This window comes from Aphis gossypii, chromosome 3 (genome assembly GCF_020184175.1).
Source record: "Aphis gossypii isolate Hap1 chromosome 3, ASM2018417v2, whole genome shotgun sequence".
Classification (NCBI taxonomy): Eukaryota; Metazoa; Arthropoda; class Insecta; order Hemiptera; family Aphididae; genus Aphis; species Aphis gossypii.
The window spans coordinates 13,557,364-13,701,542 of record NC_065532.1 but is presented as its reverse complement, the minus strand read 5'-3'; the positions used below and the strand labels follow the sequence as shown (position 1 = coordinate 13,701,542).

General features: G+C 30.1%; 1 protein-coding gene and 2 long non-coding RNA genes across 8 annotated transcripts; 2 read left to right on the top strand and 1 right to left on the bottom strand.

Annotated features, from left to right (window-relative positions):
• Positions 1-25,297: 25,297 nt before the first annotated feature.
• On the top strand, positions 25,298-27,261 carry LOC126551391 (uncharacterized). Of its 2 annotated transcripts, none has more exons than XR_007605287.1 (3): positions 25,298-26,182; positions 26,278-26,412; positions 26,599-27,261. It is a non-coding gene; the product is annotated as an uncharacterized LOC126551391 (long non-coding RNA). The 2 variants fall into 2 exon arrangements; XR_007605288.1 differs by having other exon boundaries at positions 25,301-25,780.
• Positions 27,262-49,911: 22,650 nt separating this feature from the next.
• LOC126550642 (uncharacterized) lies at positions 49,912-66,409 on the bottom strand. 2 transcript variants are annotated; one of them, XR_007604720.1, is made up of 5 exons: positions 66,022-66,409; positions 65,273-65,373; positions 56,359-56,438; positions 55,714-55,802; positions 49,912-50,635 (listed from the first exon to the last, which is right to left on the bottom strand). It is a non-coding gene; the product is annotated as an uncharacterized LOC126550642 (long non-coding RNA). The 2 variants fall into 2 exon arrangements; XR_007604719.1 differs by lacking the exon at positions 66,022-66,409 and having other exon boundaries at positions 65,273-65,542.
• Positions 66,410-66,584: 175 nt separating this feature from the next.
• LOC114130291 (beta-1,4-glucuronyltransferase 1) lies at positions 66,585-134,327 on the top strand. Of its 4 annotated transcripts, none has more exons than XM_050202562.1 (9): positions 66,585-66,896; positions 101,984-102,022; positions 112,911-113,047; positions 113,259-113,488; positions 119,562-120,039; positions 120,511-120,997; positions 129,991-130,233; positions 131,088-131,387; positions 132,456-134,327. In XM_050202562.1, the coding sequence occupies exons 3-8, from the start codon at positions 112,959-112,961 to the stop codon at positions 131,283-131,285; spliced, it is 1,725 nt and encodes a 574-aa protein (XP_050058519.1). In that variant the 5' UTR covers positions 66,585-66,896; positions 101,984-102,022; positions 112,911-112,958; the 3' UTR covers positions 131,286-131,387; positions 132,456-134,327. The 4 variants fall into 4 exon arrangements, with proteins under 4 accessions (XP_050058519.1, XP_050058515.1, XP_050058518.1 ...); XM_050202558.1 differs by having other exon boundaries at positions 132,452-134,327; XM_050202561.1 differs by lacking the exon at positions 101,984-102,022 and having other exon boundaries at positions 66,587-66,896; positions 132,452-134,327.
• Positions 134,328-144,179: the final 9,852 nt, after the last annotated feature.

Below are 144,179 nucleotides of genomic sequence, written 5' to 3'. Positions count from 1 at the left end.
TGTAATTAATAACAATTATTATGCATTATTGTCTACTGGTTACTGGTTTGCTAAGTAGTTGGCAAATTTCAACAATTATTGCAATATTTCTTTGATTAGAACAATGTGATATACATAGAAATGATTGTATGAGTATTGATTACATATTAAATTATAATTGTCTTTGTGACTAAGAATTAATTACGATTTTTTGATAGGCAGATAAACTTGCGTTAAACTGACAAAAGGTAAATTTTTATGAAACCACGCGAAAGAAAAGAGTCTATAATAATTAATACATAGTTTAAAAAACTATGAATGTTTCTTAAAAAAAAATGATATCTCCATATGATGACTCAATCTCACTAACATTTTATGTTCTGTAAAGAATCTGTTTTTACGCTGTTATGTTTATTTCGAGAGTGAATGTTTAAAAGCGAATTGACGAATAATCAAATTTAAAAGGCAAAAATATTATTCTGCCCCACGTACGCTATTTATAGTATATTAACTTAAAAGCAAGTTATGACTACATAAGCATTTTAACAATTTAGACCTTAAATTTTTCCTAAAATTTAGACATTATAGGTACTGAGTACAATATTGTCTCAAGTCTTAAATTTATAGTATGAACAATATTCCTGTTCACAATTCATGACAAAAACCTAGACACCTATAGTGGTTGGTTTTTCTTTCAGAATCATTTCTGTAATTCAAATTATTTACCTTTATAATTTCATACGTTTTAGTATAATAATGGAAATTCACAATTCGTTTAGCATATTAGGTTAATATTTATTGAACACACAGCCTAAAACATGTTATGGTTGAGCTAACATTAAAATGTATACCTAACACAAGAAATTAAAAATAGACATTTTTAGCATCATTATGCTAATACAACGTGTACCTACTCTCTATGTACCTATGATAAAATTGAAAATAATTTCTTATTTCAATGGTAACTTTTAATTTAACAGTTATTGATTTTTAATTACATTACGATTACAGAGTCTGCATTCGTTTTATTTGGTGTATTGGTTTGGTAAATAATATAACATTATAACGTATTTATAATAATTTTATAGTAAACGTTTTAATTTTTGATAGCAAATTGGTCAGAATGATTGTTGTCTCATATTATGGCGTTTATATTATATAGTGGGTACATATATATTTCTTAACGAATTTATTCTTCATTAAATTACTATTTTTTATTAATTCATAATAATTTAACTTCGAGATTTCGACTGTTTGGTTCTATGTTCACTCGTTAAATCTATTGATTATTGTTTTAACTTTTAAGCGGAATTGCATTAAATTATAATTTTTTTGTTGTGTAAAAAAAGTTTTAAAGTTGTGCACAGCGCGTTTGAGTTTTGTATACAAATATGAGAGCACAAAACACTTAAAGAAAGACTCTTCTTATATTTCCAAATAGCTAAGCGAATATTTTTTTTATTGTTTTTTCTTCCCGTATAGAGTTCAGCGTTCTTACTAAGGCGTAATAAAAATAAACTATAACGATAAAAAAAACATTGTAATAAACTAAAAAAAAAAAAAAAACTATTTCATTTCAACTATATCGCATCATGCCCAACTCGGATTTTCTAATATGCACTCGAGTGTTGTAACCCGTTTTCCTCGTTCGTCTGATGTCACACGCGCACAATGACTCACCGGGTTCACCATAATATTTTTTCTTCGATTCCGATTTTTCTGCGTCCTACAAGGACACGTTCAGACCCGATACGGGTATAGGTGGAAGGGAAAAAAGAAAACAATATATACACGAGAAGGAAAAAAGTATCTACTACGGACAAAAAAAAAAAAAAAAACAACAAAACGTACACCGGCAAAATAAATACCACTGTCCATCATGTTTACACTCCGATGATGCAATGACACGGACGTATGTACAAAGGAGATGCACATAATCTTCTTTTATACATAATTTATATATGTATATATACTATGTATAAAACGAGCGGTTATTATCGTTGATTTTTTTCCACCTGATTTTCGTCGCCTTCTTCTCGTCTTCTTATTTTTCATCTGCATCATCATCATCATCATCATATATTATAGTTTTCTACTATACTTTATTCCATTCCAATGATGCTGCTGCAGACGATACTTATGGTCGTCGCGCGTGAGGTAAATGAGGCTTTAAGGAACCTTGATCTTGGTAGCAAGGCTCTCGCAGGTTTCTCTATACGCAGTTGGATGATGATGACGACGAATACGACGACGCGCGATAATCATGACGATGATGTATGTGTGGATCCCCTTTGTCACGGTATCATCATTATCTCAAGACGGCCTTCGAAGTGTGTATGTTTTTCTTTGAACACGAACGATTGCCAAAAGGTTGCCCCCTCTCTTTCGTCGTAAATAATATCGCCCTTGAATTTCTACAAAGTAATTTTTGGGCCGTGATGCACTTGATGCAATAACGCTCCTTATCTCTGCAGTGCATTTCACGACATGAAAGTATTAATGTTAAACAATACATTATAATAACTAAGTATACGTACCTAATAAGTTTTTTCCGGACTATAACTACATCTACTTAGTAGATTGTCCTCTATCATAGTTAAGAAGTATAATGTCAAAAATAATGGTAATTTATATCACGATACATTTTAGACTTACAATGTGATATTGTTATTGTGTTACATTAACGTGTTGATATTAAGTTTTTTTTTATTCCGCCTATAAATATGTAATGTATTCGATTAAAATACGACATAATATGTATGACGTAAAATTGTGTACGTCATACATACATCATTATTATTCTAGTATTGGTATTAAGTAGTAATGTAGTATAGGTATTACTCTCATCATAGACATTTAAAATATTAAGTAGACATTTCTCTATATAGACTTCTTGGAGATTTAAGACATACACATTGAATATTTGGTTTTTTTGTGAGCTCTTTGGTATTAAACCTCAAAATAATAAAATATTATTTTCTGGAATATAATATGCATTATATTGAATCTTATGAAACTATTATTTCAGTTTATTTATGATAGTTTTGTAATAAATAATTATTATTTCCTTCGTCGTACGTTAGCGGTATTTTTTCCTCTATTCGTCATATTTATTTACTACTATAAAACAGTAATAATGATAACATTTAACATAATTAATTATGTTTTATGTTAAATAAAAGTTTTTAATTAACATTGTTTAGGCAATAATTTAATTTGGAATTTATATTAAAAGTATTCTACATAATAGAATAATTATATAGAAATTAATTACATAATATTATAAATATAAAATATGTAGGTATACAACTGTCTACTTATAAATTTGACTTTTAAAATATATTTATGTAAGTTGTTTATATTAGTTGTTATAGAACTATAAATTAATCTGGAAGTGATAATGTAATGTAAATGGTTAAAAAAAAAATTCACGAGTTACAAGAATTAATAAAGGTTGCTTTAAGCTAAATCGTAAATAAGCAATTAAAATTAAATATCATAATAAAAAGTATCAGCAATAAACACTATTACTATTTACTATCTATATCAAAAACATTCCATCTTGGTCATTCCTAAGTACCTAATAAGTATAGATTATATAATAAATATTTTGACGTTCAGTATACCTAATTATTAAATAGTATAAAATATTATAATTTATAATTCATAAACAATCTGTGGAATAGATACTATATAAAATACATTAAAAAGTGGATTTAATGTAAATCGTATTCATATTAAATTTGTTTAATACTAATGAACTATAATCATGAAAAAAAATTTAATTTGCCTAATGGAAAATAAAATATGTTATTAATATTATGTCTTTTAGAATTTGGTTATAATAAAAATATAATGACTAATAAATATACGCTCTTTATTGGATTTAAACTGCGGCAACCAATTACCAAACCTTATGTAATACCAATATATTAGCAATTTTCCTTTTTTTATTTTGTGTTTAGCTCATAATCTAAGAAGTTGATGCTGAAATAAGATTAAAATAATAATAATAAACGTTAATAATTATTTTGAAAAGTATTGCTTAAACGTGGTGGATACTAAAGATATTTTTGAATACACAATACTAACATATTATATAAATATTATCTAAGGCACATAATACTATGAATAATTATGTACAGATGAACAACATTTTTTTTTATATAAATATTTTTCTTTAAGATTTAATTTTTATGAACTAATAATTTTTAATTTATTAAATTTTTTTATGTAAACATTGCGGGTTGATTCGATTAAGTATTGTATACATACATAATAATATATTAGTGTCGTGTTTTAGTATATATAATTATTAATAATTAAAAAAGAAATTTTCTTATAAAATATGAACTTTTGAATAAGTTTATTATGGTTACATTTAACTTAAAAAATTAAAAATAACGAAAATTAGATTGTTAATCTCAATTACTGATGTCAGTATAATTATATAGATAAATGTTGTTTACTTGTGTGTCAGTAGTTAATCTTATAGAACTCGATAATTTTTTATTGACTATATTTAAGTTGGATGATCAAAACACTTCGGTGTTGTTTACTACGAATTATAATGTATTAAGTATTAACATTAAATTATAAAAGTTGTTTTTAACTCTGTAAACAAGTAAAAACGAAATTTTAAGTAAACAATGTTTTATTTACCTAACTTAATCTTAACGAAAGTGTACTGTTAGTATAGTTCGTGATTTTAATATATCTATTATAATTTTACTAAGAAATGTTCAATTTGAAAAATATTTATGAATATCTTTAAAAAGTTTTTAAGTATCTGGGTAATAGTGGCGTACTGGTGGATAGCTATTATAGTGACTAGTTGACTATGTAGTATAAGAATACGAAAATACATGCATCCTAGAAGTATAGCCCAGGCCATGTGTGTATTTCCTTGATAATTTTTCATTGGAATGTGATAATAAGAAGTGTGAATATTGAATACAATGTTTGCCTCTGATATCAATTTCTAAGCTACCTGGGGTTGTGCTTATCTATCTCCGCATAGATAAGTACAGATACAAGAACGCAGGATAATGGTTTGTCGTGATATTGGGTTTAAAATATTTGATTTCGAAGATAACTTATGGAACGTTAATGGGTTATAGTATTCAATAAATATTTCTGAGTATAGAATTCACTGTAAAAAATCGTTTTCTCGAATTTCTTTAAATATACTTTATAGTTGACAGGAAGTTTTTCCTGTTACGAAATATATTGAGAAAATAATAAATAATAATAAAATATTACCTAAACAAATTACCATTCTTACATGTAATTTTAATTAAACTTTTTACCCAAAATAGTGTCGATAAAAAAAAATAAAACAATAATTAGATAAAAAAAAAAAACACGTAAGAACTAGTATAAAATTCAATGTACTATACTCTTTCGAACAAATTCTATACAAATGGCAGACGCAAAGTGTATGGTTTTGATGTTTATTAAATATCGTTGGATACATAATATAAATATTATAATATGATAGGTACCTACTGATACACTATAATATCATTTAAATATTTGCGAACTTAATTAAAAATATACTATAATCATTTTTAATATATTAAATTATATGTAAATAAAAAAGATTAGTTATCATTTTGAATTACTTAATCAGTTTTGAGTTAATTATTAAGTTAATCACGAATTCTACTGGAGGGGTATATGATGGACCATGGATGGGTGAGAGGGGTATACCTATACTTTTTTTGTTGATGAATATAATACTTTAATACTACTTCTGTTTTTTGCAATATCAAATCATTTCTATCCTATAATATTGTGTGAAACGTCAATTTAGGTTTTTCGGTATATAAACTATACATATCTTCGTAGTCCACTGTATTATATTATACTCTATAATATTGTACTTTACTCGGTTTTCATACTTGCGAGTTTTCGATAAAATAAATAAATGACACGAGCGCGCAACTATGTGGATAATTGAATGCAGATGTGCTGTATAACTTAAATAACATCGAGTTTCATTCTTTATTGTTAGAGAAAAGTATAAAAAATAAATTTTTGTTGTCTCAGTTTTTTTTTTTACTTATTGTTAAAAAGAAAATAATTGATGTCTTTGATACGTCTTTAAAATAATAATAATAATAAAAAATACGGACGGAGGAAAAAATATTTATAGAGGATAATTTAATATAATATTATTATTTATAAAAAAAAAACCTATTGTTATGTGCAGATTCGGTGGATAAATTGTTTAATAACTCGACCCTTTTAAGTCAGCATTAATTTATGAAAACACTTTTACTCCAAGGATTATCATAGAACTTATTATAGACTTAACAAAATAAAAATATTATTTTGATGTCTGTAATTGCCTTCGACTACTGTTATACAGTATATACTTATAGTGGTTTTCGTCATCCGTACACTTTGGCCAAATTCAAACATAAAGATATGTTGTATTTTTATCATTTCATATTTAAATAGAGTTGAATATCGGAATATACCACAGATTTTATGCCAGAACACCGGGAGGCCTAGATTTAATAATATTAAGTGGTTGTTTAATTTTCATAAATATATCTCAAAACGCGTCGTCCATCTATAACGATGTATACGTACCTTTTATACAGCATTCTTAGGCATTTAGTGATAAAAATAAGATTTTAAAAAATGGGGGGGGGGTTAGACTAAGCACTACAAATTTATTGTCATAGTAAAAAAATAAAAAAAAAATAATGCGTTATTTAGTTTAAAAACCATTTATTACAAGTATAAAATACTAGGTATCAACCGTTGTTATAGAAATTACCATACTATATTTACAGCTATGGTATATAATTTATTATAGTGTATATCAATAAAAAACTCGAAATTTTAATTTTTGGTCTATTTTACATTTTCAACAGTTCACGATCTGGACCCAAATTTCATCCTTTTCGAGGTGCACCACTTGACTAGTAATACCTATTGCAATCGATAGAGAACGATTGGTGTTGATTTTAATAGTCACTGATATACAAGACTCCGCTAATTTCATATATATATATATATATATCTACATTGTTCCGCATAATTTTAAGTGCAACGTTGTCATTCCGAAAACAAAATATATATTATTGTAAGGGCCGAGCCACTTTATAGAGTGATTTTGGCGCGCGGTAAGCATACAACGGTGGCACCCGGTAACGCGCGGTACTCGGGCGATACACGCGCTTCAAAATCGCTCTACGCATAGTGTATAACGAAAATCTCGACGTATCGAATAAAATTATCGTTTTATATTTTGAATATAAAACCTATAGGGCTATAGTATACCTATACTATTACCTGTATTATTGACTGCATTGTTTTCACGTTTTTTGTCGGCGGCACCTTGTTTCTACGTTTAAATGCACATTATTATACATGGGTAGTATTTTTTTTTTTGTTACCAAGTTGATTTTGTCGGATAAAATAATCACGTAATTTAATTTACGTTTATGAGACACATTATTATATATTTATTACTATTCTGAACCGTAAAAATATATTATACACGCGTCGAACAATGTTAATGATGATGATAATAGTAATAATATTCAAACGGCAACAACCTACGGTGTGCTATAAACAAACAAAACATTACTGTAAAAACATTGTATTCTATTGTATAGGTATATTGTAATTTTACATGCACAACGGACTGCGATTAAATATAATGAATTATTAATTTATTAATTTATTATGTTAGTGAAAATCTTTGCGTACACTACAACGAAAGCGTCTTTGGTGATTGATTTCTTTCTCTCGTGTAACTTTAAAAGTCGACATTATAATATACTCGCATCGCAAACGTATCCGCTTACCGAACACTTGTATGTGGTGTACAAATAGGCCATGGGCGGAACTGTGGCCTGGGCCCCGTATAAATGGATACGTTTTTCATTCATTTTTATATTGTAAATGTAAAAAAACAAATAATGTACAAAATATGAGAAAAAAGTGCGAGTGATTAATATTATACTTAATGGTTTACAATAATATATTTCGTAAAATAGTATTATATAATATTTTTACAACTGACCATCGAAATCATTATCGTATTTTTTTTTAATTATCTACATTTATTTTTTAAAAATATAGCTTGAAATTCACCTATAGTACAGGTTTTTACGTTTTTTCCTATTGTGTTTATATTTATTAATCGTCAATCGCTTATCATACCTATGTTTCAAAATAATAAAATATAAAGTGTTTACTTATTAGTTATTACTCATTTAAAGACTGTATCCACTGGTGAACGGGCCGTGAATGCAAATGCCAGCTGGTTTGCAAAATGGACAAATAGTAAATTATCAATTTTATTTTTATTTTTAAGTAAATTAATATTCTTGGATCTAGGTATTTACTTATTTACTATCTTGTATACTCACTACTTGTAGCCTTGTAGGTACTAAAATAATACGTATTGCTTAGATCATAATATTGTATATCATGTATGTAATCATAGCGTATTATTTTGTTGCCAATATGCCTACATAAGGGACGAGTTTTCGAATTATTAAGTTCGATGTGTGCATTCTGCGATGCAACACTGAATACGCTATGGTTCCATCCATTTAGAATAATAAATAAATATGTATGATTTAAGTTTAAATAAGAAGTTATAAAATTTTAGATTTATATCATCAATAATTACTTATTTTATAACTTTTTATCATAATAAAAAATATTGGTCTATCATAGTAATAATTAGTACCTAATAATTATAATATATAGAAACGCAAATTTGACAAAAATCTGAGTAACTGTAATCCAAGTAAAATGCAGTTTTATACCTCACATTGATATGGATATAAAACGACTCACGTGAATGGCTCAGTCTAATGAAAATGTCTAGTTCCGCCTATGGGAATACGGCTGTTTGATTGTGCATATATTTTAAATAAAGCAATTTTATTTTTTTACTAACTTCATAATGCAATATTATACACTAGGCTGAAAATATCAAATATTTTTAGTAAAATCAACATAAACGTATCGATTATAATAATATACCTATTTCGTTGTCTGCAGACTGGAGTTATCTTATACAGTATTTACTAGTTTACCTAATATGTAAAGTCAATATCCATAAATGCGATTAAATTCACGTCGAGTGAAACCTAGTGAAGCTAACGAGATTTCTAATAGACGGTACTTGATTCACTTGGAGATTTTCGTTTCAACTGTTGTATACGCCCTGCTCCGTTTTTAAGTGTACATAAGGCTACCTACCTCCGCGCGTATTTCGTGAGATCACGTGGTCGAAATAAAATTGGCATCTTTCTCTGTTGTATTATTACTAACGATGAAATTAATAGTATATTATGATTCAGGAAGGAATGCACTTGTCGGAGAAGTTGAACGTTAACTGTATTTACTAATATTATAAAACGGGTTACGTCTGTACAGGAATTAGGAGTAGGTACAAGTAGATAACCAAATACGATAATTTTATCAGTAGGGACCCGGATTCAGATTAAAACATAAGACCTACGTCTATTAATTAATTTATTCTTTTTTATAAACAACAGTTTTCATTTGAAAGATAATTCCATAATGTTTTAAATTGTAAATATTTTAGAACGGTAGAAACAAATTTGTAATAACAATCGATCGTGATATGCGCTATTGTTCGATGTATTGTATGAAACAAAAAAACGAATTGTAAGCAATTGCATGTTTTTGTCGTGAGTCGAAAGATTTGGATGGAAATAAGTATAATAATACTATAATAATTTTCAAAAATTAAAGTGTTTAATTACATATTTTTAATTTAAATAATACAAAAACCTGTAATGCTACAGCTTATATATTAGAAAATTGCTTAACAAATGTATATCATAAATCAGATACATAATAATATTATACTAAGCTATTTTTATAAACTCAACGTTACTCCAGTCGAATATAATATTATGCAGTTTATAAAAAAGTGTTTTTTATTTAATCACGTACTGTGCATGTTTATTAAGCATTTCTCATGCAATTTTATTTTCAAATTGGCGTGCCAATTTTAATGACGTCAATATAGTAATAAACCATAAAATCGTCAAATTTATTAATAGCACCTATGTATGTATATCAATAGGCATACGGTTAAATAATGATTAATGAGTGTTAGCAATCTTTTAACAGAATATAGGTAATATAATATATACGTGGGTAACGGTAAACCATTAGTGGGTCGATTTCCTATTGAAATTGTATGTAAAATCTTGCTGTCGGTCGAAGGATGATTTAGATAATATGATACAACCGCGAACACGCTGATGAAAAATAACTATTTAATATTTCGAGGTACGTAGATGGAAATATCTAAAATTTCAACAACGTTTTTCGTTTCTTAGATTTGGTGGTTATTTTTTATATATATATATATATATATCATTTTTGGCCTTTCGGGTCAGTGGATTAAAAAATACGTCACAAACGAACAATGCCGAACTGGGACACGACGAGGCGGCAAACAGCGCAAAAACCGACCTAGCCCGGTTTTACTATGGGATTTACCCACCCGAAACCTTATACACCTGTACTGCCGCCTAGGACCACTATATAATATATTATTGTATGCGTCATGTGCCGTAAAACGAAGACGTTATTATCATAATTTTTCGCGAACCATGCGTAAAACAAACGGTATTATACGTATAATAATATTAATATGTCGTTATATATAGTGTCTTACATACAAGTGTTTATAATATATCTATGCGTAGGCATACAGAGACTATAGAGAGATTGTGTTTATAATACGTAGATTTTTATTTTAAAAAGATTATTTTAGATTATTATGTATAGAATTTCGCTTGGCGAACGAGATTTTATAGGTAAGGCTAGGTTTTGCGGATTTATGGTCCCCAATTATTTTAATAGCACCCTCAAAAATATATCGGATAATAATAGTTGTGAAAAATGTTTTATTCAACGAGTCCAAAAAAAATTGCCTATAAAAATGATTGTGGTCGCATATAAAACTGTTTCACAAACATGGCTATTCTCAAAATTAAATATTATGTTGTTATTAATATGACGGAGAATTGGATATATATTATTTAAGAATTTAGAAAATTGAACATTTCTATTTAAATACAATTTAAAGAACTATATAATAATATATAAATATTAATTAAAATTCATATTTATTAAAAGCCATTTAGGAAAAATAAATCATAAAACAAAAAAATTAGTAGTGGGTACGAAGGATATTAGGGAAATGTTCACACTGCAGAATAATAAAAACAAATATCAGGTCTATAGCCTTCGTACAAACAATAAATAAATTATTTTTAATAAATTACGTGTTTTAAGTACAAAACTGTTACATTTATAATCAATTAAGATACATGAAGTTTACGTTAGCCGACAATTTTTATTCTATAAAAATTTTGATTTTATTTACACTTATAATAAGTTATACCTCTTACCTACGTGACTTTGTACAAGACTTTCGATCTCAACCAGAGAATTTTATCAAGTTTCTAACTGTGTCTAACAAAACTACGATAGTCGTTGGATCAATTTTACAATTTATGCATTCAACTTTAACTCTTGAAAAAGTCGTTTAAGTGATAACGTGAGATTTTCATAGATCTCCTAGAGGCTACAATTACACCAAAGGAGGGACAAAAATCGTCTAAAAAGTTTGAGTCGGATTTATTTGGTTATTTCTGGAAAGTATAGTTCAAACTTTATTGTGTAAACTTTCAAGTGCCGTCTCAAACAAACTAGTAGGATATGATATGCATACGTATAAGTACATATATTAATATAGCATTGTAGTATGGGTAAGCATTTTGCATCAATAGTCATTTATTGCAATAGTTCACGATAAAAAACGATTATGAATCAGTAAAATGCGCGCCGTGCACTTGCGTCGATTTTATAAGTTATATATAGGTAATCTGAATGCGAGAACAACTATTTTAATATATATTATAGTAAAGCCATATTTTTGAGTTTACGTTATGGACACTATACGATTCAATAGCAGTGCGTATTTCGCGAATAGTTATTATTTCTGACCGATTCCAATGAGTTGGGAATCGTTATTGTATTCGCATACACGATGCATTCGACTGCATATTATGACTCGCGTACCTGACCCGCCTGCACCAACAACGTCGAAGCACCAAAAGACTGTGCGACCGGATGTGCAGTACGGCAGTCGTGTTCTCTATAATATAACAATAATATTAATATTATGTTGTCGTGTTCTATGACAACGTATACGTTGCGTATTGTCGTATTGATACCGTATTTAATAACATGCGCTTCGTGACGAAAACACGACGTCGTCTTTATATGCTGTGGGCGGCACCTACGGCTAAACGGCGACGGCTGACACTAAACTACTCTATACATATATCGTTTTGTTGTTGCATCCACTCCGGTGGCGTTTATCGTCATAAGCACACTATAATGCACAATTAATGTATTATTTGATAATAATCTATAATCGTCATATTATTTAACGCGTGCACTGGCGCCGCGATCGTCAATCTGATTTTAAATCATCACGGGGGGTAAAACATGTCTGCGCGATAGTAGCTATCGTCCTCTCCCGCCCCCAAAAATATTTCTTTGCAATGTAAGTATCGTGAAAATACTACAGTAAGTCCTTATAGTAGGTCACTAAAATTTTATTAGCTATCCGGAGGTGTTCACTATTCTAAGGGAGTATATACATTATTGAAACTCATGATAAAGGACATATGTGTAAGATGAAAACTTATCGTGTGTTAAGTTAAAACACCATTGATAACCTATTGACGCTTAATCAAATAATATGTCCATTATAGTACATAAGAAAAAAAAAGAAATTAATCGGGTGCATATAATGTAAAAAAAATGTTATCTCTCATGAAGTGATAACCTCTTTTTCGCCTGACCTCACTGGTCACGTTGAAAACTTGTCAGTTTATCATAAATTAAAAATACACACGAAACACTGTCGGTCGAGATAAATATTTTCGACATTATCGTTATGTGTTGTATTATCGTATCGTTTAGTTTAGTTAATGTATGGTCGTAATATTATCATTTGTGTTTCATTATACGGACTTCGGAAATGAGTTTGTTAGCATTAAGTATAATATCTAATGTGGCTATGTGAGCTCGTTTTACTGTTTCCGTTTTATAATTATTTTTTGAATTAATACTATTTATATAGAGGTCCCCCCTCTAAAGTAGTTAAAATGTGCCCGTTCTTAAAAGTTGGCCGCTATTTGGAGGTATTTGCTAAGAAATTTTTAATCGTTTATATCTGCATATTGAGCTGGAAACTTTACTATTTTATATTATTTGGATTAAACTGCAACTGAATCCCAATGTCACGCGTGTACACGGCGCCATTTCGTACATATTACTATAGGAATTCTACGTTTTATGACGTCTTACAACACATAAATATTATTATCTTAACAATTGAATCAAAAAAAAAAAAAGAAAAGAAAAGATGTTCACCTTTATTTTTATTTTATAGATTTTTATTACAAAACATCCCACCCACTCCCAAACACTGCAATACGGAACACGTCACCGATTGCAGTTGACGGTGCAGACGCGTAGTGACCGTATGATACGACGTCGTATCCACGCGTGTACGATTGTATTCAGCTGGTACAATAAAATTATGCTGCCGCAATATGGAAGCGATGACCCTCATTACGTGCGCGATGGCGACTTCGCGAAGACGCGTGTAAATAGGCCGGAAACGCGCGATATACAGAACGAAAAGTGGTTTACATCCTTTCCGGTTTTTGACGCCGATATTATATAACGCTTCGTGATTTCGTGTGTACCCGCCTATCACGACGATGTCACTTCCCCGACCGCATAATATTCCGGATTTATGAACTTTTATTTTGATACAAATACATTATAATGTAACTGCAAACGTACATAGTATCTCGTATTAACTGAAATGTTATATATCAATTACGTTCGTCCGAATTACATCGCAATCCTCGCATTTAAGGCACTTTAAGACAAAAGTGTCCTTGATTTTCAAATATTTGAATGAGGCTTATCGTTTAAGAAGCAAAAAAAAAAAAATCGTTAAAATATTGCAATTTCTAGTCACGTTCGGACTACGTCAACGGTGGCCACCCGAGCCAACGCCAACTTTTATTAATTTTTAAACGTGACTGCAACTTGTTCGAATAGCTGAATATTTAGGTATTGTAACTATGTACCTATACTGGTACCACATAATAATAATAATATGTACTGAAGCTGAGTAAAGCAAATAAAAATACACGCGTATATTATGTATAGTAGAATAATATATAGCGTGTAATGCGCCAATTCGTGTAAATTTCGAGCCGTACGTATATTATATTATACAATATGATATTGTGGAATTTAAGGCAAAACAATGGACAAGTATAGTGATGGGGTAGCGTATTTTTTCAGCAAAACAATGGTAACGTCTTCAAATTTAAAAATTGTATACGACCTCTCTTAAGCTTTATTGTCTATGATACTTTTAAACAAAAAGGCTCGACTCGAGTGGTCTAGTGGAACTTATATTATTCATAAAATATTATAGCTACCTAGGTACCAAAAAAAAAAAAAAACTAGTAATGCGTTTTAGCATCACGGCGTGTTTTATTATTTTTATTATTACAAAATAGGTCTTTAGCAGTCGCTTTTGTTAAACAGAATTTAGTTGCCCATATTTTTAAACGTGACATTTTCGAACAATATGTTTTATTTTTCAACTTAAATGTGTATGGGTACAATCGATTCTTAAAACCATTGTTAGGATTTTTATCGATCTGTTGAAATGATTGATGTTAAGCAAACGATACGAAAACACTACCTATTATACATTATCTATTTACCTGCATTAATGTACACCATTTATAAAACAGTTTCAGCGCGAGTTTCTTAACCACTTGACAGACAACATATTATATTTACATGAAAATTCGATGAATCACACACTTCTCGGTTATTAATTATTTAATCATTTATATGATTTAAAACGTTTTATTTTCACACATGTCAATATTATAATAATATATCAAATACAATATCGTTTATAATCTTATTTGTCATATTCAAAAGATTTTAAAATGTTCACAGATAAACGATAAACTAATAAATAAGTTATAGTCGATAAAGAATAATTATTAATAAAATATTTATTTTGGGTTTTTGATTTATAAATTGCATGATAATAAAATAAAAACAGGAATGTACATTTTTATTCCATTTATATGATATTTGTACTCGACGTGTGTTTCAAAGCTCAAACACATTGTTCTTTAAAAAATCACATTCAAATGTTTGAAAAATACCCATCACAAAATAAATAAACGAAAAAAGGAGAATATTATGTTTAATTTTTGTGAAATTATGGAAAAATTAATCAGTAAAATCAGGGCTATTTTTTCTTAGTAATAAGTATATTATACTTATTCAGAAAAAGTACTTATTGGTTATTAGTACTTTGTCTTAAATGCGGAGCCAGAGAAATTCGCATTGTAGTTATCATCGAGTGTAATAGTTGGTAGCAAAAACAAATTTAGTTATAGATAAATATATTATGAAATTTTTAACTAATACAACACAATAAAAAGTAGCGATACAAAATGTATAAATATTAGTGTACCCAAAGCTGCAAATTGTTTTTGGCATTGTTCATCGTCAAAAATGTCTGTGCACACCTTTTACTATGGGTTAGTCTTTGAGCTAATTACCCATCATGAAGAATAATAACTATAATATTATACATAAAAGTTGTAAGTAGGTTGGGACACAATAATCTAATTATGTAAATATTATTATTATTTATTATACCTACGACAAAGCATTTTAATGTATTTAAAATTTAATTTATAGTGTGCTAAACATGCCAATGTCCCACAAACGAAACAAAATGAAGACATCATAATAGGTACTATATAACAGTCGTTAATATTTCGGCGTCAAAATCGTAGTATAGTTGGCAATAGCTAAAAAATAGAACACGCCCCGATAGATGAAAATCAATTAAGAATACATTAAACAGCTTAAGCTACTTTTGACGTTCTATTTTTAATTATATTTGCAGTATTTATTTTTACGACTGTCGGATAAACAATGCGGTTAGCCAAATTTTTATGTAAAAATTTAAAAACTCATTAAATATGGCCCTGAATAAAGTGTTTAAATTATTATTAAATTTTACTGTCGGTTTTTTTTTTTAAATTAAATTTTTATTTTGATTATAATTTTAATTCATTTTCTTTTCTCCATAATGTGTTTATGTAGGTCAAAAAACATAACTATTTAGATAAAAATTCTCGCGTGAACAGTGTTTTTCCAATTTTCCAATTTTTTTAAATTTTTTTATTTTATTAAATATGAAACAATTGAATTAATACAAAATATATATTTTGTGTTAAGAACATTATATATTATTATAGACAGTTAATGAAACTACATATCATTCAAAATATATTACATTATTTTTTAATAAATAATATTTATTTATGGATACATTTAATAAAATATCAGTTTTAAAATAAATATTAGGTATAATAAATAATAAATAATATAACATCACAAGTTACAATAATTATTAAACGTATTATATTATTGTTTGTTTCTTATTACATTTTCTCTATGGTGAATAAGAGTCATAAATGTATAATGTATAGATTTTCAATATTATTTATCTTTTTACTTGATAACAACAACTTTTAAATTATAATTAAAAACTACTTTTAAAATTATAATTTTATTACATTTATGAATAATATTGTGATGTACTTAATTGATTTGATTTTAATTAATCAATATAATTTCTTAGTTTCATAAGCAAAACTATAAATCAAAAACTAATGAATTAATCGTAAAGAAATATAATTTATGCATAGATTCTAAGGTTTATTTTTTCATAAACTATATATTAGAGCATAACATAAAAAGTTCAAAAAGTTTTCAGTACTTACTTACCTGCTACCTTTAACGCTTAAATTTAAAGAGGCAATTATTCAAATTTTAATCGTAGTGATTCAACATTCGAATACAATTTATAGACATCGAACATTTATTTAGATAATAAATATATGTATAATATTCTGCATATACCTACAGTTCTTTCTATTTCTTTGGTTTAATTAACCTTAATACAAATATTAAAAATACTCCAAATTCAGTAAATAATAATTGTATGTGTTTATGTAATGTAAATAAATGTTTTTAGATGATTTTTTCTGGAGAAAAATTATAAATGTAATGCATGAAAATATCGTAATTAAATGATATTATTAACACTTCTCGTATTCCAGAAATAAATTAAAAACGAACAAATAATTAAATTACTGCAGTTGAAAATTCAAAATTTAACAATACATTCTAGGTATATTTTATAATACAAATTATTATAACACCGTTGAACATAATATTCAAAACTTGAATGATGACTGAAACTGTTAAAATAATAATTGTTAAGTGTTCCTATAATGAGAACCACCTAAGTACCAAACACTTTGCGTATAATTTTATTACTCGTAATTTACAATATTTTATCGTAAAATATAAATTAAAAAATATTATTTATTATTTAATTTTTTTGCCTAAAACTTAAAAATATTTACAGTGTTAATAAAATATTATGGGGGATAGCGAGTCGTATCTGAGGGGAGCGAATACCTATATTGTTCTTTTTTCTTTTATTTAAGTCATATTTTTATAGTACGTCGAGTCCAACTCCAAGCCTGCCCTTCAAATTCGAAATACTACTCGCGTCTTTGATTATATTATGGTTAGGTTATGAGGGTCGAAAAAAAAACGAGAGAAATACGTGTATACCTACGACGTATTATTATTATATGTTATTACAATATTATGTTAAAGTTCATCTACGCGGGCGACACGTGTGTACGGTGACTATAGTTCCAACAGCCGGTATGTAATAATAATATATATAATATAATGGTGTACACTCGTGTGAGACCATAAATCCGTGTAATATTCGGCCGAGTCGACCTCGTGTGCCTGTCGGGCAAAAATATACCGTTGTAAACCTCGGCCGGTATAATGTGTGTGTGTGTGTGTGTTTTTTTTCTCTCCTTTACCACCGTAAAGTGTCCACGATACAATACTTTAAAGTTGCGTTTGTTCACCGACCACCGCGATATCGCTCTCGCTAACGAATAAAACAACATTATTAATCCGTTTTGCATTTACACATTTTCGCTATTTGGCGCCGATCGGCAAATCGTCGTCCGAACGTTTATATATTACTATTATTTTATTTGGTTGGCAATATATGCAATGAAACTGGTGGGATAGTGGGTTTATTATTATCATTTATATATATATATATAGAAGCAGGTGCTTCGGTAAATCGTTTTTGGACGTATTATTTCTGCACTTAAACTGCGCGCACGCGCAAACACCCGTCAGTTAATGATATTCAAAAGTAACGTAATAAAATATCAACAGAAATCTGAAAAATCTACATACCACCCCAGAAACACATTAGGTATGTTAATAATGCTAAAATATATTATGTTGTTGGCTAATGTAACTTATATTCGTTTCGTTGCGATAATTTAACGTTGACATCATATTATTTGTGCGCCTTCAAGAGTTGGGTTATATACGGTATAATATAATACGATAAGGTGACATTTTTGTTTCTTGTATATTCGTGTGTGTTTTTAATTTATTTATCCCAAGCGCATTAATATTAATGAAATCTGGCAAAAACTTCCGCGAATAATTTTCTATTCCTTGTTATTGACATTTATTGCTAAAATATATTATTTTACAGTTATTTATAAAAACGTTTTGATACATCATATTATATCATGCGTGTATAATGTATATTATACATATATATAAATATATATAGGTATGATTACTGTAATTTATTATGTAGGAATATTATATACTTGGTGATTTTTTTAATCGAACGACGCTCATTATTTCAAAATAAATTAACGTTTTTAAAAATATTTTTTTTTCCATAATTTTCTGTCGAAATAAAACAACATTTTTAAATATTTTTTATTGTTATAATTTTTTACTTTTTTGAATGACAATAAATATTTTTATTGAGTATCTTGTTACATAGAAATCTCAATTCAGATGAGTAATTAATGAATATTTTAAGTGTTCAAAGTTAAGGTGAGCCAAAGTAGTAGTCATTTTGCGGGATATATCCATAATACTACTTTATACTACTATCCACTCCACTTCGCTTATCTAAAATTCAATAGTTAGAAACTTAGAACTCATAAACTTCTCGTCCGAGTTCTACTCTAAAAAATATTCTATTTCAGAATATTATGTATTTAAATATATATATATTTTATTGATCTTTAATGAACATAACGACATCTACGTCATAAATATAAGAATTATGGATTAGGTTATTTACATTTTTTTTTTTTTAAATTAAATTATACAATTCAGTTTTTTTTAAGAACAAAATAACAAAATTAGTTTATTCGTATCTTGTGGGTTTGGTTCAAGTGCTTGACAGATTGGTTCAGAGACCTGAAAATGGTTGCGATTCTGGTTGTATTTGTGGCAATCGGTGATGGTGTAGTTAACCATAAGAAGAACACCACATGTATCGCATAATGGGGATTCGTCTTTACTCATCAAGTAGTTGTGCATTAGGCGTGTGTGTCCAATTCGGAGTCGGTTGATTATGGTTTATTCTTTTCTATTGAGTTCTGGGAATTTCCATGGATTAACAATGTTTTTAATTTTGTTAAGTTTCCGCCAGTTGAGAGAGCCATTTATTATTTATGAGATGGTTAATTTCTTTTTTCGCATCAGCAAATGAGATTTAAAAATACATATCGTCATTTAAAAAAGTAAAATTAAAAAATACATATATCAATAAAAAACAAGTTGTTTTATTTAAACTGGAAATTATTAAAAATATATATTTTTTTTAAAACATTAATATATTTTTAAATAATGAATGTTGTTTGATAAAAGAATTAGCCTGTATGGCTGTAAATATAATATATATATATTATATAGGCAAGGGCAAATAATACCAAAAACTAGTTTGTCAATTTTGGCAACTTGTTTATAAAAGCCTCAGACCCAATTTCCGTTCAGTAGTCGGTTGAACAAAAAAAAAAAACCCGTTTTCTGTGTCGTACCTAGGAAACTCCAAATTATATTGTCCTATAAATTCAGTGGGAATAAAAATTATATTGACTGTAATAAACAAATTAAAAAATAATCAGATTCCTCCGTAGTTTGATGGAGAATATTTTCATTTTTTCATCAAAAATAAACATTTTTATAGGTAGGTAGTATGATGCATATTTTATAATTTTTTAATAATATAGGCACATATATATCATTGTCTCAATTCGATAGTTAGGGTTGATGCAAACAGATTTATATATTACCGTAAATAATTTACCGTTATTTAAAATGTACATACGTATTCTCATAAGGAAATGGAGGAAAAAAATATTTTTTTTTGTGAAAACTAGTCTCATTTGTACAGCCTAAAACCATTAACGACGAACGTCATATAGCAGCTGTGTATTTTAGTCACCATCTAAATATTCAAATAATAATACTATTATTAATAATAAATATTTATTTTGATTGTAAAACATTTAACGTCCGGTGAACCTCGCAGGATGTTAAAAATACGATCGTCAATAGTAAAACCAACACCGGTGCGGTTATTTTTTTTCCCAACTACGTGCAAATATACTATTTTTAATGTACGCACCAACCATAATATAGTCGTGTTATTCTCGTGTGACCGACGATAATTTTCAACATGGGTGCAGACGAATAAGTGATACACTGCTTAATAACCATCGACCGCTGTATGGTTCAAAATCAATTTGAACTGGGGTAAAAAAAAACTCAATTGGAACTAGAAAGACCGTGAAGAATATTCAGGGCTTAAAACTGCAAATATATCGATTTTAAACTTGATATAATATAATATTTATTATGTGATCGCCACAATCCTTCTTTTACGTAGGTGCCTACAAAGAAATATAAAATTATTTTGATACGTCTATATCGGTGTCGGTCAAAAGTTGATTAAAATAATATCATATTTCGGATGAATACACGCAAAGAGATTATATGTATAAATTCCTATGTACAATAAAAATACAGTTATTTCGTTAATTCTTACACCATGTAAAAGTCAAAAATGTTAGCTCCTACAGATCATAACTAGATTTAATTCCCTACATTCATTCAGACTAAGGACTGAAAACTTATAGTATTGTGATTGTGAATAAAATGTATGTTATTGTGTATTTTCGTAATATGTTTATTCTATAAATAAAATCATTATAAATATATTTGTATGTTGTCAAAGGCATAAATGAAATAAGTGTAAAATTCTCTTAAAAAAAAATGCCTCTTTTTTAAGTCCATGACATATTTTTTTTTTTGTTATGATCTGTCATGTTCGTGTAGAATCTTATGGAACTTTACGCCTCTTAGAAATTCCGCTAAATATTATAACCATAAACATATGTCACGTATGCTAGAAAACCCCCAATAATCTCATATTTATAACAAAAACTAGGTATAGTAAGTAAACTTCATTAATTAAAGTTATTTTTAATATAGCTACAGTGCTACACAGCGTCTATGGACCGACTTCTAATGCTTCTAAAACACACTGTCACACCTCATCAGTACCCCACATCGACTGATGAGTGTCAAATTTTAATACGTACACATCTGATAAATTATTGTACAATACAGGTACTTTTTTTTTCGTTTTTTGAACTAACAACGCCGCCATTATTGTTTGTTATGCAAATATTAATATACATTCATATATAATCTTTCTTCAAGAGACCGCTAAATTAACATTGCAGGATATTGGCTCTTTATATTTTTAGTTTATTCTTTGATTTCAGCATGAATATGTCGAACAAAATAATTAGCAAACATGGACAAGTTTTACTTTTTTTTTCTTAAATAACTTGAAGTTTTTGAAACAAACTATCTTATTACAATCGGTTTATAAGAGTAACAGTGCAATAATAAAAAGTGTTCTGAATTTTTAAAAACAATTAGTATTGGAATTAATCGAATACAAAATAATCACGATCCGTTAACTGAAAATACACTTCCACGGTAAGTATAGTAAGTTATAAGTACTGAAGCAAAACTTAATGCAACAAATGCCAATTATTCTAAAAGCATTATGTATAATTCAAGAAGAAAAACAATACCAAAAATACTTGAGTATATTTTTGTAGTTTAAAATTTTTTAAATAAACCTCATTTTTGACAATTAGAAACAAAAATCGTGACCAATGTAATAATAAAGTAAACAGTACAAACATTATTATATTATATTTTAGAATATATTTTGAAACTACGTATAAAGTAGAAATAGTATAGGTACATATATGACGCATGGAACGTTTACGTATTGTGTAAACCAATTTTTATGGCTTTTTGCAATACATAAATTTATTGATGGTCATTATATTCTTTTGGGTTTTCGTGTATTGAAAGAAAAACATAGATACTCTCGTAGGTATAAAATGTTTTCAAACTATGAATGAAAAAATGTTATCGTATGGTTTTATTTTTAAATAAAAAAATATTATTACTTATTAATTTTGAAAAATAAATTCTTAGCGCATGCGATTTAAATTGGAAAAAAAATGATGGAATGTAGATTTCATGTTATTCAAAGTTTGTTGATAGTAATTCAATAATTTTGTTAAACAGAATATTATAAATTATTAAACAAAAACTGAAATGGGCAATTGTCTAAGTAATTGCTTTAAGTAAATAATTTGAAACTTTATAAATGTATCTGATTTTTTCGCATTTAAATTAATGTCTATAAAAACTAAAAACTCGAACATTGCACATTCACATGATTTACAGATTATATATTAGACGCATACATCACAAAACAAGAATTATTTCCACTAAATCTATGAACTCAATGTAGCGCTGAATTAAATTTAACTATATAGTAATGCATGCGAGTCGTTTCGTCCCTATTCAACTTAATGCTTTTAAAATGCACATTCAACTATTCACCATTTTTTATTCACAGCTCTATTAGAAATTCAAACATTCACCTACATTAAATGAAACAGTATTAACGAACCTTTAATAACTTCAGAAATTCTACATAAAAAATACGATGACATTATTTAAATAGCGTAATTTAATCATTCTAAGAAAAATATATTACCATGATGCAATTCGTCGGAGCTGCATCTCATCATTATAAATCTCAATTCTAAATTTAATTTAAGCAGTTATTTTTTTTAAGAAAAAAACCAACTACTGATCATTTAATATATATATTTTTAAATTAATATAAAAAAATCTACAAGTATTTATACATATACGTAAATATAGAAATAATTGTGTAAAAATGATTTTATTTTTTAAATGTATATAAATTAAGTCAGTTGAGTTTGCATATTTTATTTTTTAGATAAAAATGTGTACTTGTGGAATTTACATTTTTCAGGTAAAATAGTACCGATAGAATTTACATGAAAAAAGGTTTAAAAAGGTCATTGATGGAATTTACATGTGTCTTCACCGCGGTCACGTAGGATTCAAAAAGCAGGGATCATGTTTCGGCTATTAAGTGGCAAAATGTGGGCAATTTGTAAGTACGTGAAGCGGTTAGGTTAGATTGGCTTTAAGCAATGTGGAAAAATCAAATCACAATATTTCAAAATTTCAAAATATTAATTTAAAAAAAATAACAACCACGTCTCTATGAACAATTGGATGTTGAACATTTTTTATCTGAAAATATGAAAACTTATTTTACTGGTTACTTAGGACTCTGATTTTTGTAAAATACATTTCAAAATACTCAAAACGTTGTAATGATTTTATACGTTTATAAAATCATTTGAAGACAAAGTTATTATAATATTATAGTCGAACGCGACCTGCATAAAGTTTAGTGTATAATTTTGGGTAGGTACAAAAAAAAATTATAGGAATCTGACTAACTCACAATGCGTGATGGTTTTTCCTGCAAGCCAAGGTTTTGTTCTACATACGAACCGGCTTCACTGATATTAAACATAGACTTTGGATTATAGTGGCGACTAGTGTCCATGAAACAATAACATTTTCAACAATCTACATGGTAAAATGATCGAAAATAATGTCACGTGTGCTTGTTAGTTTTTTGTGCCCTATATAAATCATATTACTATTTCGATTTCGTTTGTCTTTGACGCGCCTACCTAATCGTTTTCAAAGTCAATGAAAACTAATAAAAACCACGCATAACTCAATATTATAATATCGACAACGTATCACATAGACCTTATATTATGCATTGGAGACTGGAGTGTATTTCGCCCGTTGTTCGTTATCGTCATAGACCCCTCTCGGAGTTTAGGATTTACACGCGTTCTTAGGTAGGTGGTATACGGGTAGACTATGTTTTACTTTCGCGTGGCTACGTCGGAAAGTTTATTATCGTGTGCAGTACTCGCGGTCTCTGATCTATGCGTGCGAGTCCATTAGCTCGCACAGTCTTCGCGCGCGCATTCACCCGGTTATGCAATAATGTACAGACTACTACTACTACTACAACAGCGGTATATACCTAGCTGGTCGACCCGACCTTGAGGGTTTGACCGAAACCGCGTTTACCACTAGTCTGCGGCGGCGGCGGAATGGTACGACGCTGTAATACACATCATAATATACATTATAAATGTATATGTACGAGTGTGTTTACGTGCTTGCGTATGATGACGATAATAATGTATCTATATAGAGTGTATAGGTACTGCAACGGCAATCGCAATCAGTGCGTGCGTCATTAAGTACAATGAATCATTTAGGACGTTTCCTCTGACCGCAGACGGGCGTATATTATGTAGCGGGCACATTACGTCCTCACATCCTATCCGCGGATCCCGGCTCGGCCGGTATCGCCGCCGCCGCACCACCGCCTCCATCGAGCGTTTCTGACCACCTGCTATGTCATCATCTGTTATCATGGCGGGTAAAGGCGTGTAACCTTGAACAACCTTCAGGTCCGTGACCTTTTGAACTCGACGTACCCCGCACTTCGTTCGCACATATATATATATATATATATATATATACAATATACATATAGGTGTACAACACTGCGGATAACCGGTAGACTCGCGCATATAATATAATAGTATAACGGCCTCACCGGGCCGGACGGCGGACACCCTCGCCGATCAGGTTTTGTGCGGTAAAACGATATTATATATACGGAAGAGACGAGAGAGACGATGCGATGGTATTATTATCATTATCGTTATTATTATTATTATTATTATTATACGCGTCGTGCAAAGTACTCTATACGACCATCAGAGCAGCTACGACGACTCGACGAGATAGATATGAAAATACCGACGACGACGATCGTCGACTATACGCCGCGTATTTGGGGCGCCCGAGGCCACCGCTAAAAATACAACCGCCCGGAGAACTGGTTTAACAGCACTCGCGCGCGTATTTATACACACACACACACACACAATATTGCGTATGAGTATATAAGTACAACTCGCGCGTGTTGATGGAATTTCATGTACGCGACCAATACGGTTCGTGTGCGTTGTGGAATTCTTGTCGTCCCGAACGCTGCAGGAATTTCATCGGTTGCGCGGTGGCTGCGGCTGCGGCGGCCGAAATGCCATTTTTTTTCTCATTCTCCTCTTCGCCCGACATCGTCGTGGGCCGACACGCCAGCCGCCGATGATGACCCTTGTTGTAACGGAAGGAAGTATATCGTACACAGCGTCCGTCATGCGAGTGTGTGTAGTTCACACATATAATTCGGGTATAAACTACAAAAAGATAAATTTCGTCGCAAAAGACTCGAGTCTCAATACAATTTAGCCCACGCGAAATCACAGCGCTGTGATTCAGATCTTTCTAAGCCTTGCGATTGCCGCGAACAAAAGGGTCGTCAGATCTTAATACACTGTAATTTCGACCTACATTTAAAATATTGGTAATATTCTTTCGACAATATCGGCAATCGTCTGCTAAGAACCCGTTAAATTCTATGACGGATGTTTGGAATAATTATGTTATTAATAATAATAATAATAATTGTGTTATGAAATCCTAGTAATATATTATGTAGGTTTAGTTACATCGTATTTATGATTATTACTTCTAGACTAACCTAACCTATTTATCGACTGAAATAAATATTTTTTAAATAATGACTGCATACGTGAGTAATGAGTATAATTAATATATTATATTATGTATTGGCAATAGAACATCTACTTATTGTAATATCGATTTTTTATTACTATTGCTTAATAGGTGTATTTTCAAGGAATATTTATCTTGGTAATTACAATTTACAACACAACGATGAAAAAGGAGGAGAGAGTGGATTTTATGGATAGTAAAATCTAACTGCAGAGACAGGGGAACGGGAAGACGAATAGATTACAGGTAATAGCCGATCGTTTAAAAGTTTTATTCTGACTAATCCTTATTGTTCGTCGAATAATAATTATTGAAAATATTTTTTTGCTTTATAAATTATAGCAAGTACACCTTGAATATATTCTATAAATTATAATAAGTTAATTATAGAGCACACTTTTACAAATGTTAGATTATTAACGTTTTTTTTAGGTTTAAAAACGATTTTAACTGTATGTTTCAATTGCGGAAACGTTAGTTCTTCGTGCAGCGTGTACTAAGAGAGTACCAGCTACATACAATAACAACGTCGTAACATAGTAAACGTAAAAAACTGCAATTACATTGAGAACAACAACAACAACAACTACTACTACAGCAGCAGCAAGCACGAATACGACTTTCCCTCCCTCTAAACAGCCTTATTACTCACCGTCGTGCTTGGACGCAATAGTCGCCACCCCACCAACAACCGTTCCGATGGACAACTACAACTGCAGTAGTATAATATTATTATTAGTCATTAGTTATTATCTTTATCTAAGTACGTAGTTATAACTTATCACTTATATCTTACTGTATTCTTGTATCAACTCGACGATGATTTATACATACAGGATGATTCACCAAACATGCACACCCCCATTTTTCATTTATAATAGCGAATTTATTCAAATTCTGAATTTTGAAATTTTAAAATATGCTTAAAGACCATTTGAAAAATTAATTGAGATTTTTTTTTGTATACTGTATAAGAAGAAGTGGTGATGCAATTTTTTTAAAATAAAAACCTCCGGGGTTGAAAACGTATTTTATTATATAAATTGTAAGTGAATACCGAATTTAAAAAAAAATTTGATGTAAGTTACAATTCAAATTTTGAACGAATATTTTTTTTTTTTGTTAAAATATTTATATTAAGGATGATAATTCCAAAAAAATAATAAAATTAAAAAACTAAAAAACTATTAACTTCTATAAAACAAAAGTTTATATCTCCAAAAGACTTCTAAGAGTACAAAAAATTTCAAGAATTTGAAAGTAACCTATCTTTAAGTAGGTATATTTAAAAATTTTGTATGAGTGTCTGTTATAGTAGAAGAAAATAAGCATGCTTACTAAATCACCCTGTATATATTATGTGTTATTTTCACATAAAACTTCACGACCAGTTTTCATTCAGCTAAACATTTTTACCTACCAATAACTGCGCAGCAGTACCAGTTGCGGTATTCTCGGCACTGCAGGCTTACATGGCTTCTCGAGCTGATGACTCGTGGTTTTTCCTCTTCGACGCGTGTCCACTTTATATCCGACGGCTGTCGTTCCAATACCTTGTATTGTTATATATTATACTACTGTCTGTGTATTTTTTAAATTATGTCTCTTAAAAAATAATAACAATTAAAATTCATATTATACTCCTATATTATTATGTACATTATGTTCACATTTCCAAAATTTTTTTCTTTTTGCGTCGTAATTGAAATAACTCTCGATGATTAAATTATATTTAAATATTGCATACCGTGTTTTTATTAAACTGTCATAGACCACACGAATATTAATAAAGAATAGTGTATGCAAGTTACATGTAGTACCTATATAACCTATACGACAAATTTTAATGAAATAATATTTTTCTAAAGTATATTATATAATTTTTTGGTAACAGTTAATTATTGTTTTGTTTCATGTGTAATTGGATGTCATTTTCATATACCTACTAGCTAGTTAAAATATATTTCTGTTTATTATTATGACAAAATAATTTAAAAAACAATAATTAGGTTATCAAAAATTCCACAACATACTGAAACATTCTCTAACCTATAAAATTTGAATGCGTAATACTATATTTTTTTCTATGAATTCTATGAGTTCTACTTTTTACTTTTAAGTTGTTAGTATTAAGTAAAAACCAATAAGTGATACATAACACTGATTACTATTATTCATGCATCTACGCATAAACGAATATAAATTACTTCATCGATAGCGCCAGTTATTTTATACATAGTATTTAATTCCATCTCTGTCGCCATCGGATCACTTAATATTATGTACTAGCACCAATAACTATTAACTCTTTTTCCAACTTCTTTTGTTCTTAGTAGGCATGACTTGGTGTGGTCATTACTAGTGTTCTGTCGGTTTGTTGAACAAGTCATCGTCCAGATAAAAAAAAAATGTTATCTTTCGAACATACGTTATAAAAGCCGTCCTATGCTGCCACAGTCAGATTGTATGTTGTCATCACTCGGCAGTAAGATGAGCATTTTTATACACACTATAATAAATTATAATGATTTAGATTGTATATTACAATAGTATATCAACAACTAATATATATAATGGTGTGATCTCGTCGGCATATGTCGACATTAAATTATAATTTGATATATTGATGTATTTATCAATCTATAAGTGTTGAGAAATTTATGTTTAAAATAATTTTCAATTGAAAATTACATGCATATTGTTTCAAATGTATTAAATATTACGAGTGTTTGATGCGGATTTCGTTGATTCTGAAAAATATATTTTTTTTATAATAATAATTAATTAAATATTGTTTTATGTGGTAGAATAACTGCTGGTACTGCAAAAACATTGTAACCAACTATTTTTTTTTGTCATTCTGCAGGCATAAAATTTAAAAAAAAAGTTGTCTCTGTATATTAGGTATTATTCATTTTTTTATCATTATTATTTTATTATAATTTTTTCATAAACTTTGTTAATTTAACAAATAAAATAAATCTTATACATAAAAAAAAACAAGAATTAACTCACCCAATAGATCCCAATCATCACCAATGTTTTAGCTATAAATATATATATAATTATCATCATTGTACTCCTTAACTCTCTAAAAAATAAATATAATGAGAGCATAATATAATAATTAACATTTAAAAATAATTGAATGCAAAAAAATATTGTGTAAATTACTTGTGTTAAAAGTCAAACAATGTCTACAATTTAGTATAATACATAGGCAAGTATAATACGTGTAAGGTAAAATTGCACTTATTTTTATCAAATTGTACTCAAGACTGAAAAAGGTAATGTTCGAATCGCAGTCTAGACTCCTGAAAACCACCCACGGTGTATAACTCCACTTAACACCTCATTTACATGTTTTTCTTTATGAAATGTATAATTTTCATGTAGAATTAAATGACGGCCACATTCACCTTTAACGATCTGTAAGTATATACACAAAGAAACTCTTAAATCTAAACAACAATTGTATATGTATTTAAGTATTTATTTTATATCGTATTATCGTATTATCACACATCAATATATCATTTGACAAAATTGTTAAAATTTTTGATGAAATAGTGAAAATATGAATTTTATATCTATTGTCGATAATATCGGGCTCTCCCCATATTTTACGTTAATTTTAAAACAATTTTTTTTTTTTTTTTAGGACCTAGGATACTGGATAGCTAGATATTATTTATCTCGACGATGACTATAGTCAATTTAAGACATGATGAAGTACTTGTTGCTAAAATTCCTAGCTGATCATCCATTCGGGAACTAAGAACAGAGAGAAAAATTAATTATATCATGGTAAGTACCTAATACTAAATTGATTAAAATCGAAATGATCCACTAAAATTAATATTTATAAGTTCTATGAAATGATCGGATATTCGGATCGATTATAATTATTCGAATCAATAAATGCAGTTTGGTCATTTTAGTTCGTTTCTTTGTCTCGGTATAATAAGAATATAAAAAAGTATCGATTAATTAATGAATATTTATACTAATATATAAGTTAAATTTTATATAAAAAAAACTATTTAAATTGCATGATAAATATATTCGTATACATAATTTAATTCCTTATAGGTGCTATATGATATTATACAGTATTTATCTACATTTTTTGCTTGATATTATTTATTATAAACCAGGTTCTACATATTTTTATATTTAGATACATATATTTCGTATGTTCTGGTAATTTTTAATAATTATTAATTATTCTATTTTTTTTCTGATTAATTAAATAATGTTTAACTCAAATGCTACTTGAAATTCACCTGTATAAAACTTCTAACAGATATTTCAAATCGGACTTGTTCCAACTTCCAGTTTACAAATAGTTTTTGGCCGAATCCTCTTTTAACGGAAACGGAATCGGACCTTTTTTTTATTTTACACGGAAACGGGCTGTGTGGCGGAAATGGGCAATATTATTCTAGCGGAAACGGTAAACTCTCCGTAAATCAGTATTATATATAAAAAAAAAAGCGATGTTCACCATTCACAATGACACAATGATAACATACATAATTATTTATACATAATATAATATAATACACAATGTTCGTATACAATTATTAATATTTTTAACATTAGCCAAATGGCTACTACTATCAGGCAAATTATTAGAATTCATTAGAATTAATTTTCCGTCAGCTTATAAAGTATAACATTTTGATTAAACCTAAACATGCTGCTGCCATCCTAGATAGTTTATTTTATATTTTGTTTCACTATAATTTGAAGTTTTATTTTATTAAATTATTATTATTATTTATAATTTATTATAATAATAAGGCCGCGAGCAACAGTGGCCATTGGGTGATTTTTATGTTATAATAATAATAATTTAATATGAAAAGTCTCATCAAATTTACAAACGATTTTTTACATAATAACATCGTGGGTGTGTGAGTGTAAAAATGCAAATATGTTTTGTTAGTTTTATATTATAAAATACGGATTATACGAATATTTGGAGATAAAAGTAAGATAAATAAATAAAAGAAGTGCACATATGACGTATTATAAATTAAAGATTCAAACGTGATAACAACCATAGGATTTTTAACTGATTGACCTACGAGTGAATTTCTATTGTAATATTCATATTCTAATATTCTATTCATATTGAAATATACGAAACAGAACGAAAACTAAGTATTATATTCATAAGATCTACACGGTTAGATAATATTTAGAATATTTAGATGTCGGACGACACGTTAACGTGTTTAAATGTTAGTACATTTTTCTCGTTAAGTTGTTGAAATAAATAATAACGGATGTGGCGGATAGTGGAAGAAGATTTTTTGCTATGATTGGCTCACACACAATAACAGCATGACATTTTATAATAATATTAAGATTCTTTTTTTTTATATTAATATTCCTCTGCAGGATTGTTGACTATCAAATAGTTAAAAAAAAAAAAAGATTATTGTCATTACTATTCAAAGACGGCCTCGGCCAAAACCTCGCGGGATATTATTTATCAAGTATGTATAAGTAAATAATACGGACGGCCTAAAAACACGAAAAGAACGTCTTTCTATTGTCTTATCTGATTAGAAAAAAACCCATATAATATAGTAGTGTGTCACTGAGAACTTTCTTAATTAATAATTGACACATACTTGTACCGTAAAAATAGTGATTAATTACTCAGATAATAGATAGTTATTGACGTTATTGTTAAAACGTTATTGATGATGAGTCTTAGTGTCTGACAACTCTATGACTACTGGATGTGAATTGGTTATTTTGGAATCTTTACTCTTAGTGTGTATATATAGGTAGGTATCGTGCTGCAGCATAGACTAATTTTAGTTTAAAAAGTAGGTCAAAACATAGATAAATTATACGTTTATCACTCAAAATATAAGTGCTTATATGAAACGCATAAAATATATCTATATATTATGTATACGAGTACAATGCACATATAAACTTTAATTGATTATTGAACACAATAACCATATTTTCAATAACAAATTTCAAGTCCCAAAATACGTAATAATAAAACATCTTGAAAAACACTTGAATATTTTCAAATAACGATTACTATTATGGTTTCATGTGTATTCGTAAGATTACAACGATGATTACAAATGGCTTCCCGTTAAAGTCTAATTTCATTTTGGTATCGGCACGCATTCATGTTAATGATTTCGATTTCCAAATAGTCAACAGCATTTTATTATATTTTTATCGTGCATATGTTTTGAAAATTAAAAACGATCATCCTGACTATGGTTAAATAATGAAATAAATGAGTGTTGGTAGAGAAGTAAAATAACGTTAAAAGCAAACCGATTGACTTGATTTTTGATTAGTAACATTGTTTGTGACTTTTTTGGTAGTTCTTTGAAGCACGAAAATGTGTTTGTATACAAAAATTCTAAAATATAAATCATTGTAAAATCAATACATTTCTTGATTTATTCCGAGCAATAAATTCACCACCTACTTTAGCATTCATATGAAATATAAATCATATATAATAGAATACTTACAACCTTTACAGTGACAATACGGTGTTAACTATATTGAATGATAATTTATCGGAGCGATAATTTTCTTCTTACGAAATACAGGTACTTTTTATTAACTGTATTATTATACGCGTAATGCCATGAATACATATTGTCATATTTGTAGGTATAATAGATACACTATAAGTATAAATTATTACCCACTCATATTTTAACTAAGTCAAGGCGATTATATATAAAATATCCTCCCCCGACGAAATGTCCAGTCATTCTGAAGCTGAATAATAATAGAAAGTGAGAGAAGGGTCGGAGTGGTGTATATTTAAATACTTTATAATATGGTCCATGATATTATTTTGTATCAATTATACAGAGTAATACGCTCGCCAGTCGTCTGTTGTAATATGCACATTTCACGTCCACTTCTCTATTCACCTCTCGTATAAAATTTAAATCTAAACATTTATTATCTAACTACTTAAATACAGCGAAAACTGACTTTGATTAAAAATCGCGTTACAAAAATATGGATTATATAAAAAAAAGAGCTATCGACGGGGATGCGAGACGAAAATATAATACATTATAAACACCAAACGGAATAAATATTATATAAAAATATTTTCCGCGAACGGATTACTGTGCACAAGCGAAATACATGTTTCGCTAAGCGTATATGTAAACACGAGCAACGTATATTATGCTCAGAGACGATATTTCTGATGGTCAAAATGGGTTCTTAAACATATATACGAGAGTTACGTCACCCCCGATCTGCGCGTGTGATTTAAGTATCCATACGTATATTCTCGCGATTGGGAGATGACGCAGCCGCGGCGGTAAGCATATCACATAGACTTGTTCCGGGGACCATATATATTACTGCAGCAGTATATTATAATAGTCGTGTAGTCGTCACGAAAACACACGTACAACCCATGACCTTTTGATCAAAATTAATATACCGATTAATTACCACCGCAACAGCATTGCCGCGGTGACCTTTATAGTATCGGATGATGCATAGTTTTTTTTTTACACGCGGGCTCGAGCGTATGATGCGGCGATTACTGATTTATGAAAAAATAAGTACAACGTCAACACGTGAGCACTATTATATATAGTATGTACAATGTACATACAGGTTTATGCTCATCGTATATATTATAATATAATATGATATATGGTATTTATTATATACCTACTGATTTATCATATTCGCGTAATCACGTATTAGGTATATATATTATACGTACGTACGTAACTAGTAGAAAAAAATTAGGATTATCATGAATGATCTTACCGCGTGAAAAACCGTTGGCTGGACCAATGCTACACGAAATCGACGCTAGAGAACAAAAATGTATATATTAAGCCGATTTAATGACCAAAAACATTAATTTTATCGTCTTGAGTACAAAATTACGATTTTTTTTTAGAGGAAGTTTATTAGCTAAACTATTCTGATATTTAGAACCTATTAAAAGTACAAACTTGATATTATTTTCTTAAAAATATTAGCTTTTTATTTTTCATCGCATTATATAGTCTACAATTGAAAACCAATTTTGAATTATATGAACGTATTATTTTTTCTCATAAGTAGATTATGCTCGTTAATAAACGACTTTTAAAATATATGAAATCCTGCAGTTATTTTATGTTTAAATAGAATGATTTTGAAAATATATTATGGAACTTGTTTAGATTTAGATTTGAGATCGAAAAAAGTTAGTCTGCTAAGAATATTTCAGTGAACTCCTTGTATAGAGCTTAATAGAAAAAATCAAATCAATTTCAAATATCAATATTTCATCTTAAATACGATCAAATAACAATTATCAAATCACATATTATACGTATATTTAAAAATATCTATTTTCATCATAGACATGAGTGCATTATTATAAGTAGATTATTTTCAATTAAGTAAAAGATTACGCGTAAAATAGTTTTGAACATCCAAGTTTTAAAATGTAATAACGGTATTAGCCTTATTAACTACGTCTTGGTTAAACGACAGCAGATAACATTTTATTAAGTACATAATATAATGATAATAGGTGAAAAAAATTGTAGTCATAAGAGAATCCGCCGTCAGACAATTTTCTTTATTTGTGCGCGTGTGTGTATGGGGGGGGGGGGGGTCGAAATAGAACAATGAGATAGCCGCTATATAGAAAACGGCGGTCAGCCGTCGCGTCGTGTAGTTTCCGTTCTGACGGTGACGTGAACGTAAAGGTTTTTTTTCGCGTCAAAGACGTTTCAAAACTCCTGAAATTCCGCACGCATACCGTCATTAATATAGTGGAAGCATTACATTATTTATTGCGATAACGCGTATGATGGTATGGGCTTATATTATTTTATTTTATATATACCTCTATACAAAGGATAATATACAGACGTATATAGTGGGCGGCGGAGAAAAGAAAATGACCGAGCACAAATTCCGCGCGTCCATTTCACACATTACACACACACACAGTGGCGCATATTATATGGGAGTGCGGTTTTTAATCGGCCGATTAGCATACGGACACGCGAAACGGGGAGAATAATAAAAACACTTATTATCATAACAGTGGCAATGACGGTGGCGGTGGTGGCGCGCACGTATATGATGATGGCTAACGGGACGCGTATACACAGAAACTGCAATATACAAGTGACCACAGTATATTATAATACACACTCACACACACACGTGTGTATAGGTACTTGCTACTATGCAAATGACATTGCCACTGCTGTAGCGGAGTTCTTTTACGCGAAACACTTCACACGGTAAAAAATAAAATTCAATAACCCGAGACGGTTATAAATTTATAATATATATATATATAATACAACATTTTAATATAAATGACATGATGATATATGACGTGTGTTGTATTCTAGCATTTCAAATTTAAACCAAGCCTGAGGGTATTACCTATATACGAACTCGAGACGGTCATATTTAAGCTCGTTTTTTAAACTAAAATGCATTTTAAAAATAGGTAAATAACAATTAAGTTCCACTGAAAATTGTACCATAATGTACCGTTGCAAACATAGATTGTTGTTGTTCAATTAAAAATTGTTAATAGAAAAATGTTAGGTTAGAACGCATTGAATTGTGTTTGTGTGTTTATTTAGTATTTATTTTACGAATTTGGCGAAAATATTATTACAATAAAATATAATAATATAATGAAAATTTTGATAGTGTTATTTTATTGTAGTTCATACAACCGCTTATTGTATAGTAGTTGTAAAATCGACTAAACATTTACAATTTTAAAATACTCATTATACTCGCTTTCAAATTAAAATTTAAAAAAATCTATGAGATTCGCTAGGTAATATTGTATTCTTACTTTTAAATTTGATAAAACGTCAATTTAATGTAATAAAAACATAAATCCAATTAAATGAAATACTCAGAACAGTCAGAACTAAAATTTGCTACATTATGACTTATGAGTTTGTTGATGGAGACATCGCATTCGGATGTACCTATATAGTGTCCTTTAAATTATGCATAATTCTATGTAACCGCATAAGCTATATTTTGAAATTTTTTGAGTTTGGTGATGGGTAAAAAAAGTTATCGAATCGCTGTACGTATTATTATAATATCGTTTGATTTTTCCTATATTCTTAATCTCTGACATTTATATTAAAAAATGACAAAACATTTAAAGCACGCCGCTGATAAATGTCCACATTAACACATAAAATTATAAAAGTATTCAACTTTTGAATTGTGATAATGACAATAGCGTTGAAAATATTTAACAAGTTACGTTTATCATTATAAAAATCGATAAATTTCAATCACTATAAAATTGGATTTTACTCGAAATATCTTTAAAATAATGTTGTTTTGTTTTGATGCAAATAATTTATTTAGATCAGTGTATACTTTTTTGAAATAGTTATTTCGCACCTTATTTTAAAAACGTGTGAAATAAAAACATTTACATTATTTACAATACTAATTTAAAATTATTAATACGATAATGTAGAATGATAGAGGAACTGAATTAAACCACAAAGCTAATTTTCCAATTAAAACAAATTTTGCTAATCAAAATCAAAAAAATATACTATACAAATTACGTCACAGACATAATATTATATTTACGCTGTACATGATATAGTACATGTGTATAAATTATAACGTATGATGTCGTATTTTATTTGTATGCATGTAATTTGTAAACACCGCTTAGAATTTATGTCAACAAATAAGCTACGTGGTAGTCGCCATAGATACACGGTTTAATCAACAATGACTAATCCGGCATGATTATCAACAAATGATGACAAACCAAATATTATTATTTAATGAGTTATTTTATATTTAATGTTTTTTTTTAAACAATTTGAATGAATGGACGGAGAAATGAAATATTTTTTGATTTTCCTATTGATTTTTTGCTACAAAAATTAAAGTAATAACTATATTACTAAAAATAACTTATTTTGTTTGTTATTTTTTTTATATGCTTCCATATTGGACAATAATAATGATTTCGTTTTTATTGGTGTGCTATATAATAATAATTAGGTACACTTTTTATCAAATTTACATGTTTATTTATAAACACTATTTATTTTTAAAAATATAACACCGTATAATTTCATATTTTTTTTGATCAGATAAAATTTAATTTAACATAATTATTATTTATTATTTAATTGTAGGTACATAAATTCAAAAATAATATATGACGATGACGAATTTTATTGGAAAAATCGTGAAAAACACATTCATTTTATCAAATACGTTTTTTTCGTCGTTGAAATATTTATGTTTGACATGTACCACTTGCAATGATAATTATTATTTTAAATTCACGTCGAGCGATAGACCTATAGGACTCGGTTGCTATATATTGTAGAAACGAAAAAAACTGTTCAAACCTTGTGGTTTTGATTACATAATCGTATCCGATAATACACTATATAGTATATAATATAACGACCAAGCGGATCGAATTATTCTTCAAACAAATCGATGCGACTTCTCTACAATATATTATATTGAAGACTGTTACCGCTAACTCTTCCGCACTAATTCTCTTCAAATTAATAACACACGAGTCGTGCCGAAAAATAAATTCTACGAATCGATTTCCGCGAACGGAATCTTTTTAGGAAACCCAAATATACGAATGCGATTTTACTGTATCGGTAAAACAATACTGCAGAGCGGGATGTTAAAATCGTCGAGGGTTGGTCGGGTGGTGCCGATTTATGCGTTAATCGTAGTTATATCGATGTGCGTACGAGCGCACAGTACGCCGTTAATAAATTTCAACGGTTATACGATAATAATAATATATTCTCTTACGCCAAATAATTCCGATCGGATCAATTATTGAACAAAATAATATGTCTATTCCGGTTCTCGCAGGACACGATCGTATTGATTATATATGCTGTTTCTGTGCGACACTGCGCGTACGAACTATTTATCAACCAAACATAATATTATTGCGGTGTCTACTACATGCCTAATATACAACCCATGAAATGTTTATGCGCTTCTAAGTGCACAACGTCTCTCGGTTTTTACACTCGGAGTTTCTATACGGCTGGTAACTTGCCCGCGCCAATCGAATGTACGTATTAGCCCGCCAAACACTATATATAATAGAATATAATAAACTACTCGTGAACAGGCCTGCAATAAACAATAATATATATAATAAGTTTGGATTACATTAATATTGTATTATTTGGAGCGACCGCAATAAAGTGTTTTAGTTCTTCGCCAAACGTGCATAATAATATACGTCATATTTCAGACGATATAATATAATATTTATGGTTTGAACAAAAATGAACTTTTTTTACTCGGAAATTATGTACGCGTCGATATTAACATAATATTATTAAAAACACCATAAAATAATATTTGCTAGTGTATTTTGTTTAAATCGAGCTGCGACGATGGGTATTAAACCCAATCAATAATATTAAATTGATTGATTTCCCGTTTTTCGAAACAATGTCCCGTGCATTTAAATGTCATCAAACATAAAAGTATTATACAATAATATAATTAATTAATTAATCGGTTTGTTATTTTTATGCCGTGTCTCGGCGTTTAGATGTTAATTAAACATAGGCGCACGCAAAATCTCTGAGAAGTATACCTATATTAAAGAATGTACACTGCAGAGGTGTCACACATATTCTCGGGTGCTATCAAGTCACGTCCTTTTCAATTTGGGTGAAGTCCAAAGCCCCGTTTGGCTGTAGTTTCGAGAAAGTCAATTTACCAAAAAAATGCGCACTGGTTGCATCCGCCTAGCGAATTCCGTTTAAATGTAACGAAAACGCCGTTAAACTGAACGAAGGTTAGTAATAAAAGTTATTATTTTATTCACTCCGATTATTTTCAAACACAATTTTAATACGATTTATGTCGTTTAAATCGATTCGATTTTAATTTTTTTTTTTGTTTTTATGATGAAAACTATCCATCGTAATTATATTATGTTTGTGAATGATGAATAATGCATTATGATAGTTTATAGTTTATAGTTTTTAACACAATACAAAGTATACAATAATCCAGAGAAAATTAATAATTAAAACACGTATACGTATTTTTCTATTGATTTTTTTCTTTAGGTATAATACAACCATCGTTATTGGGTAATTATATTCCAATAAACTAGACAGGTAGTCGGGTTATATTATTCTGTAGACTTTTAATGGTAGTAAAGTATGCGTAATTCTGTTTAGTAGACAATATTGTAGAAAGGTATTTGCTGAAGTTATAAATAAAATAAATATGAATATGGATTTTGTTTAATTTAATAATATTACAACTTAGGTACTTAAACGGTTATAATTCATGGTATAGGATTACAAAGATCATATTATATAGGTATTAATTTAAATATTTAGAAAAAAATGACACATTTCTTAACTCTGGTGTTTATGTTATTATTTATTAACATTTGTTAAATAATATACTTATTACAGCGATTATAATAATGTTGATTAAAACAATTTTTCACATTAAGAAATATTTTTTAAAGAACGTGAGTCATTTGAAATATTTTTTTAATTGACTAAGTCGTCTAATATATAGTAGTATATAGACTCGCTTACAATTTAATTTAATAGAATATAATTATTTTTATTATTTATATACAATCACCACACTCGTATATTACTGATTAAATTTATTGATTACAAAATTATTAAATATTGCATACTTTATTTTCCATTTTATTATTTTATAAATAATAGATGACATAAAAATTACTATGCGTGTATTAATCCTTTTTTTTTTTTTTTTGAAAAAAAAACATAATAATATTATGAATAATCAGTTTTAATTTACAATGAAGTTATTTTTTACGTGTCAGATGTATAATATATATTATATAATGTATAATGTATAATATATAATATATAGCTATATATATTATATACATATGATATGTTATACAATAGTATTCATGTTTTTTCTTCTCGTAAAAATATTCCAAAAAAAAAGTGAAGAAAGGAAACTATTAATAAAAACTAATTACCTACCGTGAAATTGTTTTTTCTTTAATGTGTGAGCAAATGGAATAATGTATACAAATGACAAATATCTTAAAAAATATTATATATAATACAAAAAGTCACAAGCAGTACTAAAATTTCTTGTGCGTTTGAACTTGTTGACAGACAATAATAATTGAATAATATAATAGTGAACACTACACAGTATTTATTATCTATTAATCGATAAACAAATAATACGCTGTTATTAATATTATAATAGCTATTGACGAATAAAAGTCCTCTTTTATTATCATATTTTCCCTCAAAACTCGCGTATTCATTAAAGGTATCTATGTAGGTTATTATTTTGACTTAATATTAGACTGACGCTTAACCTGCAAGACGTCTCATTTTAACAAACGTAGATAAATAACAGGAACTGAATTATAGGCTTCACCTATACTAAGGCCACTCCTTCGTTTCAAAACTGGGTAAAAGTATCAATAGTAAAATATTAGCTCACAAACTCATTATATGACGTGAATTTCTTCTTAAACCTCTTGGTCGTTATTTGGCATTGTATCTGCGGGGTTCTGCCAAGTACTCAAATAATATGACAACTATTCAAGCTCTTTAGGACATCTATCTTTACGTCATTACCGAAGCAACGGGAGCACCAGCGGTATATGTACCAATGAAACTTTTAAATCTAATCTTAAAATCAACTCAGTCAATAAAATCGCTTTATACTTTTTTTTTTTTTTACATAAACACATCCAAGTAAAACTTTATTCAAATCTCAATCAACTCATTTCACAATTTGTTTCAAACGCGGTTCTCGGAAATCCACTCAGACAACTCAAACGGAACTGGTGCCTTGATCTGATTATCTAGTATTCCGAATTATCAGGAGTCTCTTATTCCTTTTATGGCATTCGTAACGATATTCTTTAAAATAAACTCTTAGCCTATCGTACTTAAACTTACCTTGTCTGTATACTAAACCGTAATTTTTCAAAATAAAATTGCTTCTTTAATATATGTTTGTACATGGGTATATAAAAAAAAACTAAATTAAAAATATCTTATTTACGAGTGATAATTACTTCTGTGAATCAATGATGACTTGAACAATTATATATTATGTAGCTATTTAAATATACATTAAAATTTAGATTTCCGCATATTATTTAATTGGACTCGCGTAATTGGACGCCTGCGTATACTATTAATTGAGTATGTAGAATAAGTATTAAACCCACTGTATGAATGAATATTATGCAGTGCACATCTTATAACAAGCATAATATTATGTATTATGCACTTAATTCCACGTTTATTTATAAAATGCATGCAAAGTTTTTTTTTTTAAAATTGCATGCACATGCACATTGGAAATCTTATGATAAGGTATACCTACACAACATTACGACGTTTCGTTCGCACGACTAGAACGGATAATTTTCAAAAGTGTAAATTAAAGAAAATTCTATAGCTACAATAATAATTATACGTAGAAAATAGAAATATTCTGCAAATTATTTGTCTTTACAATATGAGTAAACGTGTTATTATAATATTGTTATACAGCCCACCTGTTCCAATTGGTCGGTCCGCGTTCAACACAATATTAGATTATGCAATCGTATAATAACATATAATATAGGTATATAGATTATAAATATTAGTATTAATAATCAATGATAATATCTATTGCAGCTAATTATTATACGTGCATACCGTTGTATATAATTGTATTATGTACGACTTCCGAACAGATCCAAGGGCGTTTTTGAATGAGGCTTGCAATTCGCGACCCTCACCTAGTCCACTATTTTTTTTTAACTTTTTATTTATACTGTTATAATAAAAATTTTGTTTTAATTTGTATGAAAGTTTTTCATCGACAATAGTTCCTTAGATAAATGTTTTCTAAAATTAAATTATCTTCTTCTTCAAACAAACGTCTGAATGATGATTTATTTATTATCATTTTTTGATTATACATAGCTAAGAATAAAAACTTTATTTCGTGCTTTTATACCAACCTTCTAACAATTTTAAATACTACCGTTTACATTCAATATAATTGATCTACAGATTATGAATTAAGTATGTTTGTAAAATTACAGAAAATAAATTAGGTACCATTTTTTTTCTTCAGAAGTCAAATATTACGATAACTGATTATTATAGTAATTGCAGTACTATTTATTATTTTAGTATAATTAATCGACATTTTAATATTTATATAAAAAGCATGAGCAAAATAAATCATTTGAAAAAAACATTTCTTGTACACACAAAAAAAAAACATTAATTATTAAGTACATATTTCATTTCTATGAATGGTTGAACTTTCAAGTTTCGAGCATGATAAATCATCCTTATTGGTTGTATTATAATTGACTATTTAAACATATTCACTTATTGTACAATTGTATAATATAGTTTTATATGTACCTATACAACTTTATTAAATACGTAAATACCTATTTTGTAATCATATTGCGGATTTATCAATTTTTAAAATATCTAAATAAATATATCCTCAATGTCAGCTTATAATATACCATTTGTGATTCCCGAATCGTATGCTCTCTACTCGGGTTTTTGTTTTCATTTAGAACAATGGTGTGTTCGACTCGCATAAACATCGGTCAAGGTTCGTGGTATCTTATCCGGGGTGGCGAATGCTTTATGCGTGTGTGCGTGATACGATGGCAAGGGAAGGTTGTGGTGAACGATGATGACTATAATATTATATTATACATAAGAGCAGGAGAGAGGTCGATAAACCCATTTTTTTGGATCTTTATGCACAGTAACGTGCATTGCATTTGCGGTACGCTGTGCATGTGCATGCGCATATTACGTATAATGTATGTAATAAAAATATTATCGGGAGCAATATAGGTATATAGCGCGTATTTATATACGTATACCTATATATGATTACCGCAACGACTACGACGATATTGCTTTCTTGGGCATTTCGTGATCAAGCACGCCCCTTCCCCGCGCTCGCGTTGCAGCACTCCGTCCTCAAAGTCCTACCAGTACTGGAGAAATTAAATTTTAAAAAAAATATCATTTTTTTACTGGGGAATCTTCGGGTAACACATGCGTTTCTGCAGACGGGTTCATCGTACGACCCGCACCGATTATACGAATCGCGCATACTATGTATATTATATTTTAATATAATAACATCCGAGGACGGCCGACGCTCGTCTTCCTTATATATCGCACTCGTCCGCCTACATCGACTGGGTATACAAGGCGATGATTTTAACAGTAAATAACTAATATCGCGAAAAAAGGGGCTGGTTCAATATTTGTAGCAATATGACATTAAATAGTAATAATATAATTAAAAATCTGTTTTATAAAAATGTAAGACTAGTGATGGAAATAGTACAATCCATTGTTTATTTTCGTACTATGAGAAATAGCGCACTATTGCCTACTTTGGAAATAGCACTTTTTGAAAAAATTGAGTAATTTACTATGGAAAATACTACGTTTTTTTAACATAATTAGGAATTAGTTGCTTTTGTTTTAATTTTAACTATGGAAATAATGAGTTTTGTCGCCATTCATGAATTTTGAATCGATTTTATCAATTTGGTTTTGACCAAATTTGATTGCACTATTCGATTTTCGCCATTTGCTCTACACGAATCAATCTATAACTCAATTTTGAAAATAGTAAGTTTTGAATGGTCGCCCTTCGTGTGACTTACCGTTAAATTTGACTTATGCGCTTAGATGCAATCAGCTACCTATTACTTTAAATATTTAGTTGTATAACAAAAATAGTGAATTATAATATAATATTAGTCCATCTTATATTCATATATATTTCATTTATACAGTATAAGCTTATGACTTATTAAAAAATGTATTATAATATACAGGCACACAGCAATGTTTAAAAATTATATTTACTAAATTAATGTTTTAATTTTAAACTATTAAAAGTATTATGTTGTGAAACAAAATATAATTGTAGTCTATATTTATACACATAATACGACATATTACTAACGGTTTATAAATTAAAAACAAGTGTATGTGCTATTTTTCTTTTATTTAATATTAAAATTAATAAATTTAAAATGTTATCGTAAGTATAAGTGTCTGGGAAACATGAAAAATAATGACGGAAGTTGGTAGATGACATATTGGCCCTGATGGTATTTTATATATTATTGGATTAATCCTCGCCAAGAGTATAGACTTTTTTTAAATATTTTTTGAATAAAGTTTTTTATTTTTTAATGTGAAAATCTATAATTTTTTTGTAGTCTTATATTTGTATGCACTTTCAAAGTTATAACAATGTTTTTTAGTTTTTTAACATTCATTTTTAATTGCATAATTTGAACCGAAAAATTTTCTGAAGATTTCGTTGAATGAAAAATGAAAAATGTATACTGTCGTTTAAAAGAGTTAATAAAATATAGAATTTCAAACGCTTAAAGACGTTAATACGTTTGAGACAACAAGTGTTTATTATTAAGATAATTACTGAATTATTATAATCGTATGTACGATGATGATAATAATTATTATAAAATATGACAGGTTAAATCATATACCAAAATGTATGTACATATATTATATAGTGCGAACGAAAATTCAAATATACGTACAGCGTAACACGATATTATTAATTATTAAATAATTTAACTATTGGGTTCTTCTTAGTTACCTTGTGTTGAAGCCCTTACATTCTTTACTAACGCACGTCAAATTAGAATTTATAATTTTGTTAATGTTATAATAGGTACCTATGTGCATTGTGCACCTATACGGATCATCATTATTTTTATGTTCGTTTTCAATTACACATTACTACTACACGTGTCGTTTCTTTGTAATACTAGTAGGTAGGTATATGCAATATTTTAATGTTAATGTACTCGACGTTTATTATTACATGCATGCATATTTTGAGTATTTTGACACATCGTTTTGTATATATTATAATATTTTATGAAGTTTCTAATTACAAAACTTGAAATTTTTCAATCAAATCTAAAATAAACGAATCGTCTCGACGACGATATAATATTGTGTGCATTAAATTATTCATATTATGACGTTAAGTAGAAAGGTTATACGAATTAGTATCTAATAATTATATATTTAAAAACTATAATGTAGGTACACTATATAATTGTAAAGAATATGATGTTTAATGATTGTCATTTTATTATGTATACATTTTTTGTATTCTATTCTCTGCATTGTTAAAAATACGCTGATTAGTTTTAGAGCGGACACCTATTAAGAATTTGATGAGCATATTTTTAAATTAAATTAAATTTAAAAAAAAATATTTTTATACAAACTATTAATTCAATCTATCCAATACATACTTGTATATATACATTAACTCAATACCATTATAACGTAAGTAAATTCTAAGTAATAGCACATGATTTTACATAATATTAAAATTAATGTATTAACACAAAATAATGTATTATGCATAATATAATATTATACTCATTATTAAAATTTAAAATTATTATTAAAAAAGAATAAATAATGTTATTTATATGATATATTTGTGCAATGTGTATTGTGCAGTGACAACTATATCAAATGAACATACTAACCTACCTACACAATAAAAAAATGTTTCAATGATGTGTAGTTTAGACTTTGGTTTTATCGTAGATTCGTCTAATCTAATACAACATTACATTTAAAACAATTTAATATATTATGCTGTTTACCGCTATCAATTTATTGATGATCATGCATAATATTTTATTATACGGAGTGATTCACTAATGGTGATCAACCCCTTTTTTCTCCAATATAACGTTAATATTCAAAATCGAATTTATGGAGTTTTCAAGTATAGGAAATTCAAGGTTATAATTTTAAATTTTCGAGATTCGTTGTACTTATTAAGGAGTGTTATGTGAAGATACAAACATCTGTTTTTCATACAACTACTCTTCTTTTAAACAGTAAATAATTTAGCAAATAAAAATTATGTAATTTATTGTAGCCAATGGTCCTATAGTCTATGAGGCATTTGTTTTCAAAAAAAAATTTAGCAAATATTTTTTTTTTAAATATTTGGTATACCTATCACAATGGAAATTTTATCAATTTTTGAGTTATTTTAATTTATTCATGATAATGGTTTTAGAAAATATGAGGAATATGATAAATTATAAAATTTTTGCAATTATATAAATTTGTCAGTATTAAAAATGTATAAAAATCATCAAATTATAATTAATTTTAGATCCGATATAACATCTATTTATATTTTTATGAAATTAATTTTAAGGACTTTTATCCTAAATATTAATATTTTAATAACAGAAAAACTGTTCGTTAGAGATATAAATTAGATACATAAACATTAAAAAAAAATCATTCACTAAATAATTAACAGTAATAAAAGGGTATTCTCATTAGAAAAATATAGAAGTTAGTACCATCACAGCAAACTCTTTAATTAGTAAAAAAAAAAATATCAAGAATTTCAAAATAGTACGCTGTTTAAGCATGTTAAAAAAAATTCAAAATCATAGTCAGTTAATTATTAAATGAAACATGGAGGGTGATCATGCTTATTGAATTAACTTCTATAAACATGTATACAGCAAAGTAGGTGCATTAATAATAACAATTCATTGAAGATTTCTATGAAAATTAGTGTTCGGGCAATGTGTTCTACATACTAATTATTATTTAAAATAAAATAACTCCTAAGTATGTTTGGTATGCATTTTGCTTATAATTTTAAACGTTCGAATAATAACAACTAATGAATATTTTGTTTTAAACAAGTATATACAGTTTCAAAGATATTTGTGCCATTTTCATCGAAACTGCATAAATGCATAAAACATATTGAATATTTTTTTGAAATTGATATATTATTATGTTTCATTTGTAATTGCATATATGGATGCACTTATTTTAATAAAATATGTATACTAATATAATGTATCTCATTTAAATATTATCATATTGATTTTTACAAAATAAATATATTTAATCAAACATACTCTCTGTAAATTATTACACAACTCTTTAAAATTAAAATCGTCAATATACTCGTATTATAACTTTTCAGAGTGTATCATAATAATATTATAATTTTATCTTTGTTTTAGTGTTTTATCAATTTTTATACATCCCATATCGGTGTTACATTCAAAAGTAATTCTATTCTATATTTTTAATTGAAATAATTTTATAGTATAATAGTTCAAAGATCGATAATATATATAAAATAGCTAGAAATTAAATCTATACATGTTTTATGTACAATAATAATAATTTTAATAGGTATAATTATAAACTTTAAAATGCTATAAGTGAAAAGTGCTGGGACTTATAAAAATAATCAGTAGCGTTTTAAGCGTTATACACGCGATTGTTTATACTTATTGGTTTCTCAGTAATTTAGATCACTTCAAGTCAACCATGTTGTTTAGCAAAATATATATTATATAGACAAAATTATTAAATTATGCCACAACCAACCGTGAACACGTTTTGAATTTACATAAATGAAAAAACGTTTTTCTTTGTAAAAAAATTTTTGCAATGTCAGGGGCGTGGCAATTATTATTTCACTCTTAGTTTCACGCGATAATTATATATTTGATATAGTGATATAACATGAACAAACGCTTCTGTTAATTGAGAGAGTTTCTTTTGTATGAATGTCAATCACCACGGAATACAATATTTTTCTTGAGGAAAATAAACATTTTATCTGATAGGTTAGGACTAAACATTAAACACGTCCTGTCTTTGTGCGAACATACACGAATTATTCTATTGTAGAATGCGCACATAACATAACGATTTTCTTATACTTTATTTAATTTTTTTTTTCAATGATATTAACATTTGTGGTTTTCAAGTTGTAGTATATCAATTATGTGGTTTATTACTGAGATCATTGAAATAAATAATCCACAATCGAAAAAAAAACACTTCTTAATGTTTATTCAAAATTATTTATAATCTAATGAGTATTAAACCACAATTAATCGCACTACAAAAATAAGGAGAACGCATATAATATGAAATAATATAGTTTTAATCTATGTTAATCGTACCAATTGAATTTAATTTGTTACTATTGTGTTAAGTACTCCACGTCTCCACAACAGTAAGTGGAATCGATTATTTAAGAAAATAGTTGAGTCCAAAAGTTTAAAAATTTGGGAAATTGAAAAAAAAATAAAAACTATAACAGTACTCAACAGTTAGCACTAATCATACACACCGATTAAATGATTGAATATTATTATGTATTATAAGATTAATTAGCATAATGAATTTGACTCATATCAAATGTCAACAATCCTTCTATACTTTATAGCTACATAACAACATAACATATACGTACTATTTTTTTAAGCCATATTCTGATGAATTGTGAATTATCACTTTTCATTGATAAATAATTCAAATTGGGAACTATTAAATTTTATTACTTAATAGTTCTATACAAATAATTATAAATAAACAAAAATGATTTACAAACAATTTCCAATCAATAGTCAATTATCTTTAACTAAATTGTTCACAAATTATCAATTCGAATAGCGTGTTTGCTTAAATTAAATCTTATTTTTTATTAGAAATGATTCATTCAATTTTTATGTACTTGTGTTGTTATCAAAACTTGATCTATAAATTAAAATGCGAGTATATTAAACAGCTAAAGTATTAACACAAAAAATGTAACGTTAATAATAATAATTAGCTATCATGGATAATCTAATTTACATGTATACTCATAATTATTGTAAACTTTTATTAATATTGTTACTAATTTATTTTGTTTTTGAAAAATGTTGCTGATTAAAAAATAATAATAATAATAATTACGTAATGTACGTATGTTATAGTTATATACAGGTAGTATTTAATCAAAATTGTTCAAAATTTTGAAAATCTCTTAGTTTAACCACATTTATTGCTATAATGAAAACACATTTTTTCTGCTGGAATATAACATGGGTCTGAAAGGATTAAATTCTGGAATACACAATTTAACACTACTAAGTGTCATATATACCTACCTATTTTATTAAATATTAATATTAATAAAAATAATTTATTTTAATTGTATACGTCATGTTATATTAAATAATGCCTTATGTACAAATGTAAAATGATTTATCATTAATAAATTTCACAAATTAGTTTAATAGTTGTTAAATAGTTTGTATAGTGTATACTGTATACTCAGCTTGCCTATAATAAATGGCTATAGCTTTATTTAATAAGTATGTTGGGCGTTACCCGTAAATTTTCTTTTTAAGATTTCAATTAATTGTTTTTTTTTGTAAAATGAGACTGTAAATAAACAAATATAAAAATATAAATAATATAATATATACAATTATAAATACTAATGTGTTTGAAGATTTAGTTATATTGAATATAGAGATCAATATATAGATAATTATATAAATTAGGCTAGATAATTATTAGATATTTTAAAAATATAATGTATAATATGATTCTTTATGAATGTCTTCTACGTCCTATTAATATTAAAATAATAACAAATAGTTATTAATAGTTATAACATTTTGAACTAATAGAACGCTCAATCGATTGATTTTATTTAATATATATATATATATATATATTTTAGCAGTATAATACACGTCTTATATTATTAACGAAATTACGTAGAAAACTTAAATTTAAAAAAAAAAAAACGTATTAGTAAACAATATATGAGTATTCTATTTGCATACGTTTTATCTTGTCTACCTATTTACACAAATATGATTAATATAATTGCGTGTAATCTTCGTGGTGATACTCAATTAAGTTATTGTCTTTACTACTCTTTAGACTTATAAATACACGAGAATATTTAAATTTAACATTATTTTCATTATAATGTTTTTTTTTAATCATAATATATTATACATATACCTATGTAAATTATGTTTTATTTTTTTTTTTTGTAATTTTTTTTAACTTAGTAGTTAATTGTATTCTATGTGTTTAGATAAAAATTAAATCAGATACAAAATCAATGCATTTAGTGTGTGTGAAAAATTAAACACATTCGAGGTGTGATAAGAAATATACACGATTAAAAGAAATGGGGAGTTCTTATTAAGAACCGTATAAGATCTCTCGACCTTTTCCTAACTCACATATTTGATCTCCCCGTAAAATCTTAACGATCTGACTTGTAATTTATTTTATAACATTTGCGTAAAATATAATATAATAATGCTTCGATATATAATTATGTTTACGTATATATATCTTTGTTTATCCAAATTATAATTCACTTTGATTTTACAGGCAGTGGTCAGAGGGTACTTTTTACATAGACGTTGACAAGAAGTGAACACATAGTTGGCTTGCAGTTCCCAGAAGTAGGGCTTCCCTTCATATGGCACACAGATTTTTATAATGTTTGAAGCAGGTACCTATAAAATATTTTAGTCAATTACTATTTTAAAGGAATATGATAAATAATGAAAAAAAATGGTTGATAAAAAAAAAAGAAAAAAGTTAAATTATAAACAATAATATGACTTATACTTGTAGTCAGAAGTCATAACTCACAGATATTTACTATAGTCAATAAATAATGTTGTTTACAGACCATCTTTTCTTATCGACTAAAATATTACTCGAATCAATAACTAATAATATAGACATATAGCATACCTAATATAAACAAATTCATAATAAATTATGAATCATAAACGGAGTTTTTTTTTCATACAACGAAAAAAATGTTGAAGGTTATATTTTATTTTAAGCTCTCGTAGTTATATATTTTATGTTAATATGGTAGTTTTTTGTTAAAATAAATCATTTAAAGTAAAATAAAAACAAATGTTATTTTACGTTGAATTTTTAAAATTTAAATTGTTGTTATCATTTTAACTCAACGATAAATATTAATAATAACTTGTCCCAGGGGCCAGGGTTATTATGCTTATAACGTCAGTATTTTTTATTGTGAAATATGTATCAATGACTATAGAGTAATATAGATATTATGCATATCAAATGTTTCAAAATAAATATATAATATTTAATTACGCTGTAAAATTTAACAGTATGGCTGTCGCATAAATTCTTTATGAGTTAATAATTTTCACAAAATTGAATAATCAAAGATACCTATTATAATTAAAAGTCCACCTTTAGCATTATATTTTATATTTTGCAGTTTTGTCTACAATATCTTTTATCTGTATTTTTTATATGATACGAATATACCTATATTTTATATTTTACTATATTTTTAACATTTATTATTAGATGTATCTGTTCAAATATATTTTAATATAGTTATTACTTATACTTTGTTATATATGAAACTTTTAAGTACTTACAAAACGAACATAACCGATCACACACAGTAAAATTTCTAAATTAACTATTGACTATTGTACCAACTTTAATTATCTTAAATTATGAGTTCATTTGTTAAATAAATATTTCTTTAATTATTCCGAGTCATAAGTATAGTTATATTGCTTACATAAAATATGGTTTTATTCTTGGAATACTAACATTTTATTCTGTAATCATATTAATCATCAATCCAGTTGTTATGTAATAAAATATAACAATATGATGATTTAGTGTTTAATATTTCATAACAAGAACTTAATTATGTATAATTTAATTTTAATTTTTAATATTACACAAAATAGATTCAGATTAAAGTACTTAATAATGATTATTTTAATAAGTAATAACTAAGATGTATTTTTGTTTTGTTAAAATAATGAAATACATATATTATAGCATTGTAGTATATTCGTAAAGTGTACCATTTAAATACAACTAAAGTATAGGAATACCCTCTCCCCAGAGGATAGAAGGTCTGAAGTAAATACTGTATATTAGTGTTTTTTTTTTTAAATGTAAGCATAACAATAACACATATTTGTTCAATTTTTTTTAACGTTAATTTTATTCTAAAACAAGTAAGTACTTATATGATTATCGAATTATTACACTATTGTAAATCAGTTGTGATCTTAATCTTTAACTTTCGTTTTTTAAGCAATGACACTATAAAAAAATTCTGATATTTCAAGTTTTCCTGGTTAAATAATAAAAATATAACTGTGTCAATATATTATATAATAAAAATATGGAACAAATACGAGGCGATTCACCATCACCAAGCTTGTTCACCCTTTTATTTTCTTTAATAATACAAATATGAAATTACTTAAAATCTGATATATAATATATGAAGATATATACTATTATGTACTATTATGTATTATAATTTATAATCGATATTATATAGACATATAGTCCGAGTCAAGTATACAATACTATACTAAGTAATTATGACTATAATAACTAATAAGTACAAGTTTATGGCGTTTATGCACTACAGTACACTGCTTAAATACTCGTAGTACAAACAATTTTAAGAATTTGAAAAATAAATTATTAGAGGAAAATAGGGGTAAGAAACAACCATGATGTTGATGAATCACTTTTTTGCACCTATCGCATAGTAAAAACTAGCAGTACATTGGTTTCTTAAAAATACCATATACCTCATATTATATTACAGAAGTGGTAAAATCACGTCTAGCGAGCTGCATAGACTTTTTCGGTTCGCATCTTATCGTAAAATTTTTTTAATATGAATTTATGTGTTATATAATAATATGACTTTTTTTTTTTTACATTTTGGCTCTTCCATATTTATTAATACATTTGGTGGCTTGCGAGTCTCTTCTCGCTGGCCACCCCTATTATATTACATGCAATAATGTACCTACAGGTTATTAATTTTTTCATAAATTTTTTTATTTTTATGAAAGAAGGAAAGTTTTTAAATTTGAACCAAATTTTAAAGCGATCAAAATAAAACAAAACTACATAAAAGTAATCATATCAACAATAAAGATTTCAGATTTTACTTGGGTATATTTTGGATTTTTTTTTACATTTTAACTGAAATATCGAAGGTCCAAGAACTTCTATAGATCGAAATTAGCCACAACGTTTGTTATAATGTTTGTTTTACGCAACAGTAAACATCTGTATAAAAAGTGTGCATGGCGAAAGGAAGTGAAAAATGTTACTGAAATAATTAGTGATCATTGACTGAAAACAATTTATTCATGAAGCATATCATCATTAATCGGTTATACAAAAACTGCGATTTAATAAAAAGATATACCGAGATAAAATACCTACGTAATCGAAAAGTATAATTATTTTATTTTATATAGGCATTAAACAAACATCTATTTTTTTTTTTTTTTACTTATACCTATCAGAGTTTGTTATATTTTTTTATTTAAAATTAAATATAACGTATATAAAACAATAAATGTAAAATTATTTTAAAATACTGAAAATAATATCCTCAAATAATTCTTTAGTTAACTAAAAATCAAATTCAATCAAATGTTTGTAGAAAATTGATAGATCGTAATAAAAACAAAAAAAAACTATAAATTGGATTATTATCACAAATTTAAAACTATAGATATCATCTTTAACTTTTGATAAAGTATTAATATAATATCATATTACTTCCACTGAATAAGAGAACCAAAAAAGGGATTTTAAAATAAAATCTTAATTACAATATTTCCCTATAAATTTTATACGGTTTTAAAAAATGTATACCTATTTTTAATCTTTTTAACACCTTATAAAATGTTAAAGACAGATGTTGTAAGTATATGTTTTGAAAACGAGTTGTTTTAAAGATATCACGAAAAAATGTTTGATATTTTCAACCAGAATATGAATTTTTACAACCAAGAATTTTTGCTGTGCTCATCACGACTAATCGTTTGGTAGAAGTTGCATACTAATACATTTTGTAAAGAATATATTATAGTAACAGTTTAATTTCTATCCCGATTGTAATATTAGATAAGCCAATAATAATAAATGATTGTTAAATAAATAATTGTTCTCATGGTCAAAAAGCTGTGTAACATTTACCAAATTATTTTGTATTCACAATATTAAGACTACTAGAACTGAAGATATTCAACATTTCTATAGTACTTACTACTTACAGCATTTTATACTATAAAGTTTGAGTTATTAATAGCTGAGCGGTGTCATTAATTATTTAACCATTTAAATATTATTTAGTGTGTTTTACAAAACATTTTATTAAATTACAGATGCTATTGTATAAGTATTACAATAACGGTTGTAACCTAGTTAGTAGGTAATGTAATAGTTACATGATTATTCAATTGACATTACAATTTGGAATAGTTGTAAAAATAGTTCCTAGGGTTCCAAAATTAAATAAAATGCTATTATTTAATTCGTAATAATAACTCTAAAAGTGCATTTTTTTACCATTATTATACTCCTAAAATAATATAATATTATTTTAATTTCAAATTCGTAACTTAAATTAAAATTAAACAATACGGCTGCACTACAAGTTATACAAGCTAATGAATAGGCGAAGGATTATAAATTTGACACTATCTATTTATTTGGTCTTAACAGGAAGAAATCAAAAAAAAAAAGAACAATGTCTGTATATGTATACGTGCTAATATAATATGCAATCAGTTAGCTACTAACCGAGACGATTTTTGTCATTAAATGAGAAGGTGGTAGGTGCATAATTTACAGCAGCTATATAATTTACGATATGGTATGATAGTGTGATACGCATATGGTCATTCGGAAAATTCCAGGTGTAATAATTTTAAACCGAATCGGAATGAATACAAAACGATTTAAATTAAATAAGTGCGAAAGTCAAGGCAACCGTCTGACAGTGTCCGTGAAACGTCCTTGTTGCGCGTGAAAAGTGACAGGTCACATGGAAGATTTTTACTTATTCAGTTTGTATTTATACGCGAATAGCCATCCATGAACAACAAACATTACGACAAAACACAACAATGCCAAAACCGTACGTTGTTATCTGATTTGTTTGTAATAATATCGCGATGATTATGGATTTATTGGTTGTTTTATGATAACCAAACTAATGTAAACGAGCAAAGCTTGTAATATTTTCCAAAAAATATATTTTCAATTTGAATATTTATCAAATGTTTATTGAATACTCTTTCGACTCTCAAAAACCTCTTTGTGAATGCCTAGAGTGTGACAACAGCTAAGAAAAAATTTAACGTTTTTGCAATAAGTGTATACTGTATATAGGTACTAATACTGATTATCACTAATATTCTGGAGGTCACTGGTGTGAAAAATATTGGAAATGTGCACCTCTCATTAATTAATACCTAACCATTAACCAATCATCTATTTTATCTTATAATTAGCTATTCAAGTAAACAAATTATATAAAACCTTCTCTTATTTTAATATCATTTTTTTTTGTGTAGGCTATATCGATTCCTTAACTTCTAATAACGTAGGTACTGTTAATTAAACCTATTTTACAATTTATTATCAAGGCTTTATAATTTAAAAATATAATTAATTTCTTGTAAAACTTAATGGCTGAGATATAATGATTCAAGTTAAACTTTCATTGAAAAATTAAGTATTGACTCACCTCAGAATGTGTATATAGAATCGATGATGAATCCATTGTTATTGCCGATGTATATGAAACATGACAACGGCTCGGTGCTTTCAACGGTCCTGCAGGGAAAAATTAATTTGAATTGATCACTCTCCACTACCTATATATTCAGTGTTCATTTCAGGGGGTGACCGGGAGGGTAATACCCCCCAGAGAAAAATTTATACCCCCCGAAAAAAGGTATGACATTATTACGTAAATTGTATATTGTGATGCGATTTCTAAGGCATACCCCCCTTGAAAATTTACGATACCCCTCCGGGATAGATGGTCTGAAACAAACACTATATATTTTTCTGCATAATTCTAGAAAATAGAAAATATCCAACATCGTCATATTTTCTTAATATAAATAAATCCAATGTGAAATCAAAGCATAAATTTTATAAATTTCGCAATTTCGATAAAATATATTATGATTTTAATTTTATTTTTGGAAAAAGATATAAGTTTATAACGTAAGAATCGTAAGATACTTACATATAGCTTTATCGCCTTTAGCATTGTATATTACCCGAATAGGTAAATATTTGTTCTATATTTAGTATATTCGATTAATAAACATTTTTTGAAAAATATTGTAATACAGATTATAAAATAAAAACATATACCTACCTATTTATTGGACGTATTCAGTATTCGTATTGAATTCACCAACATATAAGACGAATAAAAAAATTTTGAATTGCGTGTTACTAAAACATAAAAAAAAAAAATGATACTGAAAAATTAATTAATGCAATAATTTAATAATCACATTGTATAGTAACAAAATTCCTCCCACGCCAATGGTGATAGTGGACGCAATATTTTAGTCAGCGTTCTGCGACGACAACGACAGCCAATGAAGCGTTGTCACACAATTATTTATAGTGTATATTGTTAGAACATTGTTAATTGTTGGGTCTTCATTATAATAATATAATAATTTGTATTGTAATTCACCTCTACGTAACTATATATACGTATAGCGTACGTATAGCCACCATACAATGAAAATGGTATGTTCATTTAAAAATTATTAAAGTCAATACCACTTTGTAACGTCATCAATGTTAACAATAGTTTATAATTTGTCTGGTCATTAAGCGTAGTAACAGACATAAATCTTAAAATATTTCTAATAAAATATGTATGATACATCCTTTCTTACAACTATACGTATGAACGGATAAACTCAAGACAGCAACGGATTTGTTGTTAGCTTTTTCAGCCGGTTTTCTGGCTCCTTCAACTTTTTACCATAAATAATACATCATTACAAGGGGGCGTATTTATAGAATGCCTGAATGGGTTAGGTTAGCTATAGGGTAGCTGTAGCTGAAGGGAGGACTCCAACTTGTGAAATGTCTGCGAACATTTTAGATACTGAATGGAACTATAAATATATTGATTTTACAACGATTCGTGTTTTTTTTTTGCGAGTATCTGTTCACATTTTTTTTAATAGAAAAAAATCTTCAACCTTGAAAGTTATTTATGGTAGCGAACTGATTTAGTTGTTACTTTTTAAAAGTTAAAGTTGAAAATTCAGTACTTTTTAAATTATTAAAAAAAAAAAAATAAAAATTTAATTTAAAATAATAGGAATTTATACATGAAAGTAATTTTAATTAAAATTAAAATATTTAATACAAAATTTTTTAATTACATTTAATATAATAATATCGAAAACACATAGCAACAAAATATTTTTATGAGCGATTCAAGTTTAAATTTTGATATCATCGTTTGTTTAAAGTTTATAATCACGATTTATTCTCAATTAATATTTTATCAACATTATTCAAAAAATATTTCTTCTAGAAACATGAAACATTCCATCTTGTTACTTAAAACTATTATTTTCTAAGTTCAGTAAAATATATGAAATATTTATTTAAATTTTAAACTATTTATAAGCATAAAGGCATTAAAAGCATTTGCATTTTTGTTAATATTGATAACATTTTTAGGTTTGGCCAAAAATATTTTAAAAAAAATGCAAGATTCCAAACTTTATTGATTTTTTTTTTTTTTTTTTTGTATAAATATTTAAAGTTAAAGTTTTGGCACGATAAAATTCCTTCAAATCACGAAAATTAGCATATTAACTTGTAGTTAAATATTTATAGAATATTAAATTATTATAGCTATAGATGACAATTTAATAAAAAGTTCCACATAAAATCATAAGTAGTACTAGGTATAAAAATAAAATATAGTTATTTTGTTGTATTTCAAAAATAGAACTTCTAGGAACTTGAAACTTTTACATCATATAATATGTATTACTATATGTTTTATTATGCAAAACTAAATTTTCAATAAAACGTTAAGATTAGGATACGATATTGCTTATTGATACCACGACCTTATTTGGACCTTTCTACAGTAATTTTTTATTGACTTAAAGTTAATAAGTAGTAATAATATTAATTCAACTTATGGCATTAAAAATAATGAAAAAAATAAATATAATAGCTCAATGTATCAATATATAATATTATTATTATTATATATATATATATATATATATATATATATAAACAAGTGTATCATAAAATACTAGTGTACTAAATATATTTAATATACATAAGCTGACAGACCGTCATCGCTTACAATCGTTTTTAATAAGCTTATATAATATATTTATCTGTGAATTAAAATCTTTACTTAATAACGAGTACTTGACAGTTGATACTTATTATATAGCAGAGCGATTACATACTTGCTTTTTTTTTAAACGAATTGTTTTTTTATGCATTAGTATTATAATATTTTATTTCCATTAATGTGATGTTATCTGTTAATACTTATTTTCTTAGAGCAAATGGACCAAACGTTTGGACAATACTCCTGAGGACATCGTACCCGCATGTGTTGTCTCCGTCTAACACACGTATGACATAGTAAATTTTCGTTCACTAGGTTCAAAAGTATGCTGTTAGTTTTGATATTAGAGTGAATTGACCTATTATATAATTTAAAGATAAGATTATTACCTAGGTCCTCACGTAGCCTTTTTTTGATATTATTATTTTTAAGTAAGTTATGATCGTTTTAAAATGTAGAGTTTCAAAATAGTACATGCGGGTACGACGTCCTCTAAATAATAGACCAAAACATACCTATACTAACTACCTACTATATTATATTTGCATTTATTCTGTAGTTTCACAAATAACTATCAAATTTAATAACTATGCATAATATTATATTATGATAGTATATAATTGATCTGTGGAGCCGCATGTATATAATAACGACATAACATTTTTTCAGAAAAATATGGAAAGAATCATAAGTGAAAGAAAAAAATACAAATAATTGTATAGATTTTTTTTTTTAAAGAAGCATATTATTATTAAACACAAGAACATAATGAACCTATTATACTAATTAATTATTACCAAAGTGTAATCAAGCATCAGTATTGAAAAAATTGAAAATTTCATTACGAAATACACCATATAATTAGTTGATAATTTCAAAACGCGGCTTAGCAAAACGTTGCAAATTATTGATATCTAAATCATCTAATTACTACTACCTATGCACTGACAAGTTAATACCGGCTATGCATGTTTATTTCCTGTTTGTAACAAACACTAAAGGATGTATCAAATTCTGAAAATGACGCCGATAAAATTATGCAGATATCAGCAGTTAATTGGACAAAACCATATCATCGGTTCTAATGAGCAATATTGACGGACATCATATATTCATGTACTACCATAAGAGGACACGCGATACACGTATTATACATGACGTCTAATATATCATACATCTGTCTCTATGTCTAACAATATAAAAAAAAATTAAAATCATAGCGCCATGTAAGTTGATATATTATAATATCATTATAGCATAAATATATCTATTAGCAAATTTTAAAAAGAAAATATTTAAAAAAAAAAAAATGTAAAACACGAACAGTTAATATTTTTCGAAAAACATGTTACAATAGTAATAGGTATAATTTTCCATAAGAATGTGTAAAAAAATGTAACTTATACAATACTTTTATAAAAAGTATATGCAATTTAGGTTTTTGATAAAACGGAGACGGCGGATATTATATTATATTGATGTATCACGTCCTATAAATCGATAAACTATTACATTCGTGTTTAAATTAACTTTTATTAGTACAACTTCTTTAATGGCTTCGATCTGAGAAAAAAACATAATAAGTAATAACTAACAACTATACGAGTACATCAATATTAAGTATATTCGTTGTTGTTATGTTTAGAATTTAATGAAATGCGCCATGATATTATTTTTAAGTGAAACTAAACATTAAAAGGTTAACGATTTTCGAACATGACGAAAAGATAACGTAGTATTATAAGACGATTATATTACATAGTTAAGTACTGTCTTAGGCCAGAGGCTAGATCAAAATGCACCATTATTATTATAATTTGTTGATCTGCAAATGAGGCGGTTACGCATTCTTATGAATAGAAAAAAAATGCAAACTTATTACACGCTTTTTAACGCGTATAAACTAAATTAGCTAATTCAATATTATAATCTATAATTTTATTTTACTTTAATACAATACACGTATAACTACTACATAAGAATAGGAAGCACATAAAAGCGGATTTCCTCTTAATACACGCGGTGAATTGTATTTAACGAAAAAATCACAAATTACGATTTTGTATATAAATAATTATTATTAAACATGAATTATTAATTTATTTTTATACTTTAATGGTTTAAAAATTTAAATTGTATCGCTCTCTTATATGGTATAATATATTATCGTTTGTTTATTAAAACTGATTGTAATATAAAAATCATTAACTGTATCTACCTACGCGTATAATATCGCATAACACAATCTTTAGTATTTTAAAGTACATAATTAATGCAGTTCTATTGTTTTTCTTAAAATAAATAAATAAAAAATAACCCTCGTTTTTATAATTTTAAATTAACATGGAAAATGTGGATAGATATTTTATTTTTAATTATAAAATAATATTATTAATATTAAATTTATTGGTATAAACGTATACGTAATATTATATAGTATATAATTCTAACTTCTAAATTGAAAATGTATTAAATAATTAATCAAAAGAATACTATAATTATTCAATCATCATTGATATCGCTGTTATTTGTTTTATGACTAATTTATAAGTATTTCAGGTGAATGTAAAGTTAGACGTTATATTTCACGGTTACTGATATCATACATTAGTGATGGTTGTAAACCTATTGAATCCAACGAACCTATTAAAATTAAACAAACACATAGACATTGAAATTAACTACATAAATTAACAGTGTGTCGGTAAAAGTAAATTAAAAGTAAAATAAATACAAATTATCAGACACAATACAGTTTAATTATATAGGTATATAAGCAACTAAAATAAACGCAAATAAGTCACAAATAACAGTATTATGATGTTTATCGTGATCAATTTAATTTCTTTCAGTGAAAATCTTCGTTTTACTGTGAGGGTACACGAACGAGCATTTAATCGACAAAATAATATTGTACTTTGTAAATAACATTTTATTTATTTTTTTAAATATATATTTTGTAAGAATAGAAAACTTAATCAAACTAAGCATACTTATTACTCGTGTACAGCAAGCATAATAATTATGTACTAGAAAAAAAAACTTGGTGCAACAATCCATAAATTATAATTATTAATAAATGTGATTCAGAAAGAAATGCAAGAGGTATTTACGATAATATAGTACAATTAATTATATTTGAAATACTGTACTAAGAGAAAAGCTACTAAAGTACTAACGATTATTGATTTCTTAATAATCATATTAATGGTATGGAATTGTTACAGTGATTAAAAATATCCATATACATCTAATCTGCATCTAATATATTATTAGCTATCGTAATCTTTTTTGCAAACAATAATATTCATAGATCAATTTAATTTTAAATCGCCAACCATCCAAGGCATTTATTATTTAACCATGATATAATATAACAGAATGTGACACGAACGCCGTTCTGCAACTCTCTTCGAGAAACTCTGCTATTATTATTTTCTGTTTGATATAGTATATAGGTACGCTGTATACTTTTATACGTGCTTAACATAATCTCCATCGTATAAAGTTCTATTGTTAATGTATGGGCTCCAATACTCAGAGATTCACAAAGTTTTTGCTGTGATTCACTGCTCTGCGTAAAAATCCGTGTTTCGTAAAGACTGCGCACAAAAGAAAGTACAGACTGCAGTTCGCACTGCGTATCCACCATTGCTCACCACTGATCTACTTTTGCCTCTCTATTTTTGTAGAGTAAAAGAGTTTTTCGTTCTTTTTTTTTGCAAAAAATAAATCATTGACGTTAAACGACAAAAACCAAATTACCAAAATGTTATTTATGGATATCAACTGTACTAGCTACGGTACTTTGATTTCGTAGAGGGTTGTTCTTGTTTTACAAAAATTTCATTTCCAGTTAAATCTCCAGTAGCATGCAATTATTAGATTGATTTAAAGAAATATATTCTTTTTTAAGTCACATAGTTAACGATAATATAATCATGTAAGTTAATGGTATATTGATCGATCACTATTTGTTTCGCTTTTCCTCGCTTTGCAATTGAGTGAAGAATATTAAAATATCTATGTACCGAAAAATAAAAATAATTATAATATGTATTTGTATAAGATACATTTTATTTAATTATTCTTTTTCAAAAACTAAAAAGTTCACACTATTTTTATAAACACCATAAACAATGACAAATACTATACATTTGTTAATCACCGTGATAAACATAATTACTTCTACATTTTAATTTTTAAGTAATATTATTCGTGAGAAATATTCACACATAAAAGCAGTAGTGGATCTTCAAATGAACAAATCTTGTAAACAATATATAATTTAATTTCAACATTGTTTCTTTTTTCGTTACGGTAAGTTATAACATATAATAGATGTGAACACACTATACGTACACGATAAACTATATGAAAAAAATTGTTATAATTTTATAAACTAAATCGAAATACAATATACGTGAGTTAATTTTTATTAATTGAGATTTTAATTATTAACTATGAAGTTTTTCGAAAATAAATCACTATTCAAAAATATACAGCCATTTATAGGCTACAAATTATATTAAAAATTTTGTATTTTATATTTTTTTATAAAACGTATTGAAAAGTATTATACAATGTATAAGTAACTACAATAAATTGCTCTACCCATTTGACTGTATACAATACCTACAGTTACCTATGATTGTTAAAAATTTAAATTTGATATCGCTTTTATCATAAATATTTAAAAATGATTTTATGATATTTGACAAGGGTAAATACTTTGACTGTTAAGTACATTGCAGAATAACATTAAAGAATTTCGAAATTTAATGAAAAAAGTATTAAGCACGATGATTATAATAATATAGAAGATGTTTATTTATATTACCCACAGTATCCGAACGTCGTATTAAATGTTGTCGAAATCTTACTAGGAGATTGATTGAAGGACATATACCTTGATTCACTCCGCTTGTTGGGCGACTTTGCAATCGCTGTCACTTATGTATCACTATATTATACAGGGGCCCTTTTACTTACCGGTAAGTCGGACCAATTTTGCAAAAAAATAAAATGCATGATTAATAAAAATTATGTTCATAGCCAAACATAACACAAATCATTTTTACCGAGGTCACTCTAATTTTAGATTTTTTTTTAAATGTTCTCATTCAATTTCTAATACTGCTATAGGTAAATTTATTTGATTCTGTTAAATAAATTCTGAATGGCGGTTACTTATATAAATACATCTAATTATTATAAGTTTATATAAAACAATAAAAAATAAATAAATAATAAATAATTTCTATAATATACTATGAATATAAATACGCAAATCCGTGTGATAACAAGCAATCGTGATGTAATGTTTGAAAATATAAAATTTTATATATTTTCATATAATATATTATTCGTAATCGGTTGACGTTATGTAAATGCGCATTGCTGATGAATTGTCGCGTGGCGTGCATTTCGTCAATGTCATTTTCAGATTTACGTGTTTGTGTCAATGTTTAATTTTTGACCGATACGTCATATAATCATAATATTACAAAATATATTCACGAAATACAAACGATGAAAATTATATATGTACTATATCCGTGTATCAAATCTATTTCACTAGTCACCGCTTCAGTAAAACATTAAAACGCCTTCAGTCGTGTTTGACTATGATTTGACTATAATATTTACACTATGCGCATTGGGTGGAAATAAATTGCATTACAATACACAGATATGTCATCGAATTAATATATTTCACAATAGCTTGCAAAAATTAATTGTATATTATTTTGCAATCTTTTTTATTTTTACTAATCGTCAAAATGACAAATTAATTATTCAAATCTTAAGAACTAATCGTCGTCTAATGTTCTATATTTTACTGTATTTTTTAACTTACTTTTAATTGATAATTGTAATTGATAGATGACACGAAGACTATATAGTAATGGAAAATAATAATTGTAAAAAAATTGAACCCATCTCTGCAAAATTAAAATCTCTTTTCAGCGTTTACGTCAATTTATGTGAAAAATATAAATATACAATTAATATTGGTGTAATTATCAAAGTATTGAAGTATTCATTTTAATATTATTCTACTTTTTCGAAAAAATAACAAATGATATAACAGACCTTTAAACAAAAAACTAAATTTAAATAATATACGTAATTAAAAACAATAATTTGTTACACATTTATCCACTAATCACTATTTATCACAATAAATTTAAAATTATCTATATAAATATAAGAATTTAAATAACAAAACGGATAATAAGTAGAATAGATTTTTTTATGCTTTTAAAAACTAACTTAGAACTTGGAAGTATTACATTACAGTGTTTGATTTATTATATTTTCTTTCGGGCGGGGGGCTAGTCATCTGACTTCTACTAAAAGCATTAAAATATCAGAAAAATAAAACGAAGCCAATATTATAATTTATTTTTTTTTTAGTAATAATATTGTAAAAGCAAACATGATAATAATGAAATAAATTAACTTGAATTAGTTAAATTAAGACAACGCGTCATAAGAACGTTAATTTGTAAGTTACATTAACTATACGGTTACTGAACGAACAAAAAAAATGTGCTTAGAATAATTAATTATTGAACGTTTCGTGTAGATACTCGTATGATAATATTATTTTACTTAAAATATCCGTCCATGTGACTTTTTCACCCACCTCTCTTCTCACATGCTGAGTATAGATATTTTGACTGTTCAACTTATTAATCTCGTTAACGGTAACAAATACATCGATTATAGTTCTGGCAGTTAATATTATATAATATATTAATATCCGATAACCAAGAAAATACTGAGAAGTGCCAGTAACATAAACATTGTATACAATATAATATTGTAAATAATTCAAATAATAATAACATTGATGACAATACGTATTATATTGAGTATAACGTAGAACAATTATTATTATTAGTAACACAGACAAATTAATACTTACGTAATTATTTCGTCCGATAGAAACGACAAAGCCCAAGTAACGTTTTTTGAAGGAATGTATTAATCTCCCTCGTCCAGCCACATATTCAATTGATAAATAACCTTCAGATATAGGTATTATTTAGTATACTATATTATACAAGCTTGACGAGTTTTTACGAATATCAGTAAAAAAAAAAAAAGAATGTATAGATACCAAGGTACATTACTACAGTATTAAATAACCTATATTGGTGTACCTACACAAATTTCAGAAGATAGAGGTATAATTGTATAAAATATGTAGATATTAACCCGGGTTTACTCTACACCGTTGTATTTTACCGCGCACACTGCACAGTGTCGTGTACCCCATCGTGGTCTACTGGACTACCACTGTATATACCACGATTGAATTCTGTTTTAACTTGGTCACATAATAATACGTGATCACACACGTTAAAATGTTGGATAAATTCAACTTCACGGTATACCGTGGTTACCTGGTGGTGGTAATCATAGTGGAAATGGTGGTATAAACCACAAGGTACCACACGGTTGGACCAATCGGAGAATGGCAACATTTCGCGACACTGCACGGCACCGGTGTAGTGTAGGTCCGGCTTAACGTTTTCGTCATATCATTAGAACATAAATAATTGTAATCACCGCCGAGAAAATACCGTAAATAAAACTGTCTCGAAAAACATCTTACCGAATAAGAACCAAATAATAAGTTGTATTAAACGCGTATATGCATATAGTAAGTACCTTCGTTGATGTAGGGTCGGGAGGGAAGGTGACACGGACGTGTTTATTAAATCAATTTCTTGATACCCAATCCGTAGTTCGACTGCTGCTGCTGCGGGTACTGCACTACCTAACTAGGCGTGAACACCGTGCAGGCTATAGGTCCCCGGACGTCGTAACAATAAATAACGATAACCATATAATATTATATTATGTACGCAGGTCGTACGCAATATTATAATAATGTTTGAGCGGCGAGTGCGTACACGGCCAAAGGGTTGAACGTTGAACCCGTGGTCGGGGGGTGAGGTGTTACACGCTGCTATTACCGCCGGTACACATTATTATATATTACGTTCACGACCGGTGCATCGTCAAAGGGTGTTGCGGAGGCGGCTGCGGCGGCCGGTGAGGAGCAACTGCAGCGCAATCAGCGCAGCCCGAGGACGACGGCGGCGGAACCGTATTCAACACATGGCCGGCGTCCTCGTTCTCCGCCGCCGCCGCCGTTGCCGCCGCCGTCACCGCCGCCGCCGAGTGCCCAAGTGCCGCAGACACTCGACGGTCGACAGTCGCCGACAGACCGTCATAGAACGAGCGCGCGTCTCCGTCAGCAGTCGTTCTCACACACTGCACACCGCCGGCACCGTCGTCAGTGCGTCGCTATCGGAGACTATCGAAGTCGTAGCGCCAATATAATAATAATAATAATACGACTTAAAATTAAAATAATATTTAAATAGTATTAGTAGTATTTTCAGTTCTCGGAGGTGCCGTTTCGATCACGCAGATCGGCGCGAATTTTTTCTCGTTTTATATTTTTTTTTTCTCTCAATTTTTGTGATTTTTTTTTTTTTATGTGCTAGAAACGAACGCAGCAGTATAATACGTCGTCGGTAAGTAAAACCTGTTATAATATAACTTTCCGGAAATATTCACTGCTAAGGTCCCAATATAGATTGTCTTTATTCTTAATAAAAAATATATATATATACATTATAAGATTATTAATACTACGTACCTATATTATAGGTACTTATTAAGTAGTTGCTGATTTAAATTCGTTCTTAGATGTCCATCGTCCTCGTACACATGAACGTTGTTTTTAGGTTTTCGTTATGATACTCATTTTGGATATTTTGTATTGTCGTTAGTCTTTTTTTATTTAGTTCGCAAACGAAATGTCGACATTCCAATTCTTTTCAAGTCTATAATATTATTAATTATTATTTATTATTATCAATTTTTTTTATATTTATGCTCGCTTTAATTATAGGTACACGGTACATAACTATTACCTATTTAAAAGTTAAAACGTATTGTTTTGTAATTTTTGTCAGTGAAAAAATTTGAAATTAACTTTTGAATTTATTGTATTTGAACGGGTGCAGTAGTGCAGATCACTCAGTTTCACTTGTGTGTTCCAATCACTCGTTTTTGAATAATATGTATACGTGAAATATAGTTTCCGCGGTTGCCCTAAAAATATATATTTTGAACATTGTTTTGGACGATCTAAAATTTTACTTTCATCAGTGAACCGTCATATTCGAATGTAAGCAACGGATTATAACCAACTTTTACAATGCATTGTCTGTCACGTATAAATGTGTATATATATAAATTTTAAAGTTTCGTATTCCGTGATTTATACGCCTAATCAAAATGCACTTTAATGTGTAATTTACGCCTAAGACGTGGGATCTCGTTTGTTCGATAAAAGTTTGCTGATGCCTACGGCATTATTATTGGATACTCGGTGTTGTACGCGTAATAAAATAATATTGGATACATAAAATTTTATGTTTTCAACGATTTTTTAACGCCGCGTTTGCGGCATCGGACGTAAAGACTAAAGGGCAAAAGGCCATTTTCTCCCCCCACAGCGGATCAACAAATCGCGTGACACCCGACCCTGGTGGCTATTCGGTTCGCACGCGAATTCGTCGACTTTAATTATATCATGGCGCTGCGCTCGGAATATTAATTGCAACCGTGCGCCTTGATATAATATATGAGTTCTGTGGTAATCGTCGTCCCAGTGATGGTGTGTATTTATAAAAATCCTGTAATCGCCCTAATGTGCGTATGCAGTATTGTATGTATCTAGTTGCGTATTGCAAACGAACGTCGTCGCAACGTTGCGTAGTTACATAGGTATTATTATAAAGCGATGTTTTGGGAATGTACAAAAGTATAAGGTACACGTGCCGACTAACACCGCAGCAGTTGAGCGGACGACAGCTAGATCGCTGCTGGACGACACGCGCGGAAATAGACGCGGAAAGTCACGCACTGCGGGTTTATTGCGATATGTCAGCTGTCGAGTAACCGTTTGCCGTGGCGCCAACATTACCTTACCACCAGCTGAACCTCGGACCTCCTCTCTCTCCAGCTATCAGCCAATATTTCCAAAGAATATCGCGGGAACTCATTTTTGAGAAATTCGAATTTTTTTCATTGAAAACGCATACATTTTTTTTTTTTTTAACGAACAATAAAGCGCTTCGGGCGAGTTACCATACCATAAGCGTGCATTAGCGTTTTGCATACAATGCCTAGCTATATTTTTACGATTTTACCACATTTCCATAACGCGTCGCACACGGTACACGCTATACCTATATATAAACGAACTATAGGTGGATATTATTTACGAGCCTATTGACGTATATGTAAATACAAAAATCGACCCCAAGTCGCTTGTAATATCATATAGGTATAACGAGCTAGCCACGCGCGGACAACAATCGATCGACTGTATAATACGCACAACCAACCAACCTACCTATGTTTAATAATAATAATAATATTACAAACGCGAGTACAACAACAATCCGTTTGCCGTCGGCCGGTTGCTATGTATCGTGTGTGTGTGTGTGTGAGTGTGTGTGTGTGCATGATGGTACCTATATTCTTATTTGACGAGGAGCGAGCTGTCGCACAGAGGGTGGATTTCATGAGTATCGTCGCATATATACCTAGGTTTAGGCCGTCAGACTGCAAGCCTGCATGTATATTGAACACGAGTATATTAGAAAATGTTGTGTACCCGATTATAATAATCGAAATCATATGCGACCTCAGTTATGCAATACCGACATTTTTACGCGTGTAGACTGTAGACATTTAGGGTCGTTGGTAGTGGTACGAAGGGATGATGACGACAAAACGACATATTTTTCACTCGACTAATTTTAAAAGGAGAAAAAAAAACAAAAAGAACTTCTCTAAAGTAGTGATATCATCTAATATCTATACAGAGAACGTAAAGTAAATACGCCATGTATATTATAACTTATCGATTGTACACTGGACCCTGCTGCAGTATAAGGCGACGTGCAAGCGGGCGAAACGCACGTATATATAATACCTACATTAATACATTATTATGCATTAATATTTATTTGGCGGCGCGGTGAGCGCGAGATAGCATTCCAAAACAAATTCATCGCACGAAACTGCAGTAATAATAATATTATATATACTTGAGAAAGATGTCGTTCGCTACCCGGATTTCTATGTACGCGTATACAGTTCTACAGACTTTTCGATGCGGTAGCAAGAACAAATAAAGCGACAGACACACGTATACTGCATAATACATGATATTATACTGTAGTACGTCAGTATGCGTATATATATGATATAATATCCCTTTTCGACACGACCGGTCTCCACTCCAGCGATCGGATCCAAAGACCGCCGGTACATTTTATGGTGCACCGTTCTAAAATAACTCTTCAGTCGTGCGTAATATATTGTGACCGTCTGCCAACATTCGGTATATTATTATTATTATTATTATTATACTCTGTAGATGTTTTGTCAAACGATTCGATCGGTGAATACCACGTGTACACTGTACACACTGCACAAGCACTCCGAAACGGCGTAACAACCCGTCTCGAGCAACGAGTTTGCCCCGTTACCGCTATAACGCCGCTGTCGTTAGTTATTCATAATCATATTATCACGGTGACATTGGTGACCAGACGTGCTTTTTTTTTTATTGAACTGTGTTTTATTTTACAATTGTTCTTTAGTGTCCTTGACAAGCATTGAGTATATACTGTACTCCAAATGAGGGGTGATTTTCTAATAAAGGAAATGCCAAATTTTATATTATACATTTGACCATTGAATAGTCTTTATAATTTATATCTATTCACACAGCATAATAAATTAGGTACCTACCATTACAATAATAAATATGGCAGAAATAATTCCATCATCTTATTTCCTTCCCCTAGGTATTAAGCATAACGTATTTGGTGTGTTGTTTACCGTGCGTGTTATGGTGAAAATTAATAACGAATTCGCTGGCAATAGATTAAACGAATTATAATATCGTGTATAATTAACATTAATATTCGAACGTCTCGGAATATATTAAATGGTATATAATAATAATTAATTCCGATACAGTAAAATGTTTGATCGCAGTAAGTTACAGTTTTAGTATTTCGCCGGTCGCCGAGTGTTTTTATTCGAGTCCATACGTACAGTTTCGGCGTTTGAGAAGGATTTCGTCTAATGTCTACTACTGAGAAAATATAAAATATATAATATTCATTGTATGAACGACGATGGGTTCGTTGAATTCGATTTTCTCTTTTCGAAAAGAACTGCAACAATAATTTGTATGGGTCGTCTTTTATCGAATATACCTACGTGTTGGCATCCACAGTGTCAGTTTGTTTTTTCGCACATAGTACACTGCGCACGAAAAGGTAAGGTATTCGATATCCAACACTAGCAAAATCGCCATTTTTACAAATAATTTTCTGACCGCTGCGCCGAGGGTGGACATTTACAATGGTCCGTACGGAGTACGTTCACACACGACTTCTCAGTTCTCGTCTACCGGTCTGTACCGAACGGATAGGAAATTCGAAAATACCTTGTCCCCGGGTGCGCACGCGTAGAAAGTGTATATCACTCGGTCAACGTATATACATATCTATATATACGTCTTTGGTTGCCTTATAGTAGATTTATACTGTATACACTACACACGTTATGTTATATAGGTGTACTATAGGTATTTCCGAAAACCGGTTGCCGTATCTCTTTCTATATAATATAGTAATAATAATAATAATAACAACACATATAATATGATGCACATAAACAAATGTTCTTCTATCCACCGTTTTCATTACAATACACGTCATCCGTACAATGCCTGTATTATAAAACGAAAACATTTCCGTTACACGCGAGTGTATACAATATGCATATTATATATTATTATCATCATCGGTGTGGACCGCCGCGTCCGTATAAGGTTTTCTCGAATCCGGAGCTTATTTATGCAGATTTTTGCGTTTCAGCCGTATCCCGTCGCGATTCGTTTGTGTTATTTGGACGAACTTCACATATATTATATACTATTATTCGGATAATATATGAACCGGTAAAGCGTACCAAACGGCCTGATTATTGTTATTCCTAGACGCGTTATTAAAATTATATCACATTAATTATGCGTGTTTATTATTATGCCTGAGTTTTTGTTGTATTCTCCATCGCTCTCTTATCGCGCTATGATGTATTTCTGTTTCGTCCGGTCCAGACGTCCAGCTCATTGTTATCGTATTCCGTTCGATTCACGTAATGTATAATACGTGTTTTGTCACCACTGGGCATTCTAACACACACGCACTCGCACAATACCCGATACCAGACCACCGGCGCTATACGCAATATAATATTGTGGTTATTATAATATTATATCGTGGAAGGACGTTATTATTTTTCATTTGTATGATGTTTTATTCGTCGCGCCAGTACATGTATATATATATCATTTCTGTGCCCAGTGGCCCGACCAAATGACGATTGAAAATTAGACATTTTCCACGTAGACAATTAATAAAAAAAATGTAAAAAGTTTGATTTTTTTAAATCGTTAATACAGATAATATGGTTATTGAATAATGAAGTAATATTTTTATAAAATTATCATAACTATATATAGGAAGTATGTATTTTTTAGATTGTATGCATTTTTTCAAACCGATTTTTATTAATTTTATTACATATATCAATACATCATAAGTATTTTTTTTTTATGTAAATAGCTTCCAATAATCCACTACTGTCAAATAAATATATATAATTGGAATATTGATATTTCAGTTTCCCCCAATAAATCACTGTAGCTGCAGTAATATAATAATAATTAAAAAAGGTTTAGTAGTTTAGTTGTCTATATTTCTATGACGAATTAGGTAAAGTTAAGTTAAACTAACCTAACCTTGCGAAACAAACACCTGTCGGCCATGATGATATAGTGAAATACCTATACTTTTAATTTATTATTATTTATATAAAATGTGTACACTTTATTGTTCAACGAGAATACATTGTTAACTGTATAATAAATATGTATAAATGTAGATGGTATAGTTTACATCTATATTTATTATTTGTTTCTTTTTTAAATCAAAATTAAATTTAGTTTTAATTAAATACTTAAAACAATAAAATCTATATTATTTGAGAAAAAATAATGTTAGAAAACACTTTTTTCTATGTCTATCGGTGTTCACACAGAAAATATAATATTCATCTGTATAGTATATCTTCCTTTTAATCGTTGTTGCTGCAAATCGGACGTTAAAATAAAACGTTGGTCACATAAATAAAAAATTTTAATTTAATAATAATATAAGTACCTATATTAGTTACACACAAGTATAATTTATTTTTACTCATCCAGTTCTTACCTATTATACCTATTATACACATGTCCAGACAATAAAAAAAACTATTTCCTAGTAGGTATATACAGTATACACCTTATTCACTTGAACAATAATGTAGGTATGACCGAAAACATTTTTTCAATTAAAATCAACGTCACTAAAGGTGTTATGTCTTGTACGCGTTTAAGAAATTATAACCTTTTTGACACCTTGACCGTATGTGTTCGTCATCAAGTGTATATATATATATATATATATACATTATACATAGGTTATTTTCTATGCACCTATAATAAATAATATAAATTGATTACGATATATTTCTATGAAATGTGAGAAATAGTAACTCATCTCCACCCACGAGCCGCAGGTAAAGTTGCCAAGGCAGAGAACCATATATTTAATCAATTTACCCAGGCCTTTAAAAAATAACAATAAACAAGGTTTTTACATTTAAGCCGTCTAGACAGGTTTTCAGTTTTTACTTGTTATACATGTATAATATATTTATATATATATAATATGTATTATGTACCACTTATATTATTTATCTGTACGATCTGATTAAATAATAAATTATATTTTTTGCTTGCCTCGGAACACTTGGAAGTAATATTTTTAAGTTGATTTGGCGTCTAAAATGATGATTAAATAGGTACACACTATATTATTACCAGGAATATCTTTCATTTTCTAGGAACTACTAAATAGGTATAACCCCATTCAGATATTATAGTATAGTAGGTATATTATACAACTATCTGACTGTCATAACATCTCATTATTTAATCTCAAGTATGACTATTGAATTCTGATATTAAAAAACGATTTAGATTGAAATATTTTAATTTACATATGTTATATAAGTATTGTTTTCGTCAATACAACAATTGAAGAAAATCGATTAATATTTTTCTAGGAAAACTGAAAAAAGTCTTGAGAAAAATAAATCCCTGGAAAAAAATCTTCATTAAAAAAGTAATTAAAAAGATCAATTTATATTTTATAATATGCAAGTTGTGCATATTTTCATCTGGGGTGATGCTACTAAATGACTTCTCCTCCCATACGTCTCCTGATTCCTTTTATCACATTTACTTTTTATAGTATCTACGTATTTGTATTTTGATTATTTTTATACAGATTGTAAATTATCATATTTTAAATTTAAAAAAAAAAACAGTTGTGTGTGGAAAACTTGTAAATAAAAAGATAAAAATCTTCTTTTCACTTATATAAATGTAAAATACTATTGTATATTATTTCCTTCATTTACCTAGAATGTTAACTTAACAACTTTGTCTAACAGTAAAACAAAACAGTGTAATATGTGAAAATTAAAACTCAAGATTTTAAAATATGATTGGTAAAAAATTATCCAACTATTTGGAAATTAATTAAAATAACGTATGAAGTAGCTGCAGATTAACTTTAAACAAACTAGATGAATAATAGATAAAAAGGATAAACTATGAAAATCATTTTAAATACCTACTTTATATAATCCTTTTGGTGAAATTAAAATGAAACTTATAAATAATATACTTTTTTTATAATTATTAGGTTAGCTACAAATATTTAAGAACAGTAACACATAATATTTATTCGAATATAGGAGATATTTTTCATTGTTATTTGATTTCCGGATACTTCTTTCCATTTTTTCCTTAAGACTTTGTTTCTTACCATCGTTTTTCTAAACGATTTATCCATTGTTATCATGACCACACTGTGCGTTAGTTGTGCTCTTAATATTATTATCGTTCTAAGTGGTAACTATTATTATAATACCTACTAATACTAATATAATATATTTTAAAATACAGTTTAGATTTATGTATACCTATACTGCCTACGATTTACGCTTTAATAGATTCATTCAACTAATATATAATTGTTTTGAAAAATTCGATCGTTTATCAAATTTTAAAATCGCGGATTACATATCTACCATTTATTACATCATGTTGAATTTCAAATAGAATTTATAACGATGTAGGCGTATAAGTATAACACGTCCGAGGTGAAAGACAATCTCGCAAATCAAATCTTAAAACATTTTTATAGTCTTTATCATAGTTTATATAAGAGAATTGGTTGTAGTCTTTTGAATATAAATTATCGAATTTGTTATTTACTTTTAAATTATACATTTGATATAATGTTAAAAATATGAATATTGCATAAAAGTATGGAGTGTTAAAACAGAGTGAAATACATAAAAAAAAATTACATACAGTGACTATGATTGTAATAGGAAAAAAACGTACTTGTAATTCAAATTTTTAGGACAGCAATTATTAAATTACCAAAACAATTATTATTTCATAACATTTCGACGGTTTGTTACAATTATTGGATTTTCACATTGAAATCAAAACAATAATATTATATACTATGTACAAACAGAACGGATACGTCCTTAAAGCTGTCATAAAGCAACTATTATACCATTCGTTATAATTCCTTAATAATACTGATGCGGTTGTATATCATATTATATTATACCATACATAAAATTGCAATTTTATAGGCGTGTCGGTTCGATTATGCTATTCGGTGTACGACGTCCGCCGAATACGTTTTATCTATTGTGCTTAAATGGTTTTATTTTTTTAGGCGTTCCTATACATAAAATATTCACCATAATGAGGTAGTACACCAATAAGACCTAAAAATGCTCTCAAGGGGAAGTTATTTTGCCTTTTTTTGTGAAGGAGGGGGGCAACTAAATAGTATATACAAATGACGGCTATCATCTTGCCTTACCCTAGTCCCAACTAAACGCTATAGAATATTATTATACTCGCTCGACCACTCACTGACACATTATTTGGAACATTTTTTACATGTTTATTTACAAATACATTTACTACATGGTATCGCATTATTAAAATGTATATGTATACCTATGCGGTATCATTTATACACGTACACTGTATAAAACGTCAATTTATATACACACAAACACATTGCCATTTTAATGTGAGCCCACCAAAAGGCTACTGTGTCAAAGCTCAAGGGCTCGGCGCAGTTTTCATGATTTATAAAATAAACCTTGTGTCGAATATAGCAGGTAAAAAACCTAATTTATAAATGGGATATAAAAAGGATATACAATATACATATACTTACTTCAATGTTGACCGATTTCGAAATTAAAGTAAATGGCATTTATTATAATATACTTGGTTTTTTAATTTATGAATATCCTATAAAGGTTCTCATTATAATGTACAACGTAAACTTTACAAATTATTTATTTTTAATTTGTTATTTCCATGTTGTATTGAAGAGCTTATTTAATTTGTCACAAATACTCGTATATTTGATGAAATCTAATGTGTAGAATCTTTTTCTTCCAATGTTGGCCCTTGAATCGCTGTCTTTGATGTCAGTCCATTCTCTTCTAGGATGGAATAATCATATTATTATAAACGATCAATAGATCATATATATTGCCTACGTAGTACGCCGATCACATAACCGAACAATATTTGTATTTTGTTTAATAAATTAAACTCGTCGGCATATCAATGTAAATGGAATTTTTCCATAAATGAGTGCCGTACGAAACTTTTATTTTTACCTATATGTCCTGTAATGATAATCGTTTTTAAATGTATCACGCGGATCGACTGGCAGAATATGATGGCGGATCGCGGCGAACACAAATCGTATTGCACTTTATAATGCAACGCGTGTGTAGTTCAGTTGTCAACACTAGACGGATTTCTTTCGAAGATTATTTCTCATCGTGACGGTATAACTGAGAATTCTGTATTATAATTATATTTTATAAAATAATATTGCTCGTATTTATACACTTATAATGAAAATTTTCTGTTGGAAGCTTTTATATAGTGATGCAATACCTCGCAAATACGTTTCAACGAATAACTTTCAAATGCGTAAATTATGTAGTATTGATATTAGATAATTAAGTTTATGAAAGAAATAATTCAAATCACAATGTTTGCAATACTCTTATGTGTATTATTACATATTTCTTACTAAAAATTATAAGATTTATGCGTGGAAAATATTAATACGATGTGTAGGTACTATATAGGTACTACGCACAAATTTACATATGTAATAGGTATTATTACTTTTCAGATGAATTTTTGATTTTATCCCGTTGGAATTACACAGCATAATTTATCTCTGAGATTATCGAATTCACGACTTGTCCTAATTCTCTAAATTATCGAACACATATGTATACATGTATAGATATAAAACTATATAAGTTTCATTAACGATTCTGTATATTATATGTAAATAGTCGTTGTAACCCGATGTATAATATTATATATTACTTAATATTGTTCGTTAATAATATCAAATAAGAAAACTATATTATAGAGACGTTTCAAAACTGATCTACTGGAAACTGCGGGTTAACATACAGTTTATATACAAAAAGAATATAAATGTATTATATCCAAACGTCGATGAACTTACTTGTATTGGGTATAATATAAATTATCAAATTTTGATTAACCTACAATCTGCCGAATATTAACGCACTATTTTGAATTTTCACTCGATTGCTCACTGTTGATAGATTAATAAACTATATTTTGAACTACCTCGCATTCTGAGATTAAATATTTTTGTACATTTCAACGATAAAAAACATACCTATAATATACACATCATTTATGTAAATGCGTAATAACTACCTACTTAGCGATCTACTCACATCATGTCTTTTTATTTCATAATTAACCTAAAATTATATAGTTATTACCTGAGTTTTTTCTTTAAATATACGCTATTAAAACGTCACAACTGACGTGTCTGATATAATAGATAGATGCGACGCAAAGCCGCAAATCCCCCGAGGGGACACATCTCGTTATTATTTCGTTGAAAAGTATCGAAACGAATTCGCACATATAATACAGTCATACGAGTACATTATAATATGATCCACGCCAAAAAAATATAGTTACACTTATGTACGTGAATATTGTGTATTCAATGCATCAAGATATATTTAAAAAGTATTATTTGACTTGATTTAAATGGGTTTTTGTGTATTGCTTATTTATTGTACATTATATTGAAATGTCTATAATTTATTCAAAATATATGGTAAATTAAATTTTTTTCATCTTTTATTGTAGACAAAAATTACATGAATGCGTGATTTAAAAAATAAAATTTTTATTTGATTTGTGCGTAATGATGAGTATACGGTGACGTGTTTAGACTTGAAATTCGTCATCAAAAAATTCGAAATGCATTAAATGTTGTGATTTTTGCCCTCCAAATACGAAAAAAAAACTTTAAAATAAAAATATTAATTTTATTGTTATTATGTATATACGTTTTTACTAGATAAATTGTAATTTATCGTACGTACTTATTGTTTTTTTTTTTTTTTTAATTAAATTACCATCATCATAAACAGAAAAAACCGACTGTATAAATTTGGATCTGTATAAACCCACAATAAACAAAGTGTCACATTACATTAACCTTACCCAGAATGTTGACGTGTTTGTGAATCTGATGACAGTAGATAATATTATATAGTAACAAATACAATATACATTTTACAAATTATTATGCATGGCGTTTATTGTATTATGAATAATAATATGTTATAATTGAATTAAAACGATTTTTGTTCAGGAATTAATTATATTCTTGTATTCGAGTTAAAATTAATAAACTCAAAAAAAAAAATTTTGGAACTATTGTTCTGTAATTAATTTTACCTTGAGGTTTGTCGAGTGTTAATAATCTAATTGCTATAATTTACAACATGCGCATTTCCATGTATAAAAATCACCCCTATCTATAGAGCACTTTTCCTGTAGGATCATTCAGACGGTACGTACGGTAAAGTTTTGTTTCTAAAATTAGTAGGTATTTTTGAACGTTGAAACACACTTAAGATACAAAACTGTGTTATAATAATTATTAGGTACCTCATTATAGTTTAATGTAATCACGATTGTATGTATATATATATATGTATATTCCTGTAAACATTTCTGCGGCGAATACCTGTACTGCACGATGATGTTCAATGACGTTCGCAATGGGAATTATATTTTAATTCTGTATAAAGGTGCGTGTGGCCAACGCGGCCAGGCGATGTACGAATTTAGTGGCTATATCGTGGACGTTGGCACCATATAACCATTATGATTTCGACACTTTTGGCTGGCTCTAAGTACCTACGCGAAATCCCGATATCTCGAATTAAATTGTCGTACATAATCGTCCAAACTCTATATATTGTACCTATGTTTAAATATTAGGTATAATAAAATAATGGATACCTAGACTCTCGAACGCGGAAGTCAAAATTCGAATGTCGTAAAATCGTGTTGCACGTCATGAATTGCATAGTGCCTATAGTATTGGCATTCGGCGTATACTACACTGAACATTTCAATTGCGATTATAATATATTTTTATATACATAACGTCGAGTACGTCCACAGCGGGAAGCCTTCGAGCGATAATCCTCGAGCGCCTAGACCCGTCATTATAATATAGCAATCGTCTATAATATACATCACGCAGCAATTTATACACGTGGATTGTATGCAATTTGTGCGCGACGTGGATATCCGGTCGTCTGCGGGAATTGTAAGACCATAAGATCGGACCGCTCGTGTTTTTAGGTTATTGTTATTGTACGGCCGTGACGATATTTTTCCCGCTGTTCGAAAATCGAATAATAAACGTCAAAAAACTAAATCGCATATTATCATAGCAGTTGCGCGCTCGTAGGATATAATATATAATATATGAACGCACATGGCACTTCTTAAGAAGACGTCGTCTCGCATGTGTTGTTTCCGTCTTACTAACTCGTAACGCATCGTGATTTATATTGTTCGGTAGTTACAACTTTATGCAGTCAGCAAAAATATTAGATTAAATTTGACCTATTATAAGATTTAAAGTAATAGGTAGGTACATGAATAATAAAATATGATTTTCTAAAATTTAATTTAGAAAAAATGTACTCATAACTTACTTAAAAATTAAAATATAAAACTTTAACCAGAGGACCCAAATAATGTTTTAATCTTCAAGTTTTTAATAATAGGTCAATTCTTCTTACTTTTAAATACGATATTATTTTGGGTATCATATTTGGCGGTTTTAGGTAAAATTCAAAGTACCTATGCTTCGAAATGCTTTGATTAAGATTCTCTGTATTTCTATGGGGGATTTGATAATAATTTGTTGTTTACAATGATATGTAATGCATTTACAATAATAAAATATAAAGAATTTTTCGATAAAGGGTTTTACACTGTTTTTCGTATTTTTGAATATATATATTAAAATTATATTCGATGTAAATAAATTAATCAATTAATAAATGTTATATATTATAATTATTTATTATATTACATTACTCGGAAATAAAATTAATTTTGGACAAATATTTTCGCGGCCCATGCATGTGCTTATTGATTACATTTAGGTAATGATTTTTTTTTTTTTAATTAACGTTAACGGCATTTTCAGAATATTATATTTTATTTTACTGTATTACAACGATTTTTACTTGTTAAAAAGTGAAAATCAGACAAATTATATATTATATTCGAATAGATAGTCTGAATAATATTCTGTCAACACAATTGACGAATAGCTATCACTGATGATAGATTACCAAATTACTTCAAATCAAATGTATGGTACAGTGTAATGTACGGTACCCCATATATTAGAAATGTCACCCGTTTTTTCTTTCTCTCTCTAAAGTAATAACTCTACCCTTCAAGAATCGCGTGAGTTTAGTGTATATTATAAAGGCTTTAGCTTATTATTATAAATATTGTGAATTTTCTATTTTTCGCGCGCGGGCTGCTAGACCACAATATCTACGACACGTAGGTAACTTGTACCTATAATATTTATAGGTATTTATAACACAACGACAGCAATTTACGGTTCGCACGCATGCACATAAAAGCACAAGCGTTTTCAACCGCGTTTTGATCGTCGCGAGTTATTATGAACACAATCATCCATCCACTGTAGTAATGTTTTTACTGTGGCGATGACGGTCGACACCACGACACCGGGCGCATCGAGTGACGGTTTCGCGTGAGCTGTCCGTCGAACGAACGCAACCGATCGTTCTGCACACGCGGAACGGAAAATTTACGAACCCCGTCTCGAGCTGCGTGTAATTATAATACATAACCGTACACTGCGTACGTTATACTAGGGGAGGTATCCATATCGGCTCTGGTTTTCCATTTTTTTCCTAACATGTTCCCATGCCAACGTATTGATTAAGTCAATATGTAAAATATATTATGTGATACGAAATCGTTATCACGGTCTTAATTATAATTATAAGAGTCTCTTTAAAAGGTAATACAAAATTTCGTTTATTCCTTTGAATAATGATTATCTAATATTATTTAAAATAATATGCAAAATTGCTATAAGTTATACTTACTAAAAATGTGTACATTAAAAGGTGTATATTTAAGACCGGTTCAATATTGAATAGAACAAAACATAATATATTGTAGGCTTTAACATAAATATTTATTTATTTACAAAGCACTTTTATTGCTTAATACGAAATAGAAACAGCGTAATTACGCTAAAGTAATAAAAATTGTATACCTATACAAGTATGCCATGGTCTATAAAATCGTTTATCGCTCATACGGAAATGTGTGAAAAAAATACTTTTCGGAACATCGCAATGGATTTCGGGCTTCGTTTATTTGTCACAGCGAAAGATACTGTTATTAGAAACTGCATCTACCTACTCTCTGGAATCGTATTAGAAAATAATTTGGGAATATTAGTATTTTTGGTAAAAATATCTCATGTCCAACCACACGTCCTGTTAAAATGTCAGTTTCAATAATGTTTTTAGTTATATATACGTGACGTGAAGTCACTCGTGCAGTCGGCGTGTTATATTTCTTGGTAATAATATTGGAATGTTGTGCTCCACTGGTCAAGCTTTTAAAGATGTTTTATCAGAATTCGATATACATCCGCGAAGATATTTTTCAATTGAAAACTATAAACACAGAGAAATTTACACACTTTTCGTTATCAACACTTTCCTTCGCGGAATAATATAATAGTATTGTGATCTGTGATGCGTATTTCTATTGCTCCGAGTGCGTTGATTTATCCATGTGTTAATAATATTATTAGCTCTGACAATATTTACTCGTTCACATTCCATACACCCGCTGAAATAATACTTCTCTTCGAACAAAATTATACCGAGTGATGAAACACATGTTTGTAAAAAAAAAAATATATATATTATATATTGTATCGCATACATTAAAGGATATAAATTTTGTGTGATTTTTAGCAGTATGTACATCAATATTATATAATATGTGTAATATTATGTACTTACGAAACGAGAGGAAAAAAGATAAAATAAGACGTGGTGATATTCTAGGGATACGACATTATATAAGCCTGCAAAATCGGGAGAAAAAAAAACCACAAAAATCGTTATTAAAGGCGGTTGGAAAGTATATTACTATAATATTATGTCATGCTAAAACAATACTGTTGTTTTATATTTTGTAAAATACAAAATATTAAAGCACATAAACATACATCAAGGGACGTACCAACCTATATTGCAAAGATTTGACGTGTTGTTTAAACAAAATTGTAAAAATCTCCGTGACATGTTTACATAATTTTATTATAAATTATAGCATAAAAGGCGTAAATCACGGTTTAAAAATCGTACGTTATCGTCAAGTATATGTACCTACTGCGCATAATGTATAATATGTATTTACGAAATTTATATTACTCGCAGTCTGTTGAAACCGATAAATCTACGCACCGAGTTAAAAATCAGATACACCCTGTGGTCATGTAGTGCAGGGACGCAGGGTACAATATTTCGGAGAATAAAAATGCGGAAAAAAATATAATAATGTATGATAAGTCGACCACGTGCTGTAGTTTGACCGATTCGTTTGCGGTGCCTCACACACATATGGTATCCGCGTTTTTATTTTTCCTTATCGCTCCACGTCCGGCAGCTCTTTTATAGTATGGTATTCATGTATTATTAATAACATCTTCTTGACCGGTTTAATTTGTAATATTCACAACTATTTACTTCACAACATAAATAATACTTAAATGTGTTCTTCAGCTGTTTTTCCATACTTATATACGCGTGTAGGCACATTTATGCCGGTCGATGCAGTATAATCAGAATTGTATGCATAAACGCATAATATATATGAGTAACTATAGGCTTTTAAGCTAAAAGTATTCAAATAAGGTTATGGGGATAGATTGTCAACTCTATACATTTATAACAATATTAAATATTGTAAATTAAATGTTATAGGTATTTTTTAAATTGTATAACAAAAATAAAGTTAACAAAATATTGTACATACGTTAAAACGCGTAGTTCACATTTTACCCAACATATCAGACGGGCTTCATCCCCTCAAGCCCTCCTAAAGATACATCTATACGTTTATATAGCGGCAATGGCGTGGGAGTAGTTTAGTTTTTTTTTTATTTATTCATAAACCGCGCAGCCCCGAGGTGTGTTGCGCACGCGGCGAAAACCGTACTGAAGAATAATAATTATTATTTTACAAAAACACCAGTTTGCAACGCACTCGTGAATTTTTCCGAAAACGAACATGCAGCACGCGACCTACACATTTGTGTATTATTTTTAATTAATTTTTTTTTCATTTTAACGTTACCGAGTAGAATATAATTATTATTTTTTCAGTGCACAAATCTTGGCACTTAAGGTAATTTGTTGGCCAAATAAAGAGAACTCAGATGCACATTCAAAGGTAGTCAACGGATGCGATTTGCTTAAAAATCCTAAAAAAATAATCGTCTGGTATTATAATACAGTATAACATAAAATGAATGATTTTATTATTAAATTATTGTATAAGTATTGGCCACATTAGTAAAATATGATATTACATCGATGTATAACATCCTTTGCGAGCCAAGTCAATGACTTATATTTATCGATTTTGGCTGAACTCACGAAAATCTCGCACAAATTCACTTCCATTGTACATTGTTGACCACTGTTGTTTATCGTAAAATTGCATTCCGTTCGAAATAACGCTTGTTTGACGTATAGTCGTAATCGCCACAGGGGTTGTGCGCGCGCCCGAACCAATCGAGACGATTTTGCGACGAGCTTTCTCTATTTACGCGCACGCAAAAAATATTTACTGTTGCTTTTTTCTGTACTATTAATATTATTATTATTCGTTCTCTCTTACACACACACACTCTCTCTCTCTGTATATATATCTCTCTCTTTCCGTTGTGCTGTCCGTCCAATAATCGTCGCCGAACACGTAACTGTGTTATTTTGTATATACTGCACGCAAACCGCGCGGTTGTCCGCCGCCAACCCCGCACACCATGCTCTTCGCGCGGACGTCGACGTTCACTTAACCCAGATTTAATTCGATTATACTACACACACACTCATTATACCTCTGTATAAACCCAAACACGTGTATGTGCATTATACATATATGCATGTATTATTCGTGTGCACCTCCAGCAATAATGTAACGCTCTGTTCCAGTTCCTCGCGGACACGGTCAAGGTTTTTAGGGTCTCCCCGCTGCAGCACATGACGTACGTGCTGCAGCAGTATTTACGGCCAAGCCATACTGGGTGATCCGTTTAAGTATTGAGACTCATTATTTCGAAAAGTTTTCAAACCTTTTTTGTAAGCAGTGTTTTGACATACACAAGTTATAGATTTCATATTTTTTACCGTTATTCATTTTTAAGTTTTTCGCTTTTTCTCAAGGACAGTACATTTTTTAATAAAGTATTCAGAAGCAGAATATTTTACAGTAATTTTGATTCATAGAAATCAAACTTTTAATAGTCAATTAATTGTATGTACCTAATTATAAGTATTTACAATTTAGACGAGACCAGCATTAGGTATGCGGACTACCACTATAATCTGTTTATCTAAATCTTAAATATTTACAACTTTGTGGAAAAAAATCCAAAACAGATGAAAATGTTTGTAACGAGTATTCACATAAATGGATCACCTTGTTTATGACGTATAATATATACATATATTATTAGTTATTCTAACGCATAGTGCATACATTGTTTGTTTTATGACGGCGTTACACTGCATGCACTCATATACTGTTTTATAGGTAGAGAATAGGTTAACATGAGTGTAATAATAATGAAATAAATGATCACGAGATTATTGTTCGCTATTATATAGTTGATATTTTGTTTCCAAATTAAAAGACCGTCATCGTTGCGACTGCGGCAATAATTTGCTATAGGTACGTCAAAGACGGATACATGAAAGAGATTATAATATGCGTACTTTGAGGAAACATACCATAACATTATTGTAATTATTATATGTATCATTCGATTAATGTTCGACCCCCATACCCACCACTAGAGGCCCAAGTCTTGGCCGTTGCTTACACGCGTGCCAATTATTTGAGTGATGTTTGGCACTCGTAGTTCGTTGTTGCAGAGCTTTCACAGCACCGTCGTCGCGCGTTGCTGGTTCGCTCCACTACATTAACTACGCATATATATATATAATATGGTCCTATACGATAATATTATATATAGTACGAAAACAATATTATACAGCTCTCAAATCGCGTTCTTGTTATTACCGGATAGCTGATTTTAATTGAACTATATACGTACCGTTTTATAGCGACGACCCGGTTTTAGAAGTCGGAAACGTGAAAAGGTCGAGTTCGCCACGCGATTAGCGGCCTCGGCGAAGACTGGCTGTTTATCCTGCATTTATTGTAGTGCTCGCTGCTATACCGTCATTTTTGAAAATTTGCAACACAATGTAATATCTATTATTATTAACCGTGTTTTTTTTTTTGAAATCTGCACGTTGCCAGGAAAAACGGTTAACATTCGTCCCACATAATAATTCTTAGAACACTGTATCAGTTTGGCGGATACGGACAATTCGATATTTTGCCCCATTTTTTACCTGTACGCAGTGGCAGTTTCACCGGAACGTGACTTTTTCTCCCCGAGGTGCTTTTTATAATACAGTAATAATTACACTCACGCAAATAAGTGTTCAAATATTTTTTTTTTCATAAAATATTCACGACATCTTCCGAAATTTTTTTTTAATTGCATCTGTAGTTCCTTTATACGACTTTCGCCCGAGCGGTAATACGCTTCGATGTATACGTATACCTACATAATTAAAAAAAAAAAACTGTACACGGTCACTCGTAATTCTTCACAATAATATGTCGATAACGGATTATAAAATTTCGAAAACGCTCATCTGCACCGTCAACTGTAGACATTATTATATTTGATATTTTATGTTATTGCGTGAAAGCCAACGAATATCGGGTGTGTTTATTTTTACAAGATAGATTTATCACTTAAGTGATAAGTGATATAATTATTTCCATTTGAGATGGTGAAAAGGAATTTTGAGATTTAAGTGATTTGAAGGACCAAGTCTTTCGGCAGGAGCAATTTTTGTGGGCTTGAAAGCCGGAGTGAGTTAAGAATCGTTTATTATAATAATATAATATTGCGATTATATAGTTATATCTTACAAAGTTGTATTCAATAAATCGAATATTATTCTAATAAAAAATAAAATAAATTATCATCTTATTATTGTATATTATGTAGGTACTAGGTAGGTATTGAATTTATAATTCATAACGCAAAAACGTGCACATTGCGATAAAAGATTTTTCACTGTGGTCTGGATAAATGTATAAAGATACTAATTACTATTTTATTACGAAATCTGTGAAAACAGGGCGTATACCGAGATAATAAAATACCCCATTGTATCCGCACGTGCGATTTACGGTCCATATCTTCATATAACCACATCATAATTATTCAAATATTATCTTTCCGCGCTGATATTTGTACACTTCGTGTACAATGTACAATGTACATTGTACATATGTTGATGTGTCCAGATATTAATTCAACGTGATCCAATATAATATTATAATGCGTATATTATGATATCGATAATAGTAAAACATATAGAGCAAATATTTAAGTTGTTTAACTTCAATGTATACTGAATAGGTACAATAGAAACACGATGTATTTAAATGGTATATAATATAATATAAATGTATTTAGGTAGAGTGGAAAGTAAGAATATTTTTTGCCCCAGCATTCACCATTTTTATTAAAAATAACAGAATATTAATATTATTTTAGGTTAAAATTTTGCAATAAATCTTATAATTTTAGACTAACTTAGGTAAAGTAATATACGAGTAAAAAAATCTAAAATCTAAACGGCTAATAATAGTTATATAAAATGGGATTAGAATACTGTATTTATTTGAGATATAAGTGGTTACTACAGTATATATTTTATTATTTCTTCAGAGTGGTGCTATAAGTACTTTATTATTAGGATTTTTACACGTTTTAAAACTATATTGTGAATAATCGACATTATTTATATTATATATTATGTATTATTTACTTTTATTATGAAAAAATAGTGACTGTCGCTCGAATGACCGGAGAAAGTGATTGTTTTTGTTTTTTATGTTCACGTTCGATAATTGGTTTGAGAAACATTTGAACAACGTGCTTACAGGATACTAGCGGAGAGCAGGATTAACGGTTATAATTTTAAATTTACTGCATGTTACCCTATACGACGGAATCACTCCAAGTTGGTGTATAATACGTGCAGAACAACTGTGACGCGCGATGACGATGAAGACTAATGTCAGGTCTTATCTGGGTCGGCAAATGGCGAGAAGTGTAATGAATAAAATAACAACAATGACCGACCGTATCTGACTACAGAGGTTACTCTATAAATCGAATATAGTTTGAAAGAAGAAGGAACTTGTACTTAGAGATTATAATATGTACTCATATTATTCTATGATAATGTTAAATCGACTTGGTGTGTGAATAATCATTTGTCAGAAAATTAAATTAAAATTGAGGCGCAAGCTGACACTCGTTGAAATGAAAAACAATTTCCGGCGATATCTTATCAGTATCCTAATATCCGAATACCCACCCTACCAATATATGACTATGTATAATATTATGTCATGATGCTAATTGTAATGGTTTATAATATTGCAATATTATGTTACGACGTAATCGAAATATAAATTGACTTGACATGTTTTTCCATGTTGGTATCTTTACTGCAGAACTCTAATTAACTTCCATATTACCAGATTAGGTTTGTTTGAAACACAGTGATAATAAACTTCGACCTTAAAATGGCTACGGCAGTTATGTTTTTTTACCGTGAATCGTCCGAAAACTCTAATCTTAAACATAACTACCTATATGTATTCAGTAATTGTATTGTGTTTAAAATAATATTTACTGTAGCAATAGTGTTAAGTAATACGCACTTAGGTGTAATACCTGTGCACGGTTTTTAAAATACAGGTAAACTGATATATATTAACATCAGTATTATTATGAAGCACAGTTTAACGATGATTTGATTTTAATGAGCCGTTTAAATTTTAGTGCCCCAAAATATATAACCTCTGGCTTAATGATGCGTTTAACGATGGTTTCAAGAACCTACAGTAGCCGTTACAGTCGATTGTGAAGCTATATCTATGTAATAAACATTTATTTCGTTTTTCAGATTATTATGGTTTAATAACATTTGACCCCAATTTTAAAAATATACAAAATTTCGGAATGTATTATAAATAAAACTCGTGACTTTGGTTGTGATAAAAATGTTCGTATATTATAATTTATCGTCGGGCTCATGTAAATTTATCCACGTCAGTTTGGTTAAAGCAGTAGTCGTTTTTTTTTATTCCCCGTAATCAATACATTATAATATACAATTATTATAACAAATCATACGCTCCTATACCGGGCTATACATGAAATTATGCTGATAATATAATATTATATAATATAATTTGTATTAATTTTTACGATAGTATAGTACTCTAATTAGTAATTTTATATAAAACCTAATGAATCGACAACATAATACATATATTTTGTATGTTTTAATAAATTACATATTATTATATCACTCAAAGTAGTAATAATTATTAACGATTCGTGAATAATAATAACCGTTAAACCCATTAACGCGAGTACACAAAATCATAATAATTGTTTGACATAGGTATATGATATTATGTTACATTTTATATACCTATAGTCGTGTTATTGTGAATATTTAATTTCAGCCTTTAAAGTCTTTAATGTTTTAAATTACACAAGCTGGTCAAGGGTAGACAGCGAAACCTCTATACAGTTATAATGAATCGACGTAGTTCGGCAAAGATCCCAAAAAGACATTTATGAAAGCACGCTATATAATGTACGAAATAGTTAACTCCTATCTACCTAATGTGTTTTTCGTGTACCTATATATAGAATAAAGATCGATAATGAAAATGGGACAAAAGATAAAATAGTCGTATCAAACACGTAAAATAATTATCTATGTAAATACGGTAGGTAGGTATACATAATATCATTACATATAATACGAATCGGCATTAAATATTTATATTATTTTCCATTAATTATTTATTATTTACGGTTTTTGTAACGTCCCGAATTCTAAATTTTATTTCATTATTATTAATTTTTTTTTTTATTATTATTATTATTTTAAATAAAGGCTTTGAATAATAGGTCATTTTAGTTATAAGATGTTATCATGTATGGATGGTTGTTTTTTGTTTTAACTTTTAACCCTTCTCTTTATTTTGGTAGTATTATATTATTACAGTTATTTCACTTTTCACTGGTGAATCAACGAGAGTAGATATTTGTACACTCGTTTATTTTTGGCACGTTTCTGCTCGCATGGACAAACTGCTCAGTGCCTAGAGTCACACATTTACAACTTTTTTGTTGACTTGATTTACAAGTCAAAAGTAGAGTGTGGCCCGGAATTATAACCGCAATGCTATGATTATTCTTCTTCTGTTTCTTCCATGGTTTAATAAAAAAAGATCAATTTTGCCGCAGCAATTTTGGCACTAGGTTTCCCTGGATTACGACGCGGTGGAAGCGATGTTAAATACATTGTATAAAGTATAAGTGTAAAAAAATATATACGCGTGTGTGTATCTTAGTGTAGAATACGATGGCGCGTCAACCCAAACCATCACTGTAGATTAATATGCGGAAGCTTAAAATGGGACACCGGAAGTTTTGGCGCGACAGCAAATCAAATCACGGCTATATCGCACGGTTTGACGAATTTTTGGGGAAAATCCAAAGAACCGACAGTTTTCAGACGCCATGACGTGGATGGTTGAACGACGTCATTCAGTCAAATAGGTTTTAATACAATTTGTTCCCTCGCCTACTGCAGTGGCTCATCGTGTGATTTACATCACCTACTAATTAATTTTAGAGGTTCAGCTCTCTTCCTCATTAGAATACATTTAAAATGCTTTTTTTGGTTTCAAATTTTCTTATAATAATATTCTTATGCTTTTTTCTTCCATAATATCATCCAAGTAAAAGCCTTCTTTAAATTCGTTCTTCAGATTGTTCTAAAAATAAAAAAATATATGAGTTGTGTTATCAATCTTTTTTATTTTTTCTGTTTAATGATTAATCTTTGAATGGTTGAGACATAATTTCTATTAACATTTTTTAAAGCAAAAACAAAATACAATTAGTCACTTTATTTAAAACACCACAATTTGATGGCGTATAATAATAATATATAAAGTAATTATTTATTTGCAATAATTATGAATAATCTACAAGCGTGAAGTGGAGAGTAGTAACTTCACACACATTATATACCTCTATATACAATATGAAACTGACGTTAACGATACATTTTTTAAATTATTGACGAATATAACTATTTGGCAATGCGTAAATAAAGTATAGACTGCTTAATGCTTATACCTATATTATAGGTTCGACGAAGTATTAATGCATGTGAGGTAGTTGATCAGAGAATATAATCGTGACAGTAATATTTCGAAAGACGTTCCATTTACGGATACTAAATTAAATTATCTACCTATTCAATTAGTAAAACGTCTAAAAAAATAAACTTATTATTATAGATAGTATATATATATGCGACGTAGTAGTATTCAATATAATAATATATATCGATGGTAAATTCAAATTATGATAGAAATTTGACGAACGCACGACTTTAATAATATAAATGTGTTTGATATATTTAAGACTGTGTAATATGCACGCCTTATACCTACACATGTCGTGTAGTATTGGTATAATATGTTTGCAAGGAAAAATATCTGACACATAATCGCGTATACCTACCGTTATATCGCTGATTCATTACAAGTACCAGATACTGGTTTTTATAGGTATGCGCCAAATACGGATTATATATGCTGTATACTCATTATATAGTTAATTCTTTGTTTACATATATATATATATATATATATTATTGCCTTGTACGCGAATCAGACGACCACGAGACGTATTAATCTGTACGAACAGTCGGTCATCAATTTCACCGTTCGCAACCCGCTTTGAGATTACAAATAAATAATAATATAATACTGCTTCGTAATGCGCGCGTGGTCGTTTCCTATATTATCTTGTTGCTGATATACCGCTGCGATTTTAAGAGGATGTTACCCGTATATGTGAACTTCGTCTTACTAACTCTTAATATCGATATTTACGTTCAGAAAAATCCATTTTACTGCATCATTTTTAATATTAGAGTATTGATGTATCATACAATTCAAACATTAGAATATTAAACAGTCTCGCGTTGTAGTTTTTTAATATTTTAATTTCGAAGTAAGTTATGTGAATATTTTAACTTTCACAACAAATATCTAATTATAAAATGCTCATTACACGTTTTAAAATTAAAATATAAAAAACCTACTTTAGCCCTACTAGCTTGAGATAAAATTTGAACCTTTAAGTTGTATAATAGAAAAATTTACTCTGATATTAAAAATAACATCGTAAAATTTGTATTATTGTGTGTTTGTAAGACGGAATGTCATACTAATGGATACTGCTCTAAAAAATTATTGGAATGGCTTTAATTTACACTTTAAACTTATAATATGGATTTTTGTGCAAGTAAGTCAATTTAAATTTCAAAATATATAGGTAGGTAGTAGGTACATTCAATTGAATTCGTTCATACTAATCATATCACACACAATATCGACCCCAATTTGCATCGGCCCAGGTGTTGATTGCCATTTGGCCACCGTGTCCGGATTGGCCCTGATAAAGATTATTTCCGCTGTACCTACAACTGCACTATGCACTAACGCGTAACAATATTATGTTGACATCGCATCAGACGGTGACTGGATTATATAGTGTTGTTCCACACAATAGGCTTTGAAATGAAGTAGATCAATGGAAGTATGAAAAGTACGCTTCGTGCTCGATAAGACCGGCAGGAGAATATACAAAATAACAAACAAATGTCGCTCGAGCTTGTTTAAATTCGTTATAATATTCCGATAACGCGCGTGTTGTTTAAGCGCCGACCTTGCAATAGAAACCCACCCACACACATACGCATGCACGAGCAATAGTTCATTGTATGGTAATTTTTCGAACCTGTTTAAAGCAGGCTAGTATACATGTAAATAATAAATATAATGTTATATATTAAAATAAAATGATCCGTCGTCCGAGGGGATGGCGTGGTGGTTATGGTGGATTTAGTAACCATAGAGCTTACGAAAAACTAATAAACCGTATAAATATTTTATGAAATAAAATATATTCGTTCGTGCGAGAATCATTTGTGCTTTGTCGATGAAAGAAAAAAACGAACGTTGCTTCATCCGCCACATTTGTATTCAATCCCTCCACTCTCACAGTATCGGAAAACTAAAAACCTTTGGGTAAATTATATTGCAGTTATCTCAAATTTTTAACAGTGCTTTTAATGTTAATTTTTTACTTTGCTTATAACGTTCATTTGACAATTATTTTACTTTATGTACACTATCTATGTACTTTATCTACTTTATAGACACAATTATTATGAATGTAATAAAAAAAAAAAAAGATGACCAACTCTAGAGCGGTGTTACTCTATGTAGAGCCTATCGTCAATCGCATGTACTCCACTGCCGCCGAGATGTTTATTGTATTATTATATTATGTAATATAATTCCAATATAATTATTAGTATTATTACTCGTCTATTGTAAATATGTTAGATTGTTAGGCAGTTTAATCACCCGAAAACGATTATAATTAACAATATAAATCACTATACGACGGTAAGTTTATATACTTATATTATATATTTTAATATTGTATTGCATAAATATAGTAACAGAGGTCTGCTCTATATGACATGAATTCGATTAAATTCCGTGTGCATGCGCGTGTGAGCAGGTCTCGGCTCAGCAGTGGCGGCGGCGGTTCTCGTTGATAATACATTATTATTATTTAACGTATTTTCTCCAATATTTACAATATTGTTAATCACTGTTTGTATAGTGCAGTGTATTACGACGTATTCCTAACTAATACTTTCGCGTGATTTAGAAAGTTGTTGACATAACTTTATGAAATTGAAACGTTTTTCAAAAAACCTCGAATTGAACAAACGATTTTCTCCCTAGTCCCTGGGCAAAATAGCTGATATAGACGTTGGTACGAACAATCGCATTAAAAAAAAAAATTTTTTTCTATACTCTACACATTCGTTATAAAATATTGTCAAAAGTATACGTAGCTGTACCAACGCCCTGCAGTAGCGGTTCAAATACCTTTTACCGTATTTCTTGTCGTTCTTGTTGTGATGAAAACCATGCAAACTCCATTCGATTAAACGTAGCGCGGTGGCATTGCGTGGGCGGGATATAACTAGTTTTAAATATGGTCCAAGGTTTTGCTGTTCTGGTCAACGCGCTATTATGATAATAATTATAATACTATAGGTCGGCGCTGTGTATGTTTTATATTTAGCTGTTGTATAATATCATAAAATATTGTCGTTCCGAGACGCGAGTGTTGCCAAAAATATTAACCAACATATTATAATATTACAATGATCTATGATAATACACATAGGAGTAAATTATCCTATATGCACGCACACGTGAATGAATGAATAACCTATACTCGTATTATAATAATAGTACATATATACAAACCGAATAGTGTAATAATTGTCTCGTCCTTACCGGCCCGAGGGTGAGTGCCGCGCGTATACCCGGGTTCAGTCATAAACCTGTTGTACCTATACACGACTATACCGGACGTATTATAATATACTGTGATTAATATAATAATAATAATATAATTGTGTGTATGTCTAATTAATATCGGTATTCATCGATATGAATATCAAGCGAATCATTCTATTGTTCGTCAGGATTCGCTCGAATAACTTCCAACTATCCACCCGAGTCTTCAATAGTGTGTACTGTGTATGTGGTGGGTAGATACAATAAAATCAGTCGCTCGTCTTCGCACTCGCGGGGTGTCCCCTAGATAATATAATAATTAAATAATGTCCTATTTCGTTGTTTCTTTTTCATAGTGTTAAAAACGATAACAATCTATCCGGCGGGTATTCGTGTATTAATATAATGTGTCTATAACATGAGTCTTATGAAACGCGTTTTGGGACACGCACAGACAGTGGTCTCTTTCTCCCTCTTTCTTTCTTTAAATCAATTCGCTAGTCTGCTCAAGCCAATAAAAGCGTAACTATTATTAGAGAGTTTATATCGATTGAGGCAATTGATTTATACCTGAATGAAAAATTGTTTTTAATTATCATACATTTACTAAGTAATTATTATCGTATAGTTGTAACCTGCTATGTATAGTTATATAGTTCTATTATTTATTGAAGTTGCTAACGATTTCAATAAAAATTAATTATAATGTTAATATGCAGTCTACGTATATAGTACGTTATTTATCGTGTTATTTGGTTTAGGAAATACGTTGGTATCAAGTTCAAAATGTACACACTATAAAGTTACGTGAGACAATATAATATAGACAATACGAACTAAAACACAATCAGTTAAACTGCAGACTTGAAAAAAAAAGAATAGTTCACTACGTTTTATTTATTACGATTTTTATATCTATGTGCGTCTGTTGATTGTATACATTCCACAGTAATGTTTTCCAGTTCGTGTTTTTACATAAACGTTCGGTAATTGCGTCGATGAATGATTCTTTTTTCTGTAAGACGGTAATTAAAAAAAAAAATAATAAAATATGCTAACGTCCTTACAATGGGTAAATAGCAATAGCTGCTGATATTGACAAGAATATTTCAAGGATGGACACTGGAGTTATGAAGAGGAGACTGAATATTCTCGGGGGAGCTTGCAACGTTTTCTATATTATACGACTTTACGAGGCGGAAGGTTCGCTTATTGAGTTACGATGCTGGTGATAGTAATAAAAAGTATTTTTTTTCTATCCAGAAAACCTTAGAAAATGCCATACACTCCATATCCAGCGCTAATTATATTTCTTTAAATTAATAATTAGAATGTTTATATATATATATATATATTATGAAATATTTGAGATTGATCAATAACTCGAGGAGAAAAAACAACAATAGGTATAATAAATAATTGTAAAATACCTATAGATAGACAGATAAGCCGCGTAGCTATTTTTCTTTTTGTGGGGGTTCTGTTCACGTAGTCGACTTGCACTCGTCGTCAAGTAATCGACATCTTTTTGATTACTCGTATCAGTTGGTCGTAAATCTTAGCGACCATCGCGACGGTACCATCTGTGACAATTACACGGAACTAAAGCGTCTTGTCTTTTCAGGAAAATTTTTAATTTTTAACTTTTATTTTCATCGTTATAATTTCTAATACTCGGTTTGAATATTTAATGCATATTCATACCGAGTGCATACTTTATACGTGCAAAAAAATATATTGAGTAGATTTTAAGATATTCATTATACTTTTTATCTTTATGAATTCTATAAGCCAATCGTTAACCGTAAAATATAACATATTGTAAGATATCGTAAAACGTTTGTATTAATATTCAATTATTCAGTATAATTTATCGAAATTCACACCTCGATGTATATAAATATAACTAAGACATGACATAATCATCTACGCAATTGTATTGCTAAAATTAATTATTATTATATAAATTATAAAGTATTTTTTATTTCAAACGCACGCGCTTCTCTTTTGATACTGTAAAACACACACGAAACGTATTTGGACGTTAGCGAGCTATATATAGTTACGTACTATAATTATTATGATACACATGACGGACGACATATTTTCTCGCTCGGCAACGGAACTTCCAACTTTGTCACCGCGACTGCAACAGGAATCATAATATTATTATCGTATTTACTATTTATATACATAATGGTTATATTAACTTCAGCACAAACTTGCTCGCACATACACGCCAAGTCGTTTTATAAATTTAACGTAGTAATAGTGCGTGATATATACGGTAGTGTATTTTAATATCTTCGAACAGCGCACGCATTTAACGTTCTATTTATGCTAATCCAACGACGTGAAAAAAGAAACGTTACATTTTTTGGTATTAATATTATAATATTGTTTTATATTTCAACTATTCGACTAGACCCAAACCGACTCAATTGGTCGAGCCGTGGGTATACATGTTACACGCATATATCGTACCTATATTATACACTTACTACTTGCCTTCTCCTGGACTTCAAATATTATTAAAAAAATTGATTAAATAAATATTTCATTGATATTTTAATGTTTAATTTTATTATGCCTCTCCCTGGTGAATTTCCCGCGGGCGTCCACGAATCCGTCAATATATAATATGCACCGAAACCGACTAGGCGGTATTATTTTATTACAACGTGTCCAATCATACCTGTTTCTTATGTTTCTATGCAATAAGTGATAACACGTATTATAGATGGATAGGATAGGTATACCGATCGTTGCCTAGTGTTAGACTTAGGCGCGTATATCACGAATTTTCGTGACGAGAAAAGCGAAAAGCTATATCATCACCGTCTACAGTTAACTATATACATGCATTTTGACGTGCAGCTGATAGGTATATACCTATATCTGACGAGCTACACTGCCATACGTATATTATCATAACAGCTGTAGACGAGGTCGTAATAATGTGATGATTAAATTCTTCACGCACTTTCCTACACGAGTGGAATGCTCTCCGCAGCGTTCGGGCGCATTAAATAATTTTGGCCTGCGGGGGCGCGCGACCGCTAACGTAGAAAGCTGACCCTGGTCTAGAAGAAATCGAGAGCAGTTGTTCAACCCACGAGCACGGCCAAGGCAAACTTTTCCCCTCTCCCTTCGCCGATATTTTTTCGCCGTCGTCCGTACATACTATAATATGACCATATCTGTGCTAAAATATACCAATATTTCATATTATTATCGAGATTTTACCGTTGCACGAGACACGTTATGCACTCATCACAACAGATATATGATTTCAATTTAAGTTATAGACTAACCTTATAATATATAGAGTTACTCTTCATAACACAATAAGTCTACAACTATTATACGGCTAGACATATAGGTACCAAACTATACCAAATAACGCGTATATGTTCTTCGATAAAGGACTCGGCAACCCTCTGTACATAATATTATATACATTATATATATAATTAATAATTTAAAATTATACGTAACGTATATTGTTATGTGATTGAGTGCCACGGCGCCGGCGAATCACACGCGTTTCGTTATGGTGTGATGTCGGGACAAGAGAATACGACGAGAATGATGAGCAGGAGGACATCGCGCGGTCGATTCGTCGCGCTGTCCCCGCCGCTCCTCCCGCACAGAATTTTGTGTATGAATAGAAAGATACGCGACGAATGCGTTAAAAAATCAACGTCGACGACAACGACGATAATATAGTACCAAAACGTAATCGACCTCCAGCGGAGGAGGAACACCGCCGCCGCCGCCTCCTCAGCCGATGGTAATGAACCGCCGCGCTGACCAGTGTTATTATTACTATAATATTCGTGTTTATACCATAATAATATACATAGTCATCATGTTAACCATACATGTGGGTGTGTGGGTATGTGTGTATGTGTGCAAAATCGGTTCACGTACCTCTGATACACTGTTATATAAAACGAGGTAACATACTGCACACCTCACTGTAGCAAACCGCCGGTCGTTTCCCCGTACATGATATAATAACATTTTATATAATATTATCAGGATGATTCGCTAAGTATGCTCACCTCCTTTTTCTTTTCTTTTTTCTCCTTATTCTTCAATAACGCAATCATTCAGAATAGGTACTAGCGATCCGATACTACATCTGTTTAATATTTTTTAAGGACTTTTATCTTTGGTGGAAACATGTTAATATAAGTAGCTGAAAAACTACTCATTTAAATTTTGAATTAGGTACATCAATATTAACAATGTATATATATTATATATATTATACATCTACTAAATAATTTATAGTAAAAAAAGAGAAGGGTTCTCGTTTGAAAAACAAAAGTTTGCATCAACATACACAATACAAAATAATGAAATAATGGTTTTTAAATATACCTAAAAATCCCAAAAATCATAATTTAAATAAATAATACATTATTAAATAAAAATTACGGATGAGCGTTCTTAGCGAATCACATGGTATGCAATATTATGTAGTATTGTATGCTTTAGTCGGACGTTGTATTTTATTGTGTATTTATATAATATATAATATTATAATGTAATAACATATAATACGCATTGCTATATTATATTATTAATAGCTTGTACCGTTTACCTATAGCACGACAAAGCAGAAAATATATTTTTACTACACGAACAATTAATGGTTATACTAATATACACAGTGATGCGCGCTTTTGAGAAAGAATAAGAGGAGCACACGTTGGCGCGTATTAAGTAAACGAATTACAACAGCTTAATAACAATGACAATAATTTATATTACCATGTACAAATAAAACGACGTGATTATGATATGCAACAACGAGTCAATACGAGGCTGGATCTAACGCGTATTCAACGGAGATCAAAGCAATGTTAAGGTCGAACCGTCACATTATTTTATGTCCTGCATCATACCGTCGGCTTGAAACAAAAACTATCATCGTTCAACATCTAAAAAAATTGTCTACCATTTATAGAGATTGAGAAGATGATATCGCTTTGGTGAAATTAAGCCAAAAACAAAATACAAGAATGTAAATAAATAAAAAAATGCATCATGGACCAATAATCACTTTACACTTACTCGCTTCTTATGAATTGAATAAAATTTAAATAGCTAATAATATGAAACATCGATTTAAATCTAACTTCGCGTTAAAATTTTAGTTTTTACTTTAACCAGTTCAACCAAATACGTTGTGTTTGAATACACTCGAGCCGATAAGTAGACGTCAAACGAGAATTTAAATACTTTTAAAAGTGAATTAAAAATGCAAATTAATGTATAATAATATTATATACAGTGATATTTGTTTTCCAAACTCTCTGATTTCTATTTATAGGCGAAAAATTGAAGAATCATTCTTTAACCATCCCCATTTTGGTCTTCGCCGACTCAACTGTATCGAATAATACTTATAAATATGTCGATAGAAAGGAACAGACGAGTTAGAGAAAGAAAGAGAGGGCAATAAAAATATATGTACCTACTTACGACGCGTGAATTTTATTTTTTCTGCTGGAAAAATCTATACTGTGTTTATAATGTTATGCATGTATTTATTATTCTTTGTTTTTATAACATTATTGTTCGTTTTTCCGTTAAATAGGATTATGCGACGGCCGTTTTACTCAGAATTAACATAATATTTATCGATCGGGCGCCCGGGCCGCACGAGAACCATTCGAGCGGAATGGACTAGTTTGTTTTTCAGCGGACGGGTCACGCGTAGGATTTGCGACTATTTAGGGCCCACCATACACGACGAGGGCTACATAACCTCTCGTCGACAGTATGCGATACAGCCTCAGCAGTGGCGAAGATGATTTTCAGAGCAATTTTTTCATTCTTTACAACATTACATTGCTTTCGATTCGGAGCGTCGAACCGGTCCACGTCCATGAGCGGGGGGCAGGCGGTGGCGCCCGCGCGTCCTTGGCCGGCCTCGATGCCGGATGTGCGTGGAAGCTCCGCGGGAATATCCGCAAATGATTATTTACGATAATAATACTATTACATTTTAATAATAATACATAATGTCATACGCGTGTATATATTTTCTAGGCTATGTAACGTTATTTTTGATTTCTTCTACACATAATAATATTCTACTTCGACAAAACGGGATTTTTTTTATCGACATGTTGTTTAAAAAAATAGAAAAACTTTGTCGTTTAACAATCAGCATGGCGATTCTTTTTTAAAAACATACGTATTAATTAGAATTTGTCAGCGTTTTTTTTTTTTTTTTTGACATTTTATTAAATTAAATTATATTATATATTTTATATCTTCTTACCTGATATGTGTTGTGCAACTAGTTTTATTGTTAAAACAAAGACGTGACATTTACATTTATGTGTACATGATTGTACACTTGATTTTAGGCATAATATTTTATGTGGTTGCATAACACTAACAGGATATTTTAGAGATTCGTAATAAAAAAAATAAACTGATAGTTAAGTTTATTAATATTACATTCGATCTAGCTCTATAAAAACTATAGTTTTTTGTTGTTTATACCTAGTGAGTATATCATAAAATAATTTATGCGTCAAAACTATCGTATATCAAATGCGTTTTTATTCGTCGACTACAACTACAATAACAGTCAATATAATAATTACTATACTGCAGTTAGTAGTAGGCATTGCGCAACAACTATCCAATTGATTATATGAGCGCTTTGAGAAAGGTAATCGACCGTCCGTCGTCGTGTGGTTGCGGATGACTCGCGTGTCGTCTTCTAAGACACCGAGAAAATTTTTAGCTTAACATAACGTACCCGCGCGTCTAACTCGTAATAGCTCCATCGCAATCGATGTCTTCGAGTGTACCAAAATGCGACTTCTATACGCAGCTTTACATCGCTGCACTTTGTTTCTAGTATATTATGGGTTGGCCTTTGCGTTAGATCTGAGACCTAACCTTTTCGTATTAACGCGAATGCGGTCACACAAACAATATTGTGGACGACAAGATAGTAACAACGAGACGTGTCCTTGATTAACGTTACCCAATAGAGCCGTACTACACTTGTAATACGTCAAACATCAAACAACAATGATAATTTGGTCGGTCATCTTTGTCGTGATCGATAACAAGGTCTCGTCCACAATACGGTATACTAGCTAAGTATATTTATTATAGGTAGGTGGGCACTTGGAGTGTACCTACTTAGTTATTTCTAAACGTATACCTATGTATATTGTTATGTTCTTAAACAATATTATATATACTATAAACACACAAACAATACATGCATATATACGCGTATAATTGTACACACTTAATTTTGTTTACGCACCAATATTTCCAAACCGATAATGGTAGAAAATATTATATCGTAGGTTTGAACGGTGCTAATGCATATATTATACTGCACTCGGTACCCACTGCAGTTATAACGCAGTCTAAAACAGCAAATTATTACCTAACTGTAATAATTGTTTTATTTGTTAAAAGTCAACTGCGCTGCTGTATGGTATTTGAGGTTAATCACTGAGTTAAAAAGTTATTGGAAAAATAAAAAAGCATAAACGTGATATACGCACCTGTACTAAATTTCGCAACTCGGACTCATTGTATACGCGTGTACTATATTTTATTATGTGGGTACCCAACTACCTACTACATAATTTGCTCTCTCGGTTCGGTGTCTGTACAACTTTTGTTGCGTTTATTACTTCAGACGGATTATGTGTTTGTCGCGTTAAAACCTTGTAAATAACACGCGTATTATTATGCGCGCGTGTTGTAATCCACCGTCAGATGGAATGGAGACAAATTCGCTCACACCTCCTCTCACGTACCCATACAATTATGTGTAATAGAATTATGTATAGTGAGAAAAACAATAATAACATAACAGTACTTACTTATACCTTAATGTGCGATACTCCCGAGCGTCGTTCTCTGTACAATTCGTACATATTATTTCATACTAATATACTTATATTCAAGTGTTACAACTGCAGCAATTTTATAATAATAATATATTATTACATTGGTGCCAGCTATATAGTGTTTACAGATTTTTTTTTCTAACGTATATTGGTATTGTTTCTGTTACAGACGGTAGACGTCGAGGTTTCGAAGCTAATGATCAATGAAGTAAGTGCACACGTGACGTGACGAAAACGCATGCAATTATTATATTTACGTTTAGACGTACCAGTTTTATAATAACATATCAAAATCGACTCGGAGAACAATATAATAATATGTGGATTATTGCGTCCTAGGTAATTTATAATATATATTCTTAAAATCCGAATTCGCGCTATATTATAACGATAGTATATTTATTCAATATTGTATGTAATTCTTCTACATATGCGTTGGCTTATTAATTAGATATCGCCAATTTGGCTATGTATAATAGATAATGCGTACCACAGGAGTTATGAAATCTATATGCTATCACGAATACGGCATTATAAAATATTATACAATGGCGTAGTTAATATTTTGCTTTGGGATGAGAGGGGGGTAATAATTTGTTATACAGGAGGGACTTAACTTGGATCCTACATATTGAGTTAGGTAAGCTGATACCTTGCAAGGCTTCAAACAAATAACAATTATGATGATGGCTATACGTCTCACGTATTATACGTTCACCGCGGAACACTATAAACTTTTTTAAATACTCTTGAAATTTTGAGGAGAGTTATGTTCCAATCAATCCCCTTAGGTACGCCATTGATATTATACACTATATAGCGGGGTTGTATCGATATACATGATATATATATATATATCGCGGTCGTAAACGTTCAAACGAAAATTGCACTGCACAGTACGGACCGGCTGGTTATTATGTGATAATTTAGCATTCACCACTGCTTAACTACGGTCTACGACTTATAAACGTTACTCGCCCCCGCCTCATAAATGCGCTCACCATATAGTAATAGACATAGCAATGTGACGTATACGTATATAATAGTAGGTATAATAATTATTATCATTATATTGTACGCACAAGGCACAAAATAGCTACCGTCGACCTGTCACCACTCGCCGGCTCGTATTTTATTCTAATTTATAGTTTCGCAACGATTTTTGTGTTCATGCGACAAACGCTCGAATATAACACTGTACACACACATTATCGCGGAGACCTTCGGCCTACTACAGCAGACGGCAACGTTTATCTCATATGAGAGCAGTGGTCTTCGTCGAGACGGAGTCGACGCGTTCGGTGGCGATTAGTCGTAAAAACTAAGACTGAAAATTTTATATAAAAACTTTAATGATTGCGTTGTATAGAGATAAAGATAAATAAATATACTGTGGAAGACGGAATAAAGAGAAAAGAAAAACAGTCTCCGATAATCAACTCAGAGCTGTATAAGTACGGCGAGTATAATATTATGACGGTGCGAATATAAAAAGTGTCTCGGGTTAGGTCTAATCCTCCTGTAAATAAATACCTAATATAAGCACGCCTGCCATGTAATATAGTAAAATATATTATACATATATATATAGGCGTACACACGGCGTATAATATACTTGTGCACGGTTTGTGCACAAAATCGCTGTAACGGCTGACCTTAAACAATTTAAACGCGCGCGTATTTCACTGCTGCGGGTCTGTTTTTTTTCTTCTGTTCCCAAGTCCGCCGTCGTTATTTTAGTCTAATCCACATTGTTTTTTTTTATTATTATTGTTGTTCGCCAGAGCGAGGTGCTTGACCGAAAACGTATGCACACACACACACACACACACACATACACACACACTGCACACGTAGGTATATACGCGACGACGACGAACGGCTCGTCCTCAATTATCCGCGTGTAAACGACGATGACGACTATATAATATTATGTATAATATTATACGTATATATTATAATATATGTATGCGATACGACCACGTCGGATGTCAATACGACGCAGCAACGACTTTACGATGATGATAATAATTACCCTATACGCTCGCTCGTGTATTAGACATCTGTATATACGCGTATAATACTAATAATACTATACCGTTTGATGGAAAATAATAATAATTGTCATAATAATTTTAAAATTTTTCTACAAGTTATTTCTGCTTAGATTGCTCGTATCTACCTACCTAACATTTTTAGTAGGTAGATCGTGTATTATGACGCTAGCCGTAATAAGCTACCAACGTAACTAATGCGTTTCCACGTAACAATCAAATAATTTTTTTTTTTTTAATTGACTTATTTTAAGTGCTCACAATTGTAAAATAAAAGGAAGTAATTATTTATAACATAAATAATCATACATAAGTATAATATATGAATACAGTATAACATAATATTTTGAGTAATTAATACATTTAAAACGCATTTTATTATAATTATTCTGAAGACGTTTTTAAATTTTTGTTTTAGTGGATCTATTGTGCCATAAAATACCCAGCCCTAATAATATAATATGATTATGCGTACAATGTATATATATTTTAGTTTTCATTGCCATGTGAATAATATTAGTACATTGACACGACGAGTTGATTTCTCTTGGCATTACTTTTATTTATTTTTTCGACAGTCATTATATTGAAGATAGTGATTTTGTTTGGACGTCGATCATAGTTGTTTTCGGCGAAAAAAAAACGTTTCATCGGCCGGTCGCGGCACTGTAATAATATAACGAGTCTATACGACATGCGTCGGTCGTCGGTGTTGGTTTTCGATTTAAACACCACTGTGCGCCGTTGGCAATAACACACGACCATTATAAATTATAATTTAATATGAGACGTGTATAGTACAATAGAGACGTGCAGTGGTGGCAATTCGCTCTGTCTGTTATCGGTGGTAATGTCATTCAAAATATGATTCGTAGGTGCATCCTATACGAATAATGTTGCAACAATGGCATATCCGGATTTTGATTGGTCGGAGTTAATAATTTGTTATAAGGGGGAGGCTTGACTAGGTACATTGTCTAGGATTGCTCATAAATTTGGAGATTTGAATACAATATGATTACATTTTATGGAATACGTGAAACAGAACGCTGAAAGCGTTTAAGCTTTAAGCTCCTTAACACACCCCTTCCCCCATAGTCGTCGTCGTCGTCTATTGGATCATCGTACAGTGTATGCAAGCTGACTTTTATCGGCAGTATAATATGTCGTTAAAATTACGATTCCTATAGGTACACATTATATCCTACACGAGTATTGTAGCAAGCACACTAATATTATAAAACTGTCGCCATCGTTAGGTACCTATATAATACCGTTGCGGTAATAATTCTCGATGGCAAAGTCTATATAGTTGACCCGGCGCGACGTAGTCTTTGCCTTGGAAACGCGTTGCGTCGTGATCGTCTGCTGCAGTAGTGTTGCGGTTGTCGTTTCTCTTCCTATTCTTCCGTGTCTCCATAATATACTATTTTACCGCGTACAATCTACGTATCTTTTACTCTCAGACCCGACGGCGACTTTCATGTTTACGCGCGCCTCCCATTCACGTTCGTCGTGCATTTAGGACACACGAAGTTTGTTCTGTACAAGAAAGAAAAACAAAACGCATACACCGTTGTCGAATTTTTTTCACCGCGACCGACCGCCTGGAAATTTTTTTATAGTAAATTCCGTTATAATTTAAGTAGGAACATATATAGCACATATACCTAAGTACATTTGTAATATGACTGTGGCTCGGTGTAACGATAAGGTTAATGTAGTCACTATTTTGTGATATCGAGATGGAAAAAATAATAAAATACGGTGAGCGACTAAACTTACATGATTTGCTGTTTTGATTTGAACAAATAGCAAATGATGTTATTAAAAAAATAAAAATACTCTGCAGATTGTGTTACTTTTTTCACCATGCCACAGCAGGCGTGTGTTGTATCCGTGATGCTGTGATCGGTCCATAATCGCGGGGCAATCGAGTGGAAACGCTAAATGGTGTAATTTAATGTAGTCCGCGGTCGTTTATCTGTTTATCATTACAGATAACAAATTATAAATTACACCTGCTTTATATTACAGGTGGTATAATAATATCAATCGTTAAGTGATAATAATTATTACCTAGTACAGATCAAGTTTCACGGAACGCTAATACAATTATTATTTTATAAAAACGTGTTTTACCCTATAATATTTAACTAGACTTTTTCGAACATTATTTTTACGCGCAATTCTGACGTTATGCGTATCAATATAAGATACAATTAAAATAAATTGCCACTTAAAAAATAGTGTACCAGCTGCAGTATTCGCTGTGCATAGCATAGAACTGTATCGAACTTCCGAGTAGATAATACACACGTGCGAAGTATATTTGGAGCAGAAAAACAACCCGGCGAAACGTTTATGTATATAATTGTAATAGAATATCGTGTATTTATACATGTATACTATTATATCATCATAATATCTCATACCTTAGACTTAAGTGATAATAACTATATTATAAATTATAAAACATTATCGCACGATTTGGTGTTTAATTCGAAATGATTTAAAATTAGTTCAAGTTATATACCTACTTTGGTTTATTCCAGTTAAATCTTCAATGAAAAACAAACGGGAATTAACATTTCTTAGATGTCTCAAAATGGGAGCTATTAGTGCACTTAGCGGATTTTCAATAGGTTCATATTATTATATTCGCAAATAGGTAATATGCGCTGGCCGTGTCGACTCTGATTTTAAATTTATAAATTAGTTTTAGAATAAAACATAAAAAAAACAGGTATAATGTATCACACTATAAATTATCAACGGTAATTACACCTTAAGCCTCTCAAAAAAACCAATTAAATTTCTGAATTTTATACCGTTCTATTATTTAATACATAATACTTGATTAATTGTTAATAATATATTTTTCTTAAAAAAAAAAACACGTGTTAATTATAATATATGCACGGATACTATGTGTCTAGAAAGTTTGTAAACGCTGTGCGCATACAGACGAGCATGTAATAAATGAACCTATATTTCAACTTTCTAGACACACTATATAATATACACATTATACATATATAGGACATTACTATGTATTAAAATCTATTCGTTTAGAATAATTTATCATAAGAACATACAACTTCAACAGTTTAACAGTGTATAATTTTTAACTATATGTAAACCGACTATCAATTATAATTATGCTTACACATTTTAAAACAAAACTGTGTAATTTAAACAGCATTTTTGTATCAAATCAGTTAATCAATAGTATCACAAATTGTGACTTAGCGTAGAATATTTTTTTTAAATAACGTCACTATAATATTATAATTTAATAAATTGAATTTTGCATTCTTCTTCACTATTATTATTAGTTCGAAAACAAATGTCAGGATACCCTATAAATTTCCAACGAAGAACGATAAACTGATGCCAAAAACCGTTTAATTCAGATTTTAGCATAAGAATACAATATTGTTTCGGACATGTATGTGTTGTGTGTGCGGGCGCTGAGGTGTCTGCATTGCAGTATGGCTTTTGGCATACTATCGAACAACATTTATAGAAAATAACATTTGCATTGGATGGACGGCACAATAAATAACGAACTACAACATTTTGGAGGTAAAAGTACGTTGCAACAGTGTCAAAAAATCGTGTCGTTTTCTTGCAAGGCAGTCCGTGTCGTAACATATTTTTAACGCGTAATTCACTGTTTTTTTTCATTATTTATCACTGACAATAAGTTCAAACAGATCGACGTGATCCGAAATCCTCGGTCGGAAACATTTCCTGAAATATCAAATATGGATGGAAATAACGTATATGGCTGTTTAAGGACGGGAAAAAAACCTGACGCGGTATATATACTCACTTATATGCCGACAGCCACGTCCAGGACGTGCAGATATTGTAAGGAGTTAATATTTTTCTCTCCCCCCGTGCACGTGCGTTTACTGTCATATTTTCTCGTTGTGTTCGGACGGCACTGAAAATCGGGTTAAATTGCGTTTTCGAAAGAGGAAAAAAGGAAATATAATATTATATAATACATTTCAAACGTCACAAACCGTTCGGCAGACCTTTTGGTACGCGGTCAGCTGATCACATCGACGTCACGGCGGTATAATGTAATATATTATAATATTCACCGGATCATCCTTTCTATAATGGGTGGGGAAAAAAACGCGAAATCGTCACAAACGGCTACATAACCCAATATAGTACCCTGAAATAACATCTATAGTTATTCGGGCAGGGGGAGGCTCGTTTGGGGACTTCGGGAACCTCGGCATCCACCCCCCTCCACCACATCTAAACAAAAAAAAATCATCACGAACATAAAATATTGATCACTTCTCCATGTATACCTATTTGCGCACATATTTAATAGATGCATACAACTGAATAATATATACGCATTGATGCTGCCGTATTATAATAGGTACCTACACTACGATCGTTGGATCCGAATTATTGTTATCGTTATTCAACCAGTAAACGGTTTTAGTTTCGTGTGCGTGTTGAGTAACGAAATGGCAATTATACGCATAACTACGTATTAATAATTATTAATATTATATTATAGCACCGCCGAAGACGCGTTTGATTTTGCGTTTTATGTCCCGTTGCTTTTTTTTAGCCGTGGACTTCTATAATACGCAGTTATATACGCGTCGCGAGAATAATACCTAATATTCAATATAATATAAGTAGATACGAGTTTTCTTTCCGGCACCCGCCGAGTTTTGCATAACGTCGTTATTACGCGAAGTGTATAAAATAGTACTCATTCGTTTTGTGTGTGTGTATGTATGTATACACACACATTTTTATTTGTGATATTATTTCGTTTTACCAAACGGGTCGGACGAGTGACAAAAATTAAAAAAAAAAACTAAACGTAATACATACGACTAACGCAGTTAGGTTTTTTAACGGAAAAGAAATATCCGGTCCGTGACATTAAGCGCGTAGGTGCTCATAACCGCAGTATATTATAACCGCTGCGTTTAAAGGTTGTCGGATGAAAGTGATGATGTTCCTCTCGAATTCGCAGCAAATAACAATGACCAACTGTAAGACCATCTAACCTAATTGCAGCGTATGACTCGCACGCTTGAATAGCACATACATATATATATTATATGTATTATTATATATGTAGTGTGTGTGTGTGTGTGTGTTTGAGAGAATGTGTTTACTCTGAATCAGTCATATATTAAATGAACCCTTTTTGATATTTGTGAATCATTCTGATTAACATCGAAATCATTTTTCCGCACCCACTAGAAACCATATATATTATGTATTGTCATTAACACGCATGCCAATGTTTTCCCAGAATAATGAAAAAAACACCGTCTTTCTAGTTCAAGGCGATCGTTGAACCGAGTGACTGTATTCAATATATGACTTTAAATATTAAAATATCAACATATATATTATAATATATGTATTACAAAAATATGAGTAAAACTTAAGCGTATCGAATTTAACAAACGAGTCTTTTAAAAAAATATGTTTTGTTGACACATAATAAAATCTAATTAATTGGAACGTATGACCATTTTATTATGTTTAGGCGACCTGCTATAATACTTTTTTTTTAGTGAAAGCAATTCCGTAGTTATCATTAGAAGTCATAAGTAATATAAGCCAGTCTAATCTTAGATAAATACAAACTTCCTGCAACTTGTAATAATATTGATTTAAGAACCAAACCAAATCAATACCCAAACTACCTATCTATTATATTATATCTTGTCCAAAAAAAATGGCTTGTACGATAATAATGCATTTAATGTTAAAAATGTTCAATGGAATAGATTTCGATGTACAATATTCACAAAAATGAATGCATAGTTACTTACAAACAGCTAATTAATTGGTGTGTTTTAATGTGTATGTTTAGAAACAAATTAAATTTTAGTATTTGTACAGTGTCTTAGAGTTTTAAATGACAATCACTTACTAGTAACTACTATTGTTGATTACTATACGATGATCACCAACTGTATTCAAATATTATTTTAAGAGAATCTTTAATTCCATTGATCCGTGAAAACATTAGTTAAAATACGTATAATTATTCGTTTCAGTCGAAATGTGTTGACGTATTGTTTTGGTCAATTAATTTATTCTGAATACAGTTTTTTTTTTTTTTTTTTGATAATGAGTTTCTAAAGAATTCAGTTTGTATTAGTCATCAAATTACCTTCGGAATATTTGCAGAGTTGGGGTGACTAATTTGAATAGGGAATTCAGATTTTAAACGAATACCATTGCCGCTCGTGTTTTTTTTTATTGTCGTAGTTATATTCTACACTTGTACGGAACATTAAACCTATACATTGGACGTCCGTAGTAGACGCTTGATTATTTCTATCTACAAATAAGTTCAAAATTATCACAGCACACTCTATATAATAAAATAACAAAATTACCTCGGGATATTATAAACGACTATTATTGTAACACGTTTAAAATAAATTAAGAATGATTGTCTACAAAAAGTAATTGCAATTGGGTGGGAAAAAAGTATGTAACATGACCTGAATGTGTATTTATACTTAACACATCAAAAATTAGTGTAACTAAATTATTTAAAAAACAAAAACATTATTTAAGTATACAGTATATTATATACCGCGTACACGTGTATATTATTACATTAATTTTATCAATCAAAATGTAAGTACCCTTTGAATTAATCATGATTTATGAATGACCCGTTCTATAGGACATTAAAATCAACTATATAACATTTAAATTTAAACTTAATACCTATAACACACATATACATATATGAGTACCTTTTTATGTTACACATATTTAGGTAAGAGTATCATACAAATAAACGATTTTAATTTTATATTCTTCTATAGAATAATAGCCGATCTATAATATGTAGTGGGAGGGGGAGAAAGTCGTGACTACCCAAGTGGCGTCTGGCGTATGCCGTATTGCGCATACTGCAATTATTTGGCACTGTGATCGTGCGCAATGCATTTTCCACCATTCTGACTTAACGGTAAACTTGTTAAAAAAAAATTAGATGGATAACCTCTGTAGACTAAGGTGAATAGGAAACAATTCTCGCAAAAGTATGTATGTCCCAGGTACGCATTTCTAAATAAATCGTAATAATAAATCGTATTAACTCTATCGGCAGAAGACCGAGACATCCTGTATTATATTAGATAATATTATGAACACAATTTTACTTTTTAGAGATATTTTATTGGAATTTTATTGAAAAAAAATATACAATCACCATTACGTAGTGATTTTGTGTATAATAATATTCGAATCGTCGTATAATCACTGAAACCTATTTTTTGTTGGATTTTTTTCATACCTATCTATATACTAACTAAATAATAAATAGTACACATTTATAATATACCGTTAATTTAATATTAAAACACGAATTGAAAATAAGCAAAAAGTAAGTCTTCGAAAACAACCTGCTATTCTAGGCGCTTTAGGTTTCAAAACTAGTTATTTGATTTTGAATTTGAGTTACAAATCATTGAAAAAGCACAGTGGGTGATTTGAGCAAACATAGACAAAATAACTGAATATCGTGTATACATAATTAATAATAAGTAAACACGAGAGAAACTCATAAATGGCGAGTATATAGGTATAAACAAGTCGATGAGTCGATCGTGAAGTTAGTGAGCCCTGAGAGGCAAATTTTCAAGTTTTTGTTTTGTGTGGACTTATAATTATAATATGTTTGCGTGGTATTATAGCGGACACGCGATTTCTAGTTCAAACACTTTACCCTTTTAACCCCTATATATGCCGCGTGTCAGGTAATGGTGTGAAAAAAAATTTAAACCCATAAGGAGAAATCTCCTCAATAAATACGGCGCCGTCTAAATGGATAGACGACCAAACTCGGACGAGATCAGAATGTAATAATAATTCAATGCAAATGACATGGCACAGAGGCGTAGACAATCGAAATAAATGTAAACCGGCCCCATCGTGTAATGTACGCATGTGCTATTTAGCTGAATCGATATATTGTATATTATATTGTTATTTCGATCGGGATTTATACAGGTCGCATTCGATCTATATTATAATATACACGACACACGATATCATTATATTATTATTATTATACACCGAGCATAATATAATAATATATTATTATGATTTGTATCACTTTTAGGAGAAATATTTGGCACGTGGGCTTAATATAATATCGTTATACTCTATAATATAACGATCAGTATATTAATTCAGTTGTTAAATATGTATCGACAACAAACGAACATTCTAATCTCTAGGTCACGCGTAAATAATAGTATATAAATAAAATAATAATAATACTCCATATTAATAAAAAAAAAAAAAAAAAACATATATTATTGTGCGCGAAACATAACATTTTGTCATACAATTACGAGCGTGTCAACCGATATCGCGGACAACCTATTTGTTTAGTAATAATGCTTGCAATATAATTGCATATCATTATTATATCATAGAACTCGGAGTACGTGAATTAACTCGATATCGATCATTGATATCGTTTTTTTCTTCTCTATAAATAATGAGTGTGCATAATATATAATTTTAATCACTATCTGTCTCTCTCTATCTCTGGACCCCCATTGATTATTTGAAAACATGGCTACCGTGCATCGCATATCATAATATTCGCATGACACGCTGTGCAGTAAACGCCTCTCGAGACCAAAACGCTCCGTAAACCGACGACACGGTCATCGGAAGTCAAACGACGCCCACGAGTGTCGAATCGCGCGGTGTAGACGAACGTTATATAGTAGTGACTGCCGCTGACCGTTGTGCATACTATATTAAGATACCGTACCGGCTCCTCGGTTCCACCGGGACGTGATGCATATAAGATGTTATATCGTCATCACGCCGACGACATTCCGGAAACGATTGTTATTACCATCAGATTTTGGTGTCACGCGCGCGTGTGATTCGGAGATTCGCTTTCCCTCCCCTTCCCCGTCACCGGAACACAATAAAATATTATACCGCGCGTAGTCTGTAATCGGGTATTTATGTAAATGTCGTATGTTTCAGGTTCGGTAATGGTGTACAAGACATCGCGGCTAGAGAGCAGTTTAGATTATGCTGACAAGACGCAACTGGCTACTACGACTCAGCGTCGTTTTGAATGTAGCCGTATTGTTCTATTTCGGGTCCTACTTGACCATCGGGTACGTGAAAAGATGACAAAGGCGACGACGAAGATCCCCTTCGTCGTTGCTCCACGTCGGGTGTTATACCGATTCTATTATGAATCTGTTAATCGTCGAGTGTATTATATAATATATATGTACTCGACGACTAACTGTTAATTATTGTATTTTATTATATAATGACCGTTGTGTAATGTTTCGTAACGGTTTTGTTTTTTTTTTTTTATAGAAATGGAAACTCGGAAATTTTGGAGGAGGTGCAGATGTCCGGAAGGAACCTGGCCTCCGTCGCCGAAGCCTCTCAAAACGGGGAAAAAGAGACGGCGGCGTATTACTATCAGAGCGCGTCCGGCGGATCAGCCAACTATCCTGAGCTAGCGCTTTTGGCCAGTATACAGCCGATTGCCGGACAACCACCACAACAACAACAGGGTTCTTCCGTCCAAACACCAGTCCAAGGTACGCTATATATATATAAAAAAAAAAAAAACAATAATTAAAGTTGTATAACGTACAATGTTAATAATTTCTATGTACTTCTATATTTCTCCGCAAGAACAACTGAATGCCATTCCTTATTCGGTTTTAAAGTATGCCCGTCGCGCGTCGTCTCGAATCATTTATTTTAACATTCACTTCACTCGCGTCCACTTGAAAAGTATATTATATATTATACAGACGAACAGTGCACAACATGGTTTATATTATATTTTTATAATATATATATACACTATTAAACCTCGTCCCCTCATTATGACCACTTATCACACCTCCTTCTTCCCAAGAACAAACGTACTCATGGCAAATGCACTAACCTCCTACCGGACCCGACGTGGGGTTTCCCGTAGACAGCGACATCATATGTAGCTGCTGCCCACGATGACACGCTTTAGTATTATATAATATTATTATTATTATATGTACGCACGTATCCTCGACCACTCCCCCTACCGCGACGACTGTAGGTAGGTGCTCTAAAGATGTCAATATATCATTTAGATTTTTTTTTTTACACGCAACTTTAACGAACGCGATAAATTTACGGTGGACGATACTATGCAATTCTGGGTGGCAGACTGCGTTATAACGAGTGTTGGAGTTTGTTTCCTTAACAATATAATGCGTAAAATAAATAATTCTCGATATACTTGTAAAGTGTTCGCCGCACACCCACAATACACATTATGATACACGTATAAATACTCCAATCCTCTTAAATATTACATTCACCTTGGAATTTAATTATAAATTAGTGGTTAAATAACGATATACGATAAAACCTTGTCAAAACTAAAAAAAAATTTGCATGTACAGTATGGTACATCATACATATCATACGCTGTTCTCCGCTATTTTTGTTCTCGTACGTTCGTGTACGATTATTACTGAATAGAATAATATTTAATTTTTTTTGCCCCTCAGAACAGTCAGAACAAATCGTACAAGTATACCGCAGAGGGATATGTGTGTGTTTGTGTATGAGGAGGGGGGGGGGGTAAATATTTATTTACATCATATTGCTTATAATTTATGAAGCCTTGTCCTTCGTAATTTTTACCTGAAACTCACTCACACTGCAGGTATTTCACATCGAGTGTATAGTGTTCGGGTTTTAGATTTTATATTTTTATCGTAATATATCAAACGAGTACGTATGCTTCAAAATATCGTTCACAACGATTTTTTTCTAAATAAGATGATTTGCGTTTGCAGTGTTCCCTAAACCCTCCGGAGACAGCTGTTTTGCGAAAAAATAATTCTTTGTTCGAGTAGGCCGACCCAGCACGACGGGGGTTAAACGCCGTATCTTCGCGCGAATACGCACAATGACGAAAACGCGACGGACGGACGGACGACCATCGTCGTATTATACGTGCTGTGCCGTTGTCGTAATACGAGCAACGCGAGGGGAAAATATCTGAAACGGCGGACGGTGTTTGTTTTTTAATTGCGTTTATTTTCGAATTACCTCGTGCTAATAAAATTTGCTACTGGCCAGAGGTCGGCCTTCGAGAAAAAAACACGTTACAGCTATTATAGGATGGCGAGCGCGCGCTTCTCGGTGCGCACTGTACAGACGCATTCACCCGCCAAGGCGACGGCCGGAGATAAGATATTTTGTTTTTCAAAGATTGATGTGCAAAGTCGAATGATTCGATTCTGAATAGGAAGTATAATTTTATACAAGGTCTCGAAAACGGATGACATCACTTTTCGAGAAAACCAAAACGACGATATGCATTAAAATAATATATAAGTTATAGAGAAATAATACAAACTATATTTAAGTACACTGTGATAGATAACCATTAACCGTCATATGGTAATAGACATTAGACACACTTGAATACCTCGATTTAGATCATATAATTCTGATTGATTATAATATAGTATGTGTATAACATACGCTTATTAGAATGTTCACTTACAAAGTTTATCCATTGAAAACCTGTCGCTATATTAACATAAATTTCTGTTTTTTTTTCATCAATAAACCGTTATATCATTTAAGACACTGCAATATAATATTATTACATTGACACGTGAGCTTATGCATTTGTATCATATAAAATCTATTTGTGTACATATAACCTTCTCCAATAGTCTCGATAAAATTGGATTGTATTAAAACCAGTTAACTGTCAATTAAAAAACCTTAAATAAATAAACTCATATTGGAAGAAAAAAACCAAGCACGTTATAATTCATGTACCTACTCATAAATCATTTTTGTAATATCAATGTAATAAATAATAAGTGTATTAAACTATTTACAATATTCAATTATCTGGAGCAGATCATACTCCACTCAAACTTGTAGGTCAAGCGTTCATATAATAATTAAAATCAAAGGCGTATCATTTAGGATTCCAGTTTATGTTGTAAAGAATCTCGTTAGCGCGGTAATCCTAGGTATTTAATTTATTTTTTTGGCTGTAGGTCAGGTTAATATTAATATTAAAAATCAAACTCTTCGTTTAAAAAATGATTTATTACCTATTAAAATTTACAATAACAACAAATGTAATAATGAACAAATAACCTGTACACACGACCACAAGGAGAATATACATAATTTAAACATATCAAATGCGGCATATATTTAATTACCATAACGCGTCCTTATGAATTATGGTTCTGCTACAATAACCACCGATTTTGTTGAAAAGAAACCATACGTGCTGTTCAATCAACACTGTAATCATATTAATATTGTATAAAGTCATATTTAATTCGAACTAGCTGGTATTTAACTTTTAAGTTTTACAACGTATATAAATAGCTTAACTGCAAAAGGAAAAAAATAATTGAGTAAACTTCTCAAGGATTTCGTACAAGTGGCCAAATAATTCCCGAGAGAAGTAGGTATACTTACATCATCACTGCGTTCGACCGTCCGTCCCAGTAAACTCTCGACATTCTAAACAACACTATACTTCGCGTTAAAAATGGATGAAAAAAATTAACACATCCGTAGTTCATCTACGATGAGCTAATACATAGCTATCGATTTAGTTTTTACAGAACTAATTTTGTTCGTGCAGTTTTCACAATACACAATATATTAACACCGAAAATATATATAAATATACATTATTGGAGCATTTTGGTTTGTAACACTAATACACATAATTCATCAACATTAAAATATAATAAATAAAAAACATGTTTACAAAAAATCATAACTAGTTTAAACAAATTAAAAATTGAACTTCAAGGCAATCCACAATCACTGTACCTACTAAATGGGCGAGGCGATAAAAAGATACACATTTTATATGAATTTGTTCTCGCCAGTTGCTATTTTTACCGTATTCTAGCTAATTGAAGAGAAAAAAAAACTGCATCTTCGAAAAGAAATTACTTATGCTATGAAGCAGCTCCCCGATAACGTAAATTGGATTCTATTTCTGCACGGCAGTCTATCATTATTTCTTAAATTGCACAGCGACGGCGGCATAGTAGTTTTAAGTTAAATACATACATATATATATATATATATATATTATATTTTAGCGTTACTGTGTTAGATATATGTCATGTACACATCTTGTGCTCCTCGATGTAGCTATAGTTTATTTTTAGCGTAAAATTACGCGTACCAGATTCTAACGGCGCAGTTCACCTGATTAAACCACCGGCTATGTACATATATATATTAACTTATCGAACACGAAAATCACGAAATGTTGTCGTCTCGTAATCTGCTAGGTAAACCAAAAAATCTCGTCTCTCTAAAAAGCTGCAACAATAAACCGAAGAAAAAAATGTACATCGCTCATTGCTCGATATGAACGCGCGGTGTTTATACCGATTTATTATTTACATTCGTGAATCGCGTTCGCTGCCTCGCCACGGGTATAAATATATGTATAAACACCACCGTTTTAGCGACTTAAAACTATACGTATTACGCACACTATTGGTGTATATACAATGCATATTATAGTTATAGGAGGTACGCGTGGTTATGTGTTTACGTTTAATCAAAGTAAAACCATCGCCGTCATTGTATTGTGTTTTTCTCGTGGGCGCTGGCCGCAGGGTTAAATATTTCCCCCTCAAATTAAAAATAATAAATAAACGAATAAATAAAAAAACTCGTAGTTTTGTCTACATGATATTCTATCGTATACGCGTTTCGTGCCGTTTTGACTGACTGTTCAATGCTCGTACATTATGCTCGCAATAATATATATTATACGCCACTATAAATTATTTTGTACTGTAATACATGTTGTATAACGATAATAGTGATAATACGTACAGCATTTTCGCTCCGCGTGCGTGGACGACGTTCGTGTGCGGTGCTAAGTAATCGAGATCATCGTTTAAAGGCGCAGTACCAAAACAAAACAAAAAAAAAAAAAGTGGTGACTGAATGCGACTTGTCACGCGGCAGTCGTCGTCGTCGAGGGCGATTTCCCACAGACCCTCCCCGCAAAACCCCTCTCACAACAACCGGCAAAACACGGCACAAAAATGATATTCGTGTGTTATCTCGGCCGTGTAATCGTCCAAATCATACTTGGGTACTATATTTTATTACGTATAATATTATCATGTATTATATAGCGATAGTGTTTAATTACGTTTAATACACGGCGTGTAACGTGTACGGACATGATTGTGTTCGGCATTGAAAATTCGTGTCGCTATTATAACATAATATATTGTAATTTTGTATAATTATCTTTGGTCACATCATGCGTGTTGGCGGCGTATTTCGAGGAGCTATTGCATTTACCTATATATTATAATATTATTACGTGGCTCCGTAATCACGCGCGTTCGTTAGACCGACTCTGTTCTAAGACAAATCAAAAAATTACGTCGTTGTCGCTGACGATACGATTGTTAGCGTCTACTCTCGGCGGTTTCGCGTTTTGCGGCACAACTTTCCCGCGAGAGATCCACACTCGGACGACCGATTAGGCACTACTCTACAATACAATAATACGGTTTGTAATTACAACGCAGACTTGTCGGCCGCCACAACGATGAAATCGCACAATATACGATGTAACGAGCGACGCATATAATTAAAACGAAAACTGTGCGCGAAGGAATTCGATTGTGACGCGTGCCCTGATTCACCGATTTCCCTTGTGTCGAAAAACCACATAACCTTCTGCCGCGCGCGTTGCCCCCCCGCCCCCCGACGATTATTATTCATTATATAGGCGCCATCACGTATATATGTATACTCGACACTATACTATATAATATAGTTACTACACAATAATCGCGACCTTGTGAAAAACGTTTTGATGTTTATATACATTCGATCGTAAATCTTGCACCGTTGTCGTCGACTACATCCGTTGTGTTTTTGTCGCGATTTCTTGGTGGTGGTATTAGAAGGGAGGAAAAAAGTTTACCGGCGAGCGGCCGTTCAAACGATTTTCGGAGATAACAATTCAGGCCGTTCGTTCGCCACGCCAGCGCGTCCAATTACTGATTAAGTTGCTCATTAATAATAACTAGGGAACCCAAATAAAACCAAAGACGCGACATAATAATCTACGGACCGCTCCGTGACCCGAATCTATAAAAAGTATACTCGAGCTTTATCAAACGCATTATTGTAAACCGTACTTATCGTTATTAAAGAATATACTGTATACCCATAGTTACTCACGAGAAAAAAAAGGAAAATCGATAATACTAATAATAACCAACCATTAACTAATAACATTATATTATCAGCCGTTAAACAAGTTTCGGATTTTCAATCAAATATTGTTATTTTATTATGTAACCGCACGTACATGGGACCTGCTACAAAATATATCATTACCTATATAATAATTTCAAAAAAATATTTTTTTAACTCTCCGGTACTAAAACTAGGCATATTTTTGGTGCCAAGACAAATGTCGCGCTACCATCAGGTAGATAATAATTTCCAACGGGTGGGTAAAATTTTAATGACATCGATTTGAATTTTTTCTCAGTCGGACTATTCTCGTGCTTTTTATAGGTACCTGCAATATCTACATATTGATATAAAAATTATCGTCGTTTACAGGGACTACGTTGCGAGATGACGGCCATGTAATGCGCATCAAACCCAAGTCAGTGGTGCCGGCGGCCGAATCGTTGGACGCCGTCGACACTTCGGCCGCTTCGGGTAACGGCGGATCGGCAGTGGCCGGACCGGCGGAATCGTGGACGCCCGAGAAAAAAGACGCGCCCACCCAACAGCAGACGTCGACCACTACGACCACGACCACCACGTCGGCCACGACCACCGCCGGCACGTCGTTCGTGGCCCAAGTGGCCATGGCGGTGGGCAACTTGGCCGTACAACAACAGGTCAGGCCGCTTCGCGAGCTGCTCGGCTGCCAGGACAAATCCAATCACCGGCGGATCGCTCAGCGAGGCGATTATTGGGTGCTGTACAATTACGTTCCGGCCCGTCGGTGGTTCCGGTGCGACGAGTCCATCACGTACACAACACACGCCGACTTCACGTTCCTCGACAACCTAGAACCTCTGTTGGACAGGTAAATACAATATATATAACAAGAAATAATTAACTCCTAGAGACCAACTATTCGCATCTTTTGCTTTCCTGAAAATCACTGAAATTCGAGTGGCTTTAACAAGACGACATTCTTTACTATATAGACATTTCTAAACACGTTTCTGAATTCACCACAAAAAATTAGAATCAAAACGGCATTAGTAAAATGTTTTAGAAATAAATCGCAAAATTTGTAATTTTATTCGTACCGCAAGAAACGTGAATTTTAACAATATCGAATCCTAACTCGAATTACGCTAAATATAGGTAGATACCACGAATTTTCCAGCGATCGATATTAGGAAATAACACATCGTCCATCTCTGCGTTTTTTAACTTCCGCGTAACAGATAGACGCACTTATAATAAAACCGTATTGGAAAAATAAACTCGCGAATATACAAACTATAACGCACTCGGAATCACTACATCCCCTATAATCTGCACGCAGGTGGCGAGGACCGATATCGGTGGCGCTGTACACGCCGGGCAACGACTTCGTGCCCACGCTGTCCTCGATCCGGTACTTGCGGCAGTGCGGTTCGCCGCTGGTGGCCGAGTTCGTCACGTTCCACATGTACTTCGGGTCGGGACACGTGCCCAAGTCGGTGCCGCACGCGGACCACGACATCGACGCGCTGGTGGCCAACTGTTCGGCACCGCCGCCGTGGACGAACGCGACGGCCGCGTACAAGACCCAGAAGAAGCTGCTGTACCCGGTGAACGTGGGCCGGAACGTGGCCCGCGAATCGGCCACCACGCACTACGTGCTGCCGTCCGACATCGAGCTGTACCCCAGTCCGGGCGTCATCGATGGGTTCATGGACCTGGTCCGGAGGCAGGACCCGCCGCTCCGGCGCCCCAAACCAATGGTGTTCCCGTTACCGATATTCGAGCTGGCGTCCCACATGAAATTGCCGGCCGACAAGAAAGAACTGGTGAGTAAAACCCGCCTATATATATGTTTATATAAACATTGTTTATATATATTGTTGTATCGTAATATCGTCCCGAATATATAGTCAGCAAATGTTACCGCGTCATTGCTTCGCCGTTGCGTGTGTCAATGTCGTACTCGACGACGAGTCACTGCCGCCGCCGAGTACGACGATATTATTATGTTGTACCGACGATTATTGTGACCGCCGTCTATTCATACTTACGCGTGACATATTATTATTGTGTTCATCTGAAAATCGTTTAAGACCGTATACAATTATATGTATTATAACGTGAGAATTTATTATTTTTCTTTGCCCGCAACAGCTTACGGTTTAAACGAGTTTTTAAATCGTCGAAAGAGCTAAAAAGTATAAGTTTTCTGCTATTCAATAAAAATCTCGTTAAAATAACTTAACTTTTTCTTTGCGCGTCATGTGTCGAACAATAAAAATACGCTCCGTTATAATATTATAATATAGTGTACTGGCACCGACGAGAAAAATAATTTTATAATGTAAATATAGTACTTTGGTGGTAGAAATGGTATAGAGCAACAAACAGCGACGGTAGCAAAAAAAAAAACAAATTATAGTGTAATCAAACAATTCAAGTCGCCCGATTTTTATGATAAATAACATGTATTTAGGAGTTTAATTAAAATCTCAAGGCGACAATATTATTATTACGTATACAATGCGTTTTTGAGATATTTAAAATTGCCACAGCCATCGTGTGCATTGTGCATTTACACAAACGAAATAGGTAACCTTAATAATTTCTACTTACCAATTATCGCATAATATTCAGAATTGTCGTGCATTATTACAGTTACATCACGAGTAACAATTATTGGGTGAAAGCAAAATTTCAGCACTACGATTCGATTTCAAATGTAATTCGCCGTCTTGCAGACGACGTTGTTTAACGACATGTTATTATTATTTTAAATTTCAATATTCAGTATAATAATATAATCTCTGGTCTGCGGCCGTGTTAAGCGTTGAATACATACAACGTTATAAACGTTGTAACGTTGTAATCACTGGCTACCGATCGCTGATCAGCTAATCAGCTAGTCACACGAGGTCGGCAAAAATAGTGTACCTATAGAACGTCCGCAACGATGATTAATCAATATATCACACGGTTTGTCTGAAAATTAAAACGTTTTGTTTTGAAATTCGTACGTTTGAGTTAAGATTCCGAATAGCTGCCAAGGTATAATAATAAACATTGCACACCTATACTTGCTTTTGCGAGAGTTAGATTCGTGTAAATTAAAAATAACGCACAGAAGATCTTTATTATTCAAGTGTTCATGCCGCGTCTGTGTACATAACTACACTGTGAGCACATTAAATATCGCAAAGTACAAACTATAGTTGCGGTCGCACTTCAATTTTAAACGCTTCTTTTTTAATAATAAAAATTGAAGTGACGAAATAGTTGTATATGTATTTAGATGTTTGTAATGTATATTATATTTATAATATTACGTTGAATGACATTTCAATTTAGCCTGCTCGAAAAGCCATAATCATCGTCTAATCGCGTGTCCTACCGAGTTTACGGACAACAGTATAATATACCTATACAATAATAATTATCATCTCGAACTGAGGAAAATATTGATTCGAGGCTTTTCCAAAAAACGTAGGTTATAAATAAGTAAAAATTTCGTTTAATTATCGTGTAGTTTTTTACTAATTAAATTTATTGCTATAGGCGAATGCAAATTAATTTCAAGTCTACCTATACTTACCAATGCAATATTAAAAACTGTAGCGCATATTTATGCATATTCAGACTTTTTAATTCTAAGTGCTTAAATATGTTTCCTGATTTAAAGGTTTTTATTATACATTTTATTGTTTAAACACATAGTTGGTATCGATAGTATTGCTATATAATAATAATATACAGAATTAAAAGTTAGCAAATAAAAAATAAAAGTATTGATTTGAGATTTTTATCATGTTGCCGTGTTATGAATTCATGATTGACAATATTTATGATATTATAGGTACACATCGAAGTCTATAATTATTTTATGATTCAACGTATCTATCATAGATTTTAAAAGTGGAAAATTAAATTATTTATGTTAACATTTTAAAATCCAAACTTAAAATAAACTCACTATAATAATTTTAAAAGTAAAAATATAGAAGTTCGAAAAAAAATTTTAATTCATACTTTTCACTTTAAAAATTTTTTATAGCATTCAAGTCCCCTACCGATCAAAACTTGTTATTTTATATTCAATAAAAGTATAATAACATATAATATTTATTTCTGGTCATACGCTATCAAATAAATAAAATAATATTACTGCGTTTAATAAATATCAGACTATTACACAAAAATTAATGATTTTTCCCTTAACGATAAAACAAATACAAAAAAATACGACTGTGGTATGCACTTTAATGCGTTTTATATTTGTACCCACGGTAACAAAACAGGCATATCATTCGATATACCTAAACGTGCGTGATGCGTTATACGTAGTTAAAACCAAAATCTTAAAACACATTATTATTTTGATAAGCTCACAGGCCTAAAGTTAAAACAATACCCGAAAAAAAGGTATTTGATAATCGTGCTGAACGTTATTAACTATCTTAATAATAATATAGTTACTATATTCCTAAGCATAAAGTATAATATAATACACACATAGTAAATGGTAAATGTCAACATGTAGTTAACTATAAAATCAAATAATTAATTGAAAGTATTCTTTTTTATGCTAATTAAAAAAATATATTTAATATTGGCAATGATAATGATGTATAGTTTTGATTAAATTAGAAAATTGAAATTTTAATTTCACCAATAGTCACTAAAACATACCTCGAGTCATCTTTCTACTTTCTCAACAATAATTACAAACATTAGTTATATTATTAATTTACATACCTTGAAAACGATTGATGCAGTAACGATGATCACAAATATTAATTTATTACTGCTATCAAACATCGTTTAGCTCGATTGATGATTAACATACATTCATCCGAAAAAGAAATATACAAATAATCCCAATCGAATTTTATCGAAATCAAACCAAAATTATAAAATATCAACTGTTTAAAACGTCCTACAGTATTCATACAGTATCACAATTATTACTTATTGTTATTATTATTATTACTATTATGTCACGTAATTGCTGTAATATACAAAGCGCAAAACGGCCCGGGTTTTGGCTCGTACAATATATTATTGTAATTTATATGCTGTATATTATTATTGCATAGCTATATTGCCCGACCGTTTTACAAAGCGCAATGCACCGGATTGGCAGTAAAACTTGGTGCAGCATATCTATAAACACGTATAATATTAAATTATGCCTTCGGTGTTCCATGTGAATTTGCACACAAACCGCGCACACTGCATTATAATAATTTATATCCGAGTCTTTGGTGTTTCGCTGATATAGCTTTTTGGCGCAACGACATTCGATACAGACGAAATATTATTTAAGACTTACAACAGCAGCACTGATGGTTTTTAAGGGCGTTCGATGTTAAATGTACCTACCTACTCATAAAACGCTCACGATGAGTAGAATGTTTTCAACGAAATATTCAAGAGAAGTAGTCAGTTTGACAAGTCGAAACGGATAGATTACTTTTAAAATATAATGTCGATAAAATGTTTAATAAGCCAACTATGCTTGAAAAAGAAACAGCGTTATTCCGGAAATTACATTATATTTTTTATAGAGAACGATTTTAGATCATTGCATCGTTTGGACTAATTCGAACATTATAACACTACATATTTATATATGTATTTACTATTTAATATTAATATTGGCAACTTAATTACTTGGTTTTAATTCTTGATAGTTTTTTTCTAAAATTTGTATACTCGTAAAAACTCTTTGTATTGCAAATATCGAGCGTTTTCTTTGCGCGAAAAGTTCCGTCTCGGTAAAATATACAATTTTGTAAACAATGCACGATTATTTTTTTATTGTTATTATTATTTGAAAAATGCCGCTGTGTATATTAATAAAATCCAGAGGTCGGTCATAAAACTTGAGCAAGAACCTAATAATTAACTAGAAAAAAAAAATACCTTAACGGCGGGAAAAACTAATTTCGGTTTTACTACCCAACATACAACCAGCTGCAACGGCCGGCGGGGTAATTTCTGTTTGTTGGATAGGTGTATTATTAAAAGTCGCTGGAGCAGAGGCGGGAGCATTTATTTTACGATTTTCCGGCAAAACCAAACGTAGACATAGCACCTATAGTACATAATATATTTGATTTGTATGTATATATATATATATATATATATATTGTTAGTATATAATATCAAGGCCTCCTCCTCCACGATGGTGAAACGCGACCGACCGCGACGAGGACGACGATGACGACGACGACGTCGATAATTTCGTCTTCGATTCGAATCTAAAGTTCAAGTTCAAAGAAACGAAACCCAACGACGAACAATGCCTATATAATATAATAATACACCTTCTACGCGTATATTATAATGTATATTTCACGGTTCGTCTATTGGCGGCGGCCAACTACTACAGGAAATATGTTTTTATACAAAAAAAAAAAAAAATTAAAACAATCCGTTAACGGTATGAAGACGGTGGCGGCTGAATTATATTATTATATGTACCTACCTATACAGGGTGGTAATTTACCAAGCTCGTTCACTCATTTCACATTATTGTATCTTTTTATCACTAATTTGTTTGAATTCTAATTTGCGAAATTTCTAAGTGTTGGTACCTACTTAAAGACCTGATTATCAAGTACTTAAATTTTTTAATCACGGTGTCCAATGGGAGAGATACTACAACTTTTTTCAACGATATAACAATCCTTTTTTTACTGTAAATTGTTTAGCAGATGAGGTTTTTGTTATGTATACATCAATCTATATCCAAATGAATGGTTCTGAGCTTAATAGATCTTATATGAACCGAAAAAATCCAAGTAGTAATCAAAATTTGAATAGTTAAAAAAAATAAAATGTTGGTGAACGTGTTCGACAAACTACCCTATATAATTAAAGTAAACATAGTAGTGCATAATCCGATCGTTATCATGTCATCGCCGTCCGCATGCGGATATATTATCTCAGCCGCGGGTAAATCAACGTAATAATAATATTATAATAGTACATAGGTATATTATAATATTATGCATGTGTATTGTAATAATAATATAATGTGTATTACTGCAGTAGGTACCGAATACACTCATCCGCCGCCGAACAATAGGAATTTTATAAACAAATACGTTTGAATTATGGTTCCATTGACGAACCGCAAGGTTGTAGCTCTGCGGGTACACAATAGAATGTAAGAGCGAAAAATAAAGAAAAGGATGCTATAATATATTATTATTATTATTGTACCATTTCGGGCGAGCGCCTCGACGATGCAGGTATCCGCCGCCGTCTGCTACCATAGACGTTTTGAAATACCCGTAAAAAAAAAAACGTATTTATACTTCGCAATAAATCTGTCGGTTCGCTTCAGTCGTTTGTATACGCTGACCATTTAGTTTTCCACTCGCCGACGCTGTTGAGAGATAAATACGAATGAAAAACTGCACCTTGTCGTTGTCCTGCTCCGCGTTGCTGCGAACCCCAACGACGCTGAGGCATTTTCTAATCAAAAAATAATAATTTTTTATGAAACTGTCCAAATTGTTTGTTTGATTTTGTGATTTAATTAAACTTTTGTCGTCGAGTCAAATGTAATGTATATTTGTTTGTTATAACTATTGTCTAACTTGGTCTATAAAATTACACAAATATAATGTACTGTGTATATATAGTATATAGTGTATGTATATGCGATAAAAAATGTATATTATATTATTATTATAATATATTAGTACGATACCATAGCGAATGTTCTCTGGAATCGGTTGCCTTGAGATTCGTCGCGGGTCCGGTTGGAGGGACGACGACGATGACCTGTAAGAGCCAGATGACGAGTGTATAATTTACTTGTCATCATTTGTATTATCTAATTTCAAGTAGACAAAAATAACCTGTTTGAAAATGTTTTATCATACAATATTTACAAAACCGAATAACTAATACGTTTTTCGCATCGCAATTATCTCATACTCGAACAAATTTTATTTTAATAAAACTATGAAATGTTAGAATGATAACGCTGGCTGATGGGAACCGATTCAGTTCAAAACATTTCGGAACCGATATGAAATTATACTCGTCCTAGGAAAACATTTTACTAAAATATATGTTTTTCTTCTTCCTTTTGATCGTCGACGAGTAGGCGCATGAGCCATATCGCATTATGCGAATGTATTGTACGTATATACATTTATATAATGTCATGAATCATGATCGTTTGTATTTTTTAAATCTAGGTGCGAAACGGTTGTCCCACAAAAAAAAAACTTAACAATACTAAAATATAATATACTATTTAAATAATAATTTAATAACACCATTTATAATGGGTTCAGGGCTGTTTAGCGTATCTACACCTAAATAATTGACAAAAACGCCGCCGTCTGTGAAACACATTCCAAGGTTGATAATAATATACAATATTATGGTTAGCAAACGCGTGTGGGTAATTATAATATAAATATCATCGCGTCGTAATATCATTAAAGTAATCATACAGTATTTTTTTGTATTTTATCTTATTTACATCCCCCCACCCTACACTTCCAGTGGACGTTTCGATCGATATAGACACTCTGCTGCCGCGTGACTATATGCGTATAAATCTATATTATAATATCGTGTTTTTCGTACATAGGTACTATTATAAATATATCATATATTAAGTAAGTGACTCGCATAACGGAAATTAAAATCATCTTTCGACATTCAAAACGATTATCTTGACGTCTATCGCGTCCTATTATTTATTAGCCGTTTTATTTTTTTTCTCTCGTTTTCTGGTCTACAGACAGACATAGTAGTGCAGGATAATACCTTTCTATTAACTACGTTATATCGTCGTAATGGATTCCTCTTCGGGATAGAATATTTACCGCTTAATACACGGAAAATACGCGTTTCCGGAGCGTAATTGATTCCGTCGTAAATTACGTAGCCCATAATAATGAGACGACGATGGCAATTATTATATTATATATTATAACAAGCGGTCGAACTCGTATAAAATGAAAATAATATCTGAAACGCATATGATTTATTTATGAATGTCGTTGTGCGCCTATAAGTGTGTTGCGTTATAAAAATGATCCGTTTGCCCGAATCCGCCGTAGTCATAAATATTATATGAGCTGTGCAGCCGACGGTCACGAGTGTAGGGAACCCGTTTGTGTCTCTATAGTTCTTTATAAAGCCGCGCGTGGAAAATAAAGAAAAATAACTAGTTCGGACTATTTACAACAGAGCAAACGCGCAATGATAATAATCACTGTGGCGTTTAGCTTAATATAATATTATTTTATAATAATAATAATTAAAACTGTTATCGCGAGTACCGCGACCTTCTCGTATATATATACGCAAAACAAAAACGCGAATGCCGCAAATGACTCTATACCACTGCAATACGGCGAAATTCTCGGGCGTAATAATCCTTATAAAACTCTTTTTTTAATACGCCACTGGTCGGGTAGACGGGGTGGGGGTAGGTGGCTGGTGGTTAGCGAACCCCCCCGGCAATAGTATTATAAAAGTTTGTTTCCCCCACCCCCCGGCCCGACCCACTCATCACCATTACCGTTATTATAATAATATTAATGGTACGGCGAGAAGTGAAGAGAGACGTGTCGACGCGGATAGAAAGAAACAAAAGCCGAGCCGCAATAACGGCGACGGGGCGGCCCGAGCGGCGGTGTTCGGCATTAATCCGTGACATCGCTCGTCCGGGTGGACGTACTATTAAAATAATATTGTTAATGAAATAATAGTTCATGGTGTTCGCCTTTTATCAAGATTACATTATTACATTATAATTCCGATGTGCGTGTGATGGGAATTAATTTGACGAGAAAATAACCAGAAGAGAATGTTTTAATAAAATTCGACGATCACGATAGGAACCAATTTCTTTTTTCATACGAATATCACTATTTTTAGATAAATAATAATTGTTGATCAGATGAATATTTTACGATCGTTTTGATGTATCTAAATAGAAACGCGATAAACGAATACTCGAAATACTCGAAATACACTAATCGAACGAATAGTTTCTGAGTTGTTTAACTCGTTTCGTCGAGGATAGTAGATCTATGCGATAATGGGTTTGGAAAATATGGAGACTATGATGATAATTGGAAATCCGGAGTATATTTTATATTAATATATTATCAACATTTTATGACTTGAAAATTATCTGAGCAAATATAAGATCCAATATTACATCGTTTTTATCATTTTTCTAAACCTTAGTGTCTTTAGTGTACATAATTCAGAAACAATACTAAGACAATACGTATATAATAATAGTGTACCTATATAAAAGTACAACGAACATTGTGCATTATAATTTATGAACTTCATCGCGAGAACACCAGAACACGACTGTATCGCCACGGTGTCTAAATTATGACCGTATCTTCGGTGCCGGATACAAGACGTGATTAAAAACTGAACATAACAGATTTATATTTTATACTGAACTCGTATCAGTGCCGGATACATAAGTTATTAAAATGGGGCAGGGGCAATTTTTCAAATTATAAAGCTATAAAAACATTTTCAATGCTGGGGATTTATCCGACACACTTATTTCGTTCTTCTATGTTTATACAAAAGTTGCACGATATTATAAACTTTCAATCAGTCTTTGCGGAGTTTTGGTCTTCGCGTCTGCATCGTCTGCTGGTTTCTCGTTCATCTGACACAAGCATAATAATAATAATAATATGATAATATTTTAAGATACTATACACTCCAAAAAATATATTGCATTGATTTTATTTTTTACCCACAAGACTTTGCGATGTTTGATTGATTGGTTTTTTTTTGTCTACAACAGGTATCGATGCTTAAAAACGGTTCGGCCATCACTTTCCACAAAAAAGTGTGCCCCGACTGTCACACGGTACCCAAGTTCAAGGAATGGGCTAGCGCCAAGCCCAAACCCGGCGTCAGCGTGTTTCACACTGGCAAACGAACCGGGTACCATTTGCATTGGGAGCCGATATTCATTGGCACACACAACGACCCGTTGTACGACGAGAGACTGAGCTGGGAGGGTAAAATGGACAAAATGACTCAGGTATGTGTACACACAACCGTCGTTATGATCAATAATAATAATTGTAATTTATGTAGGAAGATAGTAGGGTTCGAATTTGTATATGCCAATGCACATCCATCTATATTTGACTTGTAATAATTCTGATTAAATAATATGTCATCGTATTGTAGTGCATTTATACGAAAGTTAATTTGTTTTTTCATTTTCAAGTAAACGTTAGTATAAGTTATATTATACCTTTAGATGGTTGCATATTTTATGATCATTAAAAAATAAAATTCATACAAATATTGAGCTTGAAGTTTGATTAATACTTACTTATATTTGTGACTATGAGATAATCAAATTTTTCGAATGTCTTGCACAAATCTAAATCTATAATTTGTTATTGATTCTATTTCCATTTCTTTTTAGTTAAAATATGAAAATTTTTATATAAAACTTTCGCCATTTTTCAAGTATCTGTGTATACTTAAAGTTTAAACATATCATGCATACACTACTATGCATAATAGAGTTACATAATATATTTACGGATTCCCGATGGACGTCTACGATAAAATAATAACAATAATCGATCATCGTCCCTCAATAATAATATAATGTATGCTAATTCAACGTCATAAAAATATGTAATACTCGTGTACGTATACTATAGATATATCGAGCAATAATTTACTGCATGATTATAATGCCCTCGGGATCGTAATGTCCCGGCTGCTGTCCGAGTAATACGCGCCGTAATAGAGCTTTCCTTTTTATGTATTGTCGGTTTATGTGGGGAAGGGGAGGGTAATATTCGTGATAATTATGATAATGATAATGATAATTGTTGCCACGGTATATTTATTTTTTTCGTTATTTGTGTATAGGGTTACACGCTGTGCGTGCTCGACTACGAGTTCCACATACTGGACAACGCTTTTCTGACGCACAAGCCGGGCATCAAGACGTTGAAAAAAGACCCGGCTCGACAAGTGCTCGCGTCCAAGACGTACAGTCTCATCAAAAAAGTCATACTCCCCGAGCTCAAGGTCCTGTACGGCGTCAAAAAAGGATGCGCTGTGTAGTGATAATGAAACGTTCATACGTATTGTATATAATATACGCACACATTTATTATAAGGATGCACGGCCGCGCCGAGGACACTCGTGCGCGTTAGGGACCACAGGTCAGTAAAGTATCCATTTTAAATAGTTTTTTTTACATATCATATGTATTATAAATTATAACGTAATTATGGGTATATATACAAAGTGATTACCTATAATCAGGCATACTCACTCCATTTTTGAGATTAAAATATTATAAATATCATACCCATATTCAATAGACTAGAATGATATAAAATAGCATAAACCAAGAAATAACTCGTTCGGTTTTTAATACATCATCATTGTCACCTGACTTTATGAAAACAATTTAAGTTATTATAATAAGATAAAAAAAAACTGTATCACTATTAACATGATTAACACGATCCCTAATATTGTCATAAAAATCAATATTTTATTAATAATTTTAATGATATTGCGTAACGCCATCAATAAAACATAAAAATAAGCTGTGCATATTTAATAAGTTGCCTTGTATATAATTGCAACAAAAAAATATCCAACTTAAATTTGTTACAAAAAAACTAAAAAGTTAAATATTTATAATTTTATCACCACCTTGGTAACACACTCAGTGATATTAATAGAACTTTCAGTTGTCTTAAATAATAACTAAATATTTTGCTAAATATAAATACATTTTCTTATTAGACACTAAAACTGGTTTAGGAAATTACATATATGTGTAATAATTAAATAAAGAAATATTAATTTGTTTATTTATAATCAAAACCATTGCATACACGTATATAATGTGATTATACAAGAAATATTTAATTAGTTTTAACCATAGTTAAACACGTCATATAGATAATATAAAATTATGTATAGATGAAATTTTAACTTAGCGTATTAATAGTTTTCAAATTAACTGGAAAATGCCAAATTTTTACACAATGGTTCTTTTTTTTACTAGTTAAGTTATCAAGTTAATTAGAAAATTAACAAAATATTAGTTAAAAATTCAGTTTTTAACTAGTTAACGCCCATCATCTCATGGCTGAAAAAATTTACATTTCCTATACTATTCTATTATAAATTATAATACTATAATATGTGTCTATACCTATTTTAAACGAGTTTAATTTTTCTAATTTGCAAATTTGTTTTTCTTTTTCAGATAGACTCATCGACTGATAGATTAAATGTATATGCTTCCTTTATTATTTTCCCCAGGATATCAGCCAACGTACAATCACGTGGCGGTTGTATGTATGTGTGTGGGTTGGTGCACAGTACTTATTGGGACGAGTGTTTCATTTCCGACAGCGACAGCCGTGTTATCTCTAACGTCATTTTTTTTTATTATTATTATATCAATATTATATCGTAATATTATCGTGTAAAATAAGTTTATGTACATGTTTTAATTATAACACGGCCCATATACGTATAAAAATGCGCGATGTGCATATTAGTGTCAAATATACATATTATGTATATCGCGTGTGTTCTCATCGAGAACCAAAAAAATTAAATTGTATTTTTTTTTTTTTTTTTTTGACGCCTGTACAAAATAGATGCCAATTTTTAGTTTTATACGTGTACATTTGAAGCCTTCAATCAAACGGAATTATTATTCTTTTCTTACGACTCGACACGCTAAAGCTCTATATGGTATATAATAGTATTTTTCACTTTTATTCTTCTTCTATATTATGTTGATTTTTTTATCATGCATCTTCTTAAACGCCCAATATATTTCCTTTTTTTTTACTATTGTATTTTCATCGTTTTGGTGTTCGGGGTATTTTCAAAAGGGACAAAAAGGATCGCCTCCAATTGCAAACGTTTAGACAATTTTCCATTGACATCGAACCGTTCACCCTTCCTCTTCTCCCTCCGCGCACACTTAATTTGTCAGAACCCATTTGTTTATTTAATAAATATATATATATATTTTGTTTAGTCAATTTTTGAGTATCAAAACGTTTATGCTATTCGATGCGATCATAAGTATTGTTTTAAGTCCTTCTTGTGTACAATTATCATTATTATTATTATTATTATTATATTATCATTAAGTAGTTTGTGATTTAATATCTATGCCATTATATAAAGTTATAATTTGCCAATCGATCGCTGATCTATTATTTTATGCATACGTATTTATGATGTCAAACAAATACGTAGGCATATTAAGTTAACCTAACTAGCGTATAAAAAAAAATATATGTACGATAAATAGTTATTAAAAACACATGAGAATAATATATACAGTCATTATATTATACTATTATTATTTGTATTATTATTATTATTATTATTATTTTATTATTACTAGTATGACTATCGTTAATGCCAGATCAAATTTTGATTATAAAATATATTAGTATATTTACCTTTATGTTTATAAAAACTATGAAAAATGTTTACGAAAAAATCAGTATAACGATATAGAAAATATTATAACGTTTTATTATGATCTCTCGTATGCTTGTAAGATATTTTTTATAGACTAATAAATGTTGGCAACGATATAACCGAAACGACTATATTTGTAACGATTTTCCATGTATAACATATTTTAGATCTATGTATAATATTATATATAAATAATAAATATATATTATGCATGGCACTTGAATATTATAATAGTATAAAAAGTAATAAACTTTTGATATTTAAAACAATAATTACCAATGTCCAATGTCATAACATTTTATTATTATACGGAATAACGTGCAGATATATAATATTTTTATGGATAGAAATACTTTTAATAGCTTCAGTCAAAAAAAAAAAAAAAAATTTGCTTGTAAGAATTAATTGCCAATACAATATAATAATATATATTATGGGCATGATATTTTTAATTTATTTAAAAAGTAATAAAGTTATATACGTTGTAAATTTTGGTATTTGTCTTTTCTTGCCATTTCATTTCTCGACACGAATAAATACATCTAAATCAGAAAATGCCGAATGTCATATCCGATCATTTCATTGTTAATTTAATATTGTATTATTATAAACAATAATATACGATTACACTCTATATTAATTATTCTAATAATATTATTGTTATTGCTGTATTATAATAAAAATATATACCTACATACAGCTTACCTACAATACATGTAAGTTATAGCACACACTTCATAATTTAAAGCAAAACTCTGGTCAAAGTTATTTATTTTACCGATCGTTAATTGAACTGACAACTGAAAGATTATTTTTATTATTATTGATCTTGATTACAAGATAATTATAATATATTATCATCTGTATAGGTAGGTTATAATAATAATTTATTCCAATTAAAAAAAATAACTTTATTTCCATAATACTCGTAAATTATTAAATAATTATTTAATTTTTCGATCTAACGACACCATTATACTTTTTATACACCACTTCAAACAGTTCAAACACTGTAGACGTTTTTTCAAACTCATTCGAATACTTTTATCTATTCTAAATGACACACTATAAACATAGACATAACATTTATCAATGATTTTTTAGTACTTAAGAAATATTATCTTCCGACTGATAAATATAAATTGAAAAATACTTAATATGCGTTCTAACTTTTAAATTGCCAGTATTTTTCTTACCATTATGAATGTTGCTGAATAAAATATATTGTTTGACTGTAATAATAAGCATTAAATATTTAGAAACTAAAAGTGAAAAGACTAAAAGCAAAACAAAAAACACAAAACATTAAAATCACACGCGTCTTAAATATCAGAAAACAGAAAGAAGAAAAAAACATAATTTTTAAAATAACTTGTATATATACTCACTCTTGAAACGATCGTATTTTGTGGGTATACCTATACCCTTTTTTTAGATAATAATATTATTACATTGCATTATCAACGATGAACTACGTATGCACTATAATCCGTGCAATGTGGTATCGTCGCAGCAATAGGATTTTATGCATAATGGTTATAACAATATTTTGTTTATACGTTACAAACGTGAATTGACATAATATAAACGGTACCCCAAAACTTGTTTTTGCGTATACGTTTAACGCAATAACAAAATGTATATTATTGTAGTACTTATGTACGTATATACAATACGTGTATCTGAAGTATAATAATATTGCACGACACGCAAGAATAGTGTTTCGAGTGATCCTGTATAGTAAATAAATCGTGACGAAATCGCGAGGGTTTTTTTTAAAAAAAAAAAATCCAACAAATCTGGAGTATGTACGCGGAGTATCACGGATAGCGGACGGCACTGTGCGAACCACTCGAAAAGTTTTAAAACGAAGAACGTGAACGTGCGCGCGCGTATAATTGCACGCGTCGCGGAGCTATTGGAGCTTTATGCGCGAAGGCGAGTGACGCGTACGTATTCGCCTGGTGGTCGGCGCCGAGGTCTTCTTTTTAAAGGGTAATATAAATTCGTTTTTATTCGAGACACCGCGTCTTGGCACATCGCGGATAACTCGTATTATAATAAATTATATCAGTCAGACGCAGTCGTCGTCGCTTTATCATTGGCCAAATATGAATTAACTTATATTATAATCTTTGTGGTTTTTCTGTATTTTTCTTTCGCGTATAAGGGTATTATGGAATATTATATTATCTCGAAAACCAAAATCGTCAATACGTTTTAATCGTTTATGTGTGTTGTCACGTATGACTGTTTGACAATAATATTGTTAATGCTACAGCGAGTAACATAATAGGTATTGTTTTTAAAAACAACGAGTACTCCACAGTAATATAAAAAACTCAGATCAATATTATTATTATTTTGATTGATTGATTAATTTTTATACGACTGAAAATACAATTTATTTATAAGTCATATTGTATCACGCGAAATGAACGATTCGTACAAAAATATCTATCTCGGTCATAGTTCTCGTTCTAATTGTTTTTAATCTTTTAGAACGACGGAACACTATTACCATAATTCGAATCAGTGGTAGTGAGCAATAATGACTAACGAAAAAATAATCTGATCACTACAGATTAATAATATAAAAAACATAAATAATTATTGTTCACAAATACTAAAAACCATGTAAAAATACAACTTATGTAACTTATAAAAATACGATTTACATGAAGTATCTTATTTTAGATGGGTTATATTAATAAACATTTATCTACCGTACTTAGTGACGTTTAGAAAATTGTAATTAAAACAAAAACTCTCCGTGAAAAAATCACCATCTACTTTTTCATGAAAAACTTTAAATTACTCAATAAAAGTACAAATTTTTAAAATATCTAATTTATCATAATATAATTATTATGTGTTTTATTCACTGTAGTTTTCTTTTTTAGTTTGACTGTCATAGTTAAAAAAAAAATTAAGTTTGAATTAAACTAATAATATAATAATTTAAAAGATAAATTATACTTAAACAACATTTATCGAACTATTATTATTTTATATTTTAAATTAAATATTTATACTTTTAACAATGATGTGTTTAATGTATATTATTTTAATGTAGGTATACACTGTTTAAAACATTTGACATTTTTTATGGAAATTTTGATTTTTTAAATATTTAAAACAGTTGTTTGACAACGCATTTGGCCGAGTTAATCTAAGTTTTCAACTACTATTATAGTTTATACGAGATTTTTCCTTAACCTAATAATAATAATATTATGTAACACAGAACGCGTCGGCGCGGCGTAATATATAGGCAATATAGGTACTTCACTGTGTCGAAAACATTTTAAAATATTTAACTAACTTTGCACTTTTTGTATACTTAATAATTCATAGTATACTGCAAAATGCCTCGTCATGTTTGTCCACCCACCTCCCTTCTTAAATTACTCTCTCCATCCCTGAAACTTTAAAACTTACACAACTATTTGAATACCCAATGGAAATTAATAATTTAACTTCTTAAATATTTATATCAATTAGCTATATAATTATAGCTGTTAAAGATTTTAAAAGTTAAGATAAAACCAAGAAATTCTTTAAACTTCACTACATCATTGTAGTACATTCATTGTGGCTCTTTAATACAGTAATAATTAAATGATTTGTATTAATTAAGAAAAATGTTATTAACGAAAAAATAGCATTGTACTTAAATTATATTATTTTAGTTTAATATTTTGGTTTAATATTTTTATTTATTTTTGTATATAAAAAATCTAATTGACACTTATTTAATTTTATTTTTATACCAAAAAAATTAAATAATTTTTTTTATTTTGATGAGAACAAAATTATATGAATTCAAATCATCCGATAAGGCTATTAAATTCAGAACGTAAGTCATCATTTTCGGCCTACTGGGTTCTGAACTGAAGTCCTGTACATTTTCCCACAAATTATATATATATTATCCGTTGAAGTTAACAAATGGTCGCATTGAAACAATTAGATTCTAACTCAGGGGTTGAACTATAGATTTTTGTTACTTGTACAGTTCACAAATATCCAACATTATAGAAACTTAAAATCGAGAAGTTAGAAGAACGGACACCAAGCAAAATGCCAGTTAAAATAGTAAATATATCATAATGTTTCAATTTATGTGAAGAATTATTTATGTACTCATATTCTGAAACAACAATTAATTAAATAAATGATTTAATTTATAAAAATCTTAAATTTAAACAATTAACAATGCTTTGAATTAATATTTCCGTATAAAAACTTATCCATACATATTGCTAATTTTAAAATTTTAACATATTATTAAATTTTCATATTTTTTAAAATTCAAAGCTATAATTTATTAAATATTTTTATGTATATATCAATAATTCTTAATAATAAAAGAAAAATTATTTTTATTGAAGTATTGTAAAAATGTTCAATAGAATATATTATAGTATAATATGGTGCACTGGTGCAGTGCAATGCTTAAACCCTTACGACTGTCAACAAATAAAACATATGTGGGTATAGTGGGTAGTGCAACTGATATTATCTTGTCTAAAAAAAGTTTCCACCACCCCTAAGTGTAAATATATAGTTTAAGGCTACCTAATTTGCACCATGACGTTCGTTCGGCGATATTATTTTTTAATAGTTTAATTTGGCATAGGTGCCAAACTGGCGAACGGTGACGATGCAACTGAACCAACGACCGTTATTGCATTATTTTGCTGTGATTCTTTTTACGAGTTTTTGTTCTATTAAATTAACGAGTCCGAAAAAAAATAAACCTAATCTTTTTGTGTTAAGCGAATCGATTGCCACCATTTTCGTCGCAAAATGTTCTATTTTATCGACTCGTTTACACACACGATCTGGTAAAGTGCCAAGCAATTCTTTTTTCCAACTTCCGAAAATATTTTTATCCCAAAACCTAGCGCAAAAAGGATGAAAAAATATATCAACATTATTATGCGATGTGGATTTTTTTTCAGTCGCTTTCCGACCACAAAATAACTGCAGAGGTATATACGTATAATATATCATACGTGTATAATATGTATACATATACTTACATAGAATAAAACTGCGTTTAGAATAGCCCGTGGAAACGGTTCATTCGATTTCACCAAGCAAAAAGACAACCCGGCAACGTTAGGAAAATATGTTTTAAGAATGAAATAGCATTTTTAAGAAGACGTCCCAATCGTCCTATAATGTGTTAAAATGTATTTATTACATCGTAATTAGATAATATTCGTTGTTTTGAATCACTTTCAGAAGAAGGCATTTAGTCATATGGTAAATATGTATATAATAATATTATATCTTGGACAATAGACTTAAGGAAAAACGCCACGTACATCCTAATTCCGATTCAATAAAGAAATTAGAAACAAATTATTCAGTTTTAAGTTTTTACGGTACATTCAAAAGTTTATATTTCGTAATATTATGTATTTGTATGCGCTTATAATTTTAATATATAATTATGATAAAATATTTCTATGATGAGTACCTACTTGAAAATATACTGCTATATAAATGTATAATGAATGTAACCACTTTTTTGTTGACATTTAATGTAGTTACTAAGTACAGAATACCTACATATGAATCATCGATCAAATTATTCATATTAGACAATAGTATAAACGTCATGTATAAGTATAACACACCATCATAATACAAACATTTCAACATTTGTACTAATTCTATCGCTATTTTTTCTTTAACTTGTGTGGGTTTTTATTTATATTTCCATAGGTACCTAACTACAGTTAAAACGGGCATGTACCGTTTCCGCCATCGTCCGTTTACGCCAATTTTTAAAAAATGGTTTGATTCTTGTTTCCGCCAATCTACTTGCAGTTATAGTAAAATTTATATAATAAATATTCCGTATTTTTTGAAAAACTATAAGTATATTTTTCAAAGTTTTGGTTGAAAATGTTTTGACAGACACTTGCATCAAAATAAATAAAATAATATCGAATTACACGTATGTTAATAGTGTTGCGTTAAATTATATTAAATAAATTAAAAATATATTATTACTATTATGTATTTAGAAACTATACTCGCCGTGGAATAATAACGTACCTCTCTGTAGTATAATACAGAAAAATATTATGTAATTATTAATAGTTATTATTGTTATTATTATTTTATAAATATAGAAACTACGTTGAATAAACAGAAAAACTTATTATTATAAATGACAAAATATTATGAGTTAAATTATTTATATTATAATATAATATAATATTCTAAAAATATGGAATATTATTATAATAATTTTACCATATTATTATAACATGTAGATTGGCGGAAACGGGCAATTCCCGTTAAATAACGATGTGACGATAAAACTCACTCCGTTTAAACAATGTGAACAACTGCCGATTGCTGCGCCATCTGTAATGGTTTGTTGTTGGGGTGGGCGGAGGTGTATGCGCGAGTTTTGACCGGTTTTCTTCCGCAACCCGGTGGGCTCTTATTTGGAACTATATACTATCTATTCCAATGGTTCTCAAACTGTGGCACTTGGAAGATCGCATGGTGCTAGAACGGAAAATTAAAAATAAATATTCGATTCTGATCTCATTGAAAATATGTTATTTAATTATCTTATTTTAAAAAACTAATAAATAAAAACAATATTTTATTGTAATATTTTACTGCCTTAAAAATGTATTCGACTAAAAAGTTAAGTATTTAATTGTACAGTTTGGATCGTTCTATTTTTGATCATCAGTGGAACGTGACTGATTAATAACACACCTAAATGGTACGCAAAAAAAAAGTTTGATAACCGCTACTCTATTCGGAATGAGATCGTACCTCGACGAAAAAGTCGCATAATGCTGCGCGTGCGATTAAAACAATACGCACCGCACCGCACTATACTTTTTTTTATGCGTTCACTTCCGCTGTTGATACTATATATAGTATACGACGCTACTGTTGACGAAAGCTCGTGGAACGAAGCCACACCCATGCGCAGGAATCGGCCGCCGATGTACGATCTCATTCTGAATAGAGTACAACGTTTTATTGTGTGTGTACAAACTCGATTACCGGTCACTAAATATGTGGAAAACGTATCAACACCATTCAGTCAATCTGATCAGCGACTCATAATCGCGATGAATACGCACACGACACTCAAATAATATTAGTTATCGATGATCGACGGTTGACGATGTTATCAGCCCTGATTGGACTTGCGAAAAATTTCTGGTCCAATGTTTATCCGGAATGTTAATTCATAACACACGGATAGTACGCGCAGACATTATAATTGATAAGACATAGTTATTTGCCATCAAATAGTTTTTCCCACTCTAATTTGTCATGGGTTACTGACTTACAGTACATAAAAATATAACCAAATTATAATGTATAGTAGGTACCCACAATCGTTTAGGTTTAATATTCGTAATGCTTTATAATAATATTTGTTTAAAATAAATTGGTAATTAAAATAAAACTACTTGTATTATTATCGATTTAAATACATTATTTCAAAAATCGTTAGGTATCGAAAAAAATATGTTTCTTTTTTATAATATATATGAAAATGTAGTGCTAATCATATACCTAGTACGCATTTTATTGGTATTTTATTTTTAATGTTACCCCTATAAGACATGGAAGTACCGATATAAAAAACTTCGAGTTTTCTCTATAGAAAATAATTTAAAAACAAAAGTTTTTCTTTTTATAAAATACCCTTTTATTATTACAAACAATTTAAAAAATTTAAAGATTTAGTCACGAACTATGTTTACAAATTCCAAAAAATCAGATTTAAAATAACTACAATATTAAAGAAAATGAAAATGTATGCTTAGCGAATCACCCTGTAATTCAATATTAATGTTTATTACTTACTTAGAACTATAATTAATAGATCCTTAAACATAATATATACCATATTAATTGTATGTATAGGTACATAACTATTTATCTACAATTTTTTAGAATGTGTAATCGTTATCGTGTATCGTTGTCACAAATAAAATTTTAATATTCAGAAATTCAAATATTTAATCAAAATTTGTATTTGTATATTCTAATAGCGAGTATGATTGGTGAATCACTCTGTATAATGTATTCCATTTAATGAAGCTGCTAAACAATTAGATCAGATATGGTTAGATAAAAAAAATGTCTCAACATTAATATTTGTCAGAATAATCTACTATTTATCTCCCGGCAAAATAGATTTATATTATTTGTGATATCGTTACATACCATATGATACGCCATCGTATATTGTATCGCAGAGATCGGAAGTTTTTATAAATTATAGGTTATATGATATAATATTATACATATTTCTGGTTTTTGATTAAATCTAGACTTCTTTTCCTGTTTAACATATCAATCATTTTTGATATTTTCGTAATGATTTTCAACTTAATCGTATTACTATGTAACTACTTAATACCAATTTTAATAATTGTTTCACCTTGTAATATACGAATAAGGAATGTACTTATAAACATGTTAATTATACTCACACATACAAACATATCATATGTTATTATTTGCCAAATAATTTAGCCCATGCTCAATTGTAATTATCTGTTAGATTTTATAATTATATTATATTCAATATATTATATTGTTGTGTTTTGATTTGTCGCTTTCTTCATGTACTTGATATTCATTTAATCATTAATATTAGCAGTGATTAATATGATATATTTAACGACTCCATATCATTATTCATATAAATCCCGACGTATTCACTAGTCACCACGAACAAATTAATGTAATGCTTTTTTAGTATGAACTCCGACACAAAGTATACCTAATAATCTATGGATAAGACTTCATATTGTTAGATAAGGATCGAAACGTTACGTGATTGAAATTATATTTTATATTAATTTATTTTCATCAATATTTACCCGCCTCCCCCTCAGTAGTATTCTATGAACGCAAAGCCAATACTAGCTACAATAACTCAATAATTACACGAACTCACACTTAGATAATAATAATATACAATTATGTATAAATAACTACGTTGAGCGAGTCGTTGCAAGATCATTCAAAGTCATCACACCGCAATATTAGGTATATAGTTTGTACTTTTACAAAACTAGTGATTTTATCAAAATGAAATTAACGATTTTCTCAATAATATCACCACCCTATTTTTCTATATGTAATATGTGTAGCTTACTATAATCCCGATACCCATTAAGATGTAAAGCATGAATTTATAAACCTTATTTTAATATATAATAGTATTATCTCAAAAGTCATTATATAGCACACATGTTAGACTATATCTGTACCTACTCGAATTATAATTTTGCTAGACGTTTTGTACCCAAACAATATTTTTATTTGGAAAATAGATAAAATCATAAATCTATAGTATAGTATGAGTAATATGACAAATTTTAAATTAAAAAATGTACATTGATACACGTACATAGAGATATTTCAACAGTCTAACAGTGATTATTTATAAAACCACGATAAATTAACTGCTGGAGTCATTAATCAGTGTTTTATTATAAAATTAAGTTAGTAAATTTGAAAAGAAAATTATAAATATTCAAAAGGATAAAACCGTATTTATAAGGGTGAAATAGTAAAAGAATGCTTAATTAATTGCGAAGGTCATTAAGGTCGGAAATAAAAAAAAATTGTTAAACTCATACAAAAATAGGCACCTATATAATATTTTAGGCTTATTTATTATGCAGTCAATTAATGAATTAAAGTATACTCGTGAAGCCATTTTGTTTATATTTATTTGTTTATGAGTAAATATTTGTTTGAATACAATATATATATTATATACATTATTATTTTATTTGATTCTGTTTTCACGACATTTGTTTCAATATAATATATTATATGCTTTATTTTTATCGTCAGTAATACATTTTAATTTCATTAGTTATTTAACTAAATAAAAAAACAATACGAAAATACACAGTTGAAAATAAAAAAGAAACAAATTAAAGTTAAGTTTTAAACATTTACTAAAAAAATGTATTTATGCACAAAGATTAAATATATATATATATATATATATATACATATAGAATATATAGAATTAATTTATGCGTTAACTTGACTGACTATAAATTAAATTAAAAAAAAAAAACATTGAAAAATCTTAACGACATTTGAATCATAGTCGTTAAAATTCACTTTACAGCAAACTTTTTATAGTTTATATATTATAGATTTATGTGTATGTATGTAAGTATTCTTTGCATGAAATGTATAACGTTTGAATTATTTAACGGACCAAATAAAACATAAGTGATTAAATTAAATTTAATTATTTTCATCAATAATAAGTATAAGTCCCTATTTCATTGACATAACATAATTAATTTACATTTATTGTTCTACTAGAAAATAAAAATAATAATAAGAGTTAGATGAATTGGTAAATTTATAGATTATATATAATTTATATAAAAATATGTTCGAACCACATTACCACAATAACTAAAACCATCACTGAAGTC

What these genes read in the sequence shown, in the direction of transcription:
- LOC114130291 (XM_050202562.1), top strand. Translation starts at nt 112,959, where the DNA reads ATGCTGACAAGACGCAACTGGCTACTACGACTCAGCGTCGTTTTGAAT. An exon ending in CTAGAACCTCTGTTGGACAG is followed by an intron (nt 120,040 to 120,510) that starts GTAAATACAATA and finishes ATCTGCACGCAG; the next exon opens with GTGGCGAGGACCGATATCGG. An exon ending in AAATGGACAAAATGACTCAG is followed by an intron (nt 130,234 to 131,087) that starts GTATGTGTACAC and finishes ATTTGTGTATAG; the next exon opens with GGTTACACGCTGTGCGTGCT.